Source organism: Hyperolius riggenbachi, chromosome 10 (assembly GCF_040937935.1).
Source record: "Hyperolius riggenbachi isolate aHypRig1 chromosome 10, aHypRig1.pri, whole genome shotgun sequence".
Lineage (NCBI taxonomy): Eukaryota > Metazoa > Chordata > Amphibia > Anura > Hyperoliidae > Hyperolius > Hyperolius riggenbachi.
In genome coordinates this window covers 274,362,363-274,506,541 of record NC_090655.1, presented here as the reverse complement: position 1 = coordinate 274,506,541, position 144,179 = coordinate 274,362,363, and the positions used below count along the sequence as shown (strand labels likewise).

At 47.9% G+C, this 144,179-nt stretch overlaps 1 protein-coding gene across 1 annotated transcript; it reads right to left on the bottom strand.

Annotated features, from left to right (window-relative positions):
* Window positions 1-55,403: 55,403 nt before the first annotated feature.
* On the bottom strand, window positions 55,404-129,607 carry LOC137537214 (zinc finger protein 27-like). Its single transcript, XM_068259316.1, has 11 exons — window positions 129,602-129,607; window positions 129,251-129,385; window positions 129,045-129,168; window positions 128,828-128,925; window positions 128,055-128,715; window positions 121,000-122,127; window positions 93,561-93,644; window positions 76,709-76,759; window positions 68,229-68,492; window positions 65,456-65,521; window positions 55,404-56,897 (listed from the first exon to the last, which is right to left on the bottom strand). The coding sequence occupies exons 1-11, from the start codon at window positions 129,605-129,607 to the stop codon at window positions 55,510-55,512; spliced, it is 4,005 nt and encodes a 1,334-aa protein (XP_068115417.1). The 3' UTR covers window positions 55,404-55,509.
* Window positions 129,608-144,179: the final 14,572 nt, after the last annotated feature.

Here is a 144,179-nt window from a genome sequence, read left to right as displayed (position 1 = left end):
GAACCTCTCATCTGTATTACATTTATGACTGCATGGCGGCAAAAAGCATTGCTGCTATATCCGCACGCTTTTTGTCCTCATGCAAGGCCTGGGTTGTTGTGTCTCACAAAGCGTGGCCTTCTCCTCCTGCGCCTCCTCCTGTTCCATCACGTGTGCTGCTGCTGCTGCTGGGTTACCGTTGCCGCGTGGTCCCTGTTTATTGAACCTCTTATCTTTATTACATTTATGACTACATGGCGGTACAAAGCATGCTATCCGCACGCTTTTTGTCCTCATGCAAGGCCTGGGTTGTTGTGTCTCACAAAGCGTGGCCTTCTCCTCCTGCGCCTCCTCCTGTTCCATCACGTGTGCTGCTGCTGCTGCTGGGTTACCGTTGCCGCGTGGTCACTGTTTATTGAACCTCTTATCTTTATTACATTTATGACTACATGGCGGTACAAAGCATGCTATCCGCACGCTTTTTGTCCTCATGCAAGGCCTGGGTTGTTGTGTCTCACAAAGCGTGGCCTTCTCCTCCTGCGCCTCCTCCTGTTCCATCACGTGTGCTGCTGCTGCTGCTGCTGCTGCTGGGTTACCGTTGCCGCGTGGTCCCTGTTTATTGAACCTCTTATCTTTATTACATTTATGACTACATGGCGGTACAAAGCATGCTATCCGCACGCTTTTTGTCCTCATGCAAGGCCTGGGTTGTTGTGTCTCACAAAGCGTGGCCTTCTCCTCCTGCGCCTCCTCCTGTTCCATCACGTGTGCTGCTGCTGGGTTAGCGTTGCCGCGTGGTCCCTGTTTATTGAACCACTTATCTTTATTACATTTATGACTGCATGGTGGTACAAAGCATGCTATCCGCACGCTTCTTGTCCTCATGCAAGGCCTGGGTTGTTGTGTCTCAAAGCGTGGCCTTCTCCTCCTGCGCCACCCTCCTCCTGTTCCATCACGTGTGCTGCTGCTGGGTTAGCATTACCGGTCCCTTTTCCTGGAACCTCTTATATGTATTACATTTATGACTGCATGCCGACAAAAAGCATGTTACCTGTGCAAAGAAAACAGACATTTCCCGCATTTAAAAGACAGTTTTCCCTTTGAAACTTTAAAATCGATTTTCTCAAAAACTATAAGCTCTTTTTGCTAAATTTTTTTTTCCTCTTGTACCCACTCCCAAGGTGCACATACCCTGTAAATTTGGGGTATGTAGCATATAAGGAGGCTTTACAAAGCACAAAAGTTCGGGTCCCCATTGACTTCCATTATGTTCGGAGTTCGGGTCGAACACCCAAACATCGCGGCCATGTTCGGCCTGTTCGGCCCGAACCCGAACATCTAGATGTTCGCCCAACACTAGTCTTGGGTGTGAGTTCCGTAGTCATTAACACCCTGGAACTAGTCTGAAGGATAACACAGATAATATACAGTATTCCTAGTCTGAGGTGTGAGGTCCGTGATCATCATCACCCTGGAACTGGTCTAGAGCATATCACGGATGAAATACAGTATTCCTAATCTGGGGTGTGAGGTTCATGATAATCAACACCCAGGAACTGGTCTAGAGAATAACACAGATTCTGACAAAAGGTCTGAGTGCTTCCACGTAGTGATCGCAACAACAGACACCAAAGGAATGACCAGCACCCAGTATATATACTATAGCGCTCTCCAGTGCCTCCCCTAAGTGCTGGACAAATGAGAACTGATACAATTGTCAGCTGACCGGCTTGGTCAGCTGACTCTCTTCTGGCTGTTATAAAAGCTCCGCCTCTCAGCGCGCGCGCGTCCTTCTGAACCTGTGTGGACTATCAGTCCCAGCCACACCAGACATGTGTTGTAACCCATCCGCTGTGCTGGACGCGGAACCAGCCGCACCGCTATCAGAGCATGCGGCGGTTTCTCCGCGTTCAGCCATACCGACAGATGTAGGCCTATGCGTGCAAACCGCCGCGTTGGATGCGGAATCCGCTGCCTTGTTCTCAGGACATGCTGCGGTTTCTCCGCGTTCAGTCATGCTAGCAGATGCAGGCCCACGCGCGCAACCTGCCGCATTGGACGCGGAATCAGACGCCTTGCTCTGAGCACCCGTGGCGGCTTTTCCGCGTTTTCTCCAGCGCGTGATGTCCAGCATTCTTGTGAGAGTGGAACATCTGCAATATCTGGAGACGAAATGGCAATGGTACAAACATGACCCCTTCAGGCTTTCCCTCAGGGACATCCTGCTGGAAGGGACTTAAAGTCTCCATCCAGTTCTTCCACGTCTCTGTGGCTGCCAATACCACTCTCTGTGGGATAATAGTCTCTGGGTCTGAGGGCTGTGCTGTCTCTGGCTCAAAGCATCTGGATAAAGCATCTGCTTTATGTGAAGAAACGCGGAAAAGCCGCCGCATGGACGCAAGATGAGGTGGCTGTTTCCACAGCGGGCATAGCAGAACGCAGAGAAACCGCCGCATCTGACGCGGCGGTTTGTACGCTTAGGCCGGCTTCTCTCAGTAAGGCGGGATGCGGAGGAAACGCCGCCCGCTCAGACAGCGTGGCGGTGGATTCCGCATCCCATACAGCAGCAACATTACAACACATGTCTGGTGTGGCTGGGACTGATAGTCCACACAGGTTCAGAAGGGCGAGCGCGCGCGTTCAGAGGCAGAACCTTTATGACAGCCAGAAGGGAGTCAGCTGACCAAGCCGGTCAGCTGACGATTGTACCAGTTCCCATTGGTCCAGCACTTAGGGGAGGCGCTGGAGAGCGCTGGGCTATATATACTGGGTGCTGGTCATTCACTGGTTGTCTGCCGTTGCGATCACTACGTGGTAGCACTCAGACCTGTCTGTATTTGTGTTCTAGCATAGTTTCCAAAGGTGTTGACGGCCAAGGATCTCACACCTTAGTGTTAGGAAATTATACTGTATTATTTGTTATGACCTTCTGCCTGCCTGACTATTCTTTTGATCTCTGATTCTGCACCTTGCTATTTCTGATAACCTGTTGCCAAACTCTGCTTGTTCCTGGACTCTGTATCTGCCTCCTGATTCTGTACTCTGCTATTCTGATACTCTGTTGCCGAACCCTGCCTGTTCATTGGATTCCGTATCTGTCTCCTGAGTCTGTACCTTATCTGTCTGTGTGTTAACGACCTGGCTTGCCCGACCTCGAGAACTAGCCTTACTGTTAGAGGCAGTTCCCAGATCTGTTAGTGACACTCCCTCTTTGGTGTCACTCACACTCTGTCCTTCCTCTCTCTGCTTAGCTCCTCCCCCGGGAGAGTCTAAGCCACGGAAGGAACCCACTTCGGTGTGTACTCAGGGCCGGCCCTAGACTATTTGCCGCCTGAGGCAAAAAAAAAAATTTCCGCCTACCCCCCCCCCCCGCTGCAGGAAGTGACGTCAGTGGAGCGCACGCTTGGAACGAGGAAGAGGTGAATCCTACCCGCCCGTGCCTCTTACACATAGCGGCTGCTTGTATTTAAGGCTGGAGGGGAGCGGAGCACGGGGGACCCAGGCGAGGGAGGGGGGGGTCCGACCCCCCTCCCCGCCGCTAGGCCCAATACCCCCGTCCTGCCAGCTACCCCTCCAGCTCGGCGGTCGGCTCCCCGCACCCACGGACGGGCGGGTGCCGCCCCTGGAATTTTGCCGCCTGAGGCAAAAGTTTCACCCCGCCTCATGAGTGGGCCGGCCCTGTGTGTACTCAAAGTATTACTGTTGCATCAACACTCACTCGTTGCTCAGGTGTCCAGAGGTTAGAATATATATCTGATTATCAGTGATACTGCAGATCATCAATAATCGGGTATATTCTGCATTCTCGGTGATACTGCAGTTCACCGGTGATCAGACCCTCTCTGTGTTACACCGATCGTTACAGAACGGCATACCATAAAAGACAATGGACGCACATCCAGACCGTCTGGGCGCACTTGCCACTTCGGTGGATCACATCAACCAAGTGTTGGGTAGCCACAAGACGATGATTGACGCCTTGTCTTGCTCTTTGCAAACCCTCTAGACGGCCGTGGAGGAGGTGCGATCCCCTCCTAGCTCCGACATACGTATGCCGGTACCTGAGAAATGTTCTGGTCACAGATCTGACTTCCGAAATTTTAGGAGTAGAGTGTTATCCTACTTTGAGTTGAGACCCCGATCTTCAGGAACTGTGGCCCAAAGGGTCACATTTATTAAGACTTTGTTATCAGGCGATTCTCAGACCTGGGCGTACAGTTTGCCCCCCGGGGATTTAGCCCTGACCTCAGTGGATGAATTCTTTAAAGCTATGGCTGTAATTTACGATGACCCAGACCTTGCTGCGACTTCTGAGCGGAAGCTCAAGCTTTTGCGTCAAGGCAAGGGTCCGGTCCAGAATTTAGGAGGTGGTCAGTTTCAGCCAGGTGGGACACTTATGCCCTCTTAGATTGCTTCTTATCAGGGTTGTCAGATGAGGTATCAAATCTCATGTTAAGTCTACCTGAACCTAAAACGGTCGATGAGGCCATTTCATCGGCCATCCGAGTCGACCGCAGACTACGCTATCAGAAGCAGACCCGGGGTAGTAGTCAGGTCAGAATGGTGTCCTACGCTGCGCCTCCAGTCACTCCACCTTCTTCCGCATCGCCTCCACCCGAACCTATGCAAAACTATCCCAAGTGGAGCAAAGACGTAGGATGTCTGAGCAGCTGTGTCTTTATTGCGCGGAGGGGGGGACATAGAGTCCGCAATTGTCCTAATAAGTCAGGAAACGCTACCGCCTAGGAGTTGTAGGGGGTAACACCCTAGGCGCACGACTTTCACCCCTAGAAGATAAACGGTTACTTCTTCCTTGTACTGTCACATGGGAGGGTAAATCTGAAGTCTCTGAGGCCTTCGTTGATTCAGGCTCAGCAGCTAATTTTATGGATTACGAGTTTGCTAAGAGATTAGGTGTTCCGCTCACCCTGGTCAAAAAACCCCTGCAGGTTACGGCAGTAGATGACTCCCCTCTACAGCATAATCATCCGCTGTCTCAGACTCCAGAGATAGAAGTCACTATAGGGGTATTGCATAAAGAGAGGTTGCAGTTTTTTGTTTTACACATGACAACCTCCACAATCATCCTTGGTATGCCGTGGCTACACATCCACTCTCCACAGATAGATTGGTCTACTGGTGAGTTAACGAGCTGGTCCCTCCATTGTGTTCAGCATTGTCTGGGGAGGGTAAAACTGGGCCAGACCAGGATTCAGGTGAAGGGTGTCCCAGAGCCGTACGTTGAGTTCTCAGACGTATTCTGTCCCAAGGCTGCCGATAAGCTACCGCCCCATCGCCCGTTCGATTGTCCGATTGATCTTCGATCGGGCTGTATGCCACCTAGAGGTCATCTCTACAATTTATCTGGACCAGAAAAAATGGCCATGCAAGAGCATATCCGTGAGAATTTGGCGAAGGGATTCATTCGTCATTCCCGGTCACCTGCCGCAGCAGGGTTCTTTTTTGTAAAGAAAAAGGATGGAGGTCTTCGACCATGCATTGATTACCGGGCGCTGAATAAAATTACAGTTAAAAATCGTTATCCATTACCCTTGATAGACGATTTATTCACTCAGGTCACCAATGCCAAGATCTTTTCAAAATTGGATTTGAGGGGTGCATACAACCTGGTGCGGATCAGAGAGGGCGATGAGTGGAAGACGGCCTTCAACACACCCGACGGGCATTACGAGCATTACGAGTATCTGGTGAGGCCCTTCGGGTTGTGTAACGCCCCGGCCGTCTTCCAGGAACTCATCAACGAGGTTTTAAGGGAAGTGTTGGGTAAATTTGTCTTAATTTACTTAGATGACATATTGATCTTCTCGCACAACCTCTCTGAGCACAGAGCTCATGTTAAATTTGAGCTGCACAAGCTTAGACAAAACAGGCTTTATGCTAAACTAGAGAAATGCCTTTTTGAGGTGACATCCGTTGCTTTCCTGGGATACATAATTTCCACTAATGGCCTCTCTATGGATCCCGCCAAAGTCTCGGCGGTGCTCTTCAGAGATTTTTAGGGTTTGCAAATTACTATAGAAGGTTCATAAAAGGGTACTCTACAGTCATAGCACCCCTCACCAGTCTCACCAAGAAAGGGGCAGATACTAATCATTGGTCCCCCGAGGCTCTGGCCGCCTTCTCCACTCTGAAGGAACTTTTTTGCTCTGCACCCATATTGAGACACGTAGACACCTCTTACCCATTCATTGTGGAGGTTGAAGCCTCAGAAGTTGGAGTAGGGGCTGTGCTGTCTCAACGCTCTGGGCTGCAGGGGAGGTTGCACCCATGTGCCTATTTCTCTCGGAAGGTTATCACCAGCGGAGAGAAACTACGATATAGGTAACAGGGAACTTCTAGCCATTAAGATGGCCTTTGAGGAATGGCATCATTGGCTAGAAGGAGCAGAACATACGATTACAGTTTACACTGATCACAAAAATTTGGAATACATTGATAGGGCTAAGAGATTGAGTCCCCGTCAGGCTCGGTGGTCACTGTTCTTCTCGAGATTTAGGTTTATAATTACGTACACTCCGGGCAGTAAAAACATTAAGGCAGATGCCCTGTCCAGATGTTTTGAGCCGGAGACAGCACAGCCCTCAGAACCTGAGCCCATTGTTCCACTGAAGGTGGTGCTGGGAGCCACAGAGACTTGGAGGGACTGGACGGAGACTTTAAGTGCCTTTCAGCAGGATGTCCCTGAGGGAAAGCCTGAAGGGGTCATGTTTGTGCCTCTGCCATTTTGTCTCCAGATTTTGCGGATGTTTCACTCGCACAAAAATGCCGGGCATCCAGGGTCTTCCAGAACGCAAGACTTAGTGGCTAGATGTGCTTGGTGGCCTTCCCTAGCAACAGACTGCAAGGAGTACGTTAGAGAGTGTGCTGTGTGTGCGAGAAGCGAGCCCTCCCGTCTGGCACCTGTGGGAACCTTGCAGCCTTTGCCCACCCCGAGTGAGCCGTGGACCCATTTGTCCATGGATTTTGTAGGCGAGCTTCCTAGGTCTGAGGGCATGTCGGTCATCTGGGTGGTAGTCGACCGTTTCAGCAAAATGGCCCATTTCGTGCCCTTGAAAGGGCTCCCCTCGGCCCAGGAGTTGGCCGATCTTTTTGTCACTCACGTTTTCCGACTCCATGGCATTCCGGAAAACATAGTATCAGATCGGGGAGTCCAATTCATTTCCGGATTTTGGAGGGCATTTTGCCAGCAAATGGGCATGGAACTGTCATTTTCGTCGGGCTACCACCCACAGACCAATGGTCAGACAGAGAGGACGAATCAGTCAATGGAACAGTTCTTTTTTTTTCTCAATTGATTTTTATTGAAATTTTTTTCACAGTTTACAAATCCAAAATAAAGGTAATGAGTATCATTCATTTTCAATAATTCTTTAGTTGAACAATGAATTGGAGAGCAAAACAGCTATTTACTGTATAGCAACTCAGAAATAATGTATTATAGAACAGTTCTAAATCAGGTGGAATAAGCACCTTCAACTGAGTTAGTACTTGAAGCTCTAATTTTAATATATTTATATAGAAACAACAATCACCCACGTAAAGTGGGATTATGCTAAACTAATAACATCAACACAACTAGTAGAGAGTGCATAGTGCCTTAATAGATGCGTAGGGCCGAGGATTACAGCCCGTGCCGAATAGTCAATGAATTTACAGAGGTCTAGAGCTAGATCTCAGACTTGAAGAGGTTCAAGTAGATCTAGTCTGGCCTGATAGTAGGACCTGCTAAGTCAAGCGGAAAGGAGATTGGGGGGGGGGGGAGGGTTTATCATTAGTTTAGGATCTCCATGACTGCCCTTGGGACCAGCCTATTCTGTGGAAGGGAATTCTAGTATTAACTGTGTAGTTACATATTGTTAGAGGGTGACCTTATGGGTTTAAGTTCCAGTCAAAGGACCATGTGTGTTGCCATACATTTTGATTGTCTCTGGATCTTAACAGGTATTCCATTCTGAGGTTATATTCTGTTAGGTGGACTACCTGAGTAATGGAAGGTGTGTCAATTGTGTTCCAGTTCGTCAGGAGTAGATGTCTAGCTGCACATAGGATGTGCGTTATTCCTAATCTGAGATGTGGCTGAAAATTATCTATGTTGAGAAGAAATAAAGCTAGGGTTGGTGAGGGGAGTACTTGTGTTTTGGTGATGGAGGATATTATTTTGAAGATGGCTGACCAGTATGTGGTGAGTTTGGGGCAATCCCATAGTACATGGGAGAGTGTGCCCGTCTGTGAACACTCTCTCCAACAAATTGGGGAGTGTTGTGGGGACATCTTGGCTAGGATTCTGGGTGTAAGATACCATTTGCATAGTATTTTTTTTGTGGTTTCTGTGTGGGTGACACATTTAGAGTATTTTTTTAGATTGCTTAGTGCTCTTTTGAGGTCTGTTATAGGGATCGCTTCTTTTAGGTCGTATTCCCATATTTTAAGATATTTCAGGATGGGAGAATGTGTTGGGGTGTTTAGTAGATTGTACCAAAAAGATATCCCCCCCTTGGGTGAGGATTTGGGTTTAAACAGAAAGTCCCATACTGCTTGAGGCAATGATTCGTTGGGTAGAGTATGAGAGGTTAATAAATGGTTAAGTTGGAGGTATGTGAAGTAGTCCTTGTCTGATAATTTGTACTTCCACTTTAGGAATTCAAAAGGTTCCAGTCTTTTCCCAGTCATTATGTCTTCAATATTATTTATCCCTGCTCTTATCCAGCTATTGAGATTAATCAAAGGAATATGTGACTTTATTGCTGACATGGGAAGGGGGGATTTCACCGTATTGAGATCTAATGGGGAGAGACTTTTGAAGAGTTCCCATGAGGTTAAGGTTTGATGGATGATTGGGTGTGAGGTTTTATATGGTGGTAGGTTGGCCCATGTTAAATATAGTAAGTCAATTGGATCTTCTTTGATTAGGGATTTTTCCAACTGTGCCCAGTATTTATCTTGAGAGTTTTTGGCCCAAAATTGGGACATGTCTAAAATTGAGGCATGATGATACAGGAGGGGGTTGGGGAGCCCAAAGCCTCCTTCTGAGGGGTTCGCAGTTAGAATTTTAAATGCAAGCCTGTGTTTTTTGCCTTTCCATAGGTATTGATTAATTATTTTATTTAATTTTTGGAAGAACTGTGCGGGAAGGGGTACTGGGAGAGTTCTGAAGTAATATAAAATTTTTGGGAATATTGCCATTTTGTATGTCGCTATTTTCCCGGATATGGATAGATCCGTAGGGGTCAGTTTTGACAGTTCTGTTTGAATTACTGATAATAGAGGTGGGAAATTTACTTCATAAAGCTCCTTTGTAGTGGACGGTATTTGTATTCCTAAGTAAGAAATGCTTTTTTTGGCCCAGGGGAAGGGGAATTCCCGTGTTATTTTTTCTTTTAATGTTCTGGATATGTTAATACCTAAGAGAGAAGATTTAGTTTCATTAACTTTATATAGGGATACTTTGGAGAAGTCATTTAGGGTGTTGGAGATATGCCTTAGCGATTCTATTGGGTTGGTGATTGATAGGAGGACATCGTCTGCAAAGAGACTGATTTTTGGGGACATTTGGCCTATCTGGACTCCTGTTATCTTTGGATTCGAGCGAATAGCTTCTGCCAGGGTCTCCATTATTAGCACAAATATTAAGGGAGATAGGGGACAGCCCTGTCTGGTGCTATTAGATATAGCAAATTTTTTGGATATGAAGCCAGAGACGTTTACTGATGCCGATGGAGTTTTATAGAGGGCCATGGTAGCTTGGTGGAAGGAGCCTTGAATTCCAAATTTTAGAAGAACCTCGCCCAGGAAGTCCCAATGGACTCTGTCAAAGGCCTTCTCTGCATCCAAAGCCAGAAGCAGAGAAGGCCTTCGACACAAATCCAAGGAGTGAAGTATATTAATGATTCTTCTGGTTCCATCCGAAGCTTGGCGTCCCCCCGTAAAACCCACTTGATCCAAAGCAATAACCGTAGGTAAAATGTTAAATAGCCTATTGGCTAGGATCTTCGCGTAAAACTTGAGGTCTGTCAGGCATAGACTCACCCCTCCGGCGGCTGGCAGTGTGGACGCCGCTCTCGGCTCTGACGTCACCGGATCCCCGAACTTCCGGCCCGCGTCAGCTGGCAGCGCCGGCGGTCGTTCCAGCCGCATGTCCTCATCTCAGGGCAGGGCAACGCGCTCACGCACGGAGCGTCAGGCCCTTTATGCCCTAAGGAGGAGGCTGCCTTGATCCGCCCTGCTGAGGCACTCCCCGCCCCTTGCTGACCTCATCAGGGGGGTGGGGGTTCCTGGACTGACAGTCTGCATTTAAGCAGCAGACTGCCAGTTCTCCTTGTCCGCTGTAGCGATCACACTCTGTGCTAGCTCTCGGATCCACAGTATACTTATATATTGGTTACGCCAATATATAAGTACTGGAAGAAATATACCATTGTATTTACCTGTGCCTTTGATCTTTTGCCTGTTCTCGACTCTGAGTTTGTCTAATCCTTTTGTACTGTTGCCTATCTGATTACCCGTTGCCTACCTTGCTGTGCCCTCGTTCACTCTCTTGCCTACCGTCTCTGTACCTCGTATCTCTGATCTCTGTTGCCGAACCCCAGCTAGCCCTCAAGACTCTGCCTCTGCCTCCTGATTCTGTACCTCGTATCTCTGATCTCTGTTGCCGACCCCTGCTTGTCGACCATCCCCGCCAGCGGGCCCTTGCCGCTGGACAATAGTCTGTGCTCTGTGGGCCCTCGCCACAGAGCAATACGCTATTTACTGTTTGCACCAATCATTACACTCCATTTTGGGTGGACAGAGGTTAGCATATATATCGGATTATCGGTGAGACTGCAGATCACTTATAATCAGGTATATCTGTATTTCTGGCGATACTGCAGATCTCCGGAGATCAGTCACTCTCTGTCCTCACTAGTTGTTACGGAACGTGACAGTACAGCGGACCAATTAACATGGAAGCCCTGGTCCAGCAGGTCAATACTCTGATGACGGTTGTTGCTCAATTGGATCAGACCATTAAAGACCAGCAGGTCCAGCTCAACCGATTAACAGAGATTGTGCAAAACTTGCAGGCGCCAGGTGTTCCCGCTCCTAAAGCACCTGTCGAACCTAAGATGCCGTTGCCCATACCGTTTTCAGGGGAACGTGCTGATTTCCGAAACTTTCGAGATCGCTGTCAGTCATATTTTTTGATGCGTCCCATTTCATCTGGTTCTGAATTACAAAAGGTCACGCTTATAAAGACCCTCCTACAGGGCAACTCACAGACCTGGGCCTATAGCTTACCCTTAGGTCATGAGGCCCTTACCTCTGTTGAGAAGTTTTTCGAAGCCATGGCGGTGGTATATGACGACCCAGATATTGCTGCCACGGCTGAAATGAAATTGAAAAGACTCAGACAGGGTCAGAACTCTGTTGAGACTTATGCTGCGGAGTTCCGCAAGTGGTCGTTCTCCACCAGGTGGGAGGCACAGTCTCTTCTAGATAGGTTTTTGACTGGGTTGGCTGACTCCGTATCTGAGTTGATGTTAAGTCATCGCGAACCCAGAACCCTGGATGAGGCCATAAGTCTTGCTATTAAGATCGATCGCAGGATACGTTTTCACAAGTCATCTAGACAGCGACCCATTATGCGACTCCAGCCTCCCATGAGTCTTCCCAGTTCTCCTCCCTCTGACAAGCCCATGCAACTGGGTCACTCCAAACTATCGGAGACAGAAAAGTTAAGAAGGAGAAAAGAGGGTCTATGTCTTTATTGTGGGGAGAAAGGTCATATCGCGTCTGTTTGTTCCAGGAAGGCGGAAAACTTCTCCGCCTAGGGTTAGTCGGAGGTACTACCCTGGGCGAGAATTCTGTACCTCCCAGAGATAAGGTCGTATTACCCATTTCCATCTCCTGGAATAAACAAGACTATTTACTGCAGGCTTTTATTGACACAGGCGCTGCAGCCAATTTTATGGATTCTAATCTGGCTCTAAAGATGGGCATACCAGTCATTCCTTTAGAGAAGCATATCATAGTCACGGCCATTGACGATTCACCATTGCAGGATAGTTTGCCTGTCTCTGTCACACCTGAATTAACTTGTAATGTGGGGGTTCTACACTGTGAGAAGTTACGATTCTATCTCATTAGAATGCCATCCTGTCCTATTATTTTGGGCTTGCCATGGCTACGTCTGCATTCCCCACAGATTGATTGGGCCTCTGGGCAATTACTATCCTGGTCACCCTACTGTCAGGAGCATTGTATTTACCAAATCCCGCTTCGTTCTACTCATTTAGTTCTTCAGGGCCTCCCTCAGCCTTATGTATCTTATGCCGATGTGTTTTGTCCACGGTCTGCTGATTCACTGCCACCTCACAGACCGTATGACTGCCCGATTGAACTCAGACCTGGAACCATGCCTCCCAGGGGTCACCTTTATAATCTCACTGGTCCCGAGAAAGTGGCCATGAGAGAATACATCCGGGAGAACTTGGAAAAGGGGTTCATTCGACCCTCTAGGTCACCCGCTGGGGCAGGGGTTTTTTTTGTGAAAAAAAAAGATGGTGGGCTACGTCCTTGTATTGACTACAGAGCTCTCAACGCAATCACGATTAAGAATCGTTACCCGCTTCCCCTGATCGACGATCTTTTTAATCAGGTCACCGGTGCCCAGATATTTACTAAGTTGGATCTTAGGGGAGCCTACAATTTGGTCAGAATTAGACAGGGGGACGAATGGAAGACGGCGTTCAACACTCAGGACGGGCATTACGAATATACGGTCATGCCTTTTGGCCTGTGTAATGCCCCCGCTGTCTTCCAGGAGCTGGTTAATGACATTTTCAGGGACGTTGTGGGGAGGTTTGTGGTCGTTTATTTAGATGACATTCTGATTTTTTCTCATGATATCAAGGAACATCGGTCACAGGTTCAGTATGTTTTGCTCAAATTACGTGAGAATTCATTATATGCCAAATTGGAAAAATGTTTGTTTGAGGTCACTGAGGTACCATTCTTAGGTTATATAATTTCTAGTTCCGGGTTATCAATGGATAACAGCAAGGTCACGGCTGTATTGAACTGGCCTCAACCGGTTGGGCTGAAGGCCTTACAACGGTTTTTGGGCTTTTCTAATTATTACAGAAAATTCATAAGAGGGTATGCCGCTTTGATAGCCCCTCTTACTGATATGACAAGAAAAGGGGCTAACACCGTCAATTGGTCTTCCGAGGCCATCTCCGCCTTTCAAAGCCTTAAGACAGCCTTCTGTTCCGCCCCCATTCTGCATCACGTCGATTCTTCCAGGCCGTTTATCGTGGAGGTGGACGCATCTGAGATTGGGGTTGGGGCAGTCTTATCACAATACACCGGGTCACAGGGAAGACTCCATCCTTGCGCTTTTTTTTCGAAAAAATTTTCTGAGGCAGAGAAAAATTATGATATCGGGAACAGGGAATTGCTTGCTGTGAAATTGGCTTTTGAGGAGTGGCGACACTGGCTTGAGGGGGCAGAACATGTGATCACAGTATATACGGATCATAAGAATTTAGAGTATCTGAAGGGGGCTAAGAGGTTAAATCCTAGACAGGCACGGTGGTCTTTATTTTTTTCCAGGTTTGATTTCATTATCACGTTTAAACCGGGAAGCAAAAATGTCAAAGCAGATGCTCTTTCCCGATGCTTTGACATAGAATCGGTATTGCCCTCTGAACCAGATCCAATTTTATCAGAGAAAGTGGTGTTGGCTTGTATAGACTCAAGGGAGGATCTGGCCTCTGTTCTTCTTCCTCATCAATCAGACAGTCCGGCAGGAAAACCTCCTGATCTGATGTTTGTTCCTTTACAGTTTAGGTTACAAGTGTTACAGCTGTTTCATTCATCCAAACTGGCAGGTCATCCTGGAGTAGCCAGAACCAGAGAATTGTTATCTAGAAGTGTCTGGTGGCCCAATTGGAGGAGGGATGTCGAGGAGTTTGTTGTCTCTTGTACAGTATGCTCACGGAGCAAACCCTCACATATATCTCCAGTAGGTACCCTCCAACCCCTACCCATACCCTCCGAGCCCTGGACTCACATATCCATGGATTTCGTAGGGGAATTACCTTCTTCAGATGGTAATACGGTGATTTGGGTTATTGTCGATCGATTTTCTAAAATGGCTCATTTTGTGCCATTGAAAAAATTTCCTTCGGCCAAGGAACTGGCAGATCTGTTTGTGATCCACATCCTTCGCCTTCATGGGGTCCCGGAGAATATAGTGTCTGACAGGGGGGTGCAGTTTGTCTCGGAATTTTGGAAGGAATTTTGCAGAGTACTAGGAATCACGCTCTCATTTTCGTCTGGTTATCACCCTCAGACCAATGGTCAGACAGAGAGGGTGAACCAGTCACTGGAACAGTATCTCCGGTGTTATGTGGCAGACAATCAAACGGAATGGGTTCAATACTTACCATACTCCGAATTTGCCCACAACAATCTTCGGAGCTCTTCCTCAGGGTTTTCACCTTTTCAGATTGTTAATGGGAGATCTCCTAGGTTTTCCCCCCTTCCTGTCAGTTCCTCTCCTTTTCCTGCCCTGGAAACCTGGCAGGAGACGTTAAGATCTCGCTGGAGGGAAGTGAATGCCAATTTAAAGAAAACAGTTTCCCTCCAGAAACAACAGGCTGACCGAAAGCGTTCACCCGAGTGGGAGTTCTCTCCCGGGGATCTTGTCTGGATCTCCACTCGGCATATCGCTTTGCGGCAGCCATCAGCTAAACTTGGGCCTAAATTCGTAGGTCCATATCCGGTAGCTAAAAGAATCAATAAAGTATCTTATCAGATAACGTTACCCCAATCTATGCGTGGGGTAAGAACATTTCATGTGTCTTTATTGAAACCCGCGGTGCATGTGGACTCTGGTCCTCCTCCTGTTATTGTAGACGGTGAGCCTGAGTACGAGGTCGAGAGAATACTAGACTCTCGATTTGTTAGGAACTCTCTCCAGTATCTGGTTCATTGGAGAGGATACGGTCCTGAGGAGAGATCCTGGGTACCAGCACATCATTTCCATGCACAAGAACTCATACAGGAATTTCACGATTCCCATCCTGATAAACCTTCATTGGCGCGTTCGGAGACCACGCCTCAGGGGAGGGGTAATGTCAGGCATAGACTCACCCCTCCGGCGGCTGGCAGTGTGGACGCCGCTCTCGGCTCTGACGTCACCGGATCCCCGAACTTCCGGCCCGCGTCAGCTGGCAGCGCCGGCGGTCGTTCCAGCCGCATGTCCTCATCTCAGGGCAGGGCAACGCGCTCATGCACGGAGCGTCAGGCCCTTTATGCCCTAAGGAGGAGGCTGCCTTGATCCGCCCTGCTGAGGCACTCCCCGCCCCTTGCTGACCTCATCAGGGGGGTGGGGGTTCCTGGACTGACAGTCTGCATTTAAGCAGCAGACTGCCAGTTCTCCTTGTCCGCTGTAGCGATCACACTCTGTGCTAGCTCTCGGATCCACAGTATACTTATATATTGGTTACGCCAATATATAAGTACTGGAAGAAATATACCATTGTATTTACCTGTGCCTTTGATCTTTTGCCTGTTCTCGACTCTGAGTTTGTCTAATCCTTTTGTACTGTTGCCTATCTGATTACCCGTTGCCTACCTTGCTGTGCCCTCGTTCACTCTCTTGCCTACCGTCTCTGTACCTCGTATCTCTGATCTCTGTTGCCGAACCCCGGCTAGCCCTCAAGACTCTGCCTCTGCCTCCTGATTCTGTACCTCGTATTTCTGATTACCTGTTGCCGACCCCTGCTTGTCGACCATCCCCGCCAGCGGGCCCTTGCCGCTGGACAATAGTCTGTGCTCTGTGGGCCCTCGCCACAGAGCAATACGCTATTTACTGTTTGCACCAATCATTACACTCCATTTTGGGTGGACAGAGGTTAGCATATATATCGGATTATCGGTGAGACTGCAGATCACTTATAATCAGGTATATCTGTATTTCTGGCGATACTGCAGATCTCCGGAGATCAGTCACTCTCTGTCCTCACTAGTTGTTACGGAACGTGACAAGGTCGCAGTTCAATAATGAAATGGGTCGGAAGTTGGAGGGACTGGTTTGATCTTTTCCCGGTTTGGGGATGACTGTGATTATGGCTTTGGTGTACTCAGGGGGGATCTGTCCTGACGATTGGAAGGAGTTAAATAGGGAGGCTAATTTGGGGGAAAATATATGGGCGAAAGTTTTATAGTATTCATTTGGAAAGCCATCCGGGCCCGGGGCCTTATTGGGTTTGGATTTAAGGATGGTGTTTAAGACCTCCGAGACTGTTATCTTCCCATTTAAGATGGATTGTTGTTCTTCTGATATTTTAGGTAGCTTAATTAGTGACAGGAAGTCTTTGATCAGTGCCGGTGTCGGTTGGGGTGTAGCTTTATCATCCTTTAGGTTATAAAGGGCTTTGTAAAAGTCACTAAAGGCGTCAGCAATATCTTGTGGGTTGGTTAAGGGGATTTTTGTGAATGGGTGTATAAGTTTGGGAATTTTTGCTTTAGATTGTTTGTTTTTAATGATTTTGGCCAGCAGCGGGCTTGCTTTGTTATTCTGGTGGTAGTGGTTAAGTCTGAGTCTAGCTAGATTGAAGTCGTATTCCTCTGTTAATACTATCTTTAACTTTTGTCTTAGATCAAATAGGGATCAGGCAGTAGTTAGGGAGGGGTCTTGCTTATGTGTAAGTTCCAGGGACTGGATGGCTTTTAGAATGTCGTTGACTTCTTGTTGTTTGATTTTTTTGGTTCGGGCTCCTATTTTAATTAGACAGCCTCTTAAAACTGCTTTATGGGCTAACCAAATTGTAGCCTCTCCAACTTCCTCCCCAGAATTCAGTTTAAAGTATTCATTAATCTGATCAGCAATTATTTGTTTGTTCTCCTCTGAAGATAGAAGAGAAATATTTAGTCTCCAGGGGGGTCTCGCATTTCTTAAATTTGGGCCAGTGATGGTGATGGAGACCGGGGCATGGTCTGACCATGTAATGCTGTGGATCTTCGCATCTTTAATCTTCTGTAGGGAGTATCTGTCAGTGAGGAAGAAGTCAATTCTCGAGTAAGACTTGTGAACTTGGGAAAAGAAGGTAAAGTCTTTTTCATTTCCATGGGTAGCTCTCCAGGGGTCGTATAGATCTAATTTGTTTAATAATTTTGCCAACTGCGGCGAGGACTTTTGTTTGCTGGAAGAGTCCATCTTGTTATCATATATACAGTTAAAGTCCCCTCCTATGATAAGGCCCAGAGGTTTTGAGTTAGTTATTCTGGAGAGAAGTTGACGTAGAAATTTCATCTGACCTTGATTCGGGGCATAAAGGTTAAGGAGAGTGTAGGAGGATCCATTAATTATGCAATTGAGAAGAATGTATCTGCCTTGTGAGTCTTTCTCCTGGCTGGTGACTTTTACATCTAGATCTTTGTGGAAAGCTATTAGGACTCCACACTTCTTTTTGGGATTATTACTGCAATAGATTTGTGGAAAGCCATTATTGTGGAAGATGGGGGCTTTCCCTTCTTGGAAATGGGTCTCTTGAATGAACAAGATGTCCGATTTTAAACGAGATGCTTCCTTCCACAAGGAGTGTCTTTTGACCGGGATATTTAAGCCTTTCACGTTAAATGATGTGCAGATAAGCATTGTGATGAGAAGAGTGAAAGAAAATGTGTGTGACATTGATGTTTGAGGTGAGCTGGTAAGGTCACTGGGTGGCCATAGAGGTCTATTTTGACTTGAAGGAGGTAGAGAGGGGGGGGGGGGGAAGCAGGTCTGTCGAGTGTTGAGGCTGAGCATGGGTGCTGAAAATTGGCTATGCAACTGCAATAACAAAACAGGTAAAATAAACCAGTAAGTCAGGCTACCAGGCACTGCCCCAAACGAGGGGTGAGTGTGAGGTATTATCCTCAGTGGTAGAAAGCTTGTCTTCATTTAGAAGAGAGATTTAGTGTGGTGGCTCGTGAATCCCTTCACGATACTAGTTTCCAATCCTGCTGGATTTTTGTTGATTGGGCGGGTTTCCTGGGTCTGGTTGCGATTTCTGCTAGTTTTATATTCCATGACGCTAGCAGTTTGGCGCCTTCTGCGACATTCGATACGATGTATTGGGTACCTGCCTTTTTGATAATTAGCTTGATGGGGAAGCCCCAGTTGTAGGGTATGTTATGATCACGTAAGGCTTTGGTTACTGGCAAAAGAGACTTGCGTTTGGTTAGTGTGGCCTGAGAGAGGTCAGCAAATAGACTGATACCTTTGTATGGCTCAGGAAGTGCTCCATTCTGTTTCAGATATTGGAGGAGAGCTTCTTTTGTGGGATAGAAGAGAAATTTACAGATGACATCTCTCGGTATATTTTCAGGCAGGAAGGAGGGTTTGGGGAGCCTGTGGATGCGTTCTATTGCCATCTCTAGCTCTGTGCATTGTGGAAAGACAGTACGTATTATGGTCTGCACGTACTGCTTAAGCTGTGGCTGTGAGATCGATTCATCAATGCCTCTAAACTTCAAGTTAGACCTGCGGTTCCTGTCTTCTAGGTCAGCTGCTTTTGCTTTCAGCCAGGCTATCTCACTCTGTGTGTCTTCCATACAGTCTACCATCTTATTATGTTCAGTGTTCAATAGAATCACATTCGTTTCCACATCTGCAATCCTGTCACCCAGCAGGCTTACTGATTGCTGCAAGTGATTAGTGACTGCATTAAACTCTGAAGACATGGAGGCTTTTAGTGTGAGAATCAGCTCTTTCATGTAAGCCTGTGTGGGGTTTTGATCTGTGACAGGAAAGGCTGCTAATGCATCCTCTTGTGGGGGGAGAGACTGAGACAGTATAGCTGCTGGCATGTGAGGTGCAGTGATGGCTGCAGTTCCTACCTGATCTTCTGCTGGGGATATCTTCTGTCGTGATTTGACTGGGCTGAGAGAGGCTGGAGAGGCTGTGTTGGAGGATGACTCACCCCCGGGGACTGCTTGTAGCAGTGATGAGTCATCTTGTGCAGAGGAATGTTTCTCAGAATGTTGCAGAGGGAGGGCTGTGGGCACGCTAGAGCCTGCGCCATCTTTGCCTGTTGTTCTGGCCTGTCTCCCTCCAAACATCTCAGGAATTTTTTGCAGCTTCGGCTTCCCCATCTTCCTCTTAAAGGATGTCTCCTGTTCCATCTGTTCCTCCGGCATCTGGAGAGTAGGGGGGTGAGGATTGGAATGCTTTCTAGTAGCTTTTAATTGCTGGGAATCACGGAGCTCTGGAGTTATGCGTCCAGCTTGTCTAAGCAGCAGACCCAATGGAACAGTTCTTGAGGTGCTATGTGGCAGAAGCACAAAATGATTGGGTCAAATTCTTGCCATATGCAGAATTTGCACACAATAATTTGAAGAGCTCGTCCTCCGGGTTTGCTCCGTTTCAGGTGGTAACTGGAAAATTGCCCAAATTTTCCCCATTACCAGTAGCCTCCACTCCATTTCCAGCTTTGCAGGCTTGGCAAGAATCATTCAGAGCCACTTGGGAAATCGTAAAAAATAATTTGGAAAAGGCTTTTCAAAGTCAGAAAGGTCAAGCTGACAAAAGACGATCTGTTGAGTGGAAGTTCCAACCAGGAGACCTGGTCTGGGTGTCCACACGCCATTTAACCCTGAAACAACCCTCGGCTAAGTTAGGTCCCAGGTTTGTGGGTCCTTTTGTTGTGTCTAGGAAGATCAACAATGTCACGTATGCCATCGATCTTCCTGCCAGCATGCGTGGTGTAAGATCTTTTCATGTGTCACTGCTTAAACCAGCTGTCCACGTGGGTTCCATTCCTCCTCCTCCTGTGATGGTAGACGACCAACCTGAGTATGAAGTAGAAAGGATTTTAGATTCACGGGTAGTGCAGAATTCACTACAGTATCTGGTGCACTGGAAGGGGTACGGTATGGAGGAGAGATCGTGGGTACCTGAGGGTCGCATGCATGCTGACAAACTGAAAAGTGAATTCCACGCTTTACATCCTGAGAAGCCGGGAAGGAGCTGTCCGGAGTCCACTCCTCAGGGGGGGTACTGTGAAGAAACGCGGAAAAGCCGCCGCATGGATGCAAGATGAGGCGGCTGTTTCCGCAGCGGGCATAGCAGAACGCGGAGAAACCGCCGCGTCTGACGCGGCGGTTTGTACGCATAGGCCGGCTTCTCTCAGTAAGGCGGGATGCGGAGGAAACGCCACCACGCTGTCTGATTCCGCATCCCATGCAGCAGCAACAGCAACATTACAACACATGTCTGGTGTGGCTGGGACTGATAGTCACCACAGGTTCAGAAGGATGCGCGCGTTCAGAGGCAGAACCTTTATGACAGCCAGAAGGGAGTCAGCTGACCAAGCCGGTCAGCTGACGATTGTACCAGTTCCCATTGGTCCAGCACTTAGGGGAGGCGCTGGAGAGCGCTGGGCTATATATACTGGGTGCTGGTCATTCACTGGTTGTCTGCCGTTGCGATCACTACGTGGTAGCACTCAGACCTGTCTGTATTTGTGTTCTAGCATAGTTTCCAAAGGTGTTGACGGCCAAGGATCTCACACCTTAGCGTTAGGAAATTATACTGTATTATTTGTTATGACCTTCTGCCTGCCTGACTATTCTTTTGATCTCTGATTCTGTACCTTGCTATTTCTGATAACCTGTTGCCAAACTCTGCTTGTTCCTGGACTCTGTATCTGCCTCCTGATTCTGTACCCTGCTATTCTGATACTCTGTTGCCGAACCCTGCCTGTTCATTGGATTCCGTATCTGTCTCCTGAGTCTGTACCTTATCTGTCTGTGTGTTAACGACCTGGCTTGCCCGACTTCGAGAACTAGCCTTACTGTTAGAGGCAGTTCCCAGATCTGTTAGTGACACTCCCTCTTTGGTGTCACTCACACTCTGTCCTTCCTCTCTCTGCTTAGCTCCTCCCCCGGGAGAGTCTAAGCCACGGAAGGAACCCACTTCGGTGTGTACTCAAAGTATTACTGTTGCATCAACACTCACTCGTTGCTCAGGTGTCCAGAGGTTAGAATATATATCTGATTATCGGTGATACTGCAGATCATCAATAATCGGGTATATTCTGCATTCTCGGTGATACTGCAGTTCACCGGTAATGAGACCCTCTCTGTGTTACACCGATCGTTACACTTTAATGTTTTTACTACCCGGGGTATACGTAATTACAAATCTGAATCTCGAGAAAAATAGTGACCACCGAGCCTGACGGGGACTCAATCTCTTAGCCCCCTCAATGTATTCCAAATTTTTGTGATCAGTGTAAACTGTAATTGTATGTTCTGCTCCCTCTAGCCAATGACGCCATTCTTCAAAGGCCAATTTAATGGCTAGGAGCTCCCTGTTGCCTATATCGTAGTTTTTCTCTGCTGGTGAAAATCTACGAGAAAAATAGGCACACGGGTGTAATCTTCCCTGCAACCCAGAACGCTGAGACAACACAGCCCCCACCCTGACCTCTGAGGCATCCACCTCTACGATAAAGGGATAGGAGGTGTCGACGTGTCTCAAAATGGGTGCAGAACAAAACAATTCTTTCAGAGTGGAGAAAGAAGCCAGAGCTTTCGGGGCCCCAGTGGTTGGTATCTGCCCCTTTCTTTGTGAGACTGGTGAGGGGTGCAATGACTGTGGAGTACCCCTTTATGAACCTTCTATAGTAATTTGCGAACCCCAAGAATCTCTGGAGAGCCTTCAGTCCTACTGGCTGAGGCCACTCCAGGACAGCCGAGACTTTGGCAGGGTCCATAGAAAGGCCCGAGGTAGAAATTATGTACCCCAGAAAGGCGACAGATGTTACCTCAAAAATGCATTTCTCCAACTTAGCATAAAGCATGTTCTGTCTTAGCTTGTGCAGCACAAATCTGACATGAGCCCTGTGCTCTGAGAGGTTAGCTGAGAAGATTAGTATATCATCTAGATATACCAGGACAAATTTACCCAAAACCTCCCTGAACACCTCATTAATGAGTTCCTGAAAGACGGCCGGAGCGTTGCACAACCCGAAGGGCATCACCAGGTACTCGTAATGCCCATCGGGTGTGTAAAAGGCCATCTTCCACTCATCGCCCTCTCTGATCCGCACCAGGTTATATGCACCCCGCAAATCCAATTTTGAGAAAATCTTAGCGTTGGTGACCTGAGTAAATAAATCGTCTATCAAAGGTAATGGATAGCGATTTTTTTACTGTGATTTTATTCAGACCCCGATAATCAATGCATGGCCGAAGGCCTCCGTCTTTTTTCTTGACAAAAAAGAAACTTGCTCCAGCCGGTGACCGGGAAGGGCGAATGAACCCCTTAGCTAAGTTCTCGCGGATGTATTCCTGCATGGCCAACTTTTCCGGCCCAGACAAATTGTAGAGGTGACCTCTAGGGGGCATACAACCAGACCGGAGATCGATGGGACAATCGAAAGGGCGATGTGGTGGAAGTTTATCGGCTGATTTCGGACAAAACACGTCTGAAAATTCAGTATACTGATCTGGTACTCCCTCCATGTGAATCTTGGTCTGGTCCAAGCTTACCTTCCCTAAACAATGACGAAAGCAATGGGACGACCAGCTCGTTAGCTGACCAGAGGCCCAATCAATCAGAGGGAAGTGACGTTGTAACCAGGGCATGCCAAGAATGATCGTGGAGGTAGTCATGTGTAACACAAAAAAATACAAATTCTCTCTATGCAGCACCCCTATAGTGACTCCCACCTCCAGAGTCTGCGACAGAGGGCTGTTACCCTGCAGAGGGGAATCATCCACTGCCGTAACCTGAATAGGTGGTTTTACCGGGGTGAGCGGAATACCCAATTTTTTTGCAAATTCGTAATCCATAAAATTAGCCGCTGAGCCTGAGTCAATGAAGGCCTCAGTGACTTCAAATTTAACTTCCCATAAAATAGTACAAGGAAGAAGCAACCGTTTATCATCTAGGGGTAAAAATTGCACGCCTAGGGTATTACCCCCAACTACTCCTAGGCAGTAGCATTTCCCGATTTCTTAGGGCAATTCTGTACTCTATGACCCCCCTCTGCACAATAAAGACAAAGCTGCTCTGCTATCCTGCGTTTCTGCTCCACTTGAGACAATTTTGAATGACCAATCTGCATTGGTTCAGGTGGAGGCGAAACGGGAGGAGGTGGAGTCACAGGGGGCGCAGCGTGGCATACCGTTCTCACATAGTTTCTACCCCGGGTCTGTCTCTGATAGCGCAGCCGGCGATCTATTCTGATGGCCGATGAAATGGCCTCATCGATGGACTTCGGTTCAGGCTGACTTAACATAAGATCATCAGAGACCTCATCTGACAACCCTGATAAGAAACAATCTAAAAGGGCAAAGGTATCCCACCTGGCTGATACTGACCACCTCCTAAATTCAGCAGCATACTCTTCAACCGGACTCTTGCCTTGACGTAACAGTTTGAGCTTCCGTTCAGAAGTCAAGGCAATGTCTGGATCATCGTAAATTATAGCCATGGCTTTAAAAAAATTCCTTTACAGAGGTTAGGGCCAAGTCTCCGTCGGGCAGACTGTACGCCCAGGTCTGAGAATCACCTGATAACAAAGTTTTAATAAATATAACCCTTTGGGCCATAGTTCCTGAAGAATTAGATCTCAACTCAAAGTATGATAACACTCTACTCCTAAAATTTCGGAAGTCAGATCTGTGACCGGAAAATTTTTCAGGTACAGGCATACGTATGTCTGTGCTAGGAGGAGATCGCACTTCATCCACAGCCGTCTGGAGGGTTTGTATAGACCCGGACAAAGCGTTAATTAACGCCCGGTGACTACCCAGCACTTGGTTGATGGTATCCACCGAAGTGGTAAGTGTGCCCAGACGGCCGGTGAGTGCGTCCATTTGCATTTGGTCTGTCGTTCTGTAACGATCGGTGTAACACAGAGAGGATCCGATTATCGGTGATCTGCAGTATCACCGAGAATACAGATATATACCCGATTATTGATGATCTGCAGTATCACCGATAATCAGATATATCTCTAACCTCTGGACACCTGAGTAATATGAGTGTTTGGTGCAACAGTAATACTTTGAGGAGAGCACCCGTATAGAGGGTGCAAGGCAGTAAGAGATACTGCCCACAGAACAGGCTCCCTCCAACGGCCTGAGGTTCCCCAATAGGAGGAGTCAGGCTGAGAGTGGAAAGGACCAGAGTGTGAGTGACACCAATGGAGGAGTGTCACTGACAGATCTGTGAACTATCTCTAAACAGAGGAGATAGTTCTCGAGGTCGGGCAAGCCAGATCGGCAACAGACAGGCAGGTCAGATACAGAGACAAGAGACTGATTCGGAATCCTGAGGCAAGCAAGTTTTGGCAACGGAGAATCAGATATAGTAAAGTACAAAATCAGAGTTCAGAAGAGTGGTCAGGAAAGCAGAAGGTCATAACAAATAATCAAACAATGCCTAGACTTAGGTGTGAGCTCCTTGATCATCAACACCCTGGAACTAGTCTGAATATGACAAGATGGTAACGCTAATTCCTAGTCTTGGGTGTGAGTTCCGTAGTCATCAACACCCTGGAACTAGTCTGAAGGATAACACAGATAATATACAGTATTCCTAGTCTGAGGTGTGAGGTCTGTGATCATCAACACCCTGGAACTGGTCTAGAGCATAACACAGATGAAATACAGTATTCCTAATCTGGGGTGTGAGGTGCGTGATCATCAACACCCAGGAACTGGTCTAGAGAATAACACAGATTCTGACAAAAGGTCTGAGTGCTTCCACGTAGTGATTGCAACGACTGACACCAGAGGAATGACCAGCACCCAGTATATATACTATAGCGCTCTCCAGCGCCTCCCCTAAGTGCTGGACCAATGAGAACTGATACAATTGTCAGCTGACCGGCTTGGTCAGCTGACTCCCTTCTGGCTGTCATAAAAGCTCTGCCTCTCAGCGCGCGCGCGCGCGTCCTTCTGAACCTGTGTGGACTATCAGTCCCAGCCACACCAGACATGTGTTGTAACCCATCCGCTGTGCTGGACGCGGAACCAGCCGCACCGCTATCAGAGCATGCGGCGGTTTCTCCACGTTCAGCCATACCGACAGATGTAGGCCTATGCGAGCAAACCGCCGCGTTGGACGCGGAATCCGCCGCCTTGTTCTCAGGACATGCGGCGGTTTCTCCGCATTCAGTCATGCTAGCAGATGCAGGCCCACGCGCGCAACCTGCCACGTTGGATGCGGAATCAGCCCCTTTGCTCTGAGCACCCGCGGCGGCTTTTCCGCATTTTCTCACATTTAACCTATACTGCGGGCACCTACCTATCTAACCTATATGGGGGCACCTACCTATCAAACCTATACTGTGGGCTCCTACTTATCTAATCTATACTGCGGGCACCAACCTATCTAGTCTATACTGCGGGCACCTACCTATCTAGCCTATACTGGGGGCGCCTACCTATCTAACCTATACTGGGGGCGCCTACCTATCTAACCTATACTGGGGGAACCTATCTATTGAACCTATACTGCAGGCATCTACCTATCTTAACCTATATGGGGGCACCTACCTATTTAACCTATACTGGGGGCGCCTACCTATCTAACCTATACTGCGGACACCTACCTATCTAACCTATACTGGGGGAACCTACCAATCTAGCTTATACTGCGTGCACCTACCTATCTAACCTATACTCTGGGCACCTATCTAACCTATACTGGGGGAACCTACCTATTTAACCTATACCGCAGGCACCTACCTATCTAACCTATACTGGGGGAACATACCTATCTAACCTATACTGAAGGAACCTACCTATATAACCTATACTAGGGGCACCGACCTATCTAACCTATACTGGGGGCAACAGTACTGGCTACCTATTTTGGAGGCACCTATGCCTCTTCTGTGCAAGTGGGTGTGGCTTGTGGGTGTACGGGACCCCATAATTTCCTATTGCCTGGGGGCCCCATGAGTTGTCAGTCCGCCCCTGCCGACAGCACGGGTGCACCTCAAGGCTGCACCCTGTCTTCACTGCTGTTCTCCCTGTAACTGCAGATCCATGGCAGACTCTGTTAAGGTCATCAAGTTTGTCGGCCTTGTCACCAAGGATAACATCTAGGAGTACTGTCAGCAAGTGGAGAGAATTGGCCACTGGTGTAAGGAGATCATGCTGGTGCTCATATACTGCAAAAAACAATAAGCTGATTGTTGACTTCAGGAAGTCCGCTCCTCCCACCCCACCTCCAATCTACATCGATGGCTCTGAGGTGGTCAGACATCCCTTGGGACAGATGCAGGGGGAAAGGAAGGTTTTTGCAGCCTGTAGATTCTATCAATAGATAGTCAGGGCCAGATTTGTACTTTCCAGTGCCCTAGGCCTGCTGTCACCAAGCGCCCCTCCCCCCCCCAAAAAAAATTGTCCAACACTCTGAGTAGCGATCATCGATTTGAATTGGCTCATCTCAGTTGTGCTGCTCTGCCCCCCATTCAACTAATAATTCCTGTAATTTGCGCTCCTGCCCGAATGTGCACAGCAGGCGATAGTGTTCTGGGCATGCATACTTGAGAAATGACGCTGATGTATGACCGGTACTTGTCAAGATTGCATAACACTGTACCGGCCATGAGCAGGAGCGAGAAATTACAGGGAGCGTGAGTGACCAGAACATGCGCTGCTTCTTTGTCCTCTGTGCGACTGGCTGCAGTCAGAGCCACAAACAGGTGACAGGGAGCGCGAGTGGGGAGAGCATGCGCTGCTTCTTTGTCCTCTGTGCGACTGGCTGCAGTCAGAGCCACAAACAGGTGGCAGGGCAGTGCAATGGAGAGAAGCCCATCCAAAACAGAGAACAGGTAAGTAGCAAACATCCTATCAAGAGCCACTTTGGATGTTCTGTTGTAATTATAGTAGACCTGAACTCAGAACTTCCTCTCTGCTCTAAAAGATACGCAACAACATAACCTTTCAATAAAAACATTGTTACAGCTGATACAAATCCTGCAATAAATCTGCAGTGTGTCTACTTCCTGCTTTTATGGAAGCAGACATATTTTTAACATCCTGTGCTTTCAAATGAGCTTAGCTGTTGTGGCAGTCAGGTGACACTCACAGTGTAGAGATCAAATTACAACTTGTGACACAGAGGAGGGGGAATTAGACAGGCTCTCGAAATACATACATAGTACATTTCTCTGTTTTCCTTCTGTCCTGTGCAAGAGTTCAGCTCCACTTTAAAGCATCTGAATGACATTTATTTATATTTGCTGAAAAATCTATGCATCTCTTTTGAATGCTGAATGTACATATGGTGGTGTGCTCTAACATATTGGCAGTATATGGGAACAAAGTCTGAAGAAGGCTTATTTAAATTGCCTTTAAAACGTTTTTTAGGATAAATGAGGCATGTAGCATCATGTTTTTTTTAATGATGTGGGAACTTAAAATCCCTCTCTCTCTCTCTCAGATGGGAAATCCAAGTTTGCTCGGATAGTGCTATTCAGATTTTTTAAAAATATCCTAATTGCTATTCAAAGTTCGGATAGTGGAAAAGGTACAGATTATCTGGGTAGTTCGGATACCCAAATATTGGATGAGCACCACTGCTCAGGTGTCATTTAAAATGACAGTTTAGAAATGAAATGGAAGAAAACAGCATTTTTTATCCTGCAGTCTCATAGATGGTAGGAGCTGAAGGACAGAAAATGAGTCAGGAAAGAGTTAACTAAGGAAGAGAAGCGACCACTGCTACTAGGAAAAAAAAAAGAAAAACAGTCATAAATTAGGATTAGATAAATTAACAACTGCTGGGGTCAGTGTCAAAGCTGTAAAAGAGGTGAAGAAACTGCAGAGCTCACTGATGTTTGGGAATGCCTGCATTAAAACTCAGCGGAACTTAGTTCTATCTGCTTTGTAATGTAAATCTCTGGTATTTCTCACATCGATCTGTAAGTCTATCATACAAAGAAAGGAATGGATTATCAGGTGGCAGTTATGATTGATCCTGATTGTTTTAACATATCAGGAACTGAGAGAGAGATGCAGGGATTGGGGAACTCTGGAATTCAGCTATTAGTGCAGAGCAGGGTGCTGGCTGGCTGCGCTGCGGGACCAGAAGAAATGATTTATTTGACATATGACCTCTTCTCTCTCTCCAAGTCATGCCGCCCTTCTTATCTTATCTAATTTTATCGCCCTAGGCCGTGGCCTTTCCAGAAATCCGGCCCTGTAGATAGTTCAATATCTGGAATTGCCGGTAAAATCGATTTGACTTCGAGTTGTCACATATGGCCTCAGCTCATCAGGACTGATTTGTTCTGAGATTCCCCTAAACTTCTGATTGTTTCTCCTGCACCCGTCTTCTAAATCAGCAGATTTGTTTCTTAGCCAAGTGATCTCATCAGAATGATTATTGGCTGAATCAACCATCTTATTAAATTCTCTTGCTAAAACAACTAATTTTCTTTCATTGCCATCTACCCTGTTGCCTCAGGGCTGGTGCACACCAAGAGCGCTTCTAAACACTTTTTAAAATGCTTGCACTTTGAAAAGCGCTTGACTAAAGTATCTGAATGAGATGGAGCATACCAGAGCAATGAGCTTTTTTCCCCAAATGCAAACGCACTGAGGCGATTCAGCCTCAATGTTAAGTATAGAAAAGTGGAAAATCGCTCTGAAAAAGAAAAGCGCTAGAAAAGAGCGATTTTCCAGGCATTTCTGTTACAGAAGCTGTTCAGTTACAGCTCTACTGTAACAAAAAAATAAAAAAAAGGCTACACCAAAATGCTCTGAAAATCGCTAGGCATGCTTAGAAAATCGCTGGGCACATGCCTAAAATTGCTCTTAAAAATCACTTCAAAAAGCGCTGAGTGTTTGCGATGACGTTGGCACTTTTTGGTGTGCACTGGCCTTATGTCCTGTATTTCAGATTGGAGCTGTTTCGGTATGCTAGACATCACAGCTATAAGGGAAAGTTTGAATGACTGCAGAATGTCTTTTATATACAGCTGAGAAGCTGTTTGATCTGTGGCAGGGAAGGAGTCGGCTCTGTCTCTGACACAGGTGCCCTGGGTTAGAATCTCGGCTCTGCCTGTACAGCAAGTCAGCACCTATTCAGTAGGAGACCATGGGCAATACTCCCTAACACTGCTACTGCCTATAGAGTGCGTCCTAGTGGCTGCAGCTCTGGCACTTTGAATCCTCCAGGAGAAAAGTGCGATATACATGTTCTGTGTCTGTGTAAGTGGAGCAGGAGAGCTCTGCAGAGTCGCTGTGATCACATGAGTCCTGATCACCAGTGGTGCTCGGATGTAATTCATGATCACGGATTAGCCGTGGATCACGACCATTTTTCCGGTATTCGATTCCATGGACACATTTTCAATCACTAAAACCTGCTTCAGCAGACCGTGAATGCATAAATTCAAACATTCACAATCATGAATGCCAGGCCCTAGTAACTAATCATAGGAGGGGAGTCTATGCCCTCCCCTCCTGTATATTAAGAGGAGGCCATGATGAATAGCTCCGTCTTTGCTAGACTCTGGTACTGAGAGGATCATCTCCAGGCCATTGTTGCTTCAGCAAGAGCGTTTTCAGTGTCAAAACCCAGCGGTTTTACTCCTAACAGTGCTCTTATACTGTACACTACACTTGTATTCAGCTAGCTAGCCAGTAAGTAATTATTGAAGTTAGTTGTAGTCAATGTGTAGTCATAGTAGTGAGAGTGTACTGATTAGTGTGTTTAGTGCAGGTACGCAGGTTCAGACTGTACTGCTCACTTGTATTCAGCTCATTAGCCAGTGATACACTTCTGTTATTACTTCAGTCACTGTCACTGCTGTTCATTCAGTTAGTTTTGTGAGTGACGTTGTACTGCTCACTGCTAACTTGTATTCAGTTCATTAGCAACATGTCTGGCAGGGTTCATGGGGGTGTCAGGAAAGGGAGTTCCATTGCCTCCGCCACTTCTGGGACTGCTCCACGGCCAGGGAGAGGAAGCCCAGCTGTATGGGGTCGTGGTGCAGCAGAAAGGGCAGCACAGCCTGGGCCGAGTCAGCCTACGCCATTATCCCAATACTTTAAACTTTCTGGTCCCAGTGTAGTGGTTGAGCAGATGGAACCTGACGTATTGATGGACATCATGACTGCATCCCAGACCTCTGCTGTGAGCAGCACTCCAAGCAGCAGCAGTCAACGCCCCACGCTTGCTGTGCCATCCACCCCAGCAGCCAGTGGTCAGCAGCCCTCCGAGAATGAGAGCATTCTGTCCCTCAGTCCGGCATCTGGGAACATATTGATGGCTGAAGCTCATGACCTACTGGGGACTGATGTGGAGGAGATTGTGCACGGGCCAGCATCACAACTGTTATTGGATGATGTCAATGAAGAGGGGTCTATGTCTGGGGATGTAGGGGCGGAAGAGAAGATGGGGGAGTCAGATGAAGAGCTTTATCCTGATGATGAGGTTGTGGACCATCCGTATGTGCAGCCTGAGTCTGCGGAAGAAAGCTCGGAGCAGGATGTTGAGTCACCTAGGCAAGGATATCGCCATATGTCAGGTAGGTGCAGGTGCAGCAGAGGGCATCTAAGAAGACAGCCGGCACCGCAACCATGCAGCCTCCAACCACAGAGATTGCCGCTGCACCCTCTGCTTGTGGTAGCGGCCAGGGTCACAGGTCATTGACGCCCCCGGTATGGAACTTTTTTGAAGTGTCAAGCCAGGACAAAAAGTATGCGTTCTATAATGTATGCAGCAAAAAATTGAGCCGTGGGAAAAAATGTGTCTAGGATGGGTACCTCATTCCTCCAGGGCCACCTGAAGAGCTGCCACTGCCATGAGTATGGGGAGTTCAAGAGGAGGCAGGCACTGCAAGCAGGGGGTGCTCAGAGCCCAAGGCCCACCACAGCAGCAGCATCATCCCGCCTTCAGTGTCGTGAATCCCCTGCCGCAGCAGCAGTAGCACACAAGCGCTATTCCTCTTCCAGCGCTCCCTCTGTTACTCAGGACAGAGATATTGAGGCTGGCAGCCAGTCCTCATCATTGGCCTCCACTGTTTCCCCTGCAGCAAATAGTCGTCAGACCCTGCTGAGCGACACCTTTCAGGGTCTGACAAAGCCTCTGCCTCCAAACAACAGGCACATCCGAAAACGAAATGGGTTGCTGGCCCGGGCAATGGCATCACAGCTACTTCTCTTCTCCCTGGTGCAGGAGGGGAGCGATATGCTGACGCTCCTCTAGTTTGGCATCCCCGAGTGGCAGATCCCCAGCCACCACTATTGCTCAAGGGAACGCCATCCCAGAACTCCAAAAGTTTGTGGTGGAAAACACAGCCCGTTTGCTCGACTACTCTGTGGGCTAGCGGGTCCATGTCACCATGGACTCGTGGAGTAGCCGATTTGGAACAGGTCACCTGTCCTTTACGGCGCACTGGGTGACATTGGTGGAAGGGAGGGAGGACAAGAACGCAGCAGCCCAGTTAGTGGTGCCACCACGCGGGATCATGGGGAAGCACCAGGCTTCTCTCATCCCAGTCCCTCCACACCTGGCAAGCAAGCCCGCCTCGGCACTGCCAAGCGCTGCTGAAATTAGTGACCCTGGGGAAGGAAAACTTATGGCCGCCAACGTCCTGGCTGCCCTCAGAAAGCAGGAACGGAGGTGGCTGACCCCCAGAGGCCTGGAAGTGGGGTATGTGGCAGCCGATAACGGGACCTACCTGGTGGCCGCAGTGCAGCAGGGAAACCTCCAGCACATCCCCTGCTTGGCAAGCCACATTGCCTGATAATTGATGTTCCAACTTGCTGGAATTCAACTCTGGCAATGTTGGAGCAGCTGTGTCAGCACAGGCTGGCTGTTAGGGCCTACATTTTAGACCCCAGTGTGTCCAGCAACCAGCAAGTCCCCATCATCACTGCAACTCAGTGGACACTGAAGCAGCAAGTATGCCTAGTGCGGAGTCTCTTCCTGGAGGCATCCAAGATGGTCAGCGAGGAGCAGGCCTCCATGTTTCAGTGGGCAGTGGTGCTCATCAGGATTCCGATCACCCGAACTTCTTCTGCTATCCGACCTTGGATCCGGATTCCGGATAGCTGGCTAAATAATCCTCCTCCTCCTTTTTTTTACTTCATTTGTGGAAATATTTTATTTTAATAACACCATAGTTATATTTGTGTTGATGGCATAATAGGTACTAGTGGCACATTGCAAGCCACAGCGCCTTTTTCTGTGTACCCTGGCGGTGGTAAAACACAGACATCAGCAGGAGGAGGAAGTGGTTGCAGCTATTGTAGTGTGGCAATAGCTGATAGGAGAGTGGGTGGCAGCAGAAAGTAGTTCTTCTTCTGTTCTCCCTGGCAGTGGTACTAGCAGCACACAGACAGCAGAAGCTCAATGCAGCTACAGGAGGAGGAGTAGTGTGTGTCAGGCAGTGTGATGTGACTGACATAATAGGCCCTGGTTCCTAGCGGTGGTTACAGGGCCGTAAATGAACAGCATGAGGTTCCAGACAGCGGTCGTAAAGCCCACATTGTGTCCAATACACAATTGGGACAGCACAGTTTTCAACCTGGAAGCCTCTAAATTAATTACAATTTTTTTTTTCAAATTAATGCAGCTATTGTTGAGCGTAATAGCTGGTGGCGCATGGGCAGCAGCACCTTGTAATGTGTTCCCTGGCAGTGGAGAGGAGACACAGACAGCAGGAGGAAATATAACAGCAGGCAGCGTGAGGAGGATAAGTGTGTGGCAGACTGGCATTTGGCAGCAGGCAGGAGGGCAGGCAGCGAGACATAGTAGGCCCTGGGTCCTAGAGGTGGTTCCAGGGCCGTAAATGAACAGCATGAGGTTCCAGACAGCGGTCGTGAAGCCCACATTGTGTTCAATACACAATTGGGACAGCACAGTTTTCAACCTGGACACCTCTAAATTAATTACAATTTTTTTTTTCAAAATCATGCCGCTATTGTTGAGCGTAATAGCTGGTGGCGCATGGGCAGCAGCACCTTGTAATGTGTTCCCTGGCAGTGGAAACATACAGACAGCAGGAGTAAATACAACAGCAGGCAGCGTGAGGAGGATGAGTGTGTGGCAGACTGGCAGCAGGCAGGAGGGCAGGCAGCGATACATAATAGGCCCTGGGTCCTAGCTGTGGTTCCAGGGCCGTAAATGAACAGCATGAGGTTCCAGACAGCGGTCGCGAAGCCCACATTGTGTCCAATACACAATTGGGACAGCACAGTTTTCAACCCGGACACCTCTAAATTAATTACAATTTTTTTTTTTAAATTGAATGCAGCTATTTTTGAGTGTAATAGCTGGTGGTGCATGGGCAGCAGCATCTTGTAATGTGTTCCCTGGCAGTGGAGACACAGACAGCAGGATGAAATACAACAGCAGCAGCAGCAGGTGTATGTGTGTGTGCCAGTCGTCACTTCATGTCCCCCTCTCGCCGACAACAGGGGCCATGAATTCGCCTTCCACCCAAGCCTGGTTCATTTTGAGAAACGTCAGTCTGTCCACAGACTTGTGAGACAGAAGGGATCGCTTCTCAGTGACGACTCCACCGGCTGCACTGAAGCAACGCTCTGACAGTACGCTGGAAGGGGGGCAGGAGTACACTTCCAGGGCGTACTGCACAAGCTCGCTCCAGATCGGCAGGTGCTTGACCTAATACTCCATGGGATCAACAGGGGCCACGCTGTTAAGCCCCGCTAAAGGACCCCATGTAGTCAGCCACCATGCGCGTCAAGCGCTGCCTTTGACTGGAGAAGGATGCTGCTGCAGGCACCTCCTCTCTAGTCCTTGGTAACTCTACACTCATGTAGAGCTCTTGGGTCAGAGACAGCAGGTCTGTGGTGCGTGTGCGCTTGCTGCTGGTGGATGCAGGCACCTGCTGCTGCCTCTGTGCTGGCTGGACAGTGGGGGTGGATGTCTGATGGAAGGCTTCCTCCAAGCGCTCAACAAGGGACAGCTGCAAATCCCTCATTTGTTGCGCACAGTCTCCTCCTGCAGGCAGGAACTGGCTGAGCTTCCCCTTCAGACGTGGGTCCAGCATCATGCAGATCCAGATGTCCTCCCTCTTCTTCATCTGGATCACCCTTGGGTCCTTGCGCAGGCACCTCAGCATGTGCACTGCCATTGGGAAGAGTCTGGCCACGTCTGCTGGCACATCATCGGCAGCCCCAGAGCCGACAGTGCTGTCCTCTTCCTCTGCCTTCTCCACCTCATCCTCTCTCCATCCCCGCACCAGTCCAGCTGCGCTCTGCTGCTCCCCCTCATCAGCAGCAAGGTCAGGGACCTCCACCAACTCCGAGCCCTCCTCCTCAGAGGTGGCCTGTGAAGCTGCCTGCAGCTCCTGCTGGTCCAAGGCTGCCGCTCCCTCTTCCAGCAGTGCATACAGGGCCCTGTCCAGCACACACACCATGGGCACCCACTCGTACACCATTGCATGGTCCCTGCTTACCATGTTGGTGGCCTGCAGGAAGGGTGCCAGCACTGAGCACAGCTGCTGCCTGTACCCCCAGTCCTCCGTGGAGATGATGGACGGGAGGTTGGTGGCGGCACGCCCAGTTGCAGTGATGGAGGCAACTGTTGCTCGTGCAACATACTGGCTGACAGCCTGCCTCTGTTCAACCAGACGCTCCAACATCGCCAGGGCGGAGTTCCAGCGAGTTGGAACATCAAGCATGAGCCGGTGCTGTGGCAGGTGCAGCTCCTTCTGCACCTCTTCCAGGCTCGCTACGGCTGCAGGCGAGTGCCGGAAGTGACGCACAACCTTCCTTGCTGGCCACAAGGAGTCGGTCCATCCCCTGGTAGGTCCACAGGAACTTTTGGACTACCAGGTTCAGGACGTGCGCCAGGCAGGGGATGTGGGTCAGGTCTCCCTTGTTGATGGCAGCAACAAGGTTTGCCCCATTGTCGGACACCACCTCTCCGACTCTGAGGCCTCTGGGGGTCAGCCAATTCCTCTCCTGCTCTCGGAGTTTGGCCAGGACGTGGTTCGCCGTCAGTTTGGTCTTCCCCAGGCTGACCAATTCCAGCAGCGCTTGGCAGTGGCGGGGCTTCACGCTGCTGCTGAGGCGGGAGGTTTGGGCTGGTGTGGTGGAGGATGGAAGCGGATCAGAGGAACCTGTTGCAATTCCACTGCTGCTCTGACAGTGCCCGATGCTGCTCCCCTCTCCTCACCCCCTTCCACCAAGCTGACTCAATGCGCGGTGAAGGACAGATAGCGGCCTGTCCCAAACCGGCTGCTCCACGTGTCCATGGTGACGTGAACCCGTTGACCCACCGCGTGATCTAGCCCTCTCCCGACATTGGCCATCACAAAGCGGTGAAGTGCAGGGATGGCCATGCGCGAAAAATAATGTCGGCTGGATATTGGCCAATCGGGGGCTGCGCGCATCAGGAGCGCACGCATGTCACTCCCCTCCTGCACAAGGGCAATAAGGCAGGAGTTGGGAGCACATGCCCCGTGCAAGCAAGCCGTTCAGCTGACGCACGCGACGGCTGCTGGGAGGCAGAACCCTGACCACCCCCTGGAAGGTGTCGCTGAGCAGGGTCTGGCGACGCCTTTTGCTGGCACGGGAATCACTGGAGGGAGCAGAGGAGGCCACTGAGGACTGGCTGCCAGAACAGGCCTCAGTGTCGGCGGCAGGAGTTGCAGAGTGAGGAGGAGCAGTGCGTCTCTGAAAAACTCCTGCTGGTGCTGCTGGAGGAGGAGGGCGGGTGGCTGCTGCCGACGGCTTCGCAGTGGTGGCGGGTCTGCCACTGCCAGCTTCCTTCAACTTCACGAACTCCTCATGCTCGTGAAAGTGTTTCCCTGCAAGATGGTTGACCAGAGAGGTGGTGCCAAACGCAGAGGGCTCCTTCCCTCTGCTGAGCTGCTTGCGGCACTGGTTGATATGGCAGGGTGAAAAAATTCCATATTAGGAAGGTGAAGTTGCCCCTTCGGCTGGAAGGTGCTGCTGCCGCTGGTCTCCCTGTGGTGATTGGGGGGGGCTCTCGGTGCTGCTGGTGGTGGCACTGGCAGAACTCGTCTCCTGATCAGCACGCTGTCTGGCCTGCCCACTTGTGATCTTGCCCATGCCTGCGATGCTGATCCTTCTAGCAAGGCCCACAGACGCATCCTCCTCCTCCTCAGAGCTGATGACATCCCCACTCCCAGGACCTGGTACCCAGTCTCTGTCCTTCACCCTGATCCTCCCCCTCCGCAAACATGTCCTGCTGGGATCCCCCAAACTCCCCTTCTGCATGCATGGGCGGATGGACAGTCACCACTGTCTGACTGTCCAAAGCATCATCCCCCAAAGTGCCCATCAGCATTCCTTCCTCCTCCAATTCTGCCGCAACAGCACTCCATAACCCCGCTGTGCTTGGGGATAAGAAGGTGCTGAGTGACAGGGTGCTGGTGTCGCCCGCTGGGGCTGGAGAACTGCACTCCTCCTCCTCCCCAGGCAGTGCTGGTCGGCGGCTGCTGCTCTTGCGAACAGGAGTGGTGGCAGGGGTGGAGGACTCGGTTCCAGAGCTAATGGTGGCCTGCTCATCCACCATCAGTTCCACCACAGCGTCTGCGTCCTTCTCCTCAATAGGACGGCTACGACCTGGCGGTGGGAGGAACATCTGCGCCACACGCTGCTGCTGCTGCGTCTCTGCAGCGTGACTCCCAGCTGTTGGGCGGCCAAGGCGTCCACGGCCAGTGGTGCAGACGCAGAACTGCGCATGGTGGTGGTGGCGCAGCTGCCACGCCCACGACCTCCTCTCTTTCCGATGCCCTTGCTGCCCCTGCCCAAACCGCAGCTGCCAGTGCCAGACATCGTACATATTTAATATTATACAAATGAAAAACAAAAAACTTGTGTTTGTAAAGGCGGGTGGGACAAGTGGGGTACTTTAATGGGGTGGGACTGGTGGTGGTGGGTGTGTGAGGTGACGGACAGGTGTTGTACTCTACAGCAGAGATCGGTGTAGCGCCAACGAGAGAGTGCGCAGTGCGCACACAAAGACCCTAGCTGATGCTGACTGACGGTGTCCCTATACACAGACTACAGTACAGTATAGTCAGCTAATACACAATAGAAGTAATATAAACAATAGGATGGTTGTAGCACTAACGAGAGGGTGCGGACAGCGCAGACGTGCACTGTGCACACATAGACCCTAGGTAACGCGGTGACGGACGGTCCCTATACACAGACTAGAGTACACTACAGTACTACAATAGAAGAATCTAGCTAAATAATACAACAGGTGTGACTAGATTACAGAGAGCAGATACAGCAGGACAGGTATAGCAGTAAAGCTGGGCCTTGCTAACTACAAAATACTATAGTACAATAATCTATCTAACACAGAAGTAGTGGTACAGGAGTAGAGTAGGACAGGTGAGAGCACAGGTAAGGTAGAGACTAGAGCACAGAGCAGGGCAGGCTGCCTTGCCTAGGCACAGGGCCTCGCTGCTGGCTTCAGGCCTGCAGCAGCACCAGTGACAGTCTCCCTCCCTAGTCCCTAATCACACAACCTAAACTGCCTAAAATACAATCTATCTACAATACAAAGCAATACAGTTGAATATCAAGTGTTGGAGTGTAAAAACGTTAGGTTTAGAACAATAGAAATGCACTTGCACACAGACAAAAAGCACTGGAGCAGTCTCTCGGTACTATCAGTCAGTATGTCGCAAGCAGGATGAGTGAGGCAAGATGGCGTCTGGTATTTATAGAGGGGGGCTTGGCCAGGCTCCCCCTCTGTGATTGGCTGCAGTCAGAGGGCTGTCAGAGGGCTGGAAGCCCTCTGATTCGCTTGTGTGGATTCGAGGTGACGTCTGCCGTGACGCTATCCGAGCTCGTGGCGCTATCCGAGCTCGGATAGCTATAGGATATCTCCGGATAGCTGCTTGCTATCCAAGTGCGCTCGGATAGCACAGCCCGGATAGCTAATACTATTCAAGCTCGGTATTCGAGCTCGAATAGTGAAAAAAGAGCTAGGATATCCGAGTAACTCGGATATCCTAGCTCAGATGAGCATCACTACAGCCTGCTGCTTCATCTTCTGCCACTACCACCAGCCGCACCACTCAACCCCAGGCCCCAACCACCGCAGGGAGAAAAGCAGCAGCAGCAGCATTCCATTCAGGGCATAATCCCTATCTGGCAGTTCTTCACTCTGCCCACAGTGGACAGCAAGTTTGCCACGTGCAATGTGTGCCATGTGAAGCTGAGCGGAGGTTGTAACCCCTCTAACTATGGCACCTCCTGTTTCATCACCCACCTGGCCAAAAAACATTTTGTTGAGCATGAAGAATTCAAGCGCTTGAAGCAAGCTGGCTCGGACAGTGGTCAGAGCACCATAACCCCCTCGGCCACTCCTGCCGACACTGAGGCCTGTTCAGGCAGCTAGTCCTCAGTGGTCTCCTCTGCTCCCTCCTCCGCTTCCCATGCAAGCAAAAAACGCCAGACCCTGCTGAGCAAGTCCTTCCTGGTCAGGGCTCAGCCTCCCAGCAGCCAACGCATCCACCAGCTAAACAGCTTGCTTGCATGCTCCATGTCCTCCCAGCTCCTCCTGCACGCTTTCGTGCAGGAGGGGAGCCAGATGCGTGTGCTCCTGCAGTGTGCAGCTCCGGATTGGCCAATCCCCAGCCAGCACTACTTCACATGCATGGCCATCCCGACACTGCACCAGTATGTAAAGGCCAATGCAGTGTGTGAGCGGGTCCATGTGACAATGGAGTCATGGAGCAGCTGGTTCGGGACAGGCCACTATCTGTCCTTCACCGCACATTGGGTCAGTTTGGTGGAAGGGGGTGAGGAGGGGACAGCAGCATTGGGCACAACAGCAATCCAGCGGGTGGTGCCATCCCGCAGCAAGGTCAGGGGAAGTGCAGCAGCTTCCTCTGATCTGGTTCCATCCTGTGGCAAACCCGCCGCTAAACACCCCCACCTAAGCAGCAGCATGAAGGCCCGCCACTGCCAAGCACTGCTGGAGATGGTCAGCCTGGGAAAGCACAATTTGATGGCAGCCAACATGCTTCGCTACCCGAGGGAGCAGGAGAAGAATTGGCTGACCCCCAGAGGCCTGAGAGTCGGAGAGGTGGTCTCTGACAATGGGGCCAACCCGGTTGCCGCCATCCACTGGGGAAATCTCATCCACATCCCGTCTGGCCCACGTCCTGAACCTGGTGGTGCAGAAATTCCTGTGCACCTACCAAGGGATGGACACTCTTTTGAGAGAGGCAAGGATAACGATGGGTCATTTCCACCGCTTGGGTGGTGTCTCAGCGTCCCTACAAAGCGAGCAGAAGAAGCTCAACCTGCCACGGCACCATCTGATTATAGATGTTCCAACACGGTGGAATTCTACCCTGGCCATGTTGGAGCGACTGGTTGAACAGAGGCAGACAGTCAACCAGTACCTGGCCAATGCCACCGTGGCCGCCACCTTGTCCGGTACCAGAACCACCCACCTCCCAGACATCATCCCCAGTGCTGATTGGGGAAAAATGCAGCAGGAGTGCTTGGTGCTGGCTCCCTTCCTGGAGGCGACCAACATGGTCAGCCGGGACCGTGCGTCTGTGTGTGTGAGTGGGTGACCATGATGTGCCTGCTGGACATGGCCCTCTTTGCTCTCCACCTCTGTGCGGGAGGAGGAGGAGGAGGGAGAGGACTTGGGGTTGGAGGCCCCTGAGCTTGAAGATGAGGGAGCTCAGCCGAGTGCAGCTGCAGTGGTGCGGGGGTGGAGAGAGCAGGAGGAGGCTCAGGGGTCAGATGAGGAGGAGGAGAGCGCTGTCGGCTCTGGTGGTGACGATGATGTGTCAGCAGAGATGGCGTCCCTCTTCCCCATGCCAGTGCACATGCTGCAGTGCCTGCGCAGGGACCCAAGGGTGAAGCAGATGCATGATCGGGAGGACATGTGGATCACCCTGATGCTGGACCCACGGCTGAAGGGGAAGCTGGCTCAGTTCCTGCCTGCAGGAGGAGACCCTGTGCGCCGAAAGAGGGACTTGCAGCGGTCCCTGGTTCAGCGCTTGGAGGTAGCCTTCCACCCCCCCTGCTGTCACAGTCCAGCCAGCACAGCACCAGGCGCCTGCGTCCAGCAGCAGCAGGCGCCCAACAAACCTGCTGTCTCTGACAAAGGCGCTCTACGCCACGCCGGTACAGCTGCCTACAAAGGAGGTGCCTGCAGCAGCATCCAGCTCTCAAAGCAGAACCAGTGCCTGACTCGGATGGTGGCAGACTACATGGGGTCATACAGTGGGCTTGACACCGACACCCCTGTGGACCCCTTGGAGTACTGGGTCAAGCGCCTAGATATCTGGAGCGAGCTGGCGCAGTATGCCCTGGAAGTGCTATCCTGCCCGCCTTCCAGTGTGTTGTCCAGGGGTGCCTCTAGCCATTTTGTCACTCTAGGCGAGAAAACCTGCGGAGCCCCCCCACCGCACCCACCTTCCCCGGTGCCCTGCCCGCATGAAAATAATTGTAATGCGGCAGCGCTTCACCAGAAAATAATCGTAATGCAGCAATGTATTACCATAAAATAATCGTAATATGGCAATGTTTCACCATAAAATAATCGTAATGTGGCAGCGTTTACCCAGAAAATAATCGTAATGTGGCAATGTCTCACCAGAAAATAATCGTAATGTGGCAATGTCTCACCAGAAAATAATCATAATGTGGCAATGTCTCACCAGAAAATAATCATAATATGGCAGCATTTCACCAGAAAATAATCATAATGTGGCAATGTTTTATCAGAAAATTATAATGGGGCAGCGTTTTACCAGAAAATAATCGTAATGCGGCAATGTCTCACCAGAAAATAATCGTAATGCGGCAATGTCTCACCAGAAAATAATCGTAATGCGGCAATGTCTCACCAGAAAATAATCGTAATGCGGCAATGTCTCATCAGAAAATAATCGTAATGCGGCAATGTCTCATCAGAAAATAATCGTAATGCGGCAATGTCTCATCAGAAAATAATCGTAATGCGGCAATGTCTCACCAGAAAATAATCGTAATGCGCCAATGTCTCACCAGAAAATAACCGTAATGCGGTAATGTCTCACCAGAAAATAACCGTAATGCGGCAATGTCTCACCAGAAAATAATCGTAATGCGGCAATGTCTCACCAGAAAATAATCGTAATGTGGCAATGTCTCACCAGAAAAAAATTGTAATGCAGCAAGGTCTCACCAGAAAATAATCGTAATGCGGCAATGTCTCACCAGAAAATAATCGTAATGCAGCAAGGTCTCACCAGAAAATAATCGTAATGCGGCAATGTCTCACCAGAAAATAACCGTAATGCGGCAATGTCTCACCAGAAAATAACCGTAATGCGGCAATGTCTCACCAGAAAATAATCATAATGCGGCAATGTCTCACCAGAAAATAATCGTAATGCGGCAATGTTTCATCAGAAAATAATCATAATGCGGCAATGTCTCACCAGAAAATAATCGTAATGCTGCAATGTTTCATCAGAAAATAATCATAATGCGGCAATGTCTCACCAGAAAATAATCGTAATGCAGCAATGTCTCACCAGAAAATAATCGTAATGCGGCAATGTCTCACCAGAAAATAATCGTAATGCGGCAATGTCTCACCAGAAAATAATCGTAATGCGGCAATGTCTCATCAGAAAATAATCGTAATGCGGCAATGTCTCATCAGAAAATAATCGTAATGCGGCAATGTCTCACCAGAAAATAATCGTAATGCGGCAATGTCTCACCAGAAAATAATCGTAATGCGGCAATGTCTCACCAGAAAATAATCGTAATGCGGCAATGTCTCACCAGAAAATAATCGTAATGCGGCAATGTCTCATCAGAAAATAATCGTAATGCGGCAATGTCTCATCAGAAAATAATCGTAATGCGGCAATGTCTCACCAGAAAATAATCGTAATGCGCCAATGTCTCACCAGAAAATAACCGTAATGCGGTAATGTCTCACCAGAAAATAACCGTAATGCGGCAATGTCTCACCAGAAAATAATCGTAATGCGGCAATGTCTCACCAGAAAAAAATTGTAATGCAGCAAGGTCTCACCAGAAAATAATCGTAATGCGGCAATGTCTCACCAGAAAATAATTGTAATGCAGCAAGGTCTCACCAGAAAATAATCGTAATGCGGCAATGTCTCACCAGAAAATAACCGTAATGCGGCAATGTCTCACCAGAAAATAACCGTAATGCGGCAATGTCTCACCAGAAAATAATCATAATGCGGCAATGTCTCACCAGAAAATAATCGTAATGCAGCAATGTTTCATCAGAAAATAATCATAATGCGGCAATGTCTCACCAGAAAATAATCGTAATGCTGCAATGTTTCATCAGAAAATAATCATAATGCGGCAATGTCTCACCAGAAAATAATCGTAATGCAGCAATGTCTCACCAGAAAATAATCGTAATGCGGCAATGTCTCACCAGAAAATAATCGTAATGCGGCAATGTCTCACCAGAAAATAATTGTAATGCAGCAATGTCTCATCAGAAAATAATCGTAATGCGGCAATGTCTCACCAGAAAATAATCATAATGCGGCAATGTCTCACCAGAAAATAATCGTAATGCAGCAATGTCTCATCAGAAAATAATCGTAATGCGGCAATGTCTCACCAGAAAATAATCGTAATGGGGCAATGTCTCACCAGAAAATAATCGTAATGGGGCAATGTCTCACCAGAAAATAATCGTAGGAGGGAGGGAGAGAGAGAGGATGGAGCATATGGGAACCATATGTCCCGCAGGATAATCACAGGGCAGTCAGACACAGAAACTTTTCAGTGAACACACACACACACACACACACACACACACACACACACACACACACACACACACACACACACACACACACATCCCCCCCCCTTCAATCCCCCCAAAAAGGAGCAAAGACAGGATCGGAAGCACTGCAGATACCTCATACAGTGCTCCCGATCCTGTCTCTGCTCCTGTCACTACAGAGGGAGGAGGGGAATCACTAGAGCTGTGTGTGTCTGAAGATGTGAAGGCGGCCCGCCTGACACACGTGTTACTGCCAGTCCTCTCTACTCACAAGTAGTTCAGCTCCACTCCAGGTCAGATAACACTGGCTGCTCTGCTGTGCTTGTGTTCAGAACACTCCGTCCATCAGGTCCCACTGACTGTCTCTCTCCTGCGAGGCTGCGCTGAGGCTGGCTGCCAATGCCTGAGTCACAGACATACTGAGGCTTTCTTGGTGGTCCTTCTGCCGCCTGGACGAGTGTCTGTGCATGGGGAGGGGGACGCAGCCACATGTCTGGGGGAAGCTGCCACACACGGCCAAGGGGCATGACGGGGGCACAGTCTGGGCAGCAGGAGCCAAAATGCCCTGGTGACTCCTTGTTGACTGGCAAGGGGCGGAGTTAGAGGCGGCACCGCACGAGGTAAACATTGTACCTGTGCGGCTGCTACTATGGAGAAGGGGCTTAATTAGAGGAGGGGGAGTGGGAAGAGCAGTGTTGAACACGGCTTCTATTGGCCAGGAGCAGAAGGACGGGGCATGTGTAGAGGCGGCAATGGGGGCTTGCAGGCTCAGGCAGCAGAGATGGAGAGCATGTGGTGCCAGCCAGTGAATAAACATAATGAATTGTTCTGCACAGTAGTAGCAGCAGGTGGCCGCGGACCAGCTGCAGCGCCTTTCCCCCCACCATGCCGCCCTAGGCCAATGCTTGTACTGCCTATCCCTTAAGGCACCCCTGGAGCTGTCAGAGAGGTGCTTCAGTGCGGCCGGTGTCGTGGTGACTGAGAAGCGCTCTCGTCTGTCCACCCAGTCTGAGGACAGACTGACGTTTCTCAAAATGAACCAGGCTTGGGTGGTTGGTGAGTTCCTGGCCCCTGTTGTTGGCAAGAGGGGGACATGAAGTGGCTGGGAATCCCTATGCCCGCCTTACCACCCTTTACCATCACAACCTCCTGGCTCCGTCTTGACTAATAAGCCTGGTTCACAATTTTTTTTTTTACAGCCGTGGTACCAACCCTAGGTGCCATGGTGGACTAGCTATGCTGCCTGCCACACGTTACACCTTCTCCTCCTCCTGTCTCCTGCTGCCTGAGTTGCTCCCACCGCCAGGGTGCCAAAGGCCACTGCTGCTGCTACCACCGATATTATGCCCAAAACACAATTGCTGTGTAATTGTTTTGGAGGTGTCTGGGATGAAAACTGTGCTTTCCGAGTTGTGGGGAGGCCCCAACTGCGGCAGCACGACCACTTCCTGGAAATTCACGGTTGCTATGGTTTAACTGTGCCGTGGTACCAACACTAGGTGCCATGGACTATCTATGCTGCCACACGTTATACTCCTACTCCTGCCACCGGGGCTCCCACCGCCAGATTGCATCTACCTACCCCTCCTGCTGCTGCTGTCTGTGTTACCCACTGCCAGGGTCCACACAGAACTATATCTTCTGCTGCCAGTCTGTCACTGCCACCAGCTATTACGCCACTAAAATAGCTGAATCTACCTACTCCTGCTGTCTCAGCCTGTGTTTCCCACTGCCAGGGTCCACAGAGAACTGTATCCTCTGCTGTCAGTCTGCCACTGCCACCAGCTATTACGCCACTACAATAGCTGCATCTACCTACTCCTCCTGCTGCTGCTGTCTGTGTTTCCCACCACCATTAGGGTCCACACAAAACTATATCTTCTGCTGCCACTGCCACCAGCTATTACGCCACTACAATAGCTGCATCTACCTACTCCTCCTGCTGCTGCTGTCTGTGTTTCCCACCACCAGGGTCCACACATAACTATATCTTCTGCTGCCAGTCTGCCACCACCAGCTATTACGCCACTACAATAGCTGCATCTATCTACTCCTCCTGCTGCTGTCTCAGCCTGTGTTTCCTACTGCCAGGGTCCACAGAGTACTATATCTTCTGCTGCCAATCTGCCACCAGCTAATACGCCACTACAATAGCTGTATTTTGTTGGAAAAAAAACAGTTTAATTTTGAGATATCTGGGCTGAAAACTGTGATGTCCCAGTTGTGCATTGGAGACAATGTGGGCTGCACGACCTGCTGTATGGAACCTCCTGATGTTAATTTACAGCCAGGCAATGTGCGATTTGATGTAACAGGGGGAGGCAGCCCTGGGGCAGCTGGATCAGGATCAGATGGCAGCACAGTCCAGCTTACAGGAGGGCTCACACATAGTGAATGAGGTGGAGGTCCCTAAACTTAATGCTGAGGAGGAAGAGCAGAGCGCCGCGGCCGTTGTACGGGGATGGCGAATTTGGGAGGAGGACATGGCACAGGAAGAGGACAGCAATATGGTACGGGACGATGACGAGGATGAAGATGATATTGCTGATGCCAATGCCCACTTGTTCCCCATGGCTGCGCACATGTTGCGCTGCCTTTGCAGGGAGCCCCGGGTGATCCGGATGCATTCAAGGGAGGACATCTGGATCACCTTGATGCTGGACCCACGTCTGAAGGGGAAGCTGGGAGAGTTCATGACACCATCCACCACCGAGCAATGCACACCCGCTTTCCTAAGATGGCGGCTGCTTTCCTAAGATGGTGCCGTGAGGCTGCCTCGGCTCACAGGGCTCCTGTGGTTTTGTTCTCTTTTCCCACTAGATTTTAGTTTTTCCTTTAGTTTTTAGCTTTTTTTGTTTTGTCTAAGTTAGGGCCTCCCCTGCTGCCTGCGACAGACTTCCAGCCCCCCAGCCTCAAGCTAAGCCGAGGCCAGAGGGTCTGGCTGGGTGCCTACTCATGGTCTGACTCCTGACCACCCACGTGGCAAGCTCATCATCTACCCGCCGCAGCCAGCACACCGTCATGGATCTACCTGGTCCTGCTGCCCCTGCCTAAAAGCTGACACGTGCACCCCTTCGTGCCTGCATCACGGTACTCCGCCAACCACTCGGACCAGACCAGCCAGCACCGCCGGCCATTGCGGCCCACTCATCGGCACTCATCCCAACGGCTCCTCCACTGCCAGCGGCGCTCGTTATCTGCCAGCTCCTGGCCTGCCGCTTCCAGGGTCCGGTGACGAGAGCCACCTCTGCTCCAGCTCCCTCCAGCCGGTGACCGCTGCTCCTGCATCAGCCATCACAGTGCCGCCGCCAGCTGCTCTCCTCCGCTCCTGCACCACCAGTGGCTCCTTTACCTGCCATCTCCTGGCCTGCCCCAGCCTGCCCACCGCTACCAGGAACCGTCAGCCGGGACCTCTGCTCCAGCTCTCCCCGAGCTGAGTCAGGAAATGTACAATGAAGCAGCCTGTTCTGAGGGACACGTGGAGCTCTGAGTAAAATCGCTGCTGCCAGGAACAGGGCCTCCAGGACCCCAAATAGATGCAGGCAGAGGACTACTGCTCCATCCACACCCAGTTGCTAGGTGAGGTCCTTGCTTTTTCGTCGGGCTTTCTTACAGCTCTTTGCCCACTCTCTTGCAATTGGTGTCTTTATGCATTGTACCTGTTGCCTGCTGCTTCACTGCTGTAAAGCTACCTGCACGCTCCCCTGCCTCACACCAGTGGCACCACTGAAAGCAACTGAAACGCTCTTAGGATACCTGCTCCCTGTGTTTTTTCTAAAAAACCTCACCTGCCCACTCCTAACTGCTCCTGACCGTGTTGTGTTGCTACTGCAGGGAGGGGGGGGGTCACGGCTAACTGCTCCTGACTGTTGTGCTGTTACTGCTGGGGGGGGTCACAGTTAACTGCTCCTGACCGTGTTGCATTGAAATTGTTGGAGGGGGTCACTAAATGGACTGTGTCGAACTGTTGAAAGCAGCGGGGGCACAAATAGACTGTATTGCACTGCTACCATAGCAGAGCTCCAAGATAGGCTGTGCTGCAGAGCCACTGTGTGGGGGAGGGTCTAAATAGGGGTCTGTATGCCTTAATGATGGTCCTTGTTGCACTATTTGGACAATTATTGCACTACTTTGAACGATTATTGCACTATGCCCAGTCGATGGTGAGGCAGTTTCTCCCTCATGCCTCCCGGGCCGCCCCACCCCTCGTGTACCACCTACTCCAGATCACAGCTCCTAAAATGGGAAAAAAAGTGCAGACCTGCTCCCAGTAGACAGGCTCCTGTTCGAATCTGTGTGGAGCCATGTCCAAAAACTCACTTCCCCTGCGTCAGGGCCCCGCAATTGCCAGCGAAGGAGAGGCTGTAGGCCGGGTGCCCGTGTGAGGCTGCGAAGAAAGGGTCTGCGATCAGCCCTCCCTGCGGTCCTCGCAAATGCCTGCTCCCTCCCTAATAAGTTAGATGAACTGTGGCTCCTCAGCAACAAGAGAGAGCTTGGCAGCAACACCTCAGGAAACGTGGCTACAAGAAGATATCCCTGATAGCGCCCTACATCTCCCAGGTTACAGCCTCGTCTGAGCAGACCGTGATAGCATGCTTTCAGGCAAAAAGAAAGGAGGCGGTATCTGTTTCTACATCTGCTTTGCCTGGTGCTCGTACACTTCTGTACTAGCCAGGAAATGCTACCCGGAACTTGAACTCCTTATTGTAAACTGCAGGCCGGCTTACTCCCCCAGAGAGTTCTCTTCCTATGTTCTCGTTGGCGTGTATATCCCACCTGATGCCGACATCAGATCTGCCCTGAGTGTCCTCAGCGACACTGTCACGCAGTGGGAGACGTCCCTTCCAGACTCTGTTCATCATCTTGGGGGACTTTAACAAAGCCAACCTTAGACAAGAGCTCCCATCCTTCCATCAGCACATCACCTTCCCCACTAGGAATGCCAACACCCTAGATCACTGCTACACGGCCATGAGAGACGCATACAAGGCCGTCCCGTGGGCAGCACTAGGCTCATCTGATCACTGCCTCATCCACCTAATACCCACCTACAGGAGGCGCCTGGAGACCGCTAAACCGGTCCTAAAATCCAGCAAAGTATGGTCGGATGATGTTAAACTACAACTTCAAGCCTGCTTTGACTGCACGGACTGGAAGGCCCTGGAAGCACCAGATTTGGATGAGTGGGCAGACAACATATCCTCGTACATCAGCTTCTGCGAGGACTATTGCATACCAACGAAGACTCGCAAGCACTACACGAATGACAAACCGTGGTTCTCCAGCAAACTACAGCACCTGAGGAGGAGCAAGGAACTGGCGTACAAGGTTGGCAACCAGGACGACTATAGGAGGGTGAAAAACACCCTAAACAGGGAACTGGAGGGCCGTGAAAAAAGAACTATGCAGCAAAACTAGAACAGAACCTCTCCTCGAGGGACTCACAAGCCGTTTGGAAGGGGCTTAAGGCCGCCACGAACTATAAGCCCCCCCCCCCCTCAGCATGCAACTCCCACCATCGAGCTTGCTGAGAGCCTTAGTGACTTCTATTGCAGATTGGAGAACCTGGCGTCATCAGCAGGGCCCCCAGAGCCTCCTGCTCCCTTCCCCAACTTAGAGGTCCTGCAGCCAAGCCTACCCCCTCTGGCTGTGAATGAGAAAGACATCCTGCAGCACCTGTCAAGGTTAAACGTGAAGAAAGCCACAGGCCCGGATGGTGTGTCACCAGCTTGTCTGAAAACTTGTGCACAGCAGCTAGCTCCTGTTCTCTCTTTCATCTTCAACAAATCAATCCAGGAAGGCAAAGTTCCAGCGTGCTTCAAGAGGTCCACCATCATCCCTGTCCCCAAAAAACAGGGGGTCTCTGACCTCAACAACTTTAGGCCGGTGGCTCTCACATCTGTTATCATGAAAACCTTTGAAAGCCTGGTTCTGCCCCTCCTAAAACGCTCGACCGAGGCACTGCTGGACCCCTTCCAGTTTGCGTACAGAGCGAACAGATCCACTGATGATGCCATAAACATTTGCCTGGAGCTTGTCAACGAACACCTAGATAGACCACGCTCTTACGCCAGGATCCTCCTACTTGACTTCAGCTCGGCGTTTAACACCATTAGCCCCAAATACTACAAGAGAACCAGCCAGCCCTCAAGGTCCACCCCACCCTACGCCAGTGGATCACGGACTCCCTAAGCAACAGATCTCAGGCTGTCAAGCTGGGCACTATTAGCTCGCAACCAAGGTATACCAACACTGGGGCTCCTCAAGGCTATGTTCTGTCGCCATTTTTATTCTCCTTGTATACCAACAACTGCAGGTCCACAGCGAACTCAGTCAAAGTCATCAAGTTTGCTGATGACACCACCATAGTTGGCCTCATCTCCGGGAATGACGAGTGGGAATACCGAAACCAGGTTGACAGAATTTGCCACTGGTGCAGAGAGAACGGTCTAGTCCTCAACACCACAAAAACAGTAGAGATGATTGTTGATTTTAGAAGACACGCTCCCTCCCCACCTCCAATCAGCATTGATGGCACTGAGGTGGAATGCGTGCCCTGCGCACACGTCCTAGGCACCACAATCTCCAAGGACCTAACTTGGAAGGCCAACACAACATCTACCCAGAGGAAAGCCCAGCAGAGGCTATTCTTCCTACCCCAACTGCCGAAGTTTGGGATGTCCCAGGGGCTTCTGACGAGCTTCTACACAGCCACAATTGAATCTGTCCTCTGCTCCTCCATCCTGGTCTGGTACGCTGGCTCCTCCACCAGCGACAGGCACAAACTACAGAGGGTCATAGGATCAGCTGAGAAATCATTGGAAAACCACTACCCTCACTGGAGCGACTCTATAACTCCAGACTACGCTCCAGAGCCTTGAGGATCGTCAATGATCCGTCTCACCCGGGATTCCGCTTCTTCAGTCGGCTCCCCTTAGGTCGGCGATTCCGGTCCATCTACACCAGAAACCCAAGACACAGGAACAGCTTTTTCCCCTCTGCTTTCAAATCACTGAACTCTATGAACTCTATCTCTCTCTTCATGCGCCCCCCTGCAAGTAGCATTCGGTAGCACATGACTTGCACTCTGCGAACTGTACATACGTGAGCTCATACTCTGTTGATGTCAATGTTTATGTCCATACTGTTGTCTGTACTCTATTCTATTGTATGCCCTGTTCCACACCAGCCTTGTACATGCCAAACCCAATTCCGGGCACAACCCAGTCGTGCTTGGCGAAATAAAGTTTTCATGATTCTTGACAAGGGAGTTGCAAGAGGCCCTTGTACAAAGACTACTGGAAGCATTCCCCCAGTCTTCCACCCCCACTGTAACTGCTCTGTCAACCAGCAGCACAATCACCACCACCACCAGCAGCAGGCGCCCCGGAGATCTGAAGAGCCTAAGCAAGAGCCTGTATGCAGTGCAGCGGCCAAGAGCAGAGGTGCCAGCCACAGCATCCTCCTCCAACCAGCACCAGCAGTGACTGACCAGCATGGTGCCTGACTACATGGGGTCATTCAGCGGGCTTAATGACACCGACAGCCCCGTGGACCCCTAGGAGTACTGGGTCAAGAGACTGGACATCTGGAGCGAGCTTTCCCAGTACGCCCTGGAACTCCTATCCTGCCCTCCTTCCAGTGTCCTCTCAGAGAGATGCTTTAGTGCGGCCGGTGGCGTGGTCACAGAGAAGCGCTCTCGGCTCTCCCACGCCTCTGTGGACAAACTCACCTTCCTGAAAATCAACCAGGCTTGGGTGGAAGGCGAGTCCCTGGCCACTATTGTCGGTCACAGGGGGACATGAAGTGGCTGCTGCAATTTGTTAACCATGCCTGCCTTTCCAAAGCAAGTTAGAACATGCCTCCCTTGGTACATTTTTGGCTGTGGTACTACCAGTGAGTCCACTGACAACTTTGCTGTCATGTCATTGCTATCACTGCAAGAAAAAAAAAAATTATGAAAACCTCGCTAAATCTTTTTTGTGGAGTTGGCCACTCATCCTCCTCCAGTGGACTCCCGGAATAGCAGCCTCGCTTATTCATATAGGCTATTGGGAAAGCCATCTGTGTGTGCGTCTGGTTGGTTCAGATGCCATATATTATCTTGTGCTGTTGTATTCATCTGGCTTCTTCTCTACTAGCTGAGCCGTGCAGAATTGTGTATTACGGCCTGATGAAGGGTGTTCATACTATAAAAAAAAGCCGAAATGAACATGTGTCGTTGCCTCAAAAACGTACGCATGTAAAGGTTACAGACACTCATCAAGCCAAACTACAGTACCGGTCAGTTCTTAATATTAGCTCTTGTCTCATGGTTGATTATATGAAGACTGGCTTTATGAATTTGAAGAACCGCTTTTAAGGTTTTTTGTTTTTTTTTGCTATGTGTCAATAAAGTTTTCTAATTTTTTGCTCTACAAGATTGCACTATAGTTTTTTCAATATTAGTCCTTCACTAAAGAAACATATGTTTAAGTGGGCGAGGCCGATTGCCCGATAAAAAGGACTGTGTTTTTGGCCCTTCACCATATAAAGGACCCTGCCCGACTATATATTTATAGACTACCAGTGAGTTGCCATGGTCCTTCTGTGCTGCCGCACTGACCTCTTAGTCCTCCTGACTGGCTACTAAAGTCTGCATTCCCACTGCCCGGGTCCACGGATGCATCTAATGTTTTGGGCAGCACTATCATACTGTGGTACTACCAGTGAGTTGCCATGGTCCTTCTGTGCTGCCGCACTGACCTCTTAGTCCTCCTGACTCGTTACTAAAAAGTCTGCATTCCCACTGCCCGGGTCCACGGATGTATCTAATTTTTTGGGCAGCATTATAAAACTGTGGTACTACCAGTGAGTTGCCATGGTCCTTCTGTGCTGCTGCACTGACCGCTTAGTCCTCCCGACTCGCTACTTAAGTCTGCGTTCCCAACGCCAGGGTCCACTGACAACTCTGCTGTCATGCCATTGCTATCGCAAGGAAAAAAAATTATAAAACCTCACTGGATCTTTTTTGTGGCGTCGGCCACTCATCCTCCTCCAGTGGTACCATCACCGCCAGGTGCCATTGGGACTCACCTGTTTAAAACCACTTATTACCAAATAATAGCCACATTTCAATCATTGATTTCACTTTAAAATCCATTTTCTCAAAGTCTAAAAAAACTTTGTGGAATTTTTTTTTTTGTTGAAGTTGTAGCCCCTTATTACCTTGATAATCCATGCAATTTGGGGGATTGCAACATGTATAGGGGGCTTTGCTATTAACTTTAAAAGAAAATATGGATCACGATTGTGAATCCGGCCGTGATTGCGTCATTCACGACCAAAAATCCGCGTCGAAGCGTGGACGCGTATCAAAATCCGGAGCCAATCACGTCGGAGGCAATTTTTTTTGGCCAACAGCCGTGGTTGCCGAATTCGAGGATAGGGATATTTGAGCATCCCTGCTGATCGCCGAGTTCTCCTACCTGCTCTGTGACACCTTGTGGGGCAGACTTGCAAGGCCTGGCTTTCAGCAGGCTTCTGGCCGAGGGAGACCCATCTGAAGAGGAGGAATCGGCGTGAGCGGGGAGAGCTGCGGTGGATGCAGGTGAGAGCTGCTGAAGATGGGAACACGCTGATGCTCTTTCCTGTCTGGCTGCACATGTCTTTTGGTAAAGAAGTCCGTTAACTTCTGTAGCCGGCGGACCTCCTTACTTTCTTTTCTTTGTCTGATCCGTGATGGTAACCATTTCCTCCATCTCTGCGAAGGGCAGATGCGGTGTAGGCTTTAGCCAGTTTCTGCAGCCCGAACCCCGAGCTCGTCTCCTATGCAGCCATCTTCACTGCACATTAGGCCACGCCCCCTACTTCCTCCCCTTTTATTTATTTAGTTTTTTCCTGGACTTTGTTTCTGTTCCCCTCCCTCCTTGCATAATTGATGTCCCTCCAAGGGTTGGAAGTGATGACATGTTGCCTGGGGAACAGAGAGAGTCACTGCTGAGCACGTCAGGTGAGAGTTACATGCACAGTAAGGACATTTTCCTCTACCTGAGCAGCTGATTGGCTGGTGTGTGTGTGTGTTGGGGGAGGAGAGACTTTGTAGGAGTTCCCTAGAACCCTGGGGGGACCCCGGGACTCCTGATTATCACAGTATGTTTGAACCACCCCCCACATGGGACCCCCCATGAGAGAAGTGGCACGGGGGTCCCCTCCCTACTCTCTATATGGGGGGATTGTAGGAGGCCTGGCTGGGGGGATATTCAGCATGAAATGTAATGAATGAGGGGTGCATCTTTCTGCACATGCCCAGATCTCTGGTGACCAGCAGCGATTCTCTCTCCTCCACTGCTTCCATATTTTGCGCCATATAAGATGCAGACCCAAATAATGGGGAGAAAAATTCCCTGCGTGTTATACGGCGAAGGCAGGGAAAACCCCGACTTACGGACGCTCGTCGATACGAACCACCATTTTGGGGATTCCCGGCCTCTGTGTCTGCAGTGTGACCCCATGTGCCTCGTCTCCTCCCTTATCGGTGCCCCCCCTCCCATTACCTCCCCTTGTATGTCCTGCCCCCCTGGGTGTCGGCAGCGGCTTACCCGATACAGGCTGCCGTGAGGACTGCAGACACCCGGCTTCTCCATATGTTTCCTCTACTGCGTATGAGGGAGACATGAGGCACACAGAAGGACATAGGGGACACCAAGTGGGGGAGAACATGTACAAGACGCTCCTGGAATATAGACGCACCAGGTTTAGTATTTTTTTTCCTTGGTTTTTGCCCACTAAACCGAGGTGCGTCTCATATTCTGGAGCATCTTATATAGCAGAAAATATGGCAATTCTCCCCATACTATCCCACCGGGCTGACGGAATATTACAAATACCCACAATGCCTCTGGCCGAGCTCACTTCCTGCTACACAGCACCCATAAGAGTTGGAGTACAAATGCCATCTATAGGTGCACAACTAGGAATTTATTCATTCAGGAAACCGGGTTTCATTTATTATTTTCACTTTATTTTCATTGCATTTTTCTCACTTTCAATTCTCCATAAAAGCTCAGCCAATGATGCACACAAAGAAATTACATTTGGTTCACTTTTTTTTTTTTGGACCGTAAGACAAAATTACAGAGAGACAGAATGAGGGAAATCTCCTTTCTTCAGTACAGTCTGGAAAAATTCTTCTAATATTACCACATTCTTGTTTTAAATATTAGAGGGTTAAATTCTGACTCTGAATTCTACAAAGCAGCCATTTTAGTGTGACATAAAATCTAACTCATTCAGGTCCCACCAAACAAACGAATAATTCACTTTTCAGCATTTTCTTCAGTGTTCTCGACATAATTTTTCCCAGCCGGGTGGGGCGGGACAGGGAAATTCAGGGTCAGCGCTTCCATATGGGCCAACTGGGCAATTGCCGAGGGCCCCCCAATTGCAGGACAGCTCTCCCCTCAAGTGATGCCCTAAAACAAATGTGCAGAGAAGCCTTTTGTTTCTCCAGTGGAACTGACATAAGTAGGAGATGATGAATATTTGGGGCTGTCACACAACAATACATGCTCTGACTGACTGAGGAAACAGCAGTAGTGTGCACTTGCATCTGTATTCCTGGGACTTATTGTTCATGATTGACAAAAAGTAAACATAAGTGAATCCCAGGAATGCAAAGGAGGAAGAATGTTATACAGTGCTCTGGAAAGCTGAAGAGAAGTCAGGGTCTATTGCGGTGTACTGCCAGTCTGCTGCACAACAAACGTGCTCAGAAGTTTATACGCTATAAATGCTTTAAAGATCACAAATACACAGTTACAAGGTGATAATCAGAGCCACTGCTGCCCTGTGCACATCATTCTCACACCCTGCTGCTGACTAGCAGGATGGGAGAGCTGTGCCTGAGTGTCCCATCCTGCTGCTGACTAGCAGGATGGGAGAGCTGTGCCTGAGTGTCCCACCCATCTTCATTAGTATTCACTGCTCATTCCTGTTGCTGAGAACAGACAGCTGGGCGGTGACAAGAATCAATCGGGCAGAGCGCCTAGCTAAAAGGGCTTGGGGAGGACACTGTTCTTGATATCAGGAGTGTTTGATAAGCCAAATAAAAGTGTTTAGGCTTTAATTTACTCTTCAGGAGAGATGTGGCTGCATGTGACAGCAGAATCTGCCTCATTTGCGTTAACCCTGATGTATCAACCCTTCCCATGGAAAATATAAAAAGTGATCACAGGTAAGTTCTAACTAGGCTTAGTACTATATGTGCCCATATTTATCTCCATGTCATTTCACTTTAGAGATTGTAAAAGGCTTTTTTTCAGGGGAGTTTGAAAATAAAAGGAAAACACTTACCTGGGGGGCTTCCATCAGCCCCCTGTAGCAGTAATGTCCCGCGCCGTCCTCCTCCGATCTGCCATTCCCTGCCGCTGGCACTGGGGAATTATTGTGTAATAAGAAGTTTTCTTGTCCCGATGAAGCGCGCGGGAGCGAGCACAAGCACAGCCACGGCCGCCCAGCCGCAGTTGAGTGAGATGCCGCGCTACACTGGGGCCGGCGGTGGGGAACGGCGGATCAGAGGAAGACGGCGTGGGACATTACAGCTACAAAGGGTTTATAGAAGGCCCAGGTAAGTGTCTGTTTATATTTTAACCCCCCTCCCCCCCCCCCCCCGGAGAACTCCTTTAATGGGCTACTCACCAGTGTGAATTCTCTCATGTGTGACAAAGTGTAATTTACACCCAAAACATTTCCCACACTCAGCAAGTGATACTAGGGCTATTTGCAGTATGAGTTCTCTCATGTGAAACACGTTTTGAATTATGCGCAAAACTTTTCCCACACTCAGTACATGGATAGGGTTTCTCAACAGTGTGAGATTTCTCATGTTTAACAAGGTGTGATTTATTCCCAAAACATTTCCCACACTCAGCACATGAATAGGGCTTCTCACCAGTGTGAGATTTCTCATGTTTAACAAGGTGTGATTTATTCCCAAAACATTTCCCACACTCAGCACATGAATAGGGCTTCTCACCAGTGTGAGATCTCCAATGTTTAACAAGGCTTGAGCTTAATGTAAAGCATTTCCCACAATCAACACATGAATAGGGCTTCTCACCAGTGTGAGATCTCACATGTCTGACAAGATCTGACTTCTGTGCAAAACATTTCCCACACTCAGCACATGAATAGGGCCTCTCACCAGTGTGAGTTCTCTTATGTATAACAAGATGTGATTTCTGTTCAAAACATTTGCCACACTCAGCACATGAATAGGGCTTCGCACCAGTGTGAGAACTCTCATGAATTTCAAGCTGCAATTTATGTGCAAAACATTTGCCACACTCAGCACACGAATAGGGCTTCGCACCAGTGTGAGATCTCCCATGTCTGGCAAGCTGTGACCTACGTCCAAAACATTTCCCACACTTAGCACATGAATGAGACTTCTCACCAGTGTGAGATCTCTCGTGGTTGACAAGATGTGATTTCTGTGCAAAACATTTCCCACACTCAGTACATGGATAGGGTTTCTCATCAGTGTGAGATTTCTCATGTTTAACAAGGTTCGATTTATTACCAAAACATTTCCCACACTCAGTACATGAATATGGCTTCTCACCAGTGTGCGATCTCTTATGTGTGAAAAGATGTGACTTACGTCCAAAACATTTCCCACACTCAGCACATGAATAGGGCTTTTCCCCAACGTGAGATCTCTCATGCAAGACAAGGTTTGCTTTGCTCCCAAAACATTTTCCACATTCAGCACATGGATAGGGCTTCTCACCAGTGTGAGAGCTCTCATGTCTAAAAAGACGTGATTTCCAAACAAACCGTTTCCCACACTCAGCACATGGATAGGGCTTCTCACCAGTGTGAGATCTCTCATGTCTAACAAAATATGATTTCCGAACAAAACATCTCCGACATATAGAACAGGAATAAGACCCTCCAGCAGGGGGAGAGCTGTGCTGGGTATGAGGCCCCTTAGGGTTAGACAGGTGAGGGGATTCTGGGGGAATATTTGGGGTAACCAGGACATCTGCAGGAGACTCTTGTCCAGTGACATCACCATCCGTTGTACAGTCTGTGGATACAGAGAGACGAGTCTCTGAGAGGTTCCTGATGACGGGACTCCGCCCTGCAAATAGAGAATCATCATTACTTCCTGTTAGAGAATTCTGAGGGGAGGAGCAATTATCATGAAGGATGGTCAGTGAGCTGCTGATAATTCCAAGTTGATGCAAAGTATATGCAGATTAGAAATGGTCCAAATGCAGCAGCTGCATTTGCATTTAAGCTATTTGCATATCACTGACCATCACATGTCATCAGCCTGACAGAGAACTGCAGAAGGTTGTGCTCATATCAGGTGGCCAATTCCATTACTAGAACTTTGGTTTACATGCTAATTTTATGTAGTTTGGAATTCAGCCAATGAAACCTTTCCTGACAAAGGTGATTATCTGCATAAAAATTGCATTACATTTGCATACAAGTCAGACTTATTTGCATCTCAGTGACCCTCTCTGCAGCTAAAGCATTAGCCATACATTGAGAAGCAGTAAGTTGTAGAGCTTGCTGAGACAATGGAAGCAATGTGTTACTCCTGTGACAACAGACCTATATGTACTTATAGCAAGAGATCTGTGTTATGTGTGTAGAGTAATGTGGTGTCACTTACACATTCTTATTACCGCTGTATCCTTATCTGAGAGATAAGATGTTCATCACCTTATAAAATATACAGAGACAAAGGGAGCCCAGATTGTGAAGTATTAATGCTGAGCTGGTGATTTGTGGAGTGTGAAGGGAAACTCACAACATAAGGCTGCTTTTTAGGGCACCAGCCATATAGGCATGTGAAGGAATCAGTCTGCACTCGGCTCACCAGGGCTTCCTCTAGGTCTTGGTCACACTCCTGATAAAGCTATAGTTGGTGGGACAGGCCTGGTGGCCCAAGCTGGAGCCCGAGCCCTCCTGGTGAGGAGGTGACAATGCAAAGGGGGAAAGAGGCACCCGGAACTGATACAATTGTATAAACCAATAAAATGAAGACAGAGGAGCTGGCTTACCTCCAGGGTGACACAATCAGGGAGACTGAAACAAGGTACATATGCAATTTGTTATCAACTATATTCTAAACTATATCATATAATGCTTATATTTATATGATATATTAGCTGAAGACCCGACATTGGACAAATATGTATGGAGAACGGAAGCAGTTTAAATTTTCCCATTAAAATCAAACAAAAGCTGATTGGCTGTTTGTGACTCCGCCCCCTTTTCAGAATTTGAACACCAGTAACCCAATGACCGACTGTAGCAGGTTTGAGGCCTCTGCCATTAACAGTTAGCAAGAAATAATGAGAATAGACCTCCTCAAATAATTCTACGGCTAGTTAGCCAGACGTATGTACAACCGATAGCCAGCATGCGATAAATATCAATCTTTATTGGATATAGTATAACAAGGGATGCGATAAACTCATCTTAAAACAAGGCGTGGCCCCAGGGAACTCCGCATATATAATTATTAGCAATAATCAATTAGTATACTTCACACCAGCCAGGAATATGCAAATGGTTACAACCAGGACAATGTCAGAAAAATAGTAACTGTAAAGGTTGGTGTATGTGATGTGCAGTATAAAGTACTATAGATCGTAAATTACAGCAACAATTAACCAATCCCCTTTATTAAACGGAAGTAAACCTCACACCAATCAAAGAAAATATATACGGTTCTAATCGTGGCAACTGTAATTGATTGGTGTATGTGATGTAAACAATAAATACAGTAGATTAAATAAATGGTAGTGTCACTTTAAAGTGGATCCGAGATGAAAAATTAACTATAACAAGCAACTTGTCTATATATCCTATCTAAAAAGTTTAGATAGTTTACACAGCATATCTAGCTGCAAACAGCTTCAACAGTTTATGATAATTGCTTCCTGTAATGTAATGTGAGTGGCCATGTTCTGTTTGTCACATTACACAAAGGCAAGCTGATCTGTATCTCCGGCCCTCAGCCTGTGAAAACTTCACTCCCCTCTCTCCTGCCGTCTGCCTCTGAAATCTCTGGCTGGTAACCGCCTCCTGCCCAGACTGAGCTCCCATAAGCCCTTGTCACTAAAGCTCAGAGAAGCTGTGGGCGAGGCTTGTTTAGTTTGTAGGGAATTAGAGTACTAATCCCCCCCCCCCCCCCAAAAAAAGTATTCAGCTTGGGGGATGCCTTATAAACTATATGAAAGGAACACAACTATGCAATGAGTAAAAGTTTATCTCAGATCTACTTTAAGAGTGCTGAGGGAAATTGGAAGCATGGTGGCACGTAACATAATAGCCCAGAAGTGGAAAAGTAAGGAACCATCAGAGCTGTCTGTCTGCATTGTGATTTCTGGGAAGAATCTGTTCTTGAGGAGACAGAAATGGAAGGACTAAAAGAGGGTAGAACAAAATTAGGCTTAAGAGATACTTGGAGAGACCAGATATCAGAAGAGAATGGGTAATAAGAGAGCGGAGGATGGAAAAGGAGGGGGGTGGGGGGAAGGGATTAGGCTGGCTAGTGTGAAAGGAAGTTGGAAGAGACTGCAAGGTATCTGACTAACTGGCAGAAAGGTAGCCAGTGGGATGTGGGTGTACAGCATGCAAATCAGTATGAATAGAAAGGGGGGGGGGGAGGGGGGTTACAGATGTAATCTTTGTGGTCTTTTGTTTTCCTCTCTTTCCCGTTTTTTACTCTCTTATTTCTTTCTCTGCTTTTTCTCTTCTTGTGTTTAAACAAGCTTTTTTTGATTACAAAATAACGAATGAATATACTGAATACAAGCGAACTATGATGCAAACTATATATACACGATAGTAAATAAAGTGGAGCTAGGAATATAATGTTAATTCACAATTTATTTCATAAAAGGAATAAAAAGGTAGGTTGATATACATACAGGTGAAATGCACTTCCATTAAGAAAAAACAATATACAATACTCCATTACTCCATTAAGCTGCATATATATATATATATATATATATATATATATATATATATATATATATACATACACATACACATACAAGTACAGAGGGGCTGCAGCACACAACAGGAAAACAGTGACAGGGGCTCTTGGTTACGCTTTAACGCGCTTAAGCTCACCAACTGCGCCAAAGTGTCCCCAATCTGGTGAGTCCTACTCTAAAATGCTAGTTTTAATCAGTGTTCTAGTGGGAACCATGCCAAAAGCCCAGGGGTCAGCTAAATGGGAGAAATGAAATTAAAAACACCTCACCTTCTACTAGCTACTAACTGAACTATGAGCACCGCTCATTTATATGCTTAACTGTGCTAGAGGTGGGCGTGGTTATGCACGCTCACAGGGGAAAATAACATAAGCCAAGGGATGAGCAGCACAAACCGAATTTTATGCAATACTATGCAAAGCATGCATTTCATTTCTCCCACTTAGCTGACCCCTGGGCTTTTGGCATGGTTCCCACTAGAACGCTGATAAAAACTAGCATTTTTGCCTGGTTAGAGTAGGACTCACCAGATCGGGGACACTTTGGCGCAGTTGGTGAGCTTAAACACGTTAAAGCGTAACCAAGAGCCCCTGTCACTATTTTCCTGTTGTGTGCTGCAGCACCCTCTGTATTTATATATTTCTTATGGAGATTGGAGTTCTCCAGTGCTGCGTGCATGCTTTGCATAGTATTGCATAAAATTCGGTTTGTGCTGCTCATCCCTTGGCTTATATATATATTATGTCAGTAGAAAAAAAAATTAGAATGATAATCCAACGCTTCTATGTAAGGATTCCTTAAATGTGGATCCGAGATAAACTTTTACTCATTGCATAATTGCATAATTGTGTTCCTTTCATATAGTTTATAGGGCATTCCTCAAGCCAAATACTTTTTTTGTTTTGTTTTAACCACCCTGGCGTTTAATTTTTTTGCGGCGCTCAGCCGCAGGTGGTTTTTTTTCACCTATTGTTATTTTTAAATCATGTAGCTAGCCTAGCGCTAGCTACATGATTCCCCCCTCCCTGCGGCATCCCTCCCACCCCTCCAATCATCGCCGGCGATCATACCCAAGAGGAAATCACGCCCTGAACAGGATTTTCTGTTAGGGCTTCCCTCATCGCCATGGCGACGATCGGAATGACCTCATTGACATCATGACGTCAGGGGGAGTCCTGATCCACCCCTTAGCGCAGCCTGGCGGTGATTGGCCAGGCTGCACAATGGGTCTGGGGGGGGGGGGGCCCTCTTTCGCGGCACGTAACGACAGATTGGCGGCAAGCGGATAAAACACGCAGCTAGCAAAGTGCTAGCTGCGTGTTTAAAAAAAAAATTGTAAAGAACAACCCACCAGGGGCTGAGCAATCAACCGCGTCGGTCATGGACGAGCTGAGCTCATCCATACCGCTAAGGTGATTAATACTCTAATACTCTAATTCCCTATAAACTAAACAAGCCTCACCCACAGCTTTTTCAGAATGCCAAGGCACTGTAGCAAGAGATTATGGGAACTAAGTCTTAGCAGGAGGAGGCGGTTACTATCCAGAGATTGCAGAGGCAAGGAGGGAGGAAGAGAGGGGACTGAATTTGTCACATTACACACAGGCAAACTGATAGCATCTCCAGCCCTCAGCTTGTGACAAACAGAACATGGCCGCTGTCACTGTATCACAGGAAGAATTTATCATAAACTGTTGAAGCTGTTTGCAGCTAGATTTGCGGTGTAAACGATCTAAACTTTAGATTAGATATATAGACAAGTTACCGTATATTCCAGAGTATAAGACGACTGGGCGCATAAGACGACCCCCCAACTTTTCCAGTTAAAATATAGAGTTTGGGATATACTCGCCGTATAAGAATTCCCACCTCTTCCAATGCACACCAAATAAAAATGTAAAAAACATCATATACTGGTGCTATGTATGAACAGATACTGGTGCTGTACAGTATGTGGTACCCAGTATATAGGCGACTGACTGGTTGGATTGGTCCTGTTACCATGGTTACCAATCCCTTTTCTTTTCCTTTTTCTTGCGCATGGTGCGACGTTATCTTCGCACCACTTCTAATACAAATAATACATGAATGCGACCTTAACCACCCTGGCGTTCTAATAAGATCGCCAGGGCGGCTGCGGGAGGGTTTTTTTTAAATAAAAAAAAAACTATTCCATGCAGCCAACTGAAAGTTGGCTGCATGAAAGCCCACTAGAGGGCGCTCCGGATCCGTAATTCTGATCGCCTCCGGCGACCAGAATAAACAAGGAAGGCCGCAATGAGCAGCCTTCCTTGTTTTGATTACCTCTGGAGTGACGTCATGGACGTCAGCCGACGTCCTGACGTCAGCCGTCTCCGATCCAGCACTTAGCGCTGGCCGGAACTGTTTGTTCCGGCTACGCTGGGCTCAGGCGGCTGGGGGGACCGTCTTTCGCCGCTGCATGCGGCGGATCGCCGCGCTGCGGCGGCGATCAGGTAGCACACGCGGCTGGCAAAGTGCCGGCTGCGTGTGCTGCTTTTTATTTCGTTCAAATCGGCCCAGCAGGGCCTGAGCGGCAGCCTCCGGCGGTGTTGGACGAGCTGAGCTCGTCCAGACCGCTCAGGTGGTTAAGGTCGCACCGTGCTTATGGGTGCATACACATTATGGTGCGACGTTCATAGTCGCACCCGCCTGGCGGGAGTCTGTTGAAACCCCCCCCCCCTCCCCCATACTGATTGACGGCAGGGCGGGAATACAGCACTATTTAAACCACAAATTCACAAAAGCACGCTACAGAGGCGCCTGGTGTTATCAGGACCTTATGCTGGTGAGTTTTTCTTCTTAATATATACCTACTCTATACACTGTCTATGCCTATAATGAGCCCATACACCCCTTTTTTTTTCCACTCTACAGAGCCCCCGCACCTTGCTCCTATTTTACATTGCGCAGTCATATGTTTTGACACTCCACTTTTCCTTAACCCCAAACCCGCACCTCCCCCCCCCTTCGTCCCTCACCGCTTGACCCCCCCCCCTCCTACCTTACTTTCCACTCACGTTCTAACTATGATGTGTTTACACATTTATTTATTTTTTTGGCTACACATATACCAATTATCCACTTTCCCCACCACTACAGTATATCTACGTCAGCTGTGGCACTCTCCAAGCCACAGCCACGTAGATATACTGACCTGCCTTAAGCCCTTTTGTGCAGGGACAGGTGCGCTTCAGAGCGCACCCCCTGGCACTGTCGGTTGCCTTACTAATTGGCAAAAGGGAACATGTTCCCTTGTAGCCAATTAGTGACCCCCCGCGGATGAACGATCACCGCTGTAACAAACAGCGTGATCCTTCATCTCCCCCTCCTCCGTGCACAGATGGCTAAAAAAAATGTAAATAAAGCCACCTCTCTCACCTTACCTCGTTCCAGCGATGAGCCTGCAGCCTGAGCATCCGATCCCAGCTCTGATCTCAGCCGCGTATTGCCGGTGACCCGGGTCCCGGCTTGATGACGTCATCAAGCCGGGACCCGGGTCACCGGCAATACGCGGCTGAGATCAGAGCTGGGAGCGGATGCTCGGGCTGCAGGCTCGTCGCTGGAACGAGGTAAGGTGAGAGAGGTGGCTTTATTTACATTTTTTTAGCATCTGTGCACGGAGGGGCTGCCTAATGGGGGGGGGGGTCATACATCTGGCTACCCACACTGGGGGGGGGGGGGGTTGGGGGTGCAAAAAACTGCCAGGCATCTGGGTAACTGGGGGGGATGACATCTGACAATGGGGGATCATTTGATTATCTGGGGGAGGGGGTAACCTAATACTGGGGGCACATCTGGCTATAATTGGTGGGGGGGGGGGGGGCAATTCTGGGGGTACATATGGCTATAAAGGGGGAAATTTTATCCGGGGGACACAACTGCCTATAATGAGGGGTGCCAATCCTGGCGGCGTTACTGTCTCTCTGTACTGGGGGGTGGTAGATACATGGGACACATCTGACTATACCGGGGTGCCGATATTGGGGTCACATCTGGCTAAACTGGGAAGGTTGGGCTGATACTCGGGGCACATCTGACTATATTAGGGGGGACATTAACTGGTGGAATGGTTTTATAAACTGTGGTACTTTTTATTTTTAAACTGGAATTGTTAAAAACTGAGAAATAATGCATTTTTTTAATTTTTGTTCCCTTTTTTCAATTAAAATGCCTAGAAAACAAAATTGTTCTTGGGACTAAATACCCCCCATTGAAAGCCTGGTTTGTCTTGAAAAAAACGATATATAGATCATTTAGGTGTAGTGAGTAGGGATAAAGTTATTGCTGATTGAATAGGGACACCGCTAAAGCGTCAAAACTGCTCTGGTCAATAAGGGGAAAACAAGGTCTGGATGCGAAGTGGTTAAACAAACAGTGCCCACAACTAAAAGCTCCTTTCAAATCCAAATAATGTTTGTTTCTATTACGAATACTACATTTGGTTCTGATGTGCACCAATCTCCACCTTTGTCCCCAGTTGTATGCTCCTATGTTTACTGTCTGAAGAAGCGGGTCTGTTCCCGTGAAACACGTTGCGACCGTTTTTGGAGTATGCCAATAAAATGTATTTATTTGAATTGACAGTTTAGTGTCTGCTTACAGAAGGTAAGTCCACCGCTGCCTCCATAGCACTTTTATACCTTTTATTGCCTGCTTTTATCCTGTTGGCGCCTATGTTCTTTCTAAGTAGCACTTATTATCCACCCTTGTTGGAGGGGGATACCGCTTTCTTCCAGTCTACAGAGAGCGACTTTTTATTCCTGAGTGGGGACAGGACAATCTCCTCACCTGCCTATCCAGTGGTTGCCTGGAGGTAACCCTGTCTTGTGAGTATATACTCATATTGTACTCTTTCATATACCCTATTATTATAGTACATACTACACTATATCGGGCTCTCGGTTTCCCTCTTTTGTAACAGGATAAGGCGTATCACCTGACATCAATGACACCCAGCGTATAAAACGACCCCTGACTTTTCAGATGATTTTCAAGGGTTAAAAAGTAGTCTTATACGCCAAATTATACTGTACTTGTTATAGTTAGCGTTTCATCTCGGATCCGCTTTAAATGTTATTGGGTTCCTCAATGTTCCACACTGCAGATTCCTCAGATAGGGTCTATGGTATTCGTGGTTATACACAGTCCATCTCTCTGAGGGCTCGTTTCCACTGTTGCAGTGCGGAATCGCCTGGATTCCACCGCAGAAGAAATCGCATGCGGCCGCGTTTCCGCATGCGGATTTAGCCGCGATTTCGCATGCGATTTCGCATGGCAAGGAGCCAGGCGAATTTAACCATGTCGCTGCCTGAGTAAAGCTCCATAGCAAACCATGCGAAATCGCACGCGAAATCGCGGGGAAATCCGCATGCGATTTCCCTATTAAATGCATTAGCGGCAATTCGCCCGCATTCCTCCCGCACGCGAAATCTGACGGCTCTGCCGTGCAGATTTCTGCCGCACCGAAAAACGCTCCCGCCGCCGCACAAGTGGAAACAGCCCAATCCACTTACATTGACTATGCGAATCCGCGTGCCGTGCCCGCATGCGGATTCGCTATAGTGGAAACGAGCCCTTAGTCCCATATACTTGTGTGTTACAGGTATGCTGTACTTTAAGGCAGATTTAGATATTGCAGCACTGCTGCTCTTACTTTTGGCAGATATGCTATACAACCCCATGCTCCGGCTGGTAGTTCCGGGTCCTCCAGTCCCAGTTTCTACGCATATAAAAAAAAACTTTTTATCCTAAATGAAAAACTTTTATATATGCATGAACTTAAATTTGCATTGGAACAGAATATAACAAGGCATACAAAGGCTTGCTTTTTAAGGAAATAGTATTTTTTGAATATTGCCAGATGCCCATGAATGCTTGAAGAGTGCATGAGTGTACTATCAGATATAGGCTGATTCAGACCGAACGATATACATATATATGCAGCTTAAGGGAGTATTGTATATTGTTTTTTCTTAATGGAAGTGCACTTCACCTGTATGTACATCAACCTACCTTTTATGAAATAAATTGTGAATTAACATTATATTCCTAGCACCACTTAATTTACTATCGCTTATATCTGGAACCAATCAAGGGGTCCCCCTTGCTGAAGGAGCAACAGGGGTGAAAGAAACCTAGGTGAAGTGTGATAATAGAATAATTGTCTAGCGCCTCCTATTAATATATATATGTAAGATGCAAACTAACAGCCAGACAATAAGGAGTGTGTCAATGAAGCCTGCAGTTGGGTCTGGCAATGTAGAGCTGAATTAGTAAAAAAATAAAAATAAAAATAAAAAAGGAATGTACCGTGACCATTATCAGCTTATTACAGGCCAGTAACACTAAGTCACCCCCTACTGTGGCCAATTTGTGTACAGTAATGTACAGTGACCATTATCAGCTTATTACAGGCCAGTAACACTAAGTCACCCCTACTGTGACCAATCTGTGTACAGTAATGTACAGTGACTATTATCAGCTTATTACAGACCAGTAACACTAAGTCACCCCTACTGTGACCAATCTGTATGCAGTAATGTACAGTGACCATTATCAGCTTATTACAGGCTGGTAACACTAAGTCACCCTGTACTGTGACCAATCTGTGTACAGTAATGTACAGTGACCATGATCAGCGTATTACAGGCCAGTAACACTAAGTCACCCCTACTGCGACCAATCTGTGTACAGTAATGTACAGTGACTATTATCAGCTTATTACAGACCAGTAACACTAAGTCACCCCTACTGTGACCAATCTGTGTACAGTAATGTACAGTGACCATGATCAGCATATTACAGGCTGGTAACACTAAGTCACCCCTACTGTGACCAATCTGTGTACAGTAATGTACAGTGACCATGATCAGCGTATTACAGGCCAGTAACACTAAGTCACCCCTACTGTGACCAATCTGTGTACAGTAATGTACAGTGACCATTATCAGCTTATTACTGACTGGTAACACTAAGTCACCCCTACTGTGACCAATCTGTGTACAGTAATGTACAGTGACCATTATCAGCTTATTACTGACTGGTAACACTAAGTCACCCCTACTGTGACCAATCTGTGTACAGTAATGTACAGTGACCATTATCAGCTTATTACAGGCCAATAACACTAAGTCACCCCCTACTGTGACCAATCTGTGTACAGTAATGTATAGTGACCATTATCAGCTTACTAGTAGACCCAAGTCCGTTTAAAAACGGGCTCTATGTCTTTTTCTGGCTGCCGCCGCCGCCACCACCAGTGCGCATGCGCCCGCCCGCACCCACCCAGCTCCCTGGTCCCAGCTGTCAGTTACTGCGCACATGCGCAGTAACACAAAACATGGAACACAGGGACAGCTGCTGGACGCAGCGACACTTAGGTTTTGTTAGGTAGATATTACAGGCTGGTAACACTAAGTCACCCCTACTGTGACCAATCTGTGTACAGTGACCATTATCAGCTTATAACAGGCCAGTAACACTAAGTCACCCCTACTCTGACCAATCTGTGTACAGTGACCATTATCAGCTTATAACAGGCCAGTAACACTAAGTCACCACTACTGTGACCAATCTGTGTTCAGTAATGTACAGTGACCATTATCAGCTTATTACAGGCCGGTAACACTAAGTCACCCCTACTGTGACCAATCTGTGTACAGTAATGTACAGTGACCATTATCAGCTTATTACAAGCCGGTAACACTAATGCTGGGAATACACGGTTCGTTTTTGCCTTCGTTTAAACCTTCGTTTCGATTGTGCCTTTTGTCCTTTTCGATCCCGAAATAATCAAACATACGGTTAATATCACCACCCACGGTTTCGTTTTTTTTTTCGATTCTGATGGTTTCGTTTTTCCAATGATCGAAGGCTGCAAAGAAACGAAACGAAAATCCCTTTTTACAGGGACGGACTAGCATAAACGAACATATAATCGATCTGAACAGCCATCAAGCCTACCAATGGCTCGATTAGATGGATAAAGAGAGATAATATCAAACATGTTCGATCACTAGTCGTTCGTTTTTGGGGTCTATTAATCGAAACTATAATGAGATTATGACTATTTTCACATACGTTTTCAACACTCGATTCGTTTACCGAACGAAACGAAGGCAAAAACGAACCGTGTATTCCCAGCATAAGTCACCCTACTGTGACCAATCTGTGTACAGTAATGTACAGTGACCATTATCAGCTTATTACAGGCCGGTAACCCTATGTGTGACAAAACAGAACAGAGTACTCCAAAGCAATCAGGGTAGTCTGTACTGTTATTGTTAGTAAGCGGTCACCAAATAGAATCAATAAAGATAGTTTTAAATGACAACATGAGTAGATAGCATAACCCCTAATATGGCCAGTCTGTGAGCAGTGACACAGTCATAACTAAAGATATTCAATATTTAATTCTGATTACTCACCTGTTCTACCCTCTATAAGCGGATCCTCATCTATAGTTTTCCTCATCATGTCACCCTCCTCTGCAGACTGCTGATCACTCCTCATAGAAGTCTCTTCTTCTTTAATCACTCTTATTATTACACCCTCCTCTGCAGACAGCTGATCACTCCTCACATACGTCTCTTCTTCTTCCTCTTTAATTGTCACCATAATGACACCCTCTTCTGCTGACTGCTGATCACTCCTCACACATGTCTCTTGTTCTTTGTGTTTAGATCTCAGTTCTGAAAAGGATAACAGATAATAGCTGTGAGATATTAGCAGTAATAAACAGAGCACAGTAAAGCACATAATTTGCTAGGGGTGATAATCTCCCATAAGCCGTGGTCTCCTGCACATTCAGTACCACAGTCCTCTCCTCCAGTGTGCCTTGCTCATCATCTGGTGCTTCTCTCCTCCTCTCCATGCACACATTCCTGGGAGGTTACAGCAGTGCCGGTAGCGGTAGATGGATGAGGATGTGAGGAGAGAACAGCTGGAGACAAAGGAAGATAGGAGCAGAGGCCTGCAGCTAATTAGCTATAAATTATCATTACTTATGGATCTGGCAACTGATGAACTAGGCAGATGGGACTGCAGCTCTATATCCTGACCATACCTGAGCCCACCTGTCCATCACCTACTAACCCCAAACCCTCCAAGAGCCGTAGCAACAAACCTCCCAGCTGGGGCAGTGCCAATACCAGGACCAAAGCTCCAGCTGCAGCCTCCATTTTCTCTGTCTGTCCTACTAGCCACACCCCTTGTTACCTGGCTCCACCCCCTAGCTGTGACCCACCAGCCATCATCTTTGTGCAGCCTCCATTTTCCCTGCCTCTCCTACCAGCCACGCCCATTGTTACCTGGCTCCACCCACCATCATCTTTGTGCAGACTCCACCCTCTCCCACTGCGGAACATAAACCTCCTGTGACTGCAGTAATAAACACAGATGATAAAAGGTGTATTTAGAGGCATAATTTATAGCATAAGAAAAGAAATAAGCTAATACAGACAGTGTGCATGTGTGTGAAGCACCAGCTGTAGGTGGTAGCTAGAGACGGCCCGAACATCAAATTTTGGGTTCGCTAACAATGAATGCGAACTTCCTCTAATGCTGGCGAACATGCGAACTGCCATAGACTTCAATGGGCAGGCAAATTTTAAAACCTACAAAGACTGTTTCTGGCAAACAAAAGTGATGAAAAAAATGTTTTGAGGGGTCTAACACCTGGACTGTGGCATGCTGGAGGAGGATCCAAGCCAAAAGTCCCACCAAAAATGACAGAGCTAACGCAGTGGTGTTTTAATTGGTAAAGGGCAGAAATCACATTACATTCTTAAGGCCCGGTTCACATTAGCGGTGGCCGTCCGGAATCGCCGTGCCGGAGCCGGACCGCTTTCAGAACGGACGGAACGGACGCACGGCATGGCAATGAAAGCCTATGCGTCCGTTCACATGCGTCCGTTCTGCCGGACCGGAGCCGGGCCGGATCCGGACTCCGGCGTCCGTTCCAACATGCGCTATTTTTTGGTCCGGCTCCTCCGGCAGCCGTATCCGGAGCGGAGCCGGACTGCACCATCCGGCCAATACAAAGCAATGAGAGCCGGAGAGCGCACAACACACTGGCTACAAAAACCGGACGTTCTACCCCACTTCCTATGCATTTTGGATGGGGACCACATGGGCCCAGCGTAGAGTGGGGCAGCAGCGATTTCATGCTGGAGCTCTTTTTGCCAGCAACATGTCTGCTGAAGGAGGCGAACAACAGAGAGAATTCCCAGGTTTACGAGTAACAACAGAGAGAATTCCCAGGTTTACGAGTAAATGCCTGGATCCATGGTCCCAACTGCAGTCTCTGTATCCACGGATGGTCTCCACACGTCCACCTGTCTCCAACAATGACCCCAGACCCTTCTGCTGACCTCCCAGACCCCAGGTAATTAAAAGGATGTTATCTCCTTAAGAAACCGGATCCGGACCGCAACCGTGTTCACACCGCACGGAAACCGGATGCAAACGGACCGGATCCGGATAGGAACCGTACGGATCAGGTCCGGTCCGGATACGGTGCGGTCCGGACATCCGGTGCGGTTTTTACTAAACCGCAAGTGTGAACCGGGCCTTACAAATAATGCACTGGAGTGGTACTCTGTGCCTGCAACTTAACGTGGCCACAATAGCAGTAGTGTGCACAGCTTTAGGTGTCAGTGGGCTGTGGAGTGTCTCACACACACAGAGATGCAATAGTACTAAAAGAATACAGTGAAAAATAATGCACTGGAGTGGTATCGTGCCTGCAACTTAATGTGGCAAAAATAGCAGTAGTGTGCACAGCTATGATTGTCAGTGGGCTGTGGAGTGTCACACATAAAAAAACCCACAGGAGACCGATATACTTGCCCTCAAAAAGGCTATTTGGGGTGCTTTCAGCAAGTAGTCAGTGAAGAACAAGAACCCAAGCCTAGCTAATGGTTTCCCTACCTATCTGCAGCAAGTCTGACCCTGCTCTCATTAACAGCAACCAGCAGCGAATGAATCCAATATGGCCACTGTAACTGCTGTTTATTAGGGGGTAGGGGGTCCAGGAGGAGGTGCTAGCTGATTGGCTGATATATGTATGCTGACTGTGAGGTAAGGGGTCAAAGTTTAGCACAATGATGATGTATATGGAGCGGGTCAAAACCGCCAAATGTACACTGCGGACGTGAACAGCGGAAATTAACCGTGAACTGTCTGCCGGCAAACAGTTCAGGCCATCTCTAGTGGTAGCTGCTCCACAAGGATCTTATGGGCTCAGTATTCCATAGTATACAAGATCAGAAATTCACACCTCTGCACTGACCTCCTCTGTAACAAAGTATGTCCACCCCAACCTCTGCTCTGCCCAATATATAACAAGTATGTCCACCCCGACCTCTGCTCTGCCCAATATATAACAAGTATGTCCACCCCGACCTCTGCTCTGTCCAATATATAACATGTATGTCCACCCCGACCTCTGCTCTGACCAATATATAACAAGTATGTCCACCCCGACCTCTGCTCTGCCCAATATATAACAAGTATGTCCACCCCGACCTCTGCTCTGACCAATATATAACAAGTATGTCCACCCCGACCTCTGCTCTGCCCAATATATAACAAGTATGCCCACCCCGACCTCTGCTCTGCCCAATATATAACAAGTATGTCCACCCCGACCTCTGCTCTGCCCAATATATAACAAGTATGTCCACCCCGACCTTTGCTCTGCCCAATATTTAACAAGTATGTCCACCCCGACCTCTGCTCTGCCCAATATTTAACAAGTATGTCCACCCCGACCTCTGCTCTGCCCAATATATAACAGGGAGGTTTTGTTGATTGGATTCGTACTTTGTACAAAGGGGCAGAGAGTTTCATGCTTATTAATGGCTGGGTTGGCGAACCTTTTGAAGTAAGTTCTGGTGTGCGTCAGGGTTGTCCGCTGAGCTCCCTCCTGTACGTATTTGCGATCGATCCTTTCGTGAGAAGGTTGGAGAGCGGTGCGCTCAGTGGAGTTCCTGTGGGCATCCCTGGTGTCTCACCCTTCAGGGTTGTGGCCTATGCTGATGATGTGACTGTGGTGATCTCTAAGGCAGAGGAAGCAGAGGTGGTAGTCTCGGAGATTGCCAAGTACTCAGAAGCATCAGGCTCACAAGTCAATCCAGACAAGTGTGAAATTTTCTGGATGGGGAATGATGGAGAGAGCTTTATACTTCCTGGCTCCTTTCCCGTGCCCCAGCCGAAAATCAAGATTCTTGGCATCGAATTTGGACCTGGTGACTATGGTCATCAAAATTGGGTTAGTAGGCTGAATGATGTCAGCACCAAAGTAGCACGATGGAAAGGTTGGAAATTGACCTTTAGGGAAAGGGTGGACCTGATCAAGAGCCATCTGGTTCCAATCCTCTTATATGTCAGCTATGTTGCAGTTTTGCCTCAATCTCTGTATGCAAGGATCTGTGATCTGTTTTTCCAGATGCTCTGGGGAAATAGATTAAACATCATGCGTAGAAGCATCGCCTACAGAGCCAGGCGGGAGGGTGGCATAGACATGGTCAACCCAATTGTTTTCTTTACTCTGATTTTTATTAAACACAATCTTGGTAATATGTTTGCAGAGAACCCACCTGACTGGGTAGGCATCTTTCGGACCTGGTTTGGGACTTACCTCAAGAGTTGGGAAAGTGGTGGTTCAGTGAAGAGACTGGTGTCACGTCGTGACTATCTTCCGACCTATGTTGTTATGTGCTTGAGAAAATGAAGGCAGTGGGGATTGACTGTGGAGGATATCAAATCGGTCGAGAGGCGTGTCCTTACGAGCCGGGTGGTAGACTCATACTTTCATGAGCCACTGTACCTGAGAGATTGCCCAAGCGTAAAATTGGAGGAGGGTTTGCGACTTCTTAATTCACCGCGGATTCCAAATAAATTGTGGGATATTGCTTGGCTCTCTTTTCATGGCAAGCTTTACGTTAGAAGTAATGTTAAGTGCTTGAAGGTGGAAGCACAAGGATGTCCTCGTGAGGAGTGTGGTGGTGTTGAGGAATCCATGGACCACTTTCTACTTCATTGTCCTTTTAACGTTGAAGTGTATAAACAGGTGGGAGGAAGCCTAGGTATTCCCTTTCTGGAGCGTCTAAGTTACGCAGAGTGGGCGTATGGAGCATTCAGACACCACCAGGGTTTTGATTTATGCACCTTATACTTAGTCAGCTTAGTTGTTAGGCAGCACACATGGTTGGCACGGTGTCAGGTACCACTTAGGCATAAAACCATTCCTGTTCAGGTGGTGGTAGGCAATATTCTGGGTGAGGTATCTAGGATCCGGGACTTGGAGAGGCGTAGTTTGGGCAGAGGTGCCTGGGTTCTTGCGTGGCAGAACATCAGGCCTCCTTAGCCTATCTCCGTCTCTTATGGGTGAGCTTTCTGTTTCTTATCACCCTTTTCAGTTTTTCTGGGGTTTTTTTTCATACCTTTTTTGATGATTGGCCGCAGACATAATTAGTGGAGTTATCCCTCCAACTAACTTATGGGTGTCTTTGTTTGTCCTGTGTTGATTTTGATGTTTTTGTCTTTGTTTACCCCTCCTGCATAAATGGCAGAATGAGTGGTTGTTGTTTCTGGTGATTGTCACTTGTTGGGTGTAGGTGATGGATTCATGTTTCCTGTTGTCCTGTCTGGTTTTGAATGTAGATTGAATGAGTATTCTTCTGCTCAGGGAGTTTGTGATATGGATAATTTATCAGTTTGTGTAAATAGTATTGTTGCTAATACATTATGTATAAGATATACAATGTATATATCGATTATGTATGTTTTGCTTTTGTGATCCTTTTGATCACGAATATCATTATTATTTATTGTATTGTATATTTTTTATATATTTTTTTAATGAAAATCAATATATAACAAGTATGTCCACCCCGACCTCTGCTCTGCCCAATATATAATAAGTATGTCCACCCCGACCTCTGCTCTGCCCAATATATAATAAGTATGTCCACCCCGACCTCTGCTCTGCCCAATATATAACAAGTATGTCCACCCCGACCTCTGCCCTGCCCAATATATAACAAGTATGTCCACCCCGACCTCTGCCCTGCCCAATATATAACAAGTATGTCCACCCGACCTCTGCTCAATATATAACAAGTATGTCCACCCCGACCTCTGCTCTGCCCAATACAGGATCTTCTCAAAAAATTAGCATATTGTGATAAAGTTCATTATTTTCTGTAGTGTACTGATAAACATTAGACTTACATATATTTTAGATTCAAATACACACAACTGAAGTAGTTCAAGCCTTTTATTGTTTTAATATTGATGATATTGGCATACAGCTCATGAAAACCCAAAATTCCTATCTCAAAAAATTAGCATATTTCATCCGACCAATAAAAGAAAAGTGTTTTTAAAACAAAAAAAGTCAACCTTCAAATAATTATGTTCAGTTATGCACTAAATACTTGGTCGGGAATCCTTTTGCAGAAATAACTGCTTCAATGCGGCGTGGCATGGAAGCAATCAGCCTGTGGCACTGCTCAGGTATGGAGGCCCAGGATGCTTCGATAGCGGCCTTAAGCTCATCCAGAGTGTTGGGTCTTGCGTCTCTCAACTTTCTCTTCACAATATCCCACAGATTCTCTATTGGGTTCAGGTCAGGAGAGTTGGCAGGACAATTGAGCACAGTAACACCATGGTCAGTAAACCATTTACCAGTGGTTTTGGCACTGTGAGCAGGTGCCAGGTCATGCTGAAAAATGAAATCTTCATCTCCATAAAGCTTTTCAACAGATGGAAGCATGAACCCACTTTTGTACCAGAAACAGCGGCAGAAGCGCCTGACCTGGGCTACAGAGAAGCAGCACTGGACTGTTGCTCAGTCGTCCAAAGTACTTTTTTCGGATGAAAGCAACTTTTACATGTCATTCGGAAATCAAGGTGCCAGAGTCTGGAGGAAGACTGGGAAGAGGGAAATGCCAAAATGCCTGAAGTCCAGTGTCAAGTACCCACAGTCAGTGATGGTCTGGGGTGCCATGTCAGCTGCTGGTGTTGGTCCACTGTGTTTTATCAAGGGCAGGGTCAATGCAGCTAGCTATCAGGAGATTTTAGAGCACTTCATTATTCCATCTGCTGAAAAGCTTTATGGAGATAAATATTTCATTTTTCAGCACGACCTGGCACCTGCTCACAGTGCCAAAACCACTGGTAACTGGTTTACTGACCATGGTATTACTGTGCTCAATTGGCCTGCCAACTCTCCTGACCTGAACCCCATAGAGAATCTGTGGGATATTGTGAAGAGAAAGTTGAGAGACGGAAGACCCAACACTCTGGATGAGCTTAAGGCCGCTATCGAAGCATCCTGGGCCTCCATAACACCTGAGCAGTGCCACAGGCTGATTGCCTCCATGCCACGCCGCATTGAAGCAGTCATTTCTGCAAAAGGATTCCCGACCAAGTATTGAGTGCATAACTGAACATAATTATTTGAAGGTTGACCTTTTTTGTTTTAAAAACACTTTCTTTTATTGGTCGGATGAAATATGCTAATTTTTTGAGATAGGAATTTTGGGTTTTCATGAGCTGTATGCCAAAATCATCAATATTAAAACAATAAAAGGCTTGAACTACTTCATTTGTGTGTATTTGAATCTAAAATATATGAAAGTCTAATGTTTATCAGTACATTACAGAAAATAATGAACTTTATCACAATATGCAAATTTTTTGAGAAGATCCTGTATATAACAAGTATGTCCACCCCGACCTCTGCTCTGGCCAATATATAACAAGTATGCCCACCCCGACCTCTGCTCTGCCCAATATATAACAAGGATCTTATGGGCTCAGTATTCCATGGTATACAAGATCAGAAAGTCACACCTCTGCACTGACCTCCTCTGTAACAAAGTATGTCCACCCCAACCTCTGCTCTGCCCAATATATAACAAGTATGTCCACACCGACCCCTGCTCTGCCCAATATATAACAACTATGTCCACCCTGTCCTCTGCTCTGCCCAATATATAACAAGTATGTCCACCCTGACCTCTGATCTGCCCAATACATAACAAGTATGTCCACCCCCCCCCCCCCCCCCGACCTCTGCTCTGCTAAATATATAACAAGTATGTCCACCTCGACCTCTGCTCTGCCCAATATATAACAAGTATGTCCACCCCGACCTCTGCTCTGCCCAATATATAACAAGTATGTCCACCCCGACCTCTGCTCTGCCCAATATATAACAAGTATGCCCACCCCGACCTCTGCTCTGACCAATATATAACAAGTATGTCCACCCCGAGCTCTGCTCTGCCCAATATATAACAAGTATGTCCACCCTGACCTCTGATCTGCCCAATACATAACAAGTATGTTCACCCCCCCCCCCCCCCCCGACCTCTGCTCTGCCCAATATATAACAAGTATGTCACCCGACCTCTGCTCTGCCCAATATAACAAGTATGTCACCCGACCTCTGCTCTGCCCAATATATAACAAGTATGTCCACCCCGAGCTCTGCTCTGCCCAATATATAACAAGTATGTCCACCCCGATCTCTGCTCTGCCCAATATATAACAATTATGTCCACCCGACCTCTGCTCTGCCCAATATATAACAAGTATGTCCACCCCGACCTCTGCTCTGCCCAATATACAACAAGTATGTCCACCCCGACCTCTGCTCTGCCCAATATATAACAAGTATGTCCACCCCAACCTCTGCTCTGCTCAATATATAACAAGTATGTCCACCCCGACCTCAGCTCTGCCCAATATATAACAAGTATGTCCACCCTGACCTCTGCGCTGCCCAATATATAACAAGTATGCCCACCCCGACCTCTGCTCTGCCCAATATATAACAAGTATGTCCACCCCGACCTCTGCTCTGCCCAATATATAACAACAATCACACAATTACCTCTTCCAGGCATGTCTCCTCGCCAATCCACCTCCTGCAAAGGTCTGTGTTACACCATTTCCTGTCTCTGGTTCCATTATTTCCTGTCTGTGCGTTCCACATGGGAAGAGCCATCTTGTGGTTAAAAGGCTAACTGCACCCTCTGTTTGTGAATCACCTACTCTGTGCCATCTAAAATCAGTAAAGTGTTGTACCGTGTTAAGGAAGAAGTTTTGAATAAGGATGATACCATTTATTGGCTAACTTAGAGATGGATAAACAGTGAGCTTTCGACTTATAAAAAGCCTTCGTCGGAACCAGTCCGACGAAGGCTTTTTATAAGTCGAAAGCTCACTGTTTATCCATCTCTAAGTTAGCCAATAAATGGTATTATCCTGATTCAAAACTTCTTGCCACCTAAAATCATTTTTATCATTATTGTTGTTATTATTAGCCCCCAGACTGGAGATGTAGAGCTGCCATTTGGATGTGGCTCTGTAGTTTCAGGAATAGACAGTTTCTTGCACCAGACTAGGAGGAAGAGGCAGAATTATTGGAGAAATTTCCTTGACTGGGATGATCACATTGTAGTCTTTGTAGCACTTTTTTATTATTTGAAGGGGTGAGTGGAACAAAGAACCTATCTGTGTGTTTACAGGATGTGGGTCTGGGAGGAAACTGAAGTTCCCGGAAGAAACCCATGCAGACGTGAAGAGAACATACAAACTCCATGAAAATAATGTTCATGAAGCAGAACTATTTTTTCACACTTCTGGAAATTGAATATTGCATTACACACATGTATATTAGTAGTTTGCCACACGACAACATGAATGCTGAAAATAATCCCCCCACTAACTAGCAGAAAAAAATGTCACACAACATGAATGATCAGCATAACAACAGAGCTCTGAGTAAAATACTGCTGAGTAAAAACTGACTTATGTGTTACACTTCCGAAAATTGGATTGTACAAAAACATGCAATAAGGGGGAGCATAGATACATGTGCAGTTCAACACACTGTACAATCAGGACAACCAGTGACACAAGTACAGATACATACAACACACTGTACAATCAGGACAACCAGTGACACAAGTACAGCTACATACAACATATTGTACAATCAGGACAACCAGTGACACAAGTACAGCTACATACAACACACTGTACAAACAGGACAACCAGTGACACAAGTACAGCTACATACAACACACTGTACAATCAGGACAACTAGTGACACAAGTATAGCTACATACAACACACTGTACAATCAGGACAACCAGTAACACAAGTACAGCTACATACAACACACTGTACAATCAGGACAACCAGTGACAAAAGTACAGCTACATAAAGCACACTGTACAATCAGGACAACCAGTGACACAAGTACAGCTACATACAACACACTGTACAATCAGGACAACCAGTAACACAAGTACAGTTACATACAACACACTGTACAATCAGGACAACCAGTGACACAAGTACAGCTACATACAGCACACTGTACAATCAGGACAACCAGTGACACAAGTACAGCTACATACAACACACTGTACAATCAGGGCAACCAGAGACACAAGTACAGATATATACAACACACTGTACAATCAGGACAACCAGTGACACAAGTACAGATACATACAACACACTGTACAATCAGGACAACCAGTGACACAAGTACAGCTACATACAACACGCTGTACAATCAGGACAACCAGTGACACAAGTACAGGTACATACAGCACACTGTACAATCAGGACAACCAGCGACACAAGTACAGCTACATACAACACACTGTACAATCAGGACAACCAGTAACACAAGTACAGTTACATACAACACACTGTACAATCAGGACAACCAGTGACACAAGTACAGCTACATACAGCACACTGTACAATCAGGGCAACCAGAGACACAAGTACAGATATATACAACACACTGTACAATCAGGACAACCAGTGACACAAGTACAGATACATACAACACGCTGTACAATCAGGACAACCAGTGACACAAGTACAGGTACATACAGCACACTGTACAATCAGGACAACCAGCGACACAAGTACAGCTACATAAAACACACTGTACAATCAGGACAACCAGTGACATAAGTACAGCTACATACAACATACTGTACAGTCAGGACAACTAGTGACACAAGTACAGCTACATACAACACACTGTACAATTAGGACAACCAGTGACACAAGTACAGATACATACAACGCACTGTACAATCAGGACAACCAGTGACACAAGTACAGCTACAAACAGCACACTGTACAATCAGGACATCCAGTGACACAAGTACAGCTACATACAACATACTGTACAATCAGGGTAACCAGTGACACAAGTACAGCTACATACAACACACTGTACAATCAGGACAACCAGTGACACAAGTAAAGATACATACAACACACTGTACAATCAGGACAACCAGTGACACTAGTAAAGATACATACAACGCACTGTACAATCATGGCAACCAGTGACACAAGTACAGCTACATACAACACACTGTACAATCAGGACAACCAGTGACACAAGTACAGCTACATACAACACACTGTACAATCAGGACAACCAGTGACACAAGCACAGCTACATACAGCACACTGTACAATCAGGACAACCAGTGACACAAGTACAGCTACATACAGCACACTGTACAATCAGGACAACCAGTGACACAAGTACAGCTACATACAACACACTGTACAATCAGGACAACCAGTGACACAAGTACAGCTACATACAACACACTGTACAATCAGGACAACCAGTGACACAAGTACAGCTACATACAACACACTGTACAATCAGGACAACCAGTGACACAAGTACAGATACATACAACACACTGTACAATCAGGACAACCAGTGACACAAGTACAGATACATACAACATAGTGTACTCTAGCTACAATATACTGAGGTTCCTCTAGCTACCTACTTGGGGATACTTCTAAGTACTTAATATTGAGGGTATTTCTGGCTACCTAATACTAAGGGGCACCTGTAGCTACCTATGATGGGCAAGGGGAGTGACAACTGGGCCAGCCAGCCCACTTGTAGTGCAGTTTGGTGGAGGTTTGTAGGTTCATGGAGAGAAAGGCCTAGGGTGCCAGGACATCTGTGCCTATAGGCTCCTGTGATGTAAATCTGGGCCTGCACCTGATTGATAGAGATGTGGCGAACGGTTCCCGAACCGTTCGCCGGCGAACATCTCCAAATCCCTGGGGCTCTTACTACTTCCGGGTTGCACTGACCTGGAGTAGTACGCCTGCGCTGCCCGGCGGAGCGCGTCCTAGATCGCGCTCCTGTTGCCGGTCACTTTCTGCGCATGTGCGTGGCGTCATAATTGACGTCACGCTCATGCGCAGAGAGTGCCCGGCAACAGGAGCGCGATCTAGGACGCGCTCAGCCGGGCAGCGCAGGCGTACTACTCCGGGTCAGTGCGACCCGGAAGTAGTAAGAGCTCCAGAGATTTTCGCCGGGCGAACAGTTCGCAACATCTCTACTGATTGAAGGGAGATATGGTCAGTGGAATCCTGAGACCCTCTGCATAGGTAAGTAAGGAGGGAGGCACTTGGGAAGGGGAGTGAGCAGCCTTTCCATCATCAAGAGCCTGTAGGCATGTGCCTACTGTGCCTTATAGTAAATCTGGCTCTTGGCTAGGTACTGCATAGGTTTGTCTCAGCTCTCTAAATGAGATACAGGTATGTAAGTCTAGTAAGTTGCTTATCTTCATTATCCCTCATTCCTCCCGCTGTATAAATTCCTTGTGCATCATCCCAGGGACCAGTGCAAGTATTATATGGGCCCCACCAATCACTCTATACATAACAATTGATTCAGCACACTAAAACCTGCCAAGGACAACCCCAGTGTCTGCGGTGCAAGAAGGGGATGGGGAACAGTCTGTTCATTATAAGTATTATCCAAGTCATCTATGGAAATGATTATTACCAGGCCACCACGGGACCAATAAAGAGGCAATACTATGGTTGAGGGAGAGCACCTTTGGGCCCCTCTGGACCAAGGGCCCCGGTGCGGTTGTAACCTCTGTCTGCATCCCTGTTGCTACTCCATTGGGTAGACCCCAAAAACGGTGAATTCTTGGACACCCACCATGGCAAAGAAAACACTTTCCACAACTCCTTCCATGCCACCGTAGTAGCCCTGAGTAGTTACCTCAGGGGTAACTGGGCCCTTGGCACATGCAGGAGCCCTCACAATGACCATGGTGCTGCCAACGCTTTCTCTAAAGCGCCATTTGAGCAGTGATTGGTTTCAGATACCCAACTGCTGACATGTCTCGCCAGATGCTACATTATATTCTCTGACAACCGGGACTCCCAGCCCTCCAAGGACCCTTAGAATTTGCATGCCCCTAAGGCAGTACTTGGCAAACTATGGCCGGCGGGCCGTATCTGGCCCACGTGCGCTGGATCTCCAGGCCCACTGGCAAGCGGACAGATTCCTCTTCTCTCCCCCCTCCCACCCTGAAGAGTTGTGAGCGGGCAGCGGGGGATTTGAAACTTCCTTGGATCTCCAAATCCCACCTCCCATCTCCATGGCAACATGACAGGACTTCGGGAAATGCCAGCGTATAGCCTGTAATACCAGCATGTCTCAATGTCCCGTTGTGTGACGGCCTGTTGCCATGGAGATGCGACGCGGGAATCGGCAATCGAAGTGAGTTTCAAATCACCCGCTGCCCACTCGCAACTCTGCAAGTGGGCACCCAAATATATCCCCATAAACTATGGACCACCAGACCCAGTTTTACCTCTCAGAAGTCTACAGCAACAGATCTCCCGGCACCTTAGACTTTGCCCTCCATAAACCTACAAACCCCCTCCATACTGCACTACAAGTGTGCTGGCTGTCTCAGCTGTCACATCTCTCTCACTTCCCTTGCCCATCATAGGTAGCGACACGTGCCTCTTATTATTAGGTAGCCCGGGGTACCCCTCAATATTAAGTAGCTAGAGGTGCCCCAAGTTTTAGGTAGCCAGATTTGCCCCTGATTCAAGGGAGATCTTTTCAGTGGGATGCCGAGTCAGGTGAGTAAATGTATTATTTACTCTCATTTACATTCTCATCAGGACTCTGCATAAGGAAGGAGGGAGGGAAGCACTTGGGAAGGGGAGTTATCCGCCTTTCCATCATCAGGCACCTGTAGGCAAGTGCCTACAGGGCCTTATGGTATATCGGCCCTGTGAACCAGTAACATACTAGATGAAGCTGCATTTAGCTGACAGTGCCGGGAGGATAGAACCTCACATATGCTGTTAATTATGGTATTAGTGACTGAGGCAGTGAGAACATAACCTGCTAAGAGCTTACCCATAATTCTGTGAGGTAGTCCGTGACCAATGGCGTCCCGATGGCATAGGTAGTGCAGACGTGGCTGCAGTCTGCTTGTTTGTTTGTGCTATCTTGGGAACCAGCAGGGTTTGGAAGCTAAAAGTAAACAATGCACTTAACCTATCACACAGATGGTTTATGTAAAGATATATAGAGGAATAAGCAACATCCCCTACTTAGTATAAAAACCATCAACTACATCAGATTACATGCCCCCTTGAACCTTTTTCAACTCCTACCATTGCCTACTCAGATTTTGACTTTAATGTATACTCTGGAGTAATGGAGACACCTAGACTTCCATTTTTTAGTTACCAGGACTCTAGCCTTGGTTATATATGTTCCAGGCCCTTCACCATATTTTTGGATATTGCCTTGCCTATAATATCTGTGCTAGGACTTTGAGCATTGTGAACTTTCCTATTTCTACCTCCTTATCTTATCATTCTCTTCTCTACCTCTTTCTCCTCTCTTCCTAGGGTTTATTAACTGAAGCTCTTATTTTGCACCCAAAATGTTTCCCTCTCTCTCTCTCTCTACATAAGTGGTGATATATCCTTCCACTGTTTTATTGGATATCCTTTCCTCTGGATATAGGGACACTTACCTGGTTGGATATGGTCCGGCTTTCAACTAGGACTCTTAGACTTTCAGTTTTACTTAGGCTGGAATTTAGTTTTTCTTTCATATAGGATGATTGTCTGAGTCTAAACCATTACACTGAAAATCTTGTTAAAGGGACACTGTAGGGGGGTCGGGGGAAAATGAGTTGAAGTTACCCAGGGCTTCTAATGGTCCCCCACAGACATCCTGTGCCCACGCAGCCACTCCCCAATGCTCCGGCCCCGCCTCCGGTTCACTTTTGGAATTTCAGACTTTAAAGTCTGAAAACCACTGTGCCTACGTTGCCGTGTCCTCACTCCCACGGATGGTACCAGGAGTGTTCTGTGCAGGCTCAGTATGGTCTGTGCCTGCGCCGTGCGCTCCTGGTGACATCAGGGGAAGCGAGGACACGGAAATGCAGGCGCAGTGGTTTTCAGACTTTAAAGTCTGAAATACCAGAAGTGAACCGGAGGCGGAGCATCGGTGAGTGGATGAACGGGCACAGGATGTCTGCGGGGGACCATTAGAAGCCCTGGGTAACTTCAACTCATTTTCCCCCAATGCCCCTACAGTATCCCTTTAACAAACTATTTCTCGTTATCTGATTTAATTAATGTTCAATTCATAAGAAGTCTTTAAAGTGTTAAGTGACGCATGTCTTATGCTATTTTCTGTAACATGATTTGTGACCTTTAATAAAAACAGTGTTGCAAGGAAAAAAAAAACATCAACTACAATAGATAAAGTCCTTGTAAGCATGATGGAGCACCTGCCCTGCCAAGTGTGAATTGGTCAATAGTTTGGTCAGCAGTGTAATACGGCTACAAGTGCTCAAAAATGCCCCACTGGCCAGTTCCATAGTTAGCAATATTGTTCATACAGGTGATGATTTTAAGCAGAAATGAGTCACTTCCTGAGTCTCCAGATGCTGCAGCCAGCAGGGCCCAGAAACACCTCTGGGGTGTGGGCCACCCCAATGCCTCTCTGGCTATCTGCTGTACTGCGTCCAGCCTTAAAGTGACACGAAAAAAACAACAACTTATACAATGAATTGTATGTGTAGAAATAGTACATTAGTTGCAATGAAAAAAGTCTCATATAGTTTTCCAGTACAAATGTTCTGTGGAGGCGATCAAAAGTTTGAGGCTCATCCCGAGTTTGAGAAATTTAACATGCAATTGAAAAAGGAAATTGAGTCCACACAGAGGAAGATCAAAAATGTTAAACGGGAAAAGTTTTTAAAGGATATAGCGGATTGGAATGAGGGGGTATTCTTTGAATACCAACCTGGCCAACCAAGAACAAGATCAGGTTCTAGGACAGATGGGTCTGACACTGAAGGCATAGAAGGAGATGGAGCACAGTCAGATAAATCAGTGAATTTTTTAGATTCAAGCGGGGAGGACGAAGAAGCCGGGGGAGGAGGGGAGGAAAAAAGAGGAAAAATCAAAAAGAAAAGGTCGAGGAAACAGAAAAAGGTACCGAGGGAACCAAAACCAATTCTGAAAAGGAACCAGCCCCCGAGAGAGGCCAAACTACAGAACAGGAAGTAACCAATGAGGTCAATATGCGACTCGATGAAATGGTCACAGTGGTTGATAGCCAAAATATTGTAAATCTATCTGAATTTGAAATTAATGATTCTCATAGATCTCTGTTAAACAGAGGTCTTTCGTTTTGCCCGATTTGCCATGGTGATCACTTTGAGGTATATAAGGATATAAGATTGTTTTTGAGGAGGGTTTTATTTAAGGTGATGTGGGCTAACAAAACTAAAGGAGATGAAGAGGCTAGTTCAGAGACTGTGGAGACTGAGCTGACCTTAGCAGATAGGAGGTCCTTAATAGAACTGGAATCCTTGGCAGATTTAGCTGGAACTGATTCAGATGAGATGGAAAATCAACCTGTTAACTTTTCTGACCTGAGACCTAAATCAAAATATTTCCCACCACTCTCACTCAATTCCCATTTGAAGACTTTTGCTGAGGCGGTTGAACATGACCTAAAATACATTAATTGGCATCCTCCCTCCATAGACAACTTATCCCCGGATGAACACACCAAGTACTGATGGATTTGAAGCAATCCCAGGCGATGGTATTGAAACCTATTGACAAGGGGGGTAATGTTGTCTTATGGGGGAAGGAAATGTATGTGACTGAGGTAGAAAGACAATTGAGAGACTGTGAGGTTTATAGGAAACTGAACTTTGATCCTTTTCCTGACATTGTGAAGAAACTAAATGATCGATTGGAGATTGCACTAAGGGATAATGTAATCAGCCATGATGAATGGAGATTCATGAAAGTAGATCAATATAGAACTCCAGTGCTGTATGCCCAAATTGCATAAAAATCGGGAGGCACCCCCAGGGCGCCCCATCGGATTGGCGGTTGGAGGTCCATTTGAAAAAGTGTCGACGTTTTTAGACACAAATTTGAAGTGTATGGTCAATGAGTTGCCCTCCTATGCGCGGGATACGCGACATGTATTGTTTTTGTTGAATGACCTAGTGATACAACCGATGGACCTTTTAGTGGGCATTGATGTTGAGGGATTGTACACCTCAATCCCGCATGATCTGGGATTGAATGCTGTAGAATTCTTCTTGAAACAGGTGGGAGAGACACAGCCTGGAAGATGTCAGATCATCATGGATCTCCTAGAGATGGTACTCACCTTGAACTGTTTTAGGTTTGATAGTACATACTACCGCCAGACCAGGGGGACATCGATGGGCGCGGCGTGCGCCCTGGCCTATGCGTGCCTCCACTTAGGATTGTGGGAGTGGCAGGAGGTATACACTAATGTGGGGTTTGGCGAGCATGCCGCGGCCTGGATTCGATATATTGATGACGTCTTCATGGTCTAGCGGGGTTCAAGGGAAGACCTTGGGGTATTCCTAGATCAGTTAAATATGAATGACAGGAATATTGTGCTCACATACACCATTGATGAAAAAGAAATCAGTTTTCTGGATCTACAGATCAGGAAAGAGGTAGACAGACTCAAGACTTTTTCATATTGGAAACCGACAGCCGGAAACACTTTGCTTCATGCCTCGAGTTTCCACCCACCCTCGCTCCTGCAAGGAATTCCGGTTAGTCAACTCTTGCGGGTTCGGCGCAACTGCAGCAGCGAGGATGATTATGAAAGAGAGGCTGATGAAATGTGCAGCAGATTTACTAGACGTGGCTATGGATATGACATCTTGGATAAAGCAAGGAATCGTAGTGATGAGACACCGATTTATTGTTGCAAACTAATAAAAAGAAAAAATCGAAGGATGACAACTTACGGTTGATTACACAGTATGGTACACATTGGAACCAACTCAGAAGACTTTTGGCCAAACATTGGCACATTCTGAGATTGGACCCAAAAATCATAGAGGTGGTTGGAGATTACCCTAAAATGGCGGCTAAGAGGGCGCCCAACCTTCGCGATATGCTGGTGCAATCCGAATTTCGATCGGTATCCAGACAATCGACGAGAATGTGGCTGAGTCCGTCCACGCGCCCATTGGGGATGTTTCCATGCGCGAAATGTAGTGTCTGTCACCTGGTTGATCGTTCCAACGTGTTTTTTGATGCGAGATCGCGCCGGTCGTACGACATTCGGACGTTTATTAATTGCGAAAGTAAATACATAGTTTACATGATTGAATGCCCGTGTGGGTTGAAATACCAAGGGAAAACTACTCGTATGGTTAAACAACGGATACAACAACATGTTGGAAACATAAAATCAGGTGATGAGACCAGCCCATTGGGCCTACATTTCAAACTACATCATGAAAAGAATCCAGACTGCCTGAAATGTAAAGGCATTGTTAAAATGCAAATTCCTACCAAAGGGGGAGATCTTGATAGAAGGTTGTGCCAGATGGAGTTGAGCTGGATTTTCAGATTGGGCACTGTTATACCTGAGGGGTTGAACTCAGATTTACCATTAGCACCCTTTCTGCCAACTTAAAAAAGCGTGTATGGTATGACTGAGGTGATGTATTTTGATGAGAAGCTTAGTTGATTTTTATATGTCTGATGGGGAATTTAGGAGACAATTTAGCATAATGTTGGATTTGGTTTATGACTTTATTTTAAGTAATGACCATGCTGTGCAGTATTATACATGGGCAATCAAGAATTGAGGACCTTGCTTTCTATGAATCTAGGATATTATAAGCGCAAAGTGTAGGGATGTACTGTGCCTTTAAGAACATTGGACTGGGCTGTTGAAGCCTGTGACAAGTTGTGTAGTTGAGTGTCTCTATTGTCTGATGCCTCTATTGATTTTGAACTGAGCGTGATTGAAGCTCTATCAGTCCTGAGGACATTGCCCCTGGATACTATAGCCTTTGAATGAATATGACCTATTTGCATAACCTGGGAGTGGCCACTTCAAAGGAGGAGATGAGAGGGACTTAAAAGAATCCGACTATGCCGCTCACGTGACCGTCTGACGAAGCCCGGATGGGCGGGCGATACTAGTTACGGCTAGAGAGCAGCGTGGTGACGTCACTGCAGCGCATCACTCCAGGGACCGGCTCGGATTCAAACACCAGCGGCAGCGGCAGGCGGCAAGTGGAGCTAGTCTTCAGCGGTGTTCCGGCGAAGTACCAGCTGGTAGAAGTGACGGTGGATGCCCTGTGGAGGTGGTGAGAGCCCTCTAGGGCACCGTGGACTTTAGGCAGGAGGTGTTGAGAGCCCTCCTTGCCACGCTGTCATACTTATTTGCTTCCTTGCTTTCGCACTAGCCCTGCATGGCCGATTTCCTTCTGCTGATGAGATCTAAGGTGCAGATACTTGTATGTCTTTGAGCAATACTGTCGCAGGATACTATACTGTTATTTCTGTATCCCAGCAAGGCTGTTTGAAGAGTCTGCTCTTGAACCACATTAACCAGCATATCACGTATCCTCTGGATTTTGATGTTATCAATTCTCCCGGGAGTATAATGGATGCTTTGCATGGGTGTGTGGAGTGTTTGAGCTGCTGAGTGACACATGCCGGCTGTGTATTTGGTTACCTTAAACCACAGGCTGCTCTTTTTAGTGGGGTTTTAAGGTTTTGTATGCAGTTAATAATAAAGTGTTTGCTATTTTAGTAGACTTCAGTGGATCATTTGATAGTTTGTGTGCAAAATTACCACTGTGAGGCTCCCCTCTGGTTCTGGAGGGTTTGGGCAAAATTAGAGAATATAATTGCCTAAGCGCTCGGTATCATTTGTTTTGGTCTGGTATCTTCCACTGCGGTGTCCCAATGGCCACAAATTTACGGAAAGCCTCAGAGTCCAAGAGTCCACCAGCTTGTATGGTAATAGCTGGCGAGCTAATAGTTCCGCCACGCCAGCTATCAGACGGCGGGCAAGGGTTGAGTAGCAGAAATTGGCTTCTTCCGCTCAAACATTTCCTTCACGGACATATGGCTGCTGTGGGCAGAGGAGCAGGAACCGCTCAAGGGCAGAGGCGGAGTGGAGGAGGGTGGCAGTGGTGAAGGTGCAAGGGAGAAAGCGGCTGAAGATGCTGCACCTAAAGGAGGAAGAGGAGAAGGAGGGTGGCTTTTCTTTTGTGTGGTTTTGCTCAGGTGTTCTTCCCATTGCTGTTTGTGCCTTTTCTCCAGGTGCCTTCGTAAGGTGCTTGTCCCTACGTGAGTGTTGGCCTTTCCACGGCTCAATTTTTGGAGGTGGAGAGAACAGATGGCTTTACTTCGATCTAAGGCAGACACATCAAAAAATTTCCACACCGCTGAGCCACCCTGGGGTGATGGCACTATGGTGGCCTCAGAGTCAGCAGCTGACGTTGAAGAGCATGTTGGCTGGCTGTCCATAGCTGGCGATACATGGCGCCGGACACTGCCACCAGCTGTTTCTGAGGACGAGCTCCCCCTGCTTCTTTCAGGAACTCGTCTCCTTCTACTCCTCTCTGACTCCCCCTCCAAACTGTCCCCCTGTTCATCTCTTCTATTGGGAACACATACGTGGCATCCGTATAATCGTCATCATAACCATCCTGCCCAGCTTCGCTTTCCTCAAACACCTCCAAAACTGCACCAACAGCAGGTACTTCATCATCATCATCCTCCTCCATTACGTCCATATTGTCGCCTAACTCACACATATGAGGTGGTGTAACTAGCTTAGTGCCTTCATAATGTTGTAGCAGTAGTGGGTGTGAATCAGTGATTTCACCACCAAATAACTCCTGCGAAGTGTCAAATACAGAGGATGTGGTGCTTGTAGTAGTGCTGGTGGCTGCGGGAGATGAGGTGTTCTGTGTTAAATAGTCAATCACGTCCTGACAATTTTGGGAGGTGATGGCATGTGCCTTCTTCTGAGCACTGTACTTTGGGCCAGGGCCGCACGAAATCACATCAACACGACCACGCACACACCTGCCAGGTGGCCTTCCTCTGGGTCTGCCGCTACCTCTTCCGCGACCTGGTTTGTCCGTTTTGTCCATATCAGGGGGGGGGGGGGGGGATGAAGTGAAAGGTATGCACTGATTTGATTAATACAATGTGCAGTCACACAGGTGCAGCAGTTAACAGGTATGCATGGAGTGGTAAATCACACTGCGTGCACTCACGTAGGTAGGGGGGTTCACTAAACCCAACAGCTAGGTAGGTAGATGCAGTAATGGGTATTACAATGTGCAGCTGCCTATCACACACACAGGTACAGTAGTCACTGAATGTGCTGGGCCTGGGCTGGCAGTGCACACAGTATGAATTACAAAAGCTGTCGCCGCAACACAAGTGCGGTAATAATGGGTATTACACAATGTGCAGCTGATACAGTTAGTCACTATATGTGGTGGGCCTGGCTGCCTGGCAGTGACACTGCACACAGTATGAATTACAAAAGCTGTCGCCGCAACACAAGTGCAGTAACAATGGGTATTACACAATGTGCAGCTGATACAGTTAGTCACTGAATGTGGAGGGCCTGGCTGGCACTGACACTGCACACAATATGAATTACAAAAGCTGTCGCCGCAACACAAGTGCGGTAATAATGGGTATTACACAATGTGCAGCTGATACAGTTAGTCACTGAATGTGGTGGGCCTGGCTGCCTGACAGTGACACTGCACACAGTATGATTTACAAAAGCTGTCGCTGCAACACAAGTGCAGTAATAATGGGTATTACATGTGCAGCTGATACAGTTAGTCACTGAATTTGGTGGGCCTGGCTGGCAGTGACACTGCACACAGTATGAATTACAAAAGCTGTCACCACAACACAAGTGCAGTAATAATGGGTATTACACAATGTGCAGCTGACTGACACAGGTAGTCAGTGTCACTAGTCACTGACTCACTGACTGATTGTGCTGGGCCTGGGCTGGCACAAACACAGTATGAATTATCAAGATTGTCTATAATGCAACACAAGTGTCAGTGACCCACAGAAAAAAAAATCCCAAGAACAAGATTAGCACTCAAAAGAGCGGTTGTGGGGTGCTATTGTAGCAATAAGAATCAGCCAGGAGCAAGCTAACAAGCCAAGAGCCGAACTAATCTTTCCCTAGGAGAAACAGTCTGCAGCACCTCACCCTACTCTCACTATAGCAGGCACACGAGTGAGTGTAATGGCCGGCGGAGCCTGCCTTATATACAAGGGGGAGTGGCTCCAGGACTGAGTGTAGCCTGATTGGCTACAATGTGCCTGCTGACTGTGATGTAGAGGGTCAAAGTTGACCCTAATGGAGCATTATGGGGCGAATCGAACTTCCGGGAAAGTTCGCCTTCGCTTGCAAAGGCGAACCACCCAAAGTTTGCCTGGAACCACCATTCGGCCCATCTCTAGTGACTTGGTCTTACTCAGCGAAAAAAGTCAATTCTGATTCAGATGTAATTGATCATTCTGATTCAGTGCATATACTACAAACTGCATACCTCCCAACTTTTTGAGATGAGAAAAAGGGACACTTAAGCCACGCCCCTAGTCACGTATATCATAAAGATTTCATAAGAAAAATATATTGTTTTATAATTCAAACCACACTGGTCCTTTCTATCCTGGTTCATTTTCCTTCATAGTAACATTTTAAAATTAGTAATATATCAGTTTAAAGGGTGGGAATAAAGTTTAGAGACAATCAAACACATTTTTTAGTAGAGAAATATATATATTTACATAGAAAGAGGGACAAAGTCCTGAAAAAGGGACATATGAAGAGGAAAGAGGGACAGAGGGACAGGGCTACCAAAAAGGGACTGTCACTCCAAAAGAGGGACAGTTGGGAGCTATGCATACTGTATAGGTATTGCCATTTGCCATCCAATGATTTTTTTTTTTTTTTTGGCCGGAGGCAGTCTTCAATATGAGTTGTTTATACTGACTATCTTTGTGTGATTGGTGAAGTTTAGTTATGGCACAGACACCCACAATGCCCATGAGTTGGGTAAAGGTTGTAGGGTGTGTGTGTGTGTGTGTGTGTAGGGGGGGGGGGGGGAGCTAGTTGTTCTTCTTTGTGGGGCGCTGTGTTCAATCCCACACTTATAAACTCTTCTCTTTTATTCCTTTTTTACTGGGGTGATCCTCCTGTCCCTTGTGTCCCCTCCCCGGCCTTTTTCTATAATTCTCTAAGACATAGAGTGCTTGAGTTCTATTCATATCAATTATCATGTCAGCTCTTACGTGCATCGCCTGAAATGTTAGAAGCCTGAATTCTAAATCCAAATACTCACTGATATTTAATTATCTGAAAGCCTACAATGCCCAAACATTATTATTATTGATTTATGTAGCGCCAGTATCTTCCGTGGCGCTGTACAATAGCATACAGGGTATAACAATACAAAGTATACAATACAACAGTTGATACAAGACAAGAGGGTATAAGCTAATGCAGTGAACACATTAACTACATATTTTAAAAGGGGTGAGAGGTATGTACACCGATTACACAGCATTGTGAGACGAAAGGGAAGAGAGCCCGGGCCAAAAGGCCTTACAGTCTAAACATTTAAAGTATAGGACAGCAGGTAAAGGGAAGCTGTGTGTGGAGCGGTAGAAATGGTGGTTAGTGGGCACTGGGCAGTGTCCTAGGTAGGAGAGGATGCTTGCCTGAAGAGGTGAGTTTTCAGATTGCGCCTCAAAATAGTAAGTGTGGATAAGTGGCGGATGTGTTGAGGGAGAGTGTTCCAGAGGAGGGGAGAGGATCGAGAGAAGTCTTGTAAACATGCATTCTTTTAGGCTGGACATATGCATTCTTTAGACACATACAGAGGGATGCAAAAGTTTGGGCAACTGTAACGATCGGTGGGCACAGAGAGTATCTGATTACCGGTGATCTGCAGTATCACTGGGAATACAGATATATACCAGATTATAAGTGATCTGCAGTCTCACCGATAATCCGATTTACTAGCTAACCTCTATTCACCTGAGTAGAGTGTAGTGTTTGGTGGAACAGTAACACTTAGAGGACTAGGCCTCAGTGCAGCAAGGAGTACTGCACAGATTCCTTCCTCAGACCTGAGCTCTCCAAGACGGGAGGAGTCAGACTGACAGTAGGAAGGGATATCTGAAAGTGACCCTCAGGAGGAAGGGTCGCTAACAGAGCGAGGAACCGCCTCTTAGGGTAAGGTCGGTTCTCGAGGTCGGACAAGCCAGGTCGTACACACACGGACAGATAAAGTACAAGATCAGGAGACAAAGGCGGAGTCTAAGTACAGGCAGGGTTCGGCAACGGGGTATCAGAAATATCGAGGTACAGAATCAGGAGGCTGAGGCGGAGTCTAGAAACGAGCCGGGGGTCGGCAACAGAGTGACAGAAATATCGAGGTACAAGATCAGAGTTCAGAAGGGTAGACAAGGCAGGCAAAAGTCATAACAGATAATCACAATCAAACTAGTACTTTAGCTATCAACAGAATCTAGCTAAGTGTAGGATTACAGCTCCAGCCGGTCCCGGCACACTTGCGAATCTGACTACGGATCTGGGTGCTCCCACATATGTGATCGCAACGCCAGACAATGAGCAAGTGAACAGCCAGCAGTATATATACACAAGGACCTTTCCAGGACCTCTCTAATTGCTGGACCAATGAGAGCAGTGGAAAATGTCAGCTGACCCGCCTGGTCAGCTGACTCACTTCTGGCTGTTATTTAAACTCAGCCTCTGTGCGTGCGCGCGTGTCACTCTGAGCCTTGGTGGACTATCAGTCCCAGCCACACCAGTACTGTCTAGCAATGTATTTTGTGAACCGCTTGCGGGGGCCGCGTCCAATGCGGATTCCGCCGTTCCCAATGCGGATTCCGCCGCTCTGCCTAAGCGGCATGCGGCGGTTTTTCCGGGTTGTGACGCCATGCTGGACGCGGAAACAGCCGCCTAACCTTGAGAGACGGCGGCTTTTCCGCGTTTCCTTACAGTACCCCCCCCCCCCCCCGAGGAGTGGACTCCGGACAACTCCTACCAGGTTTCTCGGGGTGTAAGACATGAAACTCCCTCCTTAACTCGTCTGCATGCATGCGCGTCCCCGGTACCCATTGCCTCTCCTCAATGCCGTACCCTTTCCAATGTACGAGGTACTGTACCGAGTTTTGTACCGTGCGGGAATCTAAAATTTTTTTCACTTCATATTCGGGTTGGGCATCAACTAACACAGGAGGAGGAGGAGTAGGACCCACCTGGACTGCTGGTTTAAGAAGAGACACGTGGAAGAACCTAACCCCCCGCATGCTGGTGGGAAGGTCAATGGTATAAGTAACATCGTTGATCCTCCTGACTACCGGAAATGGACCCACAAACCTGGGACCAAGCTTGTCAGAAGGTTGTTTCAAGGTCAGGTGACGGGTTGACACCCAAACCAAATCTCCAGGTTGAAATTTCCACTCTAACGAGCGTTTTTTGTCAGCCTGACCTTTCTGACTCTGAAATGCTTTTACCAGGTTATTCTTAATGGTCCACCACATGTCCTTAAATGACCTTTGCCAAGCCTCCAAGGCTGGAAATGGAGTGGACACAATTGGCAACAGAGAGAATTTAGGTAGTTTACCGGTTACTATCTGGAATGGACAGAAACCTGAGGAAGAACTCTTTAAGTTGTTGTGGGCAAATTCTGCATAAGGTAAAAATTTAACCCAATCACTCTGCGCCTCGGCAACGTAACATCTCAGAAATTGCTCTAACGATTGATTGACCCTCTCCGTCTGGCCATTTGTCTGTGGGTGGTAACCCGAGGAAAACGACAGTTTCATGCCCATTTGGTGACAGAATGCCCTCCAAAATTTTGAAACAAACTGGACTCCCCGATCGGACACTATGTCTTTTGGAATGCCATGCAGTCGGAAGACATGGGTGATAAATAAATCGGCCAGTTCCTGGGCCGAGGGGAGTCCCTTCAGGGGCACGAAGTGGGCCATTTTACTGAAACGGTCGACCACCATCCAGATGACCGACATACCTTCAGACCTAGGGAGCTCTCCCACAAAATCCATGGACAAGTGGGTCCATGGTTCACTCGGGGTGGGCAAAGGCTGCAGAGTACCTACAGATGCCAGCCGGGAGGGCTTACTTTTTGCGCACACCGCACATTCCCTGACAAACTCTTTGCAGTCAGCTGCTAGCGAAGGCCACCATGCACATCTGGCCACAAGATCTTGCGTTCTAGACGCCCCAGGATGTCCCGCATTTTTATGAGAGTGGACCATCTCCAAGATCTGGAGGCGGAACGGTAACGGGATAAACAATACCTCGTCTGGTTTCCCTTCCGGAATATCCTGCTGGAAAGGACTCAAAGTCTCCTTCCAGTCCTCCCAAGTCTCAGTAGCGGCTAACACCACCCTTTGTGGGACAATGGTCTCGGGCTGTGCTGTCTCCGGCTTGAAACACCTAGAGAGTGCATCTGCCTTGGTATTCTTACTACCTGGCGTGTACGTAATCAGGAATGTAAATCTCGAGAAAATTAGAGACCATCGAGCCTGCCGAGGGCTTAACCTTTTAGCCCCCTCGATGTATTCCAGATTCTTGTGGTCGGTATAAACCGTGATAGTGTGCTCAGCTCCCTCTAGCCAATGACGCCACTCTTCGAAGGCCAATTTGATGGCTAGGAGCTCCCTGTTGCCTATATCATAGTTTCTCTCTGCCGGAGAGAACCTCCGGGAAAAATAGGCACACAGGTGTAATCTACCCTGGAAACCAGAACGCTGAGACAGCACAGCCCCCACCTCCGAGGTCTCTACCTCAACAATAAACGGGAAGGAAGTGTCCACATGTCTCAGTATGGGCGCCGAGCAGAACAACCCTTTTAGAGTAGAAAATGCCTGTAAGGCCTCGGGAGGCCAATGAGTGGTGTCTGCCCCTTTTTTAGTAAGGCTAGTGAGGGGTGCGACTACTGTGGAGTACCCCTTTATAAACCTTCTATAATAATTTGCAAACCCCAAGAACCATTGTAGCGACTTTAACCCCACCGGCTGCGGCCACTCCAGAACCGCGGAGACCTTGGCAGGGTCCATAGACAGACCTGAGGAATTATATATCCCAGAAAGGCAACCGACGTAACCTCAAAAATACACTTCTCAAGTTTAGCGTATAACATATTCTGCCTCAGTTTGTCTAATACAATCCTGACATGGGTTCTGTGTTCAGAGAGGTTGTTAGAAAAGATGAGAATGTCGTCTAAATAGACTAAAACGAACTTCCCTAACACCTCCCTAAAAACCTCATTGATGAGCTCCTGGAAGACGGCCGGGGCATTACATAAGCCGAAGGGCATCACCCTGTACTCGTAATGCCCGTCAGGGGTATTGAAGGCCGTCTTCCACTCGTCACCCTTTCTTATACGCACCAGATTGTATGCCCCCCGTAAATCTAGTTTTGAAAATATCCTAGCCTCCGTGACCTGTGTGAATAAATCGTCTATAAGTGGCAACGGGTAGCGATTCTTTACTGTGATCTTGTTAAGGCCACGATAATCGATACAAGGCCGTAAGCCCCCGTCTTTCTTCTTAACAAAAAAGAAACCTGCCCCAGCGGGTGACCGGGACGGCCGAATGAAGCCTTTGGCCAAGTTCTCACGGATATACTCCTGCATGGCTAGTTTTTCGGGGCCAGATAAATTATACAAATGGCCTCGAGGAGGCATACAACCAGAACGAAGGTCAATAGGACAGTCAAACGGGCGATGCGGGGGCAACTTATCCACAGCCTTGGGACAGAACACATCAGCATAATCCGCGTACTGTTCTGGTACACCTTCCACCTGTACCCTGGTTTGCCCCAATGTCAGCCTCCCCAAACACTGCTGGAAACAATGAGGTGACCATGCTGTTAACTGCCCTGTGGCCCAGTCTATCTGCGGAGAATGAATTTGTAACCATGGCATGCCTAGGATAATAGTGGAGGTTGACAATACATGTGTAACACAAAAAATTGTAACTGTTCCCCATGCAATACCCCTATGGTGAGCTTCACCAGCGGAGTCTGTGACAGGGTATGATTCCGTTGCAAAGGGGAATCGTCCACTGCCGTGACCTGAATGGGGGGTCTCACGGGAGTGAGTGGTAGACCCAACTCCTGAGCAAATTCGAAGTTCATAAAATTAGCCGCTGAGCCGGAGTCGATAAAGGCTTCAGTGGCTACAGACTTATCATCCCATGTGACAGTACAAGGGAGAAGCAATTTTCTTTCTTTGAAGGGTGAGGATTGTGTGCCCAGGGTGTCACCCCCCACTACTCCTAGGCAGACCCGTTTCCCGACCTGTTAGGGCAGTTTCGCACCCTATGCCCTGCTGCAGCACAGTACAGGCACAACTGTTCCGTCATTCTCCGCCTTCGCTCCACCTGGGTCAGTTTCGATCGACCAATCTGCATTGGTTCGGGCGGAGGCAAGGCCAGAGAGGGTGAGACAGGCGGAGATGGTGCTACTAGGGGTGTAGCAGATGGTGCCGCATAAGATGTCACCCTGACACGGTGATTGCCCCTAGTCTGCCTCTGATGGCGTAGCCTACGATCAACTCGAATGGCCGATGATATGGCCTCATAGACTGTCTTAGGCTCGGGTACAGTTAACATTAGGTCGGAAACCTCCTCCGACAACCCGGACAGGAAGTAATCCATCAGGGCAAAGTTGTCGAATCTGGCGGTGACTGACCATCTACGAAATTCTGCCGCATAATCCTCGACTGAACCTCTGCCTTGCTGCAAAAGTTTGAGCTTCCGCTCAGAGGACGCAGCAAGGTCAGGGTCGTCGTAAATTACGGCCATGGCCTTAAAGAATTTCTCTACCGAGGTCAGAGCAGTATCGGTAGGAGGCAAGTTGTATGCCCATGACTGGGAGTCACCAGTCAGCAAAGTTTTAATAAAGGTTGAAAGGATATGTAGGTATATATGTATATATATATTAGTATATAGTATAGTATATAGATCAATTTCATATACAAGCATACATGTATCTGATCAATGTGATATTAATGTGTCTATAGAAGAATCAGCCACCCACACACATCTGTGCAGGAAGAGCTGGCTGCATGGAATAGAGAATAGCCAAATTCTTCTTGCTGGGCAAAACCCATAAGTGCCCCAAATGGGGACACCTGGAAAGTCATAAATAACATGTTTTCCCTGTGATCATTGAACTGTGTTAATTCTCGTAAATCACATGACTTTCTGTAATTATGGTGACATATGATGATATACTGCGCATGAGCAAAACCCTGTATTGAGTAGGATATAAGGAAAGCAGCTGAAGTAAAAAGATAGCATAATTTGTGCTCACATCTCCTGTGTCTGTGTGTTCTGTTAACCACTTTATGTCCTGGCGCCAGGAAGTGAAGTAGTCTAAAGCATCTGACATCTGACATGAACTTAAATAGATACGACTCCTTTCAGCTGAGGGCTCGCCGCGGATGGTCTTCTTCAGAGTTCACGTAGGTAATATGACTATACTTCTCTTTTTATTTTTTTTAAAGAGAGAAGTGTCTATATTATTTATGTGAAATTTCTGTTGATACCAAAACGAATCCGGTTTTGGAGTTTGTGTTTTTTGATAGTATAATTTTAATTATATAGATTATAAGGTTTTTAGAAGGCCTTAGTTTAATAAAAAAAAAAAAAAATATTATTAGGGAGAAAGGACTTTTGGTAGGTCTAAGGGAAATATAGATTTTTTGGGAAAAATCTAACAAATTTGAAGTCTGATCAACTTCAATAAATTATTTTCTTTTGGCAAGAAAATAGGGTTCATTTGGGAAATGAACAGGGCACCATATGGTATGGATTTTTGGGTACTTGTAGTTCTTCTTAGGTTTTGAATGGGTTTATTATAGGTTATTTTTGTAAGGTTTTTATAATGTCAGATAAGATTCAGATGTTTTAGATTATTTGTCTGTGTTTGTTTTGTAAATAATAATCTGTTTTATTAGTAAGGTTAAAGGAAAGAAAAAAAAAAGTTATTCAATTCTAAGAAACAGTTTGGGTTTAGTGAGGTTGTAGAATGATAAAATCCCTAGACAAAGTTTGTTTTGTTCTCATGAGATGAGAATTATAGATAGAATTATTGATAAATATTAGTTATTGATAAAAATAGTGTTGATAAATTTGAAAAATATATAAATTATAATTTATCTAGATAAGAATTGTCTATTGGTACGGCAATATCTTATATTTGTATTTGACACATAGATTTAATAGAGGGCCAATAAATTACAGTATAAAACTGAAATTAGATCAATGGGTCAAAATATTGTCAAAATGTTTCCTATCCCAATCCCTAATATAGATGAAACTTATGTACCTATCTACTTATGTGCCAGAATATCTGGAAGAAAAATATTTTGTTCATCTTTGGGTAGAATATAATATATTATATTAGTCTTGGGCTGTCATTCCCTTGGGGGGGAGAAAGGAATAATAGTTCAATCCATATACAATTGGTTAAAGAACCATGTCTAACGGTGATTAGAATTATATATGTCCAAGTCTGTCTTGTTTGTGTGTAAATCTTGACTAGTAATGTGTGTTTTATGTCTGTTCTCCGTCTATGGGTTGCGCCAGCGATGTTATAAGATCCTTACTGTATTTCTGATGATGAGTAAAATTAATATTAGGGACACTCATGGGATTCAGATGAGAGCGGTCACTTACTAAAATCGCCAGTATAAATTCTATGTACGTACAAACTGGTTTCAGATGCCACCTTTGGAAAGATCTGTTATACTGAGTTTTTGTAGATGACCGACCATTAAAATTATCTGAATTATGCATGTGTCATTTAATATAAGCTTTTCTGTAAGAGAAACATTTCAGAAATACAGTAATGTAATTAATTCCTGTAAATTAGGGTATAGTTATACAATAACATGTATCATAATGTATTCATATGTATTGTGTACAAATTGACACATATGTGTGTAAATTGAGAGATTGTATTGAGTACGTTTGTGATATGTATGGTAGAAAGGTGATACCCGCAGGGACGTAACAATAGGGGGTACAGAGGTAGTGGCCACACCGAGGCCTTTGGTCCACAAGGGCCCCGAAGGGTCCACCCTCTATCACAGTATTAGCTCTCTATTGGTCCTGTAGTGGTAATAATCACTTCTATAGATGTTTTGAACAGTAACAATCCTTAACACACTGTTCCCAATCCCCTTCTTGCACCCCTGACACTGTGTTTGTCCTTTGCAAGTTTTAATGTGCTGTATCAATTGCTATGTATAGAGTTCTTGGGGGGAGGCCCTGATGTAAAACCTACCCTTAATCTATCCTTAGTTACGTCACTGGGCACCCGTGAAAGTATGTGTTGAAACTATGGGTATATCTGCCTCATAAAATAGATTTTCTTCTTTCTCATTAGGAAATTACTTCTTTAAATTATTTATTTATTCTCAAGTAGTTAATTAGACAGATACACACTCCTATGGGTAATGATTTTTAGATAAATGCAGATGTAATTTTGAAATAGTTAGAAATAAAAGTATCGAGATATGTCCGGTTCTTTGACAAGGGATTCATTTTTTATTGGTGTTTCCGGGTGGCTGCGCGAAACACCTGCTTGTGGGTTTTTTCTTCTGCCAGCAAGAGAAATGAGGAACTAACTTACTGTGTCATTTCTTTCTTGCTGGAGAGAAAAAAAATGCATCTAGAAGCCTTTCTGAATATACAGTATATCTGTATACGTGTATGCATACATATGTATATATGTACATACGTATATAGGAGTAGAAAGGAATTTTATGAGTTATATTATTAGACTATTTGGAATAGTGAAATATTTATCTAAACGACATCTTCGGTTTTTCTCTTAGTTAGATGCTAGAGATTAGTAAATAAATAAATAGGGACATAATAAGTTTTATCCCTATCTTTCCTTAATATACCTGCTTCTGTGTTCACTACACACGTGGCAGTCTTTAAATAAGTCCAAAAGTCTAGTATAGGTTCCCATATTGCAGAATAGATTTTTGGAATTTTTATATCGTGTCCAAATGAGGTTCTGATATTTTTTCATAAGTAGTATAGTGAGATCATATATCATAGTTTGGGGTCAATTTGGAAGGGAGCCGGTTGATTTGTCTGTGTTTTTTTTGGGTGAGGAAACTGGAGTGCCTGGGGGAAACCCATGCAGAACATTGCAAGGCGAGAGCACTGGCTACTACGTCACCGTGTTGCCTTAAGTTTTATAGTGTAAAGTGAATTGAGTTTTTAGTACAACCATAATTCCCTTGATTTAAAGTGGATTAATTAAGTAATGGCATTTGTCACCCAGACTTATACAAGTGAGTGGAGTTAAATCATTTCCCCATGTCATGGTAGTTTGCCATAAGTTTGTTAGAATAATGTTCATATTTAAACAGAATTTATATAACTTGTAACTTTGAAGCATATAGATTCAAATGATTTACTCAATAGTTCTCCATGGATAAGTTCCTTCTTGAATATTGTATCATAGTTGGTAGGCTGTATTTTTTATATAAATCGCAGCAGAAAAGGCATTTAATGTTGTTTGCAACTCATTTGAAATGTTACTAGCTCTTGTAACTAAGTTGTGTCTGATTTAATTCTTCACTGGCCTGGTCAACCAGTTGAAGAAATTTTCTCAGCCTCTTCGCCATCTAGAGGTTGATAAGAAAACTGCTCCTCCTCCAAGCCACACTGATAAAGCACAGTTATTGTAACTTCAATATTTCTAAATGCCATGCAACTATTGAAAAAATAATGCATTGTATACTGTTTGTACTTATATTTTAGTGGATATTGTGAAACTGTGACAGCCATATTCATTTGGGAAAATTTATGGAAAACATTGAGGACATATTAAATAGTCAGGACAGGTATACAGTTTTAGGTCAATTAAGATCGCATGTGTAGTTCTGGGTCACACTTGCTGTTTATTTCATATCACCCTTTAGATTATGGGAATTCTTTCCCAATAGTGGGGTTTTTGACCCTAATAACCCCTCTTCCTGTTAATAAATCCATCTCCTTTAAATAATATCTCCTCTCCGGGTGACACAACATCTTTTTGTGTATGTAATTAATGACATATCTCTGCAGGTGTTTAATATTAGCAGAGAGTTGTTTAAGGCTGGCTGCATGGAATAGAGAATAGCCAAATTCTTCTTGCTGGGCAAAACCCATAAGTGCCCCAAATGGGGACACCTGGAAAGTCATAAATAACATGTTTTCCCTGTGATCATTGAACTGTGTTAATTCTCGTAAATCACATGACTTTCTGTAATTATGGTGACATATGATGATATACTGCGCATGAGCAAAACCCTGTATTAAGTAGGATATAAGGAAAGCAGCTGAAGTAAAAAGATAGCATAATTTGTGCTCACATCTCCTGTGTCTGTGTGTTCTGTTAACCACTTTATGTCCTGGCGCCAGGAAGTGAAGTAGTCTAAAGCATCTGATATCTGACATGAACTTAAATAGATACGACTCCTTTCAAAGGTGACCCGTTGGGTCTCAGTCCCAGAGGATCGGGGTCTCAACTCGAAGTACGATAACACTCTACTCTTAAAATTCCGGAAGTCAGACTTGTGGCCGGAAAATTTATCAGGTACAGGCATACGTATGTCATCACTAGGAGGGGATCGTACCGAATCAACTGACGTCTGAAGGGTTCGCACAGAGCCTGTTAGGGCATCGATTAAAGCTTTGTGCTGGCCCAGTGCTTGATGGATGGTATCCACAGAAGTGGCAAGCACAGTCAGAGGGTCAGCGCGTGTGTCCATCTGTTATTTGGTCTGGCGTTCTGTAACGATCGGTGAGTACAGAGAGTATCTGATTACCGGTGATCTGCAGTATCACTGGGAATACAGATATATACCAGATTATAAGTGATCTGCAGTCTCACCGATAATCCGATATACTAGCTAACCTCTGTTCACCTGAGTAGAGTGTAGTGTTTGGTGTAACAGTAACACTTCGAGGACTAGGCCTCAGTGCAGCAAGGAGTACTGCACGGATTCCTTCCGCAGACCTGAGCTCTCCAGGATGGGAGAAGTCAGACTGACAGTAGGAAGGATGTCTGGAAGTGACCCTCAGGAGGAAGGGTCGCTAACAGAGCGAGGAACCGCCTCTAACGGTAAGGTCAGTTCTCGAGGTCGGACAAGCCAGGTCGTACACACACGGACAGATAAAGTACAAGATCAGGAGACAAAGGCGGAGTCTAAGTACAGGCAGGGTTCGGCAACGGGGTATCAGATATATCGAGGTACAGAATCAGGAGGCTGAGGCGGAGTCTAGAAACGAGCCGGGGGTCGGCAACAGAGTGACAGAAATATCGAGGTACAAGATCAGAGTTCAGAAGGGTAGTCAAGGCAGGCAAAAGTCATAACAGATAATCACAATCAAACTAGTACTTTAGCTATCAACAGAATCTAGCTAAGTGTAGGATTACAGCTCCAGCTGGTCCCAGCACACTTGCGGATCTGACTACGGATCTGGGTGCTCCCACATATGTGATCGCAACGCCAGACAAAGAGCAAGTGAACAGCCAGCAGTATATATACACAAGGACCTTTCCAGGACCTCCCTAATTGCTGGACCAATGAGAGCAGTGGAAAATGTCAGCTGACCCGCCTGGTCAGCTGACTCACTTCTGGCTGTTATTTAAACTCAGCCTCTGTGCGTGCGCGCGTGTCACTCTGAGCCTTGGTGGACTATCAGTCCCAGCCACACCAGTACTGTCTAGCAATGTATTTTGTGAACCGCTTGCGGGGGCCGCCTCCAATGCGGATTCCGCCGTTCCCAATGCGGATTCCGCCGCTCTGCCTAAGCGGCATGCGGCGTTTTTTCCGCGTTGTGACGCCATGCTGGATGCGGAAACAGCCGCCTCACCTTGAGAGACGGCGGCTTTTCCGTGTTTCCTTACAGCAACCTTGTTAATCGTCATGATTTTTGTGTATAAATCATTACAATACAATAATACAATAACATTTGTAAAGCGCTTTTCTCCCATAGGACTCAAAGCGCATCATTGATTGTTACGATAAAAAATGACAGTTAAATATATCATATAGGTAGAGTTGGGCCGAACCTCCGATTTTAGGTTCGCGAACCGGGTTCGCGAACTTCCGCGGAAGGTTCGGTTCGCGTTAAAGTTCGCGAACCGCAATAGACTTCAATGGGGATGCGAACTTTGAAAAAAAAAATAATTATGCTGGCCACAAAAGTGATGGAAAAGATGTTTCAAGGGGTCTAACACCTGGAGGGGGGCATGGCGGAGTGGGATATACGCCAAAAGTCCCCAGGAAAAATCTGGATTTGACGCAAAGCAGCGTTTTAAGGGCAGAAATCATATTGAATGCTAAATGACAGGCCTAAAGTGCTTTAAAACATCTTGCATGTGTATACATCAATCAGGTAGTGTAATTAAGGTACTGCTTCACACTGACACACCAAACTGTTCACTGAACAGAACAGGTATGCAGTGGCGGGTTCACTAAACAGGTATACAGTGGCGGGTCCACTGAACAGAACAGGTATGCAGTGGCGGGTCCACTGAACAGAACAGGTATGCAGTGGCAGGATCACTGAACAGGTATGCAGTGGTGGGTTCACAGAACAGGTATGCAGTGGCAGGATCACTGAACAGGTATGCAGTGGTGGGTGGGTTCACAGAACAGGTATGCAGTGGCAGGATCACTGAACAGGTATGCAGTGGTGGGTGGGTTCACAGAACAGGTATGCAGTGGTGGGTTCACAGAACAGGTATGCAGTGGCAGGATCACTGAACAGGTATGCAGTGGTGGGTGGGTTCACAGAACAGGTATGCAGTGGCAGGATCACTGAACAGGTATGCAGTGGTGGGTGGGTTCACAGAACAGGTATGCAGTGGCAGGATCACTGAACAGGTATGCAGTGGTGGGTGGGTTCACAGAACAGGTATGCAGTGGTGGGTTCACAGAACAGGTATGCAGTGGCAGGATCACTGAACAGGTATGCAGTGGTGGGTGGGTTCACAGAACAGGTATGCAGTGGCAGGATCACAGAACAGGTATGCAGTGGTGGGTTCACAGAACAGGTATGCAGTGGCAGGATCACTGAACAGGTATGCAGTGGTGGGTGGGTTCACAGAACAGGAATGCAGTGGCAGGATCACTGAACAGGTATGCAGTGGTGGGTGGGTTCACAGAACAGGTATGCAGTGGCAGGATCACAGAACAGGTATGCAGTGGTGGGTTCACAGAACAGGTATGCAGTGGCAGGATCACTGAACAGGTATGCAGTGGTGGGTGGGTTCACAGAACAGGAATGCAGTGGCAGGATCACTGAACAGGTATGCAGTGGTGGGTGGGTTCACAGAACAGGTATGCAGTGGCAGGATCACTGAACAGGTATGCAGCCAGGAAAAGCTAAGCCTAACTAATCTTTCCCTATGAGAGACAGACAGCAGCTCGCCCTACTCTCTCTAATGCAGGCACACGAGTGGCCGTAATGGCCGCCGCTGCCTGCCTTATATAAGGGGGGTGGGGCTCCAGGGGCTAGTGTAGCCTAATTGGCTACACTGGGCCTGCTGACTGTGATGTAGAGGGTCAAAGTTGACCCTCATAGTGCATTGTGGGGCGAACCGAACTTCCGGAAACGTTCGCCTGCGGGAGGCGAACGCGAACCACCGAAGTTCGCCGGGAACCGTTCGCCGGCGAACCGTTCGGCCCATCTCTACATATAGGAGACACACACAGTGATATTTGAGAAGTGAAAGGAAGTTTATTGGATTCATAGAAAGTGTGCAATAATTGTTTAAATAAAATTAGGCAGGTGCATAGATTTTATCTTTATTGATTCCAAAACCTTTAAAACGAATTATTGGAACTCAAATTGGCTTGGTAAGCTCAGTGACCCCTGACCTACATACACAGGTGAATCCAATTATGAGAAAGAGTATTTAAAGGGGTCAATTGTAACTTTTCCTCCTCTAATAATTTTCACTGAAAAATAGCAAGATGGGGGACAAAGATTGTTGGTTTAGGGGAAGGATACAGAAAGCTGTCTCAGAAAATTCAGCTGTCTGTTTCAATAGTTAGGAACATATTGAGGAAATGGAAGACCACAGGCTCAGTTCAAGTTAAGTGACAGACCAAGAAAAATCTTGAATGGACGAATGGTGAGAACAGTCAGACTCAACACACAGACCAGCACCAAAGACCTACAACATCATCTTGCTGCAGATGGAGTCACTGTGCATCATTCAACCATCTGGCGCCCTTTACGCAAGGAGATGCTGTATGCGAGAGTGATGCAGAGGAAATCTCTTCTCTGCCCACAGCACAAACAGAGCTGCTTGAGGTATGCTAAAGCACATTTGGACAAGCCAGCTTTATTTTGGAATAAGGTGCTGTGGACTGATGAAACTAAAATGGAGTTATTTGGGCATAACAAGGAGTGTTATGTATGAAGGAAAAACAACACAGCATTCCAAGAAAAACACCTGCTACCTACAGTAAAATATGGTGGTGGTTCCATCATGCTGTGGGGCTGTGTGGCTAGTGTAGGGACTGGGAATATTGTCAAAGTTGAGGGACGCATGGATTCCACTCAGTATCAGCAGATTCTGGAGACCAATGTCCAGGGATCAGTGACAAAGCTGAAGCTGCGCTGGGGCTGGATCTTTCAACAACACAACGACCCTAAACACTGCTCAAAATCCACTAAGGCATTCATGCAGAGGAACAAGTACAATGTTCTAGAGTGACCATCTCAGTCCCCAGACCTGAATATAATTGAAAATCTGTGGTGTGAGTTAAAGAGAGCTGTCCATGCTCGGAAGCCATCAAACCTGAATGAACTAGGCGTACATAGGAATTGGCCCCCGGGCGACTTGGGTGCAGGACATAGCCGGTATATGGCTTATCCTGCTGCTGAATAAGTTCCTTGCGGCATAAATACTATTCCCCCTCCACATCCACGGGAATGATATAATTCGGCTTCCAGCTATTGCTGGAGGCCGAATTATAGTGTTTTAAGAGCAACTTCAGCTTCGTCTTCTGACGGCGTTGAAGTTACTCACAGTGCAGGGTCTATGGTGGTGCTGGCTGCGCCCAAATCTCCTGCGCTGTTATTACAGCACTCGTGAACTACAGATGTTTTGTAAAGAGGAATGGTCCAAAACACCTTCAACCAGAATCCAGACTCTCATTGGAACCTACAGGAAGCGTTTAGAGGCTGTCATTTCTGCAAAATGAGGATCTACTAAATATTGATTTCATTTCTTTATTGTGGTGCCCAAATTTATGCACCTGCCTAATTTTGTTTAAACATTTATTGCACATTTTCTTTAAATCCAATAAACTTCATTTCACTTCTCAAATATCACTGTGTGTGCCTCCTATGTATTTAGATATTTTTTTATCGTAACCAATGATTTATACATATATTATACATATATTTATTCATTGACGATTAACAAGGTTACCCAAACTTTCGCATCCCACTGTATGAGATAGCGTGTAAAAGTAGCGGTTTAGGATGGTGCGATTGCGATTTTACCGCATTTTTGGTGCTTTTTGCATTTGCATTTTTTTCATGCGTTTTGCTTGTGTTTTAATGCATTTGCGGTTTGTTAATGTAAAACGCATATGTGTTTTGTATACTTTTTTTTTTTTTCAGTCAATACTAGGATTTAAAGAAAACAATATATGGCTGTTTCCCTGCACCCCACTGTGGGATAATCTCCACTTGCCCCATTTCTTGGAGGTTTCACATGCCACTCTCTGGGCAGGACAAGGAATCACACACTTATAAAGAGTAACTGTCGGGCATAAAATCAAAAATCAATTCTTTATTTTTATCTGGTAAACAAGTAATAAGGATGCTAACCAGGCAATCCAAAAGTTACAATCACTATTACTTTTCTTGTTGATAAATTATCATTCCCCAGTTTACCTGACTTATTTAGTACACAGAAAATTTGGTACACAAAAGAGAAGTTGCAGGGTATGCTGGGTTGTCTTTTTTTGCTTCTCTACTTTTCCCTCATACTTAACTAATGCAGCCTGATTGGCTGAAGCCTCTTTCCCTCCTGTTTTCCACTCCCACACCTCTGTTCCTCTCTGATTGGCCAATATTTCTCAGGCTGAGACAATGCACTTTCTATAGTAAAGGGCGGGAAAATCAGGCAGAGGAGACTAAGGGCGGATATTACATCACGACTGGCTTCAAAATAGCCACAGCAAATATGGAAACTGTCTAGAATAGCATTCTCTACTTTTCCTTTATAAAATTCACAGGAATCATAACGTGGACAGTGCAATACATATGTTATGTAAGTAGAGCAAGTATTTATCTACTTATATATTTGTTTTTTTCCTGAGGTAGTATGGCTGACAGCTCCTCTTTAAAGCACGTTATTAGGAATCACGTTCTGCTACTTTCTGCCTGCTGGTGGCAGCATTGACTTGATCTTTCATGGACTTCCATTATTCCACTAGCAGGTGGCTCTGGGGACTTTGCATCTCATGGACTTTCACTGCTCCACCATTAGGTGGCTCTATGCTGTCTGGAAACAGCTTTGCCACTATAAGGGTTGCTCTATACTGACTTACTTTGTGTCTCAATCATGCAGCAGGTGTGTCTTCCTTATATAAGGGCCCTGCAAGATGTAACCTGTTCCAAAACTTTGTGTTCACAGGCCTGAGTATCTGGACAATCCTGTTATCCTGTATCTGCTTTCCTGTTGCCGAAATTATATTGTGTCTGACCTTGATTCCTGCCTACTGTGATTGTTTCCGAATTTATGATTTGTCCTGGCCATGATTTCTGCCTGCCTCCTCGTGCTGCGATTGTGTGTATATATTTATTCTGTCTATATATACTATGTACAGTCCAGGCCAAAAGTTTTGAGACTGTCAAAAATATTGGAAATTAGTAAAGTTGGTGCTTACGTTTTTAGAATAGCAGTAGCAATTCAGCTGCGGGATCGGAGTGCAACCAGTGCAGAGGTTGCTCAGGAATGGCAGCAGGAAGGTGTGAGCACATCTGCATCCACAGTGAGGCGAAGACTTTTGGAAGATGGCCTGGTGTCAAGAAGGGCAGCAAAGAAGCCACTTCTCTCCCAAAAAAACATCAGGGACAGATTGAGCTTCTGCAGAAAGTATGGTGAATGGACTGCTGAGGACTGGGGCAAAGTCATATTCTCCAAAGAAGCCCCTTTCCGATTGTTTGGGGCATCTGGAAAAAGGCTTGTCAGGTGAAGAAAAGGTGAGCGCTACCATCAGTCCTGTGTCATGCCAACAGTAACGTATCCTGAGACTATTCATGTGTGGGGTTGCTTCTCATCCAAGGGAGTGGGCTCACTCACAATTTTGCAAAAAAACACAGCCACGAATAAAGAATGGTACCAAAACACCCTCCAACAGCAATTTCTTCCAACAATCCAACAAGTTTGGTGAAGAACAATGCATTTTCCAGCACAATGGAGCACCGTGTCATAAGGCAAAAGTGATAAATAAGTGTCTCGGAGACCAAAACCTTTAAATTTTGGGTCCATGGCCTGTAAACTCCCCAGATCTTAATCCCATTGAGAACTTGTGGTCATTCCTCAAGAGGCGGGTGGACAAAGAAAAACCAACTAATTCTGAGAAACTCAAAGAAGTGATTATGAAAGAATGGGTTGCTATCAGTCAGGATTTGGCCCAGAAGTTGATTGAAAGCATGTTCAGTCGCATTGCAGAGGTCCTGAAAAAAGAAGGGCCAACACTGCAAATACTGATTCTTTGCTTAAAGGGAACCTGTAGTGAGTAAAATTATTTAAAATAAACACATGACGTAGCTGCAAATGAATACTACATACTTACCTCGCCATCAGTTCCTCTCAGAAGCTCACCATTTTCTTCCTACAGTGATCCCTTCCAGTTCTGACAATATTTTGTTATATTATTATTGAAATATACCAGTTGCTGTCAGTTATATATCAGCAGCTGTCAGTTACAACTGACTGTGCAAGGTAATGTTCATTTTTCCCTATGGCTCAAGTGGGTGATATTACAGTTTAACAGTGTGCTGACCAGGAAGCTGTTATGGGGTAATGGTCATTTTCAAGACGGAGGACAGAGAATTCCATTGTTCAGAGTGGGCAAACAGGATGCAGGAGAGGAGAAAGAGATTGAGGAATAGACTGCACAGGAGGTAAGTATGACCTGTGTATGGTTATTTTAACTTTTTATTTTCGGCTCAGGTTCTCTTTAAATCTCATGTAATGGTCAATAAAAGCCTTTGAATCGTATGAAGTGCTTATAATTATACTTCAGTACATCACATAAACAACTAAAACAAAGATCTAAAAGCAGTTTAGGAGCAAACTTTGTGAAAACGGATATTTTTGACAGCCTCAAAATTTTTGGCCAAGACTGTATATTTAGATAGATAGATAGATTTTGGGGGGTTTGCATGTGGGTGGTTGCAACGTTGTATATATTTGTCACTATATTTCCTGATTGTTTGTTATGCATGCAGTTGCATTACATTTGCATGATATTGTTGTATGGACGGTCTGCCAATAAACACTTTACACAGTATTTACCTGCCTCAGTGTCTGTGTTGCTGCAAACTGTGATCAATCCCAGTTTCTCCATTCAGGCTTGTAACACACGTAGTGAATGAGGGCAAATTGATGACCTTTAGTTTTCTCAAAAACACTTATAATGTAAATAACCAGATGTTTTTCTGCTATCGGCAGATAGCATCTCCATTTCCTCAGGGAATTTCCAACTTGTAGTGGCGCCGGGTAGAACTCACTTTTCTTCTAAGACGGCTTGATAAACCTGCAATTTACCTCAAATTAGCAGCTGGCGACTGCATAGGTTATATAACCAACTGCAAACGTAAGTGACAGCAGGACATGAACGACATTGACAACAAAGAATGGGAAGACATTCTTCACGACGTTCAGCTAAAAATCGACTAATTCAATAACAATTCCTGCATAGGATATATTCCCCTCCTGAGAGGATGCAGAGGATGAGCCCTTCTCTTAGCCACCTATGCTGGAGATGTGCTGATGTAATAATTCCCTCATAGGATATATTCCCCTCCTGAGAGGATGAGCCCTTCTCTTAGCCACCTATGCTGGAGATGTGCTGATGTAATAATTCCTGCATTGGATATATTCCCCTCCTGAGAGGATGCAGAGGATGAGCCCTTCTCTTAGCCACCTATGCTGGAGATGTGCTGATGTAATAATTCCTGCATAGGATATATTCCCCTCCTGAGAGGATGCAGAGGATGAGCCCTTCTCTTAGCCACCTATGCTGGAGATGTGCTGATGTAATAATTCCTGCATAGGATATATTCCCCTCCTGAGAGGATGCAGAAGATGAGCCCTTCTCTTAGCCACCTATGCTGGAGATGTGCTGATGTAATAATAATTCCTGCATAGGATATATTCCCCTCTTGAGAGGAGGCAGAAGATGAGCCCTTCTCTTAGCCACCTATGCTGGAGATGTGCTGATGTAATAATTCCTGCATAGGATATATTCCCCTCCTGAGAGGAGGCAGAAGATGAGCCCTTCTCTTAGCCACCTATGCTGGAGATGTGCTGATGTAATAACAATTCCTGCATAGGATAACATTCCCCTCCTGAGAGGGTGCAGAGGATGAGCCCTTCTCTTAGCCACCTATGCTGGAGATGTGCCGATATAATAATTCCTGCATAGGATATATTCCCCTCCTGAGAGGATGCAGATGATGAGCCCTTCTCTTAGCCACCTATGCTGGAGATGTGCTGATGTAATAACAATTCCTACATAGGATATATTCCCCTCCTGAGAGGATGCAGAGGATGAGCCCTTCTCTTAGCCACCTATGCTGGAGATGTGCTGATGTTATAACAATTCCTGCATAGGATATATTCCCCTCCTGAGAGGATGCAGAGGATGAGCCCTTCTCTTAGCCACCTATGCTGGAGATGTGCTGATGTAATAATTCCTGCATAGGATATATTCCCCTCCTGAGAGGATGCAGAGGATGAGCCCTTCTCTTAGCCACCTATGCTGGAGATGTGCTGATGTAATAACAATTCCTGCATAGGATAAATTCCCCTCCTGAGAGGGTGCAGAGGATGAGCCCTTCTCTTAGCCACCTATGCTGGAGATGTGCTGATGTAATAATTCCTGTGTGAGAAAACGTGGAAGAGCCGCAAGTGTTCAGAGTGAGGCGGCTGATTCCGCGTTTAGCATGGCATCTGGAGTGTTTAGGCACGCGTCCACTAGCGGGGCGGAACGCGGAAAAACCGCCGCATGCCCAGCGGCGGAATCCACGTCCAACGCGGCAGTCGGTACGCATAGGCCTATTACTGACACAGTGGCTGAGCGCGGGGAAACCGCCGCATGCTTGGTTGGCAGTGCGGCTGGCCCCGCGCTCGAACAGGCTGACGCATTGCAAAGCATGTCTGGTGTGGCTGGGACTGATAGTCCACACAGGTTCAGAAGGACGCGCGCGCTGAAAGGCAGAGCTTATATGACACTCAGAGGAGAGTCAGCTGACCAGGCCGGTCAGCTGACAAATCCATCTGTTCTCATTGGTCCAGCACTTAGGGGAGGCGCTGGGAAGCGCTGGTGTATATGTAGTGGGTGCTGGTCATTCCTCTGGTGTCTGGCGTTGCGATCACTACGTGGTAGCACTCAGACCTTGTCAGTATCTGTGTTTATTAGACCAGTTTCCAAAGTGTTGATGGCCAAGGATCTCACACCTTAGTCTAGGAAGTCTGTTATTATCTGTATTATACTCTAGATCAGTTTCCAAGGCGTTGACGGCCAGGGATCTCACACCTTAGCTTAGACATTGTTGATTATTTGTTATGACCTTCTGCTTTCCTGACCATTCCTCTGATCTCTGATTTTGTACCTTTGTCATTCTGATACTCTGTTGCCAAAACTCGGCTAGTCCCTGGATTCTGCATCTGCCTCCTGTCTCTGTACTTTATCTGTCTGTGTGTTGACGACCTGGCTTGTCCGACCTCGAGAACTATCTCTCCTGTTAGGAGATAGTTAACAGATCTGTCAGTGACACTTTTCCATTGGTGTCACTCACGTTCTGTCCTTCCCATTCTCTGTCTGACTCCTCCCCTTGGAGAGTCCAGACTACGGAAGGAACCAGTTGCCAAGCAGTATTCCTATCTGCTCTTGCACCTGTCTTCCAGGTGCGGTCCTCAAAGTATTACTGTTGCACCAAAACACTCTTACCCCACAAGTGTGCAGAGGTTAGAGATATATCTGATTATCGGTGATACTGCAGATCATCAATAATCCGGTATATATCTGCATTTTCGGTGATACTGCAGATCACCGGTAATCAGATCCTCTCTGTGTTACACCGATCGTTACATCCTGCCTAGGATATATTCCCCTCCTGAGAGGATGCAGAAGATGAGCCTTTCTCTTAGCCACCTATGCTGGAGATGTGCTGATGTAATAACAATTCCTGCATAGGATATATTCCCCTCCTGAGAGGACGGGCCCTTCTCTTAGCCACCTATGCTGGAGATGTGCTGATGTAATAACAATGCCTGCATAGGATATGTTGCCCTCCTGAGAAGATGCAGAGGATGAGCCCTTCTCTTAGCGACCTATGCTGGAGATGTGCTGATGTAATAATTCCTGCATAGGATATATTCCCCTCCTGAGAGGGTGCAGAGGATGAGCCCTTCTCTTAGCCACCTATGCTGGAGATGTGCTGATGTAATAATTCCTGTGTGAGAAAACGCGGAAGAGCCGCCGCAAGTGTTCAGAGTGAGGCGGCTGATTCCGCGTTTAGCATGGCATCTGGAGTGTTTAGGCACGCGTCCACTAGCGGGGCGGAACGCGGAAAAGCCGCCGCATGCCCAGCGGCGGAATCCACGTCCAACGCGGCAGTCGGTACGCATAGGCCTATTACTGACACAGTGGCTGAGCGCGGGGAAACCGCCGCATGCTTGGTTGGCGGTGCGGCTGGCCCCGCGCTCGAACAGGCTGACGCATTGCAAAGCATGTCTGGTGTGGCTGGGACTGATAGTCCACACAGGTTCAGAAGGACGCGTGCGCTGAAAGGCAGAGCTTATTTGACACTCAGAGGAGAGTCAGCTGACCAAGCCGGTCAGCTGACAAATCCATCTGTTCTCATTGGTCCAGCTGTTCATGTAATATGCTGTCTGTTCATGGTAAGATTGCTGCCGTTACCTTTTGATGTATATCGAATATTGTAAGACAATAAATAGATTTTGCTTACTGAATTTTGCATCAACTCAGAGAATTATTTGCATGTCATTGACCCTCACCAGTGACAGACTACAGACCTGCAATGTTACAGAGAGCTCCGGCTACAAACACTGAGCTTACACTGCCCTCATTCATTATAACAATGCAATTTATTTATTACAGTAAATGTGAGTGATGCAGATAATAGTACATCTCAGGGTTGCTCAGGTAGTACTTTTTAATACCCGCCCGGATCCGGGTACCCAGATACCCGGATCCGACCTTGCGGATATCTGGATCCGATTCGGATATCCGATCAAATTTCCCGCGGGTACCCGACCTATTCGTGTAGCCGGATAGAAAACCCGGAAGTGCCCTTTAAATAGCTTTAGAATGGGTTTTTAGGGTAAATGATGCATGTAGCATCATGTTTTTTAAAGGGAAACACTAATTATTTGGTGGCCATAAAATGAAAAAAAAAAAAAAAAAGCTGTCAATTAACATCAGGACTAGGTTCCAGACAGCGGTCGTGCGGTTGTCCAAAGTCCAATCGCACAACTGGGACATGACAGTTTTCAGCCCAGACACCTCCAATAAATGACACCGCAATTGTGTTTTGGGTTTAATATAGGTGGTGGTATCAGCAGCAGTGGCCTGTGGCACCGTGGTGGTGGGAGCCAGCGCCAGATTGCTTCAGCCTCTTGAACTCCTCATTCTCAACAACATGTTTTTTGGTCAGATGGGTGATGAAGCTGGAGGTGCCTTACTTGTAGGGGTCACTCACAGCCTCTGCTCATCAGTAGTTTGCACACATTGCATATGGCAAACTTGCTGTCCAATAAGGGCAGAGTGAAAAACCGCCAGATTGGGGAGGTGAACATATCCCTGCGGCCTGAATGGGATGCTGCGGCTTTCCTCCCTGTGGCGGTTGGGGGTTGAGTGGTGTGGTTGGTGGTAGTGGCAGAAGGATGTGGTGGGTCCCGCATTCCACGGCCACTGTCTGCAATGCTGATCCTCCGTGCCAAACCCACCGACGCATCCTCCTCCTCAGAGTCAGAGCTGACATCCCCATCCTGTGGATGGTAGTCACGGCCCTTCATCCCATCATCAACATCATACCCCACCTCCTCAAAACCCAGAAAATCCTCCTCAAACTCCTTGCGGCTAACAGCCCTGAGTTCAATCGTGGCGTCTGGAGCGAAAAGCTCGCTGACTGAGGGTAGGCTGCCCACTGGGGTTGACACTGACACGGCAGACCTTCTGAGGGTGGCCGTAATGTTGCTCCCTGTCCTCTTGCCCTTGCTGCCCCTCCCCCGGCTGCCGGTGCCAGCAGACATAGTACAACTTATACGTGATGATGTCACCAGATGATGTGGGGTACTTTTACTTTAATGAAATCGGGGTTGGATTTTAAATCAAATCAGCACAGAGTGACAGACCGCAGAGTAGAGGACAGACAATGCACACTATGGGCTCGATTCACAAAGCGGTGCTAACCCAGTTAGAGACTTTAGGCGTGAAAACCATTGCACCACGCTGGTGAAAAGCCAGTTTAGGCGTGATAAGTTTAGGTGTGATAAGTTTAGGCATGCTAAGTTTAGATAAGTGTAAATAGCGTGCAAAGTCCCGCACGGAAAGCAGCGCCATTAAACTCTATGCGAAGTGCACCAGACTTTGCTAGCACAAAACTTTTGATCAGCTGTGCACTGCGGTGCTAACGCAGTTGGTGCTTAAACTTATCATGCCTAAACTTATCACACCTAAACTTATCATGCCTAAACTTATCACACCTAAACTCATCACACCTAGGCCTCGATTCACAAAGTGGTGATAACCCAGTTATCACGCCTAAAAGACTTTAGGCGTGATGACCTTTTCACCACTGAGTTATCACCGATTTTTCCTGCTCTTCGCGCGAAGTTACCGCGCGTAAGCGCATTCGCGCGTAAGAGCGCGCGCAAAGTCCCATAGGGCTTAATGGGAGCTTCGCGCGAAGCGTCGGGTGTTGCGCGCGCACTTACGCGCGTACGCGCGGCAACTTCGCGCGAGTTTCTTCTTATCATGCCTAAAGTGACTTTAGGCGTGATAAGGGCCTTTTCACCATGGTGCTAACACTTTGCACCGCTTTGTGAATCGAGCCCCTAAACTTATCATGCCTAAACTGAGTTTAGGCATGATAAAGGGCTTTTCACCAGCGTGCTAACTGTTAGCACCGCTTTGTGAATCAGGCCCAATCTGTCTAACTGTCACGCTGACAATGCTCAGCACAGCAGCACTGCAGTAATCTATAGTAAGCTAACACAGTACTACTCTAGCAACTAACTGCAGTACTAACTAACTATATAATACAATACAATAACACAGTAATCCTATCCTATTCCCTAACCTATACTGTCCTGCTGGCCTGCACAGCACACACAGACACAGACAGCAGGACCTGAGTGAATGAAATCAAACAATTACACTAGCTAGCTAAAAAAAACAATAGTGTAGTGAAGGTGTTTAGCACTCAAAGCTTTAGGTTTATCACTGTATACAGGCAGCACTTGCTAAGCCAACAGCACTGGAGCAAGTCTGTCAGTGACCAGCCAGCCAGCCACACAAGCAAGGACGATCTTGTCTCATCATGCCAGCCCTCCTTATTACACAGGGGGGCTGGCCAGGGTTCCCTTCCGTGATTGGGTGCCAGGGCTCAGGCTGGGACGCCTCTGATTGGCTCAATGAGGTCAGGTGGGGCTAGCCAGAGTTCCCCTCTGTGATTGGTTGCTAGGGCTTCTGCTGGGAGCCCTCTGATTGGCGTAATGACATCATCTCCTTAGTTACACTACCCGGATCCGGATATCCGAACGGATATCCGCGGGTATCCGGATTATGCGGCCAGAAATCCGCATAGAGCTATCCAGATAGTGGCCCAGGTATCCAAATCCGACCCGGATAGCGGAAAAATGGTCGGATACTCGGGTTTACCCGGCTACCCGGATCCGGATGAGCATCCCTGGTACATCTTGCATTCCATGCAGAGGAACAAAACACGTCACACTGTGGGAACAATATACAGCTGATATTCAGCACATTATCCAGAGGAATAACTTTATTAGCAGCTTTAATCACAGGAGAGACACTTGGAGATGCATCAGATTTCCATTCTAATAGGATTTATTTTGTTACATAACACAGAATCATTTCCAGCAACAGCTTCCCACATTTGTCTATAGCAGTGACTGTAACACATATAACAATAACCTGTCCCCCTCTCCACCCCAGAATTCCTGTATCTCACCTCCAGCCCAAACACCTGTATCCAATCATCTCCTAATTTACATTTAGGGTGCAGCACTGAGTCATTGGGGTGTCTATAGCAGTGACTGTAACACATATAACAATAACCTGTCCCCCTCTCCACCCCAGAATTCCTGTATCTCACCTCCAGACCAACACATGTATCCAATCATCTCCTAATTTACATTTGGGGTGCAGCACTGAGTCATTGGGGTGTCTATAGCAGTGACTGTAACACATATAACAATAACCTGTCCCCCCCCTCCACCCCAGAATTCCTGTATCTCACCTCCAGCCCAAACACCTGTATCCAATCATCTCCTAATTTACATTTGAGGTGCAGCACTGAGGCATTGGGATGTCTATAGCAGTGATTGTAACACATATAACAATAACCTGTCCCCCCCCTCCACCCCAGAATTCCTGTATCTCACCTCCAGCCCAAACACCTGTATCCAATCATCTCCTAATTTACTTTTGGGGTGCAGCACTGAGGCATTGGGGTGTATCTGCATTATTGGTGCTGGAGTATATTATTATTGGCTCCCAACAAAAACACATAATTTGCATTTCCACACTCTTTGTTCAGCCAAATAAAAGTGTTTTGACTTCTATTTACATTTCAGGAGAGCCATGGCTGCATGTGACAGCAGACACTGCCTCATTGCATAGGACACATGGTGGTATAGTGGCTAGCACTCTCGCTTTGAAGTGATGGATCCCCGGTTCAAATCTCAACGAGGGCACTATCTGCACAGAGTTTATATGTTTTCCCTGCATCTTTGTGGGTTTCCACCGGACACTTCATTTTTATCACACATCCCAAAAACATATAGATTTGTTTATTGGCTTCCCCCTACAATTGGCCCTAGACTACAATACATACACTACACGATACATATATAGACATAGGACTATGGTAGGGATTAGACTGTGAGCCCCCCTGAGGGACAGTTACGTGACGAAACAATATACTCTGTACAGCGCTGTGGACGATGTCAGCGCTATATAAAAACTAAATAACACTAATAAGAATTAAAGCAGATGGTTTATTAACCTTTGCATGGAAAACTAGGGTTGCAAAGATATGAAATATGATGGAATGATCACCGTCTCAAAAAATATAATGGTATTATACAATTATTGCCTTGTCGCTAATCTTTCATAGAGGGCAGCGCTCAGCGACGGGACAACAGAGTAGCGAGGAAAGCCTCAATAGGATCCTGAGGCTTCCGTCTCTTAACCGTTTCTACCGCAGGGACACGGGGCTCATGCCCACGACAAGTGCTGCTGTAGCCACAGGGACGCAAGCCTCATGGCCACGGCAGGTGGTGCTGTAGGCGCAGTGATGCGAACTTCATGGCCACGCCAAGTGCTGCTGTAGCCGCAGGGACGCAAGCCTCATGGCCACAGCAGGTGGTGCTATAGCTGCAGGGACACGAGTCTCATGGCCAAGGCAGGTGGTGCTGTAGCCGCAGGGGCACAAGCCTCATGGCTACGGCAGGTGCTGCTGTAGCCGCAGGGATGCAAGCCTCATGGCCACAGCAGATGCTGCTGTAGCCGCAGGGATGCAAGACTCATGGCCATGGCAGGTGCTGCTGTAACCTCATGGCCAAGGCAAGTGCTGCTGTAGCCGCAGGGACGCAAGCCTCTGGCCACGGCAGGTGCTGCTGTAGCCGCAGGTACGTGAGCCTCATGGCCACGGCAGGTGCTGCTGTAGCCGCAGGGACGCAAGCCTCATGGCCACGGCAGGTGCTGCTGTAGCCGCAGGGACGCAAGCCTCATGGCCACGGCAGGTGCTGCTGTAGCCGCAGGTATGCGAGCCTCATGGTCACGGCAGGTGCTGCTGTAGCCGCAGGGACGCAAGCCTCATGGCCACGGCAGGTGGTGCTGTAGGCGCAGTGATGCGAACTTCATGGCCACGCCAAGTGCTGCTGTAGCCGCAGGGACGCAAGCCTCATGGCCACAGCAGGTGGTGCTATAGCTGCAGGGACACGAGTCTCATGGCCAAGGCAGGTGGTGCTGTAGCCGCAGGGGCACAAGCCTCATGGCTACGGCAGGTGCTGCTGTAGCCGCAGGGATGCAAGCCTCATGGCCACAGCAGATGCTGCTGTAGCCGCAGGGATGCAAGACTCATGGCCATGGCAGGTGCTGCTGTAACCTCATGGCCAAGGCAAGTGCTGCTGTAGCCGCAGGGACGCAAGCCTCTGGCCACGGCAGGTGCTGCTGTAGCCGCAGGTACGTGAGCCTCATGGCCACGGCAGGTGCTGCTGTAGCTGCAGGGACGCAAGCCTCATGGCCACGGCAGGTGCTGCTGTAGCCGCAGGGACGCAAGCCTCATGGCCACGGCAGGTGCTGCTGTAGCCGCAGGTATGCGAGCCTCATGGTCACGGCAGGTGCTGCTGTAGCCGCAGGGACGCAAGCCTCATGGCCACGGCAAGTGCTGCTGTAGCCGCAGGGACGAGAACCTCATGGCCAAGTGCTGCTGTAGTCGCAGAAATGCAATCCTCATGGCCAAGGCAAGTGCTGCCGTAGCCGCAGGGACGCAAGCCTCTGGCCACGGCAAGTGCTGCTGTAGCCGCAGGGACGCAAGCCTCATGGCCATGGCAAGTGCTGCTGTAGCCACAGGGACGCAAGTCTCACGGCCATGGTAAGTGCTGCTGTAGCCGCAGGGACGCAAGCCTCATGGCCACGGCAAGTGCTGCTGTAGCCGCAGGGACGCGAGCCTCATGGCCACGGCAGGTGCTGCTGTAGCCGCAGGGACGCAAGCCTCATGGCCACGGCAGGTGCTGCTGTAGCCGCAGGGATGCAAGCCTCATGGCCATGGCAAGTGCTGCTGTAGCTGCAGGGACGCAAGCCTCATGGCCATGCAGGTGCTACTGTAGCCGCAGGGATGCAAGTCTCATGGCTACGGCAGGTGCTACTGTAGCCGCAGGGACACAAGCCCCATGGCCACGGCAGGTGCTACTGTAGCCGCAGGGATGCGAGGCTCATGGCCATGGCAGGTGGTACTGTAGCCACAGGGACGCAAGCCTCATGGACGTGGCATGTGCTGCTGTAGCCACAGGGACGCAAGCCTCATGGCCACGGTAGGTGCTGCTGTAGCCACAAGGATGCAAGCCTCATGGCCACGCAGGTGCTGCTGTAGCCGCAGGGATGCAAGCCTCATGGTTACGGCGGTTGCTACTGTAGCCTGCAGGGACACAAGCCCCATGGCCACGGCAGGTGGTACTGTAGCCACAGGGATGCAAGCCTCATGGACGTGGCATGTGCTGCTGTAGCCACAGGGACGCAAGCCTCATGGCCACAGTAGGTGCTGCTGTAGCCAGGGCTGTGGAGTCGGTACAAAAATCTTCAGACTCCAACTCCGACTCCTCAGTTTATGAAATCACGACTCCAGCTCCGGGTACCCAAAATTGCCCCGACTCCGACTCCTTAGTCTAATACTTAACTGGGATGTGGATTTTGTACAAAAATCAGCAGACTCTGACTCCTCAGTTTATGAAATCAACGTCTGCAACTCCGACTCCCCAAAATCGACTCCGACTCCTCGACTATGACTCCAACTCCATAGCCCTGGCTGTAGCCGCAGGGACGCAAGCCTCATGGCCACGGCCGGTGCTGCTGTAGCCACAGGGATGCAAGCCTCATGGCTACGGCAGGTGGTACTGTAGCCACAGGGACGCAAGCCTCATGGCCATGGCAGGTGCTACTGTAGCCACAGGGATGCAAGCCTCATGGCCACGCAGGTGCTGCTGTAGCCGCAGGGATGCAAGCCTCATGGCCATGGCAGGAGCTGCTGTAGCCGCAGAGACGCAAGCCTCATGGCCAAGGCAAGTGCTGCTGTAGCCGCAGAGACGCTAGCCTCATGCCCACGGCAAGTGCTGCTGTAGCCGCAGGGATGCAAACCTCATGGCCACGCAGGTGCTGCTGTAGCCGCAGGGATGCAAGCCTCATGGCCATGGCAGGAGCTGCTGTAGCCGCAGAGACGCAAGCCTCATGGCCAAGGCAAGTGCTGCTGTAGCCGCAGAGACGCTAGCCTCATGCCCACGGCAGATGCTGCTGTAGCCACAGGGAGGGGAGACTCACATTCGTACAATTTGTGGGGCTGAGCACACGATCGCGATGGTCTTGGCGTCAGGGGGGATTGGTAGCAGAGGACAGACGCCCCCTGAGCCAATCCGTGCATGTCTGCCGAGAATGATCACTGTTTTTCTTCAAAAACATTGATCATTATCTGATCGTGCCTCTGCGCTCCCTCCCGCTCACTTATTTCCACTGCTGATCGTTAGATGAATGTATGAGAACTTTATTCCCATTCATTCATCTCCCCTCAGGCCCCCGTGAGCACCAGTATCAATGAGAGGCCTGTGTCACTTCCGAGATGTATCCGGCATGCATTACTTCCTATTTAGTGTACCAGTGTGAGTTTTCTCATGTGTGACAAGATGTGGTTTATGTGCAAAACATTTCCCACACTCAGCACATGAATAGGGCTTCTCTCCAGTGTGAGTTCTCTCATGTGTGGCAAGACTTGATTTCCGTGTAAAACATTTCCCACACTCAGCACATGAATAGAGCTTCTCTCCAGTGTGAGTTCTCTCATGTATGACAAGATGTGATTTATGTGCAAAAAAATTCCCACACTCAGCACATGAATAGGGCTTCTCTCCAGTGTGAGATCTCTTGTGTATGACAAGGTGTGATTTCTGTGTAAAACATTTCCCACACTCAGAACATAAATATGGCTTCTCCCCGGTGTGCGATCTCTCATGTGTGACAAGGTTTTCTTTAACTCCAAAACATTTCCCACACTCAGCACATGAATAAGGCTTCACTCCAGTGTGAGCCCTCTCATGTTTGACAAGACTTGATTTATTTCCAAAAGATTTCCCACATTCAACACATGAATAGGATCGCTCACCAGTGTGAGATCTCTCATGTCTCACAAGCTTTGATTTACAAATAAAAGATTTCCCACACTCAGCACATGAATATGGCTTCTCACCAGTGTGAGATCTCTCATGTATGACAAGATGAGATTTCTGTGCATAACATTTCCCACACTCAGCACATGAATAGGGCTTCTCGCCAGTGTGAGATCTTTCATGCATGACAAGATGTGATTTTTTTGCAAAACATTTCCCACACTCAGCACATGTATAGGATCGTTCACCAGTGTGAGTTCTCTTGTGTATGACAAGATGTGATATCCAAATAAAACATTTTCCACACTCCGAACATGAATAGGGCTTCTCACCAGTGTGAGATCTCTCATGACTGACAAGCTGTGATTTCTGTACAAAACATTTCCCACACGTGGAACAGGAATGAGACCCTCCAGCAGGGGGAGAGCTGTGCTGGGTATGAGGCCCCTCCGGGTTAGACAGGTGAGGGGAGTCTGGGGGAATATTTGAGGTCACCAGAATATCTGCAGGAGACTCTTGTCCAGTGACATCACCATCCGTTGTACAGTCTGTGGATACAGAGAGACGAATCTCTGAGAGGTTCCTGATGCCGGGACTCCGCCCTGCAAATAGAGAAATATCATCACTTCCTGTTAGAGAATTCTGAGGGGAGGATCAAATATGAAGGATGGTCAGTGAGCTGCTGATAATTCCAAATTGATACAAAGTTTATGTAGATTACAAATGGACCAAATGCAGCAGCTTCATAGCTTTGCATATACTTAGCATACAATTTGCACCATCTCAGAGTTATTGGCATGTCACTGACCATCACTACAGTAGTTCTCAGCCTGACAAAACTGCAGAAGGTTGTGCTCATTACAGGTGGACAATCACATGACTATTACTTTGCCTTGACAAATGTGATTATCGGCATACATTTTGCACTATATTTGCATACAAATCAGAGTTATTTGCATCTCATTACCCCTCCCTACAGCGAAAGCATTGGCCGTATATGAAAAACCAGTAAATTGTAGAACTTTATGAGACACTGGAAGGAATGATTTAAGGTACCCATACATTATGTGATTTTGACGGACGATCGACCAATCTGATCAAATTTGATTGGAGAGAGGTCTGTTGTCTGCCCATACACTGCAGGCTGATTTCCATGAAATCTTTTGGCAATTGGCCTCATGACATTGCCTTGCCTCTCCCGCCCCCTGCCCCCCTAATGTACATGTGCCCCATGCAGTTATACTTTACCTGCCCTGACCTCTGTCCCCCCTAATGTACATGTACCCCCAGTGCCCCATGCAGTTATACTTTACCTCCCCCCGGCCACTGTCCCCCCTAATGTACATGTACCCCCCAGTGCCCCATGCAGTTATACTTTACCTGCCCCGGCCTCTGTCCCCCCTAATGTACATGTACCCCCAGTGCCCCATGCAGTTATACTTTACCTCCCCCCGGCCACTGTCCCCCCTAATGTACATGTACCCCCAGTGCCCCATGCAGTTATACTTTACCTGCCCCTGGCCACTGTCCCCCCTAATGTACATGTACCTCCCAGTGCCCCATGCAGTTATACTTTACCTGCCCCGGCCTCTGTCCCCCCTAATGTACATATACCCCCAGTGCCCCATGCAGTTATACTTTACCTGCCCCCGGCCACTGTCCCCCCTAATGTACATGTACCCCCAGTGCCCCATGCAGTTATACTTTACCTGCCCCGGCCTCTGTCCCCCCTAATGTACATGTACCCCCAGTGCCCCATGCAGTTATACTTTACCTGCCCCTGGCCTCTGTCCCCCCTTATGTACATGTACCCCCAGTGCCCCATGCAGTTATACTTTACCTGCCCCCGGCCTCTGTCCCCCCTTATGTACATGTACCCCCAGTGCCCCATGCAGTTATACTTTACCTGCCCCCGACCCCTGCCCCCCTAATGTACATGTATCCCCCAGCGCCCCATGCAGTTATACTTTACCTGTCCCCGACCCCTGCCCCCCTAATGTACATGTACACCCAGTGCCCCATGCGGTTATACTTTACCTGCCCCAACCACTGTCCCCCCTAATGTACATGTACCCCCCAGTGCCCCATGCAGTTATACTTTACCTGCCCCCGGCCTCTGTCCCCCCTTATGTACATGTACCCCCCAGTGCCCCATGCAGTTATACTTTACCTGCCCCTGGCCACTGCCTCCCCTAATGTACATGTAACACCAGTGCCCCATGCAGTTATACTTTACCTGCCCCTGGCCGCTGCCTCCCCTAATGTACATGTACCCACAGTGCCCCATGCAGTTATAGTTTACATTAGGGGGCAGTGGCCGGGGCAGGTAAAGTATAACTGCATGGGGCACTGGGGGTACATGTACATTAGGGGGCAGTGGCCGGGGCAGGTACATGTACCCCCAGTGCCCCATGCAGTTTTGCTTTACCGGCCCCCAGGCCTCTGTCCAGCTTAATGTACATGTACCCCCAGTGCCCCATGCAGTTATACTTTACCTGCCCCCGGCCACTGTCCCCCTAATGTACATGTACACCCAGTGCCCCATGCGGTTATACTTTACCTGCCCCTGACCACTGTCCCCCCCAATGTATATGTACCCCCAGTGCCCCATGCAGTTATACTTTACCTGCCCCTGACCACTGTCCCCCCCAATGTATATGTACCCCCAGTGCCCCATGCAGTTATACTTTACCTGCCCCTGACCACTGTCCCCCCCAATGTATATGTACCCCCAGTGCCCCATGCAGTTATACTTTCCTTACGTGACTGGTGGATCTAGGAAATTACAGGAGAAGAAGGTCTGAGGCTGAGCGTGTGTGTGAGCGGCTACCCGGGACTGCAATCTGCACATGTCATTATATGCTTGTGACCATCTACGTTTGTGAGTGTAACTCTTTTTTATCCTTTTACCATTAAAGAGTTTTACACTATATGGCGCGTCTTAAGTTTTGGATCTTATACATGCTGGAGTGATCCCTGCCTTCCCATGTTTATGCTGTATATCCATACATCCGGATTGATTGGAGGCTAACTGGGTGAGTGCGGGCGCATTGGGGGGAGTGTGTTCCAGCACGAGGTGATGTGTTTTTTACTCTGGAGTGGTGAGGGGTGAGTTTTGTAGTAATTGGATTACGCTATGTACCCTCTTTTTCCATTTCTTTTATGACGTGTCGGCTGATCAATGAGGAGGTTGGCTGATTAAATTCCTGGGACACTCAGTTGGAGGAATACAAACTACTGGATGGTGATTTCTTGTGGACAGAACTCTCATTGCTCTGAGCTATTGAGTGCTTCTAAACTTTTAAAATGTGAGTTATGCTTTCCTGCCCCCCCTCCAATGTACATGTACCCCCAGTGCCCCATGCAGTTATACTTTACCTGCCTCCGGCCACTGTCCCCCCCTAATGTACATGTACCCCCCAGTGCCCCATGCAGTTATACTTTACCTGCCCCCGGCCGCTGTCCCCCCTAATGTACATGTGCCCCATGCAGTTATACTTTACCTGCTCCTGGCCACTGTCCCCCCTAATGTACATGTACCCCCAGTGCCCCATGCAGTTATACTTTACCTGCCCCCGGCCACTGTCCCCCCCTAATGTACATGTACCCCCAGTGCCTCATGCAGTTATACTTTACCTGCACCCAGCCGCTGTCCCCCCCTAATGTACATGTACCCCCAGTGCCCCATGCAGTTATACTTTACCTGCCTCCGGCCACTGTCCCCCCCTAATGTACATGTACCCCCCAGTGCCTCATGCAGTTATACTTTACCTGCCCCCGGCCACTGTCCCCCCCTAATGTACATGTACCCCCAGTGCCCCATGCAGTTATACTTTACCTGCCTCCGGCCACTGTCCCCCCCTAATGTACATGTACCCCCCAGTGCCCCATGCAGTTATACTTTACCTGCCCCCGGCCGCTGTCCCCCCTAATGTACATGTGCCCCATGCAGTTATACTTTACCTGCTCCTGGCCACTGTCCCCCCTAATGTACATGTACCCCCAGTGCCCCATGCAGTTATACTTTACCTGCCCCCGGCCACTGTCCCCCCCTAATGTACATGTACCCCCAGTGCCTCATGCAGTTATACTTTACCTGCCCCCGGCCACTGTCCCCCCCTAATGTACATGTACCCCCAGTGCTCCATGCAGTTATACTTTACCTGCCCCAGCCACTGCCCCCCCTAATGTACATGTACCCCAGTGCCCAATGCAGTTATACTTTACCTGCCCCCGGCCACTGTCCCCCCTAATGTACATGTACCCCCCCAGTGCCCCATGCAGTTATCCTTTACCTGCCTCTAACCACTATCCCCCCTAATGTACATGTACCCCCCAGTGCCCCATGCAGTTATACTTTGCCTGCCCCCGGCCACTGTCCCCCCCTAATGTACATGTACCCCAGTGCCCCATGCAGTTATACTTCACCTGCACCCAGCCGCTGTCCCCCCTAATGTACATGTACCCCAGTGCCCCATGCAGTTATACTTTACCTGCCCCCGGCCACTGTCCCCCCTAATGTACATGTACCCCAGTGCCCAATGCAGTTATACTTTACCTGCCCCCGGCCACTGCCCCCCCTAATGTACATGTACCCCCAGTGCCCCATGCAGTTATACTTTACCTGCCCCTGGCTGCCGGTGTCTCCACACTCCCTCCAGATTTGTTCCCCATGTGGTTGCCGATGCATTGCATTATAGCAGGTGGGGTGCATGTGTGACATCACATATGTGCTTTAATGCAATGCAGCAGCAACCACATGGGAAGGAGTGAAGACAGAGACAGCGGCAGGTAAAGTATAACCGGACAGGGCATTACAGGCCAGTAACACTAAGTCACCCCCTACTGTGACCAATCTGTGTACAGAGTAATGTACAGTGACCATTATCAGCTTATTACAGGATGGCCACACTAAGTCACCCCTACTGTGACCAATCTGTGTACAGAGTAATGTACAGTGACCATTATCAGCTTATTAAAGGATGGTAACACTAAATCACCCCTACTGTGACCAATCTGTGTACAGTAATGTACAGTGACCATTATCAGCTTATTACAGGCCAGTAACACTAAATCACCCCTACTGTGACCAATCTGTGTACAGTAATGTACAGTGACCATTAGCTTATTACAGGCCGGTAACACTAATTCCCCCCACTGTGACCAATCTGTGTACAGAGTAATGTACAGTGACCATTATCAGCTTATCACGGGCCAGTAACACTAAGTCCCTCCGCTGTGACCAACCTGTGTACAGTTATGTAGAGTGACCATTATCAGTTTATTACAGGCCAGTAACACTATGTCACCCCTACTGTGACCAATCTGTGTACAGTAATGTACAGTGACCATTATTAGCTTATTACAGGCCAGTAACACCAAGTCACCCCTACTGTGACCAATCTGTGTAAAGTAATGTACAGTGACCATTATCAGCTTATTACAGGCCAGTAACACTAAGTCACCCCTACTGTGACTAATCTGTGTACAGTAATGTACAGTGACCATTATCAGCTTATTACAGGCCAGTAACACTAAGTCACCCCTACTGCGACCAATCTGTGTAAAGTAATGTACAGTGACCATTATCAGCTTATTACAGGCCAGTAACACTAAGTCCCCCTACTGTGACCAATCTGTGTACAGTAATGTACAGTGACCATTATCAGCTTATTACAGGCCGGTAACACTAATTCCCCCCAATGTGACCAATCTGTGTACAGTAATTTATAGTAACCATTACCAGCTTATTACAGGCCGGTAGCACTAAGTCACCCCAATGTGACCAATCTGTGTACAGTAATGTACAGTGACCATTATCAGCTTATTACAGGCCAGTAACACTAAGTCACCCCTACTGTGACCAATCTGTGTACAGTAATGTACAGTGACCATTATCAGCTTATTACAGGATGGCAACACTAAGTCACCCCTACTGTGACCAATCTGTGTACAGAGTAATGTACAGTGACCATTATCAGCTTATTACAGGATGGTAACACTAAGTCACCCCTACTGTGACCAATCTGTGTACAGTAATGTACAGTGACCATTATCACCTTATTACAGGCCAGTAACACTAAGTCATCCCTACTGTGACCAATCTGTGTACAGTAATGCACAGTGACCATTATCAGCTTATTACTGGCCGGTAACACTAAGTCACCCCTACTGTGACCAATCTGTGTACAGTAATGCACAGTGACCATTATCAGCTTATTACTGGCCGGTAACACAGTCATTATCCGCATTGTATTTCTGCTGTGAAATGTAGCAGGATGTTTCTCACTCCTTTACCACCTTCCCCTCTCCACAGAACAGAACAGGGAACTCTACAGCAATCAGGGTGTCTGTACTGTTACTGCCAGTAAGTGGTCGCCAAACACAATCAACAATCTTAAGGTGACAAAATATTAACAAGTACCGGTACATAGCAAACCACTAATATATTGACTATGTGTGAGTAGTAATACAATCCCACCAGCAATAAAAATACACATTTATTCTATATTTACTGCTGATCACTCACCTGCTCTGCCCTCTGTGACACTGTCCTCCTCTTTACTTGTCCCCATATTGTCTTCCTCCTCCACAGACTGCTGATCATTCCTCACATATGTCTCTTCTTCTTCCTCTTTACTTGTCCTCATCATGTCTCCCTCCTCCACAGACTGCTGATCACTCCTCACATACGACTCTTCTTCCTCTTTAATTGTCCTCATCATGTCTCCCTCCTCCACAGACTGCTGATCACTCCTCACATACGTCTCCTCTTCTTCCCCTTTACTTGTCCTCATCATGTCTCCCTCCTCCATACACTGCTGATTACTCCTCACATACGTCTCTTCTTCTTCCTCTTTACTTGTCCTCATCATGACACCCTCCTCCATAGACTGCTGATCACTCCTCACATACGTCTCTTCTTCTTGCTCTTTACTTGTCCTCATCATGTCACCCTCCTCCATACACTGCTGATCACTCCTCACATACGACTCTTCTTCTTCCTCTTTAATTGTCCTCATCATGTCTCCCTCCTCCACAGACTGCTGATCACTCCTCACATACGTCTCTTCTTCCTCTTTACTTGTCCTCATCATGTCTCCCTCCTCCACAGACTGCTGATCACTCCTCACATACGTCTCTTCTTCTTCCTCTTTAATTACAGCACTTACATGAATCAGTTCTACACCCTAATTTCACAAAATGAGAGCTGATATTGTAATTGTGAACACAGATAACAGCATATGCAATAGAAAAAGTGAAATACAGTTTGGAATCGCTGATGACCCTCAGCCCACCTACCTGACAATGGTGGGGAATGGGGCGATCATCTTGTGGACAATCCCAGGAATAAAGAGGACCTGTGTATCTGTCTGGAGGGTTTCTGTTGCTAGATGCATCTGTAGGAAACACACATTAACTGATTACATTGTCTCTATGTGTTTATCAGATGATGGGGGATCTTGGTGGACCCCCCATACTGCCCTCTCCTTTGTAAGAAATGTAAGTCTTCTCTTACCCGGTGATGTGAGGGGCGTCTGATTCTCCATCATGGTGTCCTTGTAGAGGTCCTGGTGTCCTTCTATATACTGCCACTCCTCCATGGAGAAATAGAGGGTGACTTCCTGACATCTCATAGGAACCTGACACACAATGATACATCACTACCCAGACACACCCCTTGTTGTTACTGGATAATGTCCCATAATTCCCAGCACCGCTCACCTCTCCTGTCAGCAGCTCCATCATCTTCCTGGTGATTTCCAGAATCTTCTGCTTGTTGTGTCCCTCAGATATCAGGGAGTGAGGTGGGGGCACCGTGATGGTCACATGATCACCAGACTTCACTGGAGGAAAACTCTGTATGGAAAGACCAACAATAATGTCACATGATCTCCCAGAATCCTCATCTATCTAGTCAGGTGTGTTTTATTATTAGCGATAAGAGTGATGTTATGTGATCTCCCAGAATCTCCCTCCAGCATACATCAAATAAGGGTGCCAGAAAAAAAAGGGCACGAGATACAACCAAAATTTGAAAGTGTTGCCTATAACAATTTTTTTTTGTTTCTTCACCTTCATCTGAGATAGAATATTAAAGTGGTCCCAAATTAAAAATACAAGATTTCAGAAATAAAATTTATTTTCTAAATTATAATAAATAGCAGCCTTTTTTCAGTTGCATGATGACAAATATAAAATATTTTACATTTATTGTAGGAACCCCTCCCTTCCTTTCATATTGCCGGGACAGAATCCGGCAAACTGGTGGAGTAGGTGGTGTCCGGCAATGGAGGAATTGCTAATGGTTGCCCCCAGTATAACGCTAGTTATTAAAAAGAGAAGGGTGAAAATCATGCACTGAAATGCTCATAGGCTTGAAGGAGTGTTTATTTATCTGTGTATGTGTCAGAGTGGTGCAACTAAATATTTTTAATTAAAAAAAAAAATGTTTGGTTTGGGTCCGCTTTAAATATGTTAAAATAATGGTATTAAAAAAGGTGCAGGGTGAGGCTGAAATTGCAAAACATCATCTATAATAACAAAAACTAAAAAATATTTACAGTCGTAATGAGGATAGTAAAAAGTTGGTAAATACTACCAATATTTTTCTACAAATAAACCTAACCCTACTCTCACACAGAACCCTCCCTCTACTGACACCTAACCCCAAGACCCCCAGTGGTTCCTAACACTAAGACACCCCCCCTGGTGGTGCCTAACCCCAAGACAACCCACCTGGTGGTGCCTAACCCTAAGACCCCCCCCCCCCTGGTGGTGCCTAACCCGAAGACCCCCCCCCCCCCCGGTGGTGCCTAACCCTAAGACCCCCCCTGGTGGTGACTAAACCCAAGACAACCCACCTGGTGGTGCCTAACCCCAAGACAACCCACCTGGTGGTGCCTAACCCTAAGACCCCCCCCCCCTGGTGGTGCCTAACCCTAAGACCCCCCCCCCCCTGGTGGTGCCTAACCCTAAGACCCCCCCTGGTGGTGCCTAACCCTAAGACCCCCCCCCCCCCCCTGGTGGTGCCTAACCCTAAGACCCCCGCTGGTGGTGACTAACCCTAAGACCTCCCCCCCTGGTGGTGCCTAACCCTAAGACCCCCCCCCCCCCCTCCGACAACAATTTTCAAAATGAAATTTACAAAATATTTATCAAAAAGAAAAAATTTGGTTGGACGGGCCCGGCGCCCTCTATTTATACAGTGCCCAAATTTCTGCTTTTGGCACCCAATAGCCAATATTTTGCATTAGTGCCTATGGAGAGCCCAAAAAGTCCTTTAGCCTTATGTACCTAAATTTCTTAATTCCCCTCTTCACCTCTCCAGTCTGGTATATGTATTTTATTATTAGAGAGAGTGGCCATGTTATGTGACCTCCCAGAATCCTCCTCACCTCTCCAGTCAGCAGACAGATGATCTCCAGGGTGAGGTTGAATATCCTCTCGGTCATGTGACTCTGGTCCGCCTCCATCCTCAGTGATGTGGTCATGTGATCTGTACAGGATGCTGCTGCCTTTTGATAGGTAATAAGGGGAGCATAATCTAGGTTGCACAGTTGTCAGTGGTGAAACTACAGATACAGGACCCCCCTCCCCCCAGCACTCCCCATTGCTGTCACATTGTGGGTGGTGGGGCCATGCAGAGTATTGCAGGAAAGCATAATAAGCTAGTTTATAGCTACCTGTGCACTATACTCACAGCGTGCTGCAGTCCTGTCCTCCCTCTGCCTCCTCTCCAGCTGGCCTTCTCTCCTCACATCCCCCTCCCACTGTTACCATTCCTGTGATGTTACAGCAGTGCTGGTAGTGGTAGATGGATGAGGATATGAGGAGAGGCAGAGACTGAGGCTAATGGGAGCAGAGGACTGGAGCACACTGTGACAGCTAGCTATAAAGCAATGTAATCCTTCCTTTTACGCCTCTGCATGGAGGTGGGGGAAGGGAGCAATACTGGAGTGTGGGCATGGCTATACTGGGGGAGAAATTGCATTACTGGGGTGGGGGACATTACATACTGGAGGATAACGGCAATGCTGGGGGACACAGAGGGGAACATGGCTATACTGGGGGAGAAATGGCATTACTGGAGTGGGGGACATTACATACTGGAGGATAATGGCAATGCTGGGGACACAAGGGGGGGGGGGGGCATGGCTATACTGGGGGAGAAATGGCATTACTGGGGTGGAGGACATTACATACTGGAGGATAATGCCAATGCTGGGGGACATGGCTATACTGGGAGAGAAATGGCATTACTGGGGTGGGGGACATTACATACTGGAGGATAATGGCAATGCTGGGGGACACAGGGGGGACATGGCTATAATGGGGGAGAAATGGCATTACTGGGGTGGGGGATATTATATACTGGAGGATAATGGCAATGCTGGGGGACACAGGGGGACATGACTATACTGGGAAAGAAATTGCATTACTGGGGTGGGGGACATTACATACTGGAGGATAATGGCAATGCTGGGGGACACAGGGAGACATGGCTATACTGGGAAAGAAATGGCATTACTGGGGTGGGGGACATTACATACTGGAGGATAATGGCAATGCTGGGGGACACAGGGGGGGCATGGCTATACTGGGGGAGAAATGGCATTACTGGGGTGGAGGACATTACATACTGGAGGATAATGGCAATGCTGGGGGGACACAGGGAGACATGGCTATACTGGGAAAGAAATGGCATTACTGGGGTAGGGGACTTTACATACTGGAGGATAATGGCAATGCTGGGGGACATAGGGGGACATGGCTATACTGGGGAAGATATGGCATTACTGTGGTGGGGACATTACATACTAGAGGATAATTGGCAATGCAGGGGGGCACAGGGGGGACATGGCTACACTGGGGGAGAAATGGCATTACTAGGGTGGGGGGCATTACATACTGGAGGATAATGGCAATGCTGGGGGACACAGGGGGACATGGCTATACTGGGGGAGAAATGGCATTACTGGGGTGGGGACATTACATACTGGAGGATAATGGCAATGCTGGGGGACACAGGGAGGACATGGCTATACTGGGGGAGAAATGGCATTACTGGGGTGGGGGACATTACATACTGGAGTATAATGGCAATGCTGGGGGACACGGGGGGACATGGCTATACTGGAAAAGAAATGGCATTACTGGGGTGGGGGACATTACATACTGGAGGATAATGGCAATGCCGGGGGACACAGGGGGACATGGCTATACTGGGGGAGAAATGGCATTACTGGACTGGGGGAATTGCATACTGGAGGATAATGGCAATGCTGGGGGACACAGGGGGGACATGGCTATACTGGGGAAGAAATGGCATTACTGGGGTGGGGGACATTACATACTGGAGGATAATGGTAATGCTGGGGGACACAGGGGGACACGGCTATACTGGGGGAGAAATGGCATTACTGGGGTGGGGACATTACATACTGGAGGATAATAGTAATGTTGGGGGACACAGGGAGGAAATGGCTATACTGGGGAAGAAATGGCATTACTGGGGTGGGGGACATTACATACTGGAGGATAATAGTAATGTTGGGGGACACAGGGAGGAAATGGCTATACTGGGGAAGAAATGGCATTACTGGGGTGGGGGACATTACATACTGGAGGATAATGGCAATGCTGGGGGACACAGGGAGGACATGGATATACTGGGGAAGAAAGGGCATTACTGTGGTGGGGACATTACATACTAGAGGATAATGGCAATGCAGGGGGGCACAGGGGTACATGGCTATACTGGGGGGGAAATGGCATTACTGGGGTGGGGGACATTACATACTGGAGGATAATGACAATGCTGGGAGGCACAGGGGTACATGGCTATACTGGGGGGGAAATGAAATTACTGGGGTGAGGGACATTACATACTGGAGGATAATGGCAATGCTGGGGGACACAGGGGGACATGGCTGTACTGGGGGAGAAATGGCATTACTGGGGTGGGGGACATTACATACTGGAGGATAATGGCTATACTGGGGGAGAAATGGCATTACTGGGGTGGGGACATTACATACTGGAGGATAATGGCAATGCTGGGGGACACAGGGGGGACACATGGCTATACTGGGAAAGAAATGGCATTACTGGGGTGGGGGACATTACATACTGGAGGATAATGGCAATGCTGGGGACACAGGGAGGACATGGCTATACTGGGGGAGAAATGGCATTACTAGGGTGGGGTACATTACATACTGGAGGATAATGGTAATGCTGGGGGACACAGGGAGACATGGCTATACTGGGGGAGAAATGGCATTACTGGGGTGGGGGACATTACATACTGGAGGATAATGGCAATGCTGGGGGACACAGGGGGGACATGGCTATAATGGGGGAGAAATGGCATTACTGGGGTGGGGACATTACATACTGGAGGATAATGGTAATGCTGGGGGACACAGGGAGACATGGCTATACTGGGAAAGAAATTGCATTACTGGGTGGGAAACATCATATACTGGAGGATAATGGCAATGCTGGGGGACACAGGAGGACATTGCTATACTGGGAAAGAAATGGCATTACTGGGGTGGGGGGACATTACATACTGGAGGATAATGGCAATGCTGGGGGACACAGGGGAGGACATGGCTATACTGGGGGAGAAATGGCATTACTGGGGTGGGGGATATTACATACTGGAGGATAATGGCAATGCTGGGGGACACAGGGAGGACATGGCTATAAGATTTTTTCCCCACTTGTTTCCAGTGTTCTCTGTAACACACTTAGGACATTTGGTGATTCTAGTATGTATGGGGGCTTTGCTATTAAAGGACACCAGAGCTGAATGAAGTAGGTGAAATGAGGGGAGCTGTCCTGATGGTCACCCCTCCCCTAGTCTCCACTGCCCCCCTCCTTTCCTATCTAAATGCCCCCTGGCAGCCTCTTCTGGGTCACCGGAGTCAGGCTATAGTGTGCAGGCGCTGGCCCAGCTGCATGTGTCTTACACAGCCAGAAGCCCTCTGCGCATGCTCTTGATGTTACATCATGTGTAGAACACTCCAGTCCGCACACTGTAGGACGCACAGCTGGGCCAGCGCCTGCACACTATAGCCTGACTCCGGCCACCCAGAAGAGGCTGCCAGGGGGCATTTACAAACAGAAAGTTCATGTACGCTCTACCCCCTAAGTAGTCATACCAATCGGGGCAGGATCTTGGTGGGCCAAGCCAAAGTACATATGTAGACAAAAGAAGGATCCGCAAACCAGATTTGGCTGATGTGAAAAAATGTCCATTCTTTATTGAAAAAATCCACAAAACAACGTGCAATAAAATCACAGGATCAACTGACGCGTATCGGGCCTACAGTCTGCCCTTAGTCATAGTTAAAACTTAACAGTAAAAAAAAAATAGTTTTTAACTATGACTAAGGGCAGACTGTAGGCCCGATACGCGTCAGTTGATCCTGTGATTTTATTGCACGTTGTTTTGTGGATTTTTTCAATAAAGAATGGACATTTTTTCACATCAGCCAAATCTGGTTTGCGGATCCTTCTTTTGTCTACATATGTACTTTGGCTTGGCCCACCAAGATCCTGCCCCGATTGGTATGACTACTTAGGGGGTAGAGCGTACATGAACTTTCTGTTTGTAAATGCCAGCTGGCAGCCTCTTCTGGGTGGCTGGAGTCAGGCTATAGTGTGCAGGTGCTGGCCCAGCTGTGCATCCTACAGCGGCCGGGAGCGTTCTGCACAGGATGTAACATCAAGAGCATGCGCAGAGGGCTTTTGGCTGTGCACTGTAAGACACATGCAGCCGGTCCAGCGCCTGCACACTATAGCCTGACCCCGGTGACCCAGAAAAGGCTGCTGGGGGGCATTTAGATAGGAAAGGAGGGGGCACTAAAGAATAGGGGGGAGCGGTGGCCATGTATGCCTGTGTATGTCTGCACCCCCCATTTCTCCTACTTCAATGCTTTAACAAGTGCTAGCGCTTTGGCAAATAGCAGAAATCACCTGCTAACCACCCTAGTGCGAACGAGCCCTTAGATCAGGCTTTCTCAACCAGGGTTCCTTGAGGACTCTGCAGGGGTTCCTTGGCATTTTATCCCATCGTGGGGGGGGGGGGGAAGTATAATAGAGCACACTATAATAGGTGGTACTGTAACAAGAAGCACTAAATTGGGGGTTCAGGAGACAGTATAATGAGTGGCAGTGTAATAGGAGATAGTGAAATTAGCAGCCTAACCTATTTAAAGACCATGCTTCCTGAAAAATAAATGCAGGGGTTCCTCGAGACCAAAAAATTGTTTGCAGGGGTTCCTTGAGATCCAAAGGTTATTTACAGGGTTCCTCCAAGGTAAAAAAGGTTGAGAAAGGCTGCCTTAGATTGTGAGCTCCTCTGAGGACAGTCAGTGACATGACTATGTACGGAAGATGTCAGTTCTATATAAATCATTAGACTATGACTGATTAGACTGTGAGCCCGTCTGGGGACAGTCAGTGACATGAATATGTACTCTGTAAAGTGCTGCAGAAGTTGTCACTCGTATATAAATACATGATAATAATATGCTAGGGACATTAGACTATGACTGATTGGACAGTCAGTGACAGGGCTGTGGAGTCAGAATCGAGGAGTCATAGTAATTTTTGGTACCCGGAGTTGGAGTCTGTGATTTCATAAACTGAGGAGTCAGGAGTTGGAGTCGGATGATTTGTGTACAAAAAACACAGCCCTGGTAAGTATTAGACTAAGGAGTCGGAGTCGAAGAGTCAGAGTTGGACATTTCATAAACTGAGGAGTCGGAGTTGGAGTCGGAATATTTTTGTACCGACTCCACAGCCCTAGTCAGTGACATGACTATGTACTCTGTAAAGCTCTGCAGAAAATGGCACTGCTATATGAATACTAAATAATAATAATAAATCACAGACATGAAACAAGCATGCAGCTAATCCAGTGAGACTTCAGCCAGAAACATCTGATCTGCATGCTTGTTCAGGGGCTATGGATAAATGTATGAGAGGCAGAGGATCAGCAGGACTGCCAGGCAACTTGCATTCAGGGGTATAACTAGAGGGGAGGAGCACCTGATGTCACAGGGGGGCCCAGAGCCAACTACTACCCTTCCCTTCCTCCCATACAGGGGTCTATACTACAGATCTGGGTATAAGTAGAGGGGAGGAGAACCTGATATCACAGGGGGGCCAAGAGCCAACTACTACCCTTCCTCCCATACAGGGGACTATACTACAGATCAGGGTATAACTAGAGGGGAGGAGCACCTGATATCACAGGGGGGCCCAGAGCCAACTACTACCCTTCCCTTCCTCCCATACAGGGGACTATACTACAGATCAGGGTATAACTAGAGGGGGGCAGCACCTGATATCACAGGGGGGCCCAGAGCCAACTACTACCCTTCCCTACCTCCCATACAGGGGACTATACTACAGATCAGGGTATAACTAGAGGGGAGGAGCACCTGATATCACAGGGGGGCCCAGAGCCAACTACTACCCTTCCCTTCCTCCCATACAGGGGTCTATACTACAGATCAGGGTATAACTAGAGGGGAGGAGCACCTGATATCACAGGGGGGCCCAGAGCCAACTACTACCCTTCCCTTCCTCCCATACAGGGGACTATGCTACAGATCAGGGTATAACTAGAGGGGAGGAGCACCTGATATCACAGGGAGCCCAGAGCCAACTACTACCCTTCCCTTCCTCCCATACAAGGGACTATACTACAGATCAGGGTATAACTAGAGGGGAGGAGCACCTGATATCACAGGGGGCCCAGAGCCAACTACTACCCTTCCCTCCCTCCCATACAGGGGACTATACTACAGATCAGAGTATAACTAGAGGGGAGGAGCACCTGATATCACAGGGGGCCCAGAGCCAACTACTACCCTTCCCTTCCTCCCATACAGGGGACTATACTACAGATCAGAGTATAACTAGAGGGGAGGAGCACCTGATATCACAGGGGGGCCCAGAGCCAACTACTACTGTTCCCTTCCTCCCATACAGGGGACTATACTACAGATCAGGGTATAACTAGAGGGGAGCAGCACCTGATATCACAGGGGGGCCCAGAGCCAACTACTACCCTTCCTCCCATACAGGGGACTATACTACAGATCAGGGTATAACTAGAGGGGAGCAACACCTGATATCACAGGGGGGCCCAGAGCCAACTACTACACTTCCCTTCCTCCCTCCCATACAGGGGACTATACTACAGATCAGGGTATAACTAGAGGGGAGAAGCACCTGATATCACAGGGGGCCCAGAGCCAACTACTACCCTTCCCTTCCTCCCATACAGGGGACTATACTACAGATCAGGGTATAACTAGAGGGGAGGAGCACCTGATATCACAGGGGGGCCCAGAGCCAACTACTACCCTTCCTTTCCTCCCATACAGGGGACTATACTACAGATCAGGGTATAACTAGAGGGGAGCAGCACCTGATATCACAGGGGGGCCCAGAGCCAACTACTACACTTCCCTTCCTCCCTCCCATACAGGGGACTATACTACAGATCAGGGTATAACTAGAGGGGAGAAGCACCTGATATCACAGGGGGGCCCAGAGCCAACTACTACCCTTCCCTTCCTCCCATACAGGGGACTATACTACAGATCAGGGTATAACTAGAGGGGAGGAGCACCTGATATCACAGGGGGGCCCAGAGCCAACTACTACCCTTCCCTTCCTCCCATACAGGGGACTATACTACAGATCAGGGTATAACTAGAGGGGGGCAGCACCTGATATCACATGGGAGCCCAGAGCCAACTACTACCCTTCCCTTCCTCCCATACAGTGGACTATACTACAGATCAGGGTATAACTAGAGGGGAGGAGCACCTGATATCACAGGGGGGCCCAGAGCCAACTACTACCCTTCCCTTCCTCCCATACAGGGGACTATACTACAGATCAGGGTATAACTAGAGGGGAGGAGCACCTGATATCACAGGGGGGCCCAGAGCCAACTACTACCCTTCCCTTCCTCCCATACAGGGGACTATACTACAGATCAGGGTATAACTAGAGGGGAGGATCACCTGATATCACAGGGGGGCCCAGAGCCAACCACTACCCTTCCCTTCCTCCCATACAGGGGACTATACTACAGATCAGGGTATAACTAGAGGGGAGCAGCACCTGATATCAAAGGGGAGCCAGAGCCAACTACTACCCTTCCCTTCCTCCCATACAGGGGACTATACTACAGATCAGGGTATAACTAGAGGGAGGAGCACCTGATATCACAGGGGGGCCCAGAGCCAACTACTACCCTTCCCCTCCTCCCATACAGGGGACTATACTACAGATCAGGGTATAACTAGAGGGAGGAGCACCTGATATCACAGGGGGGCCCAGAGCCAACTACTACCCTTCCCTTCCTCCCATACAGGGGACTATACTACAGATCAGGGTATAACTAGAGGGGAGGAGCACCTGATATCACAGGGGGCCCAGAGCCAACTACTACCCTTCCCTCCCTCCCATACAGGGGACTATACTACAGATCAGGGTATAACTAGAGGGGAGGAGCACCTGATATCACAGGGGGGCCCAGAGCCAACTACTACCCTTCCCTTCCTCCCATACAGGGGACTATACTACAGATCAGGGTATAACTAGAGGGGAGGAGCACCTGATATCACAGGGGGGCCCAGAGCCAACTACTACCCTTCCCTTCCTCCCATACAGGGGACTATACTACAGATCAGGGTATAACTAGATGGGGGCAGCACCTGATATCACAGGGGGGCCCAGAGCCAACTACTACCCTTCCCTTCCTCCCATACAGGGGACTATACTACAGATCAGGGTATAACTAGAGGGGGGCAGCACCTGATATCACAGGGGGGCCCAGAGCCAACTACTACCCTCCCCTTCCCTCCCATACAGGGGACAATACTACAGATCAGGGTATAACTAGAGGGGGGCAGCACCTGATATCACAGGGGGCCCAGAGCCAACTACTACCCTTCCCTTCCTCCCATACAGGGGACTATACTACAGATCAGGTTATAACTAGAGGGGAGGAACACCTGATATCACAGGAGGGGCCCAGAGCCAACTACTACCCTTCCCTTCCTCCCATACAGGGGACTATACTACAGATCAGGGTATAACTAGGGGGGAGGAGCACCTGATATCACAGGAGGGCCCAGAGCCAACTACTACCCTTCCCTTCCTCCCATACAGGGGACTATACTACAGATCAGGGTATAACTAGAGGAGGGCAGCACCTGATATCACAGGGGGGCCCAGAGCCAACTACTATCCTTCCCTTCCTCCCATACAGGGGACTATACTACAGAACAGGGTATAACTAGAGGGGAACAGCACCTGATATCACAGGGGGGCCCAGAGCCAACTACTACCCTTCCCTTCCTCCCATACAGGGGACTATACTACAGATCAGGGTATAACTAGATGGGGGCAGCACCTGATATCACAGGGGGGCCCAGAGCCAACTACTACCCTTCCCTTCCTCCCATACAGGGGACTATACTACAGATCAGGGTATAACTAGAGGGGGGCAGCACCTGATATCACAGGGGAGCCCAGAGCCAACCACTACCCTTCCCTTCCTCCCATACAGTGGACTATACTACAGATCAGGGTATAACTAGAGGAGGGCAGCACCTGATATCACAGGGGGGCCCAGATCCAACTACTACCCTTCCCTTCCTCACATACAGGGGACTATACTACAGAACGGGGTATAACTAGAGGGGAACAGCACCTGATATCACAGGGGGGCCCAGAGCCAACTACTATCCTTCCCTTCCTCCCATACAGGGGACTATACTACAGAACAGGGTATAACTAGAGGGGAACAGCACCTGATATCACAGGGGGGCCCAGAGCCAACTACTACCCTTCCCTTCCTCCCATACAGGGGACTATACTACAGATCAGGGTATAACTAGATGGGGGCAGCACCTGATATCACAGGGGAGCCCAGAGCCAACTACTACCCTTCCCTTCCTCCCATACAGGGGACTATACTACAGATCAGGGTATAACTAGAGGGGGGCAGCACCTGATATCACAGGGGAGCCCAGAGCCAACCACTACCCTTCCCTTCCTCCCATACAGTGGACTATACTACAGATCAGGGTATAACTAGAGGAGGGCAGCACCTGATATCACAGGGGGGCCCAGAGCCAACTACTACCCTTCCCTTCCACACATACAGGGGACTATACTACAGATCAGGGTATAACTAGATGGGGGCAGCACCTGATATCACAGGGGGGCCCAGAGCCAACTACTACCCTTCCCTTCCTCACATGCAGGGGACTATACTACAGATCAGGGTATAACTAGAGGGAAGCAGCGCCTGATATCACAGGGGGCCCAGAGCCAACTACTACCCTTCCTCCCATACAGGGGACTATACTACAGATCAGGGTATAACTAGAGGGGAGGAGCACCTGATATCACAGGGGGGCCCAGAGCCAACTACTACCCTTCCCTTCTTCCCATACAGGGGACTATACTACAGATCAGGGTATAACTAGAGGGGGGCAGCACCTGATATCACAGGGGGGCCCAGAGCCAACTACTACCCTTCCCTTCCTCCCATACAGGGGACTAAACTACAAATCAGGGTATAACTAGAGGGGGGCAGCACCTGATATCACAGGGGGGCCCAGAGCCAACTACTACCCTTCCCTTCCTCCCATACAGGGGACTATACTACAGATCAGGGTATAACTAGAGGGGGGCAGCACCTGATATCACAGGGGGGCCCAGAGCCAACTACTACCCTTCCCTTCCTCCCATACAGGGGACTATACTACAGATCAGGGTATAACTAGAGGGGGGCAGCACCTGATATCACAGGGGGCCCAGAGCCAACTACTACCCTTCCCTTCCTCCCATACAGGGGACTATACTACAGATCAGGGTATAACTAGAGGGGAGCAGCACCTGATATCACAGGGAGCCCAGAGCCAACTACTACCCTTCCCTCCCTCCCATACAGGGGACTATACTACAGATCAGGTTATAACTAGAGGGGAGGAACACCTGATATCACAGGGAGCCCAGAGCCAACTACTACCCTTCCCTTCCTCCCATACAGGGGACTATACTACAGATCAGGGTATAACTAGAGGGGGGCAGCACCTGATATCAAAGGGGGGCCCAGAGCCAACTACTACCCTTCCCTTCCTCCCATACAGGGGACTATACTACAGATCAGGGTATACCTAGAGGGGAAGAGCACCTGATATCACAGGGGGCCCAGAGCCAACTACTACCCTTCCCTCCCTCCCATACAGGGGACTATACTACAGATCAGGGTATAACTAGAGGGGGGCAGCACCTGATATCACAGGGGGCCCAGAGCCAACTACTACCCTTCCCTTCCTCCCATACAGGGGACTATACTACAGATCAGGGTATAACTAGAGGGGAGGAGCACCTGATATCACAGGGGGGCCCAGAGCCAACTACTACCCTTCCCTCCCTCCCATACAGGGGACTATACTACAGATCAGGGTATAACTAGAGGGGAGGAGCACCTGATATCACAGGGGGGGGGGGGGGGGCAGAGCCAACTACTACCCTTCCCTTCCTCCCATACAGGGGACTATACTACAGATCAGGGTATAACTAGAGGGGAGCAGCACCTGATATCACAGGGGGGCCCAGAGCCAACTACTACCCTTCCCTTCCTCCCATACAGGGGACTATACTACAGATCAGGGTATAACTAGGGGGGAGCAGCACCTGATATCACAGGGAGTCCAGAGCCAACTACTACCCTTCCCTTCCTCCCATACAGGGGACTATACTACAGATCAGGGTATAACTAGAGGGAGGAGCACCTGATATCACAGGGGGGCCCAGAGACAACTACTACCCTTCCCTCCCTCCCATACAGGGGACTATACTACAGATCAGGGGTATAACTAGAGGGGAGAAGCACCTGATATCACAGGGGGGCCCAGAGCCAACTACAACCCTTCCCTTCCTCCCATACAGGGGACTATACTACAGATCAGGGTATAACTAGAGAGGAGCAGCACCTGATATCACAGGGGGCCCAGAGCCAACTACTACCCTTCCCTCCCTCCCTCCCATACAGGGGACTATACTACAGATCAGGGTATAACTAGAGGGAGGAGCACCTGATATCACAGGGGGCCTAGAGCCAACTACTACCCTTCCCTTCCTCCCATACAGGGGACTATACTGCAGATCAGGGTATAACTAGAGGGGGGCAGCACCTGATATCACAGGGGGCCCAGAGCCAACTACTACCCTTCCCTTCCTCCCATACAGGGGACTATACTACAGATCAGGGTATAACTAGAGGGGAGGAGCACCTGATATCACAGGGGGGTCCAGAGCCAACTACTACCCTTCCCTTCCTCCCATACAGGGGACTATACTACAGATCAGGGTATAACTAGAGGGGAGGAGCACCTGATATCACAGGGGGGCCCAGAGCCAACTACTACCCTTCCCTTCCTCCCATACAGGGGACTATACTACAGATCAGGGTATAACTAGAGGGGGGCAGCACCTGATATCACAGGGAGCCCTGAGCCAACTACTACCCTTCCCTCCCTCCCATACAGGGGACTATACTACAGATCAGGGTATAACTAGAGGGGAGGAGCACCTGATATCACAGGGGAGCCCAGAGCCAACTACTACCCTTCCCTTCCTCCCATACAGGGGACTATACTACAGATCAGGGTATAACTAGAGGGGAGGAGCACCTGATATCACAGGGGGGCCCAGAGCCAACTACTACCCTTCCCTTCCTCCCATACAGGGGACTATACTACAGATCAGGGTATAACTAGAGGGGGGCAGCACCTGATATCACAGGGAGCCCTGAGCCAACTACTACCCTTCCCTCCCTCCCATACAGGGGACTATACTACAGATCAGGGTATAACTAGAGGGGAGGAGCACCTGATATCACAGGGGAGCCCAGAGCCAACTACTACCCTTCCCTCCCTCCCATACAGGGGACTATACTACAGATCAGGGTATAACTAGAGGGGAGGAGCACCTGATATCACAGGGAGCCCAGAGCCAACTACTACCCTTCCCTTCCTCCCATACAGGGGACTATACTACAGATCAGGGTATAACTAGATGGGGGCAGCACCTGATATCACATGGGAGCCCAGAGCCAACTACTACCCTTCCCTCCCTCCCATACAGGGGACTATACTACAGATGAGGTGTTTGTGGCTACACTGGTTATGGGTGTGAAGATCAAGAGGGCCACACTTGTTTTATGACTGTCACAGGACCCCTAGTGGCCAGACCGCAGAATGCCTTCCAATCTGTTTCAGCACACAGACCATGCAAGCTGTGGTCGCAATCAGTGCGCAGAAACCGCTGGGGATTCGGCTGCAGACCGACTAGAAGGGAGCCTGTGAGTTACGGTAATTACAAATTACACACTATTTCAGGGTATAGCTGCCACCACCTCTGTTACCATGGGACAGAGGACCCCACTGCCTGACTGACTCTAGACCTGCAAATAGAAAACGGTTTAACACACTCTATTTTATCTAGCTATCAACAATAGTAGCGACTCTTCAGAAGTCAGGGTTCAGTTTGTGAGGCTGAATAGCAGGGTAGCTGAACAAATAAATTACGTTAG

Excerpts from the sequence above, each read along its gene's own strand:
- LOC137537214 (XM_068259316.1), bottom strand. Across the intron at positions 93,645-120,999 it reads TGGTACACTAAATAGGAAGT|CCTTGGAGGCTTGGCAAAGG; the intron begins AATGCATGCCGG and ends CTCCATTTCCAG. Across the intron at positions 68,493-76,708 it reads AGGAGACATGCCTGGAAGAG|AACTGAGATCTAAACACAAA; the intron begins GTAATTGTGTGA and ends TATCCTTTTCAG.